At 47.6% G+C, this 115,658-nt stretch overlaps 1 protein-coding gene across 4 annotated transcripts; it reads right to left on the bottom strand.

Annotated features, from left to right (window-relative positions):
* Positions 1-31,485: 31,485 nt before the first annotated feature.
* Positions 31,486-80,573, bottom strand: LZTS1 (leucine zipper tumor suppressor 1). Of its 4 annotated transcripts, none has more exons than XM_030552130.1 (4): positions 80,447-80,573; positions 43,145-43,635; positions 39,290-40,111; positions 31,486-37,605 (listed from the first exon to the last, which is right to left on the bottom strand). In XM_030552130.1, exons 2-4 carry the CDS (start codon positions 43,496-43,498, stop codon positions 36,928-36,930), a joined length of 1,854 nt encoding a protein of 617 aa, XP_030407990.1. In that variant the 5' UTR covers positions 43,499-43,635; positions 80,447-80,573; the 3' UTR covers positions 31,486-36,927. The 4 variants fall into 4 exon arrangements, with proteins under 4 accessions (XP_030407990.1, XP_030407991.1, XP_030407992.1 ...); XM_030552131.1 differs by lacking the exon at positions 80,447-80,573 and adding an exon at positions 73,021-73,084; XM_030552132.1 differs by lacking the exon at positions 80,447-80,573 and adding an exon at positions 64,169-64,189.
* Between the last annotated feature and the right edge of the window lie 35,085 nt (positions 80,574-115,658).

The raw sequence follows: 115,658 nt of genomic DNA, 5'->3' as shown, positions 1-115,658 counted from the left end.
CCATTTCTTCAAAGGGGAATAGTATTATACGGTCAATGAATCAGCTTCAGTTACCAGCATTCATAGTGGCTTTTGGACTGACAATTGTTTTATGAAAATGGAAAATATTAGATGTCAGGACCCCAGCACCATAATATATGCTCAGCAGGAGTTCTGTACAACATCTAACTGGGGAGGAGAGGAGGGGATGGCAAGGAGTAGGGGGTAGCAACCACCTAACTTTCTTCCAATGGCAGGATCACAACCAAACCTGCTCTGAAGATTGCCTGGATTGTCTTTGGTCTGTGCACAGAGCCAAGCACTGGTCAATGATTATCCTTTCTTCATAGCTCTCCACTAATGCAAATAATTTGTCTCACGACAGTTGCTTCTCAGAATAAAGGTAGGACTGATACCAAAGTTCAGGAAAAGCCTTTCCTTCAGATTTCATTCGGTGAGCATTTTCTGAAGTGTCTACTCAAATTTGTATGGCAGGTGCCTTCTGTTACATGTCTACAGGGCTCTGTTGCTGTATTAACAAAAGGTGGAGGGTTGTGCTAGCAAATAACCTAGTCTCTAGCCTCCCCTCAACACTTCCACTGCTGGAAGCACTGTTCTAGGTCGGAGTGGGTCTAGATGGCGGAGTGGGTGAAACAGCAGGAGCTGCATGCACTGTCTGCCATAGTATCCCCATTGTTGCTGCTACTGGTGGGGAAAATATAGAGAAGGCCATAGAGTGGAATTGAGCTAGTGTTATGTGCCCCATAATTGATACAAATCTGCATCTGGAAGAGGAAAAAACCCCACACTTTGGCACTTCACCAAAACCGTCTTGGCACTACAATGAGAGAAGGTGGGTGAGGCAGTCTCCAGCTCCATTTAGCTTGAAAGCTTGTCTCTGATTAACAAAAGTTGGTCCAATAAAATACTTTACCCACCTTGTCTCTCTAATAGTATGACTAACATGACTAGACCACCACATACCCAATTCACTGACTTTACCCCATTACAGGAGTACAGTATCCCAAAGTCAAATGAACATAGTACAAGTCTTTACCATACTCATCTGTGGAGTGAGTTCACAATGTGTCAGGGTCACTAGTGTTGATGCTTTCTGCTTAAAGTCAGGTAGGTGATTGCAGAAAGAGTAACTCATCCTGCTTCCTGGCTAGGGTGATGTAGTCTGCAAAATATTAGCATTTGAATAGCCATAAACTCAGGGGCTTAATGCTTCAGTTAGGCAAAATGGATGGGAAGAGTGAGTTGCTGTCTGTGCTGAAGCCACTCTTCAGGAAGGGTGAGATAGCATGGTACCAGCAATTCTGTTCATCACAATTGTTAGTTTGCACCAGAAAAGGCTGGAAAAGCATATATTAGACATACGCTAAAGGAAAGGGGCACAAACTGAGGGTAAAGCTTCAAAATAAGGGATTTTCCATGGGCCCTACTCCAGATCCCCAAGCTACTGCAACCAAACCTGCAGTGACACAAGTTTTGTGTCATAACCATTGGGGGGTGGGGTTTAATACATGGTTATCCTGGTACAACCACTAAGGTGGATCCAGTTATACAGGTTTAGCTTTTCCCTCCCTAGTTGGGAATATGTTATACTGTCATAAGTTTGTAATGTTATAGCCATGTTGTCCCAGGAGAGGAGAGACAAGATGGGTGAGGTAATAAATTGCTTCCACACAAGTGTGTGTGTGTGTAGAGGGTTATATCACTTTATAGTTAAAATGGTACCTCTGTAAATATGGATAAACATCCTCCCCTTAAACAGAAAAAAGTAGGGGAATGTAGTAGGAAAAGAGCCTGAAAAATACGCCTTTGTTCCCATTTTAAGGGCTGTGCCCCCTTGCGCTTCAGTTCACTTTTTAAGGGCCAGGCCTGGAGTTTCCACAACTTCTGGAGTGCTGCTGTGACAGTCATCTCCTGTAAACAACGTTTCCTTTTGCTTGTGTGATAAATCCCAGGACTCTGAGGTCTCCTCCTCCACATCAAACAGCCATTCCATTTTGAAATTCACTGAGGTGCAGGAGTTCAACAAGGCCTTGCAGCAGATGAAGGCGTTAGTTGATATTTTTAAAGTCACTTAAATGTTCAAACTAATTCTTGGAAAATGTGTGTTTTCCCTGGGCGAAACACTTCACAAGCCATTATCTCTAGGAAAATGGCATTTATAATTGCATTGCCAGTCTTGGATATATATCTTGACTTTTCCAGGCACACCTTTAAGAGAGTAAATTCATTCATTCCCTGCTGTTCTCGAAAAAGGGTGGAGAAGGAGTAGAAAAATGGAAGACAATATGCATAGCAGAGAAGGGAGCCAAGAGCCAGCAGAAAGGCATTTCTGACTCAGTGGGTGACTTTGGTTAATGTCATGCCTATATGCCTCAGTTTCCCCATCCGTAAAATAAAAATGATACTCTCTTTTGTAAAGCATCTTGTGGGCCTTTGATGGGGGAGAGGATGGTCTTGTAGTTGAGGCACTGGGTTGCATCTAAGAAAGTCTGGAGTCAATCCCAGCTCTGCCACATATTTCCTGTACCCTCATATTGAGCCCCATAGAGCTAGGCACCGTATATACACCTAGTAAGAGACAATCACTGTGTGTGCACCAAAGAGTCTAAATAGACAGGGCAGACAAAGAGTGGGCAGGGAGGAAGCATTATTTTACAGAGAGGGAGTTGAAGCACAGAGAGATTAGGGCCTAGACCCTCAATGGTATTTACGCTCCTAACTTCCATGGAGTTCAGCGAAAGGAGTCTAAATACCTTTGGAATCAGGGCCTTGCCCAAGGGCACACAGGCAGAAGCATAAGGCCGGGTCCAAAAAATCATGAGATGGAGATTGTTCCAAAGCAGAACTGAGGATGTTTACAAGAAATTACAGCAGAACCAGGAGCCTCCCAAGTTCTAGTGCATTCCCACTTAGGGCTTGTCTACATCAGAAAGTTGCAGCGCTGGTGAGGGAGTTACAGCGCTGCAACTTTGAAGGTGTACACATCTGCAGGGCATCACCAGCGCTGCAACTCCCTGTTTGCAGCGCTGGCCGTACTCCCGTTTTGTCTCGGGTGTAGAGGATCCAGCGCTGGTGATCCAGCGCTGGTAATCCAATGTAGACACTTACCAGTGCTTTTCTTGACCTCCGTGGAAGGAGGAAGCCTCTGGTAATCAAGCTGGTCTCCTTTCCCGGTTTGCTCTCTCGTTCCCGGAACCCCGAGCAAGCAGGTCTCCTTCCCTGCGGTTTGCAGGGTGGCTCCGGGAACGCGAGAGCAAACTGCGGCGAAGCTGGTCTCCTTTCCCGGTTTGCTCTCTCGTTCCCCGAACCGCCGAGCAAGCGGTTCTCCTTCCCTGCGGTTTGCAGGGTGGCTCCGGGAACGAGAGAGCAAACCGCGGCGAAGCTGGTCTCCTTTCCCGGTTTGCTCTCTCGTTCCCCGAACCGCCGAGCAAGCGGTTCTCCTTCCCTGCGGTTTGCAGGGTGGCTCCGGGAACGAGAGAGAAAACCGCGGCAAAGCTGGTCTCCTTTCCCGGTTTGCTCTCTCGTTCCCGGAGCCACCCTGCAAACCGCAGGGAAGGAGAACCGCTTGCTCGGCGGTTCGGGGAAAGAGAGAGCAAACCGGGAAAGGAGACCAGCTTCGCCGCGGTTTGCTCTCGCGTTCCCGGAGCCACCCTGCAAACCGCAGGGAAGGAGACCTGCTTGCTCGGGGTTCCGGGAACGAGAGAGCAAGCCGGGGAAGGAGACCAGCTTCGCCGCGGTTTGCTCTCTCGTTCCCGGAACCCCGAGCAAGCAGGTCTCCTTCCCTGCGGTTTGCAGGGTGGCTCCGGGAACGCGAGAGCAAACCGCGGCGAAGCTGGTCTCCTTCCCCGGTTTGCTCTCGCGTTCCTGGAACCCCCCTTGAAGCCGCCCAACAGCGCTGCAGTGTGGCCACATCTAACACCACTTGCAGCGCTGGTTGCTGTAAGTGTGGCCACTCTGCAGCGCTGGCCCTATACAGCTGTACTAATACAGCTGTAACAACCAGCGCTGCAAAATTTTAGATGTAGACATGGCCTTAAAGGAATGTCTTCTGATTAAGGCACTTTAATAACTGCTTTAAATTATGGCAGCAGAGCTAACCCTCTGTCCAGCTGAGGGAGACTGGACCTGCCTGCGCCCTCGGGCTTGTTCTTGGTTTGGAAACATCCATTACAGGAGAGGGTCCAAAGTTCAGAAGTAACCTCAGGCAAAAGGGATTTAAAACACCACTCAGGCTGGGAGAAGGGATTCCTAAAGCCCTGCAGCAGCTGGGACAAAGGCCATGCAAACATCCAGGGAGTAGGAGTGTCTAGGAGCCAGGCACTTGCCCTTAAATCTCTGCAGAACTGTGAGCTTCATTAAAAAAACAAATAGAAGAATCCCTGTGAACATGATTGAGCTGGAATTAAGCATGACTGAGAAGCCAGTGTATTAGCTATAACTCAGATCCCTGTCAATCAGTCACTCTCACTTGCCTGGCATGGCTGCAAAAGATCTATTTGTCAATGTGCTGCAATAGTTTCTCGTTTGACAAGCCTGCTGCCTCTTGATGAAAGGAGTTTCCTTTCATCTCTACCTTCCTTATAGGGGGTGAGGAAGGAGCAGCAGTATCAATGCCTTTAAAGCTAATTGCTGGCTGTTGATAGTCTTGGAGGTGTTAACCTATTGGTGTGGCTTCACCAATGAGAGAGCCCTGCTGATCTGGCCAAGAGGCACAGACTTAATATAAGTGATCCAGAAGTGTGTTTAGTTTAGCAATGGCTCCTGGCAGGCACTTGAGGACCAGTGTAAAGTATGTACTTTGCTGCCAGGCTACAAAAGGTTAGTTTTTTTGATTGATAAGATGAACGTTTAGGGTAGAGTCTCTTGATCTGCTCAGTCATAGTTCTCTAGGACTTAAACATGATAATGGGCTCCAAGTCTAGTAACCCTAGAAGTGGATGAAAACTTCCTAAAACTTGAATTCTTTTCTTTTTTTTTAAATTGCTGTCAGAACTCTGAATTTGGCAAAAACACCCAACTTGAAGCTTTTTTTCCCCCCTCTTCTTTCCTCCAGCCTCTCTTGCATTATTATAACTTTCTTCTTCTTGCTAGATAAAGCTATAGGCTAATTGTTTTTGGAAGTAGGTAGTGACTCTAGTTATCTGACTGCGGACACCTGTAAAGTGTGTGGTGTTGTGTGTGGATCTATTTTTTGGTGCATGATCAGTAATTTCTCGAATCAAGTGTTTTAAGATATTTGACTGGGTACCTAAAGTAGCTAGTAACTTCTGAAAAACTGGACTGTAACTTAAATGAGATTAATGATTATGATTCTTTAACTTGCTACCTTCAGGTATAAGGCATAAAGATAACTTATTGTATCCTCCTGCTACAGTGGTCTTGCCTTTCCTGCATGTTGTCTTCCATTAGGCATGTGAAATCTGATTCCCATTAACTCTAGTACTGGGCTCTTCTTAAAAAGAGATCTGGCTGTATTCATACTTGTGGAAGTGTGTAGGGAAACTGTTACTATCTCTCCTCTTTAGATAGTGCATTAGAGCCTAAGAAGGGCCGTTTGTGTCCAGAGGATGGGGTGGTAAGACTCAAAATAACCCATTCTAGCCATGTGTAATGACCATTCTTGGAGCAGTGGTGAACTATTCTAGTCTGAATGTGCATTTGCTTAGAATAGTCACATTACACTGAAGCAGCCTGTGTAATGACTGGAAGGACTCTTGTGAAGTCCTATAATTTAACACATACATCTGAGGTGCTCAAGCCTGCCTTAGACACATGGATTCCCCAGTGCCTATTAGCTACTGTACTAGGTACTCAAATTCCTAAGATAGCTTTGAAAACCTGTTCTCTGTTGGATAGAATGCCTCCTCTTGAGTTAGTGAGTGCAGAAGAATCTAGAGTACTGCAGGGCCTCCCAAAACTAACTTTTTTGCAGCAGATACTAGATTTCACCTGATATGAAAACAAACTGGGTAGTGAATTATAGCAATTCACATTCAATTCCTAACTCTATTAAAGATTGCTCACTCTAAACAATGAGATTCATACTCATTGCACGTTTGGTCAAAGGCTATGCCTTGATTGTCATCTAGCCCTCAAAGTGGACAGTTTCCTTTTGTACTTGAGAAAGGAAGCCTCTTATCTCCAATTTGTTGCCAGATTGCTTTGTTCTGGCTGAAATGTTCTGGGGTGAGATGTGGGGGAGGGAGGAAAACAAGGCGAACTTAAGTACCCATGTTGGGAGACAATATTGATTGATCTCTGTGATTAAGACTGATTGCAACCTCTGAGACTTGGACCCTCTTTCTAGCTATGCCACAGATCCCCTGTTTGACCTTGGACAACTCACTTAATCTCTCTTCTGTAAAACAGAAGAGGGGGAAACTTTTTTTAAATTTCTGCATCAGATGAGTGTTCTGAAGATAGCATTAATTCAATGAGTCCACTGGCCTGACAAGCTGTTTTGCCAAAAGATAATAGAACTAACTAGGTAGTAAGCCAGCTACCTCAGAAGCATCACCAGATAAATTGATGCCCAAAGGAGGATGGGAGTCTTAAGATCTGTTGTTATACCAAAAGGTGGGAGGTGGTGAGCAACCTTCATATTAGAGATCTTATTTGACAATACTAAGTGCTGTAGCTATTAATAAAATGTGAAATAGCCATTAGGTCTAGAGCCTAGGCAATCCCCTTAGCATAATCAGCCAACACAATGCTCACCTGGAGAGGCTGGGGCAGGTCTGAATCACATGATCTACACAAATTGCAAAGCAAATCCTAAACACAGTGACAAACCAATACAACCACTAAGTGGCAGTGTTAGTCCGTGGTTTGGCCTGATTCACCCATGTACCTTGAATAGTTACTTAAGGCTTGTCTAACTGAGAAAGTTGTACTAGCTTAGCGTCAGTATGTGTGTTGGCTTTTAAGTAGACTTAAATGGGTGCAAAAGGCTGTGTGGATGTTATTTTGGGTTTAAACTATACTCTTTAGCTGAGGCCAATTAAAAATAGACTTAGGCTAAAACTAAAATGAGTTGCTCTTAAACTGAAATAAGTCTACCCAGAAGCCTACATTGCCTGAATTTAAACTGGTTTTTAAAACAGATTAAGATAAACCAATGCAACTTTCCTCTGTACACAAGGCCTTGATCCTAGTTTGATTTGGTAACAGGTATCTTGCACTCATGTCACAGCAACTAAGGTCTTTAGTTTCATCTTCTTTAAATCTTCTCTAACTGCTTCTCCCTTCACAGGCCGTCCTGTTTTCAGCAGTGGGACTAGGTAGAAGATTTGGTCTCCACTTCTATATTGATTTAACTATTTTTTTTTTTGAGGGGGGGGTGACTTTACTGAAATAGCTATATAAGTACAACCCCTAGTGTGGATGCAGCTACAGTGGCATAAATGTACTGTTACCAGTGTAGCATATTCCCTTTCCCTAACAGGAATAAGTGATACTAATATAAGCACCTTTATACCAAAACTGTCAACACTACAGGGTGGTATCACTGAAGTAGTAAAACAATACTAGGTTAACTCTGTGTCCTGGGAAACAAGTGCCTGGGGCTGGGGGATTAAAACTAATTCCAATGTTATTTCAGAGAACTTTCGGTTGCCCTATAGAAAATTGTCACGGTGGATAAGGACTCGTGGACAAAGCTGAAGGATCTTGCTTTTTTAAACTCTCAGTTGGAAAACTTACCGCAGTGAGTGGAAGGGGAGGTGCAGGCTGGAGTGGGCCAGGATGGTTCTTTGCTGGCATCTCCATTTCTCAAAGGGTTTCTGGCAGGCATTGTAGCCAAACTCTGATCTTCTGCAGTACTAGGACTTGTGTTTGGGACCTGCACTGGAATATATGCAGCTCAGGCCTATGCAGTTCCCATTGTTGAAAAGACAATTCAAGACTGTCAGCTTGCTGAGGAAAGGACCAGACTAGAGGAGAATCCTTTGGACAACAGTGCACTGCAGAAACAGCTCTTCTCATCTTTGACATGATCTTAAGGGGCTCCCAGGACTGTAGCTCCATATGTCATTCTGGCCCATTGTAAAACGTGTGTAATACCAGATCAGTGTGGAACATCAGCAGGTCTGATTACAAAATATTATTAATCAGAATACCCTGACGGTATCAACTGCTGCTTTCAGCTGTCCAGTGCTTGCAAGCTTCAAAATCTGAATGTTGACAACTGCCTTTCTCACAGTAATTTCTTACCCTGCATTTCCCCCCCGTAGACTGGAAGGGCGGCTGTGTCAGATCATCTCGTACTATTATTACACCCCTTCACGTACTGATTACTTTGCCCAGGAAATGCTTTGTCTGATTTCTAGGGAGACCTCCATTTCTTTCCCTGATGAAGAGCAAACATGTTCCTCTCCTTGCATTGAGCACATAATGAATAGTTCAGTGTCTTCCTAATTAGGCTGTCTTTAAATATATGGCATTTGTTGTCTCAATCCAAAAAAAAAAAAGGCAGGGTGGGGAAACAACTGCTAGCTTGAGGGAGGTCTTAACGTTAGAGCCTTACCAGAATCCTTTTAAAAGCAAAACTCATCAGGTTGATGTTGCTTAAAACACATGCTCTGCAGTCCCTGAGCTCCCCTCCAGCTTTTGTTCCAGGCTAGGGTCTTTGGTTAATCATCCTCCAGATCTATACTGCAGTGATGGGGTCTCTATTCTTGGATTTTCTAGAGCTACAAAATGACCTTGGCTGGGAAAAAGAGCAGGATGTCTTCTCTGTCCTCTGCATTCTTGAATTTTTTTTCCAGTTAGGCCCATTTTCATACTCTGATCTGATGGGTGCTGGCTGTATTTAGCCATGACTATGCAAGGAGTCTCTTTCCTAGACTGCTATTCACTGGTGTAGATGTTCTCTAATCGAGGCTATGCTACAAAGTATCCTGCCTTCTAGCAGTGGTACCTTCCCAATATGGTTAAGTCCACCTTGCAGGGTAGTTGGGACTGAATCTAGTGCATGGGAGACTGTAGTATAGCCTGGAGGACTGAGTGCTGGACTCAGTCAAGAGACTTGGTCCTGGCTCTGCCATTGACCAGTTTGTGACTTTGAGCAGGTCACTTCCCACCCCTCTGTTTCATCATCTGTAAAATGGGGATTATGATAAATGCCTCACTTTGAGATGTGGTGGTGGGCACTATATCAGATGGGTATTGCATTATTCCTGTTGCGCAAATACAACCAGCTTTCACTGCCAAGCCCTACTTTAGGCACCAGGGGAAAAGCCCAGGGAAGCTTTAAGTTGGATAATAACGTGCTGGTCTGGGGATCAGAAGACCTAGATTGTGCTCCCATCCCTGGCACTGGCCTGCTTTGTGACCTTAGGTAACTCTCTTCTCTAGAGTGACCAGACAGCAAGTATGAAAAATCAGGATGGGCTGGAGGGTAATAGGCACCTACATAAGACAGCCCCAAATATCAGGACTGGCTCTATGAAATCAAGACATTTGGTCACCCTGTTTCCCTCCCACCCTGTGTCTAGCTTGTTTACTTAGATTGTAGGTTCTTCAGGGCTGGGACTTCTCTTGTTATGTAGCTGATCTTGTCTAAACACTGCTACCTGGGTTTAACTCAGATTTTCATTAGACTGGTGCCTGATCTCACTTGTTTCAAACTCATTCTGTTGGTTTAGCTTGTATCAGCAAATATCCTGATCTAAGCATAGAACAAGACAAAGGCATCAATCTAACTAAATCTGTATACAATAACACTAGTTACAATGGAACAACTCTGTAGGTCAGGCCTCTCTAAAGCAGTTTGCACAATGGGACTTGAGTTGGGGTGCTTTCAGGAGCTAATACAAAGAAACTTTGCCAGGCTCCACTCCAGACCAGTGCGAGTCCCCAGCATGACTGTCCCCTTCCTCCTGCCCATGCAGAGCCTCAGACCAGAGAAACACCAAATCAAAATGCTGAACTACTTTATCTACAGTGCATTCATGGTAAACTCAGTTCTGTGGGGGGTGAAGCATGGGCATGGAGCATGTGCTGCAGGAAACCATTCCTGTGTGCAAGCATTCCAGTCTGCAGCAGTGACTTCAGTGCTAGTACTGGCGTGAATGCCCCATGGCTTCACAATGGGGCACTATACAAGGTAGCATCTTTCCATATGGTGAAGACAAGGCTCTGACTGCTTATCTAGTTGGGCCAGGACACTGGCCAACTCTTCCTAACCCCTCCCTCTCCTCCCCTCCCCCCCCCAGTGTGAGAGGTAGTAGTCTTCACTTCTTGACTAATACCGCTGCTGTGATCTAAACAGCTGCCATGCTCTGTTCTAGAGGTGGCTGCATTTCATTGTATCCTGGAATATACAATCAAAAGTAAGCACGTTAATGGGGAATGCTGGGGAAATGTGGATAGTGTCTTCAGTGACTTGGTATCTTTCAATTCAGAGCTCAAGGAGAAACTGAAATGTTCTCAGTCACGGACCAGACAACTGTCCTACCATGTGAATGAGCTGGAGTGCCTCATGTGCCTGGGGGTAGGCACAAACTCAGGCTCTTATGGGAGCATTGAGGAGGTCTGGATTCTGGTGACTGATCTTTCTCCCTGACACCCTAGCACTGTGCAGATGGAGTGGCATAACTCTGTCCAGCCTAGCCTGGGTGAGAAGCTGCAGCTGCACCTGGAGTCTTCGCTACTAGAGAAGCAGGAGCTGGAGTGCAGAGCTCTGGGGGCTGAGGAGAGCATCCAGGACCTCAGGCATGAGAGTAAGAACCTTATGTGTGATGCACTGGAAGTGTGGAGATGTGTGCAATTCTTTGCACCACATATATGGCTGATTCCAGGCTCAGAGCAATACTCCCTTGTGGGAAAGGAGGCTGGAGTGTGGCTAGGAACAAAAAATGCTCCAAACTTACTCTCCATCTGGGGGTGGAAGTAGGGAGACAGCACTGACCATACCAAACACCTATATATGGAAGCTCAAAGCATTTCAGAGATGGGTGAATACAAGTGACTTGTATCCAGGGTACTTAACTGTCATGCCCTTGGTGTAACCACTATCCAGAGCTGTCATTTGCTGATGCCAACATTGACGCTAAATGGAATAATATGTCTCTCCCTCTCCCACTCTGTAGTTGCTGTTCTGCAGAAGTGCCTGCAGGCTGAGGGTCTCTCTCCAACCACCATAGCTCTATTGGCTACTGCTCCTCAGTCTCTTCCACTGTCATCTTCCCCTCCCCTGCAACTTTCTTCCATTAGGTAAGACCTGTGGCAACTCTCCCATCACTATGAAGGGATGGATATAGATGGGCGAGACTGTAACAAACTCAAACCCTAGAGATAAACCAGGCTGTGGGGCTGGGATGACTAAACAGGTATCAGGAGTACTGGGGACGAACTCCAAATTGCACTTTCCACCCGGGCTTCAGACCTACAACTCTGCAAAGAACTGACTTTTTGGATTTGCCAGTGAACTGAAGAGTCAGCTTTGAGTCGAACCAGAACTCTGAGCTAATTTAAAACCCTGAACTTTTGTTCTGCAAAATTTGAGTTTTGATTTCTTCCATCTTTAAACTCCCCTGATAAGAGTTCAGAAACATCACTCAAAACTGAAAAACACTTAATTATCTTTTTTCAGAACTTTGGTGGTTTTGCTTAAATTTTTTTTCTAAATTCTCAGTGTTGCAAAATCTGAGTTTTTCCATTTGACAAACTTTATTCAGGTCCCTTGTGTAGCTGGTAATGTTGAGACTTGAAGTTCCCATCCTGGCTGGATCACTGCCTTGGGGATGCTGATGTAGTCACAACCCACAGTTCAGGGTTCCTAAGCCCTCTTGAGGAAGGATATTGTGCCATCTGGGTTTTATCAGCATTAGGAGATGTTCCCTAACTAAAGCTCATGACTTCAGAAGCAGAACAGGCTTTTTCATGATGTACCACTCTCAGACCTTGCTATGATGAGGGGAAAGTAACTTCCTTCAAGAACTCCTAGGTCTACTGAGGGAGTACAGCCTGGAGGAATTCTGGCTGACTATAATGGCCACACTGGCAATGCCACTCACTCATGGCCTTCAGACTTCTAGGGAAACATCTCATGGTTCTAGTGCTGCAGTAGGCTGAGCGATTCCATGAATTCTTGAACAGTTGTGGGGGAGAAAAATCTGTCCTGGGTGCCCAGGGGTGGGGGAATTTGTCCTGCAATGCCTTGCCACTGGTAGCACTTGAGAGGTGCTAGTCCATGACCCCACATGTGGTCCCAATCACTACTGGTAAGTGCTGCTCACCCAACTGGACCGGCCAACTCCAGTTAGAAACACCATCGCTCTTGTCTAGAGTGTCTGTCAAGTTAGGAGTAACACTCAAGTTACCTTTGCAGTGAAGATTAACCCTTAGATCTCCCTTTCTGGATTTAGGACTGTCATAAACAGATAGTTAAGGGTTAATGTCTCTTTTACCTGTAAAGGGTTAACAAACAGGGAACCAAAAAAACACCTGACCAGAGGACCAATCAGGAAACAGATACTTTCAAATCTCGGTGGAGGGAAGCCTTTGTTTGTAGTTTTGGGTTTTGCTTTGTTCTCTTTAGGCTCCGAGAGTGAAGACACATACCTACAGGCTCTCTAATCTTCTGTCCCAATTTTCTAAGTACAAAAGTAGAAAGACAGTTTAGTCTTTTTAATTGTTTTTCTGTATTTGCAACTGTGTATCTGGCTGGTAGAGTTTTAATGTGTATTTGGGTGAAAGTATTTTAAATTCTATTTCTGCTGGAGAAAGCTTTCTTTCTATTGTGTATAAGCTGAAAGACTCTGTAATATTTACCATCTAAATTACAAAGATGACTTGTACTTTTTTCTTTTAATAAAAAGTTTTTCTTTTTAAGACCTGTTTGGTTGTTTTTTTTTTTTCCCAGATGAGGCTTGAGGGAATTGAGTCTGTACTCACCAGGGAATTGGTGGGGAGAAGGGAAGGATAAATTTTCCTCTGTTACATTCACAGAACTTGAATCTGTATTGCCCCTGGGGGGGAGGGGAAGGAGGAAGGGTGAAGGGAGAATCCCTTTTGTTTAGATTCACAGAGCTTGAATCTGTCTTTCTCCTACTGTACCCAGGGTGGGAAGAGCTGGGAGGAAGAAAGAAGGGGGAAGGGAAATGGTTTATTCCCCTTTGTTGTGAGACTCAGGGAATCTGGGTCTTGGGGTCTCCAGGGAAGGTTTTGGGGGAGACCAGAGTCTATCAGGCGCTCTACCTAAGTCCTGATTGGTGGCAGCATATCAGATCTAAGCTGGTAATTAAGCTTAGGGAAATTCATGCTAGTACCCATATTTTGGATGCTAAGGTTCAGATCTGGGAATTTATACTATGACAAGGACACTTGGCTGTAGGAAACACCTGGACATTCCTGTGAGCACTTGACTCTGATCATAGAATATCAGGGTTGGAAGGGACCTCAGGAGGTCATCTAGTCCAACCTCCTGCTCAAAGCAGGACCAATCCCCAACTAAATTATCCCAGCCAAGGCTTCATCAAGCCTGACCTTAAACCTCTAAGGAAGGAGATTCCACCACCTCCCTAGGTAACCCATTCCAGTGCTTCACCACCCTCCTAGTGAAATAGTTTTTCCTAATATCCAACCTAGACCTCCCCCACTGCAACTTGAGACCATTACTCCTTGTTCTGTCATCTGCTACCACAGAGAACAGTCTAGATCCATCCTCTTTGGAGGCAGTGGCACTAGCTAGATGTGTAGCAGTAGTGCCCTGATGGTTGTGGTACCAGAGTTGTTTGTGGGGTGGATGGCTTTAAAAGCAACAGGACTGTGAAGCTGAGAAATCAGATACTGCTGTATAATGCATACCTGCTGCATAGGTTCCATCTCCCCTCCTTCTGGGTCTGGCCTTTACCTTTCATTCACCAAAGATCTGAGTTAATCTTTTTTTTCCTGGTAGCAGCAGCACCTGGCCAAAGGTGGTGCTAAGGACTCTGCATCACTAGAATACCCTGGCAGAGACCTGAGCTCTGATCCAGCACACAGAGGGATCTAGAAATAGCTTTTCCCCTTGCCACCACTGCCTCCACCATCTGCGATGACTGGGCTGTAGCACTGCTCCCATGCTGCATTGCTGCTGGACCCATATGAGATGACAGTGGGAGGGGAACTGTGCAAAGGATGAGGGGTTAAGACACAACAGATGCTTTTTTCCTTCTTTTTTTTTCCTCTTCTTCCTTCCCCCACCCCCCCGACTCCTTCTTTCTAAAATGCCCAAGAAGTCAGCAGTGAAGCCAGCAGCGCAGACTCCACCAAAGCAGCGAAGTGCTCCCTGTGGTATGTGTAGCACCAGCGTGGGCTAGCTCTCACCAGCTAGGGCATTTGGGGCTGGGGTGAGGAGACACTGTCAGTGCTACATGTAACTATCCTGAATCTGAATTGGGCACTTGAGACCTGGCCCAGCAGAATGAGCCCATCCTGTCTCCCTCCTGGGAGGATGGGATGAAAGGGCTTCACCGAAACAGAGTTGGAAGTGCTGTGGGAAGCAGCTCTGTCCCCTGTAGTGGTCCTTGCCTCCCTGAACTGGAGGCTACTTTCCCTGAGCCATCTTCTGAGAGCTCTCCAAGGCTCATGTCTAACCACCCCTTTTCATCCTGCAGATGAATGTGTCTTGGCCAAGCAGAGCAGCATGGATGGAGTAAGTGCTGAGTACAATCTGCTGTGAGTTCTCCCTGAGACCAGTGTGCATGTTCAGAGAAGGAAGGGCTGGCGCTACCTTAGTTGTAGCACCCTATGGTGCTAAACTGCTGTGTTCTAGACAGAACATACCAGGGAAATGGCTGACTTGATTGGCTAAATGAGGACAAAGCAGTAAGAATGGAGGATGTTAAGGGAAGGAGATCAAGTACAGTCTTCCTCCTTGGCTTGTCACTGGATGAAGGGCAGTAAGGAAATCTCCCTGCTAGCTACAGTAACTGGCAGTGATTGTTTGTCTGGCACTGAAGTCTCCCCGATCTGTTTTCCTCCTCTTCCAAAGGACAGGATGTCCTGAGTGGAAGAGGTTGCATCTTTGGAATACGAGCAGGAGCCTGTGACCAAGCAAGGGAGCAAAAGCTGCTCTGAAACAGATATGAATAATAGGATGTGAATGGCCAAAGCAAGTCTGAGGCACCGATCCCAGTGGAGAACACATGAACAATGGCTAAGCCTTCGCACTGTCCATGTCTGAAGAAGGTATTAAGAACTTTTCTGTTTCTGCTTGCAGATGGCCCTCTGGAATCCTCAGGCAACATGCCCACTTCAGGCTAGACTCTTCAGCCCCTTGGGAGCCTCATCATAGTCCCTAGCAGTGGGACTTCTAGTGATGTCTGCTTCCCAGGCTTACGGAGAGGAGGATAGCTGCTCACAAAGGTAAACCAACAGCTTGCTGGCCTTGAAGTGCTCATTTATCTAGCTGCTAATGTGGATGGAATTTAACTTGCTGGAGGCTTTCCTTGCAACCATATCCAGCTTCTAGAATTCTGAGCTAGGTGTATCTGGCAGGAGGTGAGTTGCTTGCAGGAAGATGAAGGTGGCCTCCTGTAATGCACAGATCTAGAACAGCAAGCATACATGTAAAAGCAGCAAAGAATACTGTGGCATCTTATAGACTGTTAGGATTCTTTGCTGCTTTTACAGATCCAGACTAACACAGCTACCCCTCTGATACATGTGAGTCCTGCACCCACTGTCCTTTTCCAGTTCCTCCAAAGGGTGAGCTTGGACCCTCTCCTGGCTAGCTCTAGTGGCTGAATATCTCTAGCAACTTGGCTATCTGTAGGTTAGCGCTCTTCTAAAAGACTAGAACTAGCTTACAATTCTGCAGTGTAGCATGTTCCTGCTGTAGGTTTCTCCTCCCACAAAATTAAAAGCAACCATGGTATCACCAAGCAAAGGGCCACAGGATGAATGAGGGCTAGAAGACTGGAGCTGACTAAAAAGCAGACAACCTTATTTTGCAGGAAATCTTTCCATAATGTTTAAGCTGTAGCACTTTCTTCCAGTCTTGACCCATTCCAGAATTCTCTTGGCCAGCTCTGAGAACCTTCTCTGGGGTACAGAATGTCTTTTGAAGGTGTTAGGAGTGGAAGGGCTCATGGCCTCTAAATATATTTAGAGCTCCTGACCTCAGACCAGGGCCCTAGGTTACTGGGCGCCGTACAGACATACAGGAAGAGATGGTCCCTGCCTCAAAAAGCTGGCAACGTAAATAGTGCTTCCCTTCTCTCACCTTTCTTTCAATGGATCTCCATTGCATGAATGGAGGTTGGGAGGCTACAAGGAGTTTGTGGCAGAATTGGGAATCAGTCCAAATCTCTAGTCTGGGTGCCTTAACTATAGCCTACCCTTCTGCTCCAAAAATGAATTCAGCTGGTTTGCTTGTCTCCAACTGCTTAGAGGGAGACTTTCCAAGGCCCATGTGGGAGCTGGGCACCTGAACTGCCCTATGTGTCTCTAAATCTCTCTCCCTAGTGACCCATTTCTGTCTTGCATGCTTAGTGAAGTTCCCTATCAATCCCCAAAGCTGTCTGGGAGCAGCAGACTAAAAGGCCACACCTAGCAGAGCCCAGCAGGGGCTGGAATGCCTATAGCACTGTCAGCTAAAATCTCAACCTTGGCAGCTCTCATCGGAGTCAGTGCTCCCACTTGACACAATAGAACCACGTCCTCCCGTTTCAAACTGGCATATTGCAGAACTGATATGAGCCCTATGTGGAACTCAAGGGAACAGGAAGATCCCGGCAGAAGCTCTGAAGATGATACAAGGAGCACTACTAGTCTCCTTCCAGCAATCGCCCTACTAGAGGAAGGGGACAACCTTGAGGAGATCCCTTGTGGCTCTCTAACTAGCCTGGAGTTGAGTGCTACTGCTCAAATCTCACAGGACTCTGAAGTAACTGACTGCAGCGGGTCTCCAAGTAGCAAGAACCCGCTGGCTGTAGGGAAGGAGAACACTGAGGATGAAGGGGAGGCAGAAACTGTAGCAGCAGGTGAGATGTGTGAGGGGGAGCTGAGTGCAGGCCCAGCAAGTGAGGTGGCCCAGCCTCTTGGCCTTGGTGACCAGGATTCTGGGGGAGACAAATCACTACTCAGTGTGGTGCTCTTAAGACTGACCTTGCCAGCTGCAAACATCTGTCTCCATCACCCCTTGATGCCTCTTGCCCATCAGAAACCAGCCCTTCTGTGGAAGATCTGCTTGTCAGGGGCACAGGTCAGAACATAAACGCCCTAGCTGCCTTCTGCATGGATGATGCCATCGTTTTGAAATCAAACGCTAGCCAAGCCCTGTCTGTTGAGCTAACTACTAAAGACCTGGGTTTTCCAAGAGCCACAGAGAAGCAGCCACCTCTGTGCCCTGTTGGCATGGAGGTAGAAACACAGCTGGTTCTAGAGCGTGGAGACCTTGGTGAGGGAGAGAAGATACCTCCAGCTAGTTCCATTAAGCCTTTGAGAAGCTTGCCTGAGGGGGCAGAGATGAAGCTGGAGGGAGGAGCTGGGGCCAATTTGGCCAGGGACCAAAGCAGCCCCCTAAAGGATAGCCCAACTATTGCTCCTGGCAGTGGGAGGGCAGCTGGAGCAATAGAGGCTCAAGTGCCTGCTGGGTTTGAGGAGGTGCATTCAACAGCTCTGCCAGATCTGTTCATGGAGGCTGGCCCCGCAGTCTCCTGACTCCAAGGAGACCAACCCTGTGCTCTTGGACCCTCTTTGTATGACTGCCGTAAAAGTGCACCAACAAGCAGCAGCTCACTTTGGTTCTGAGACCTCCAAGGTTGTGTAGGGGCAGGGTGTTTAACTGTCTAGTACAAACACCAAGAAAAGTGGTACACAACTTGATAAGGACATGACTGACTTTGTCTTGTTCTCTGTAGTATTTACTTGGCTTTTCCTACTAAATATTTAGACTTAGATTTAGATTTTAACAAACTTCAAAAAAAAAAAAAAACCCAAAACCTAACAAGGACATGATCAGAAATGCATGCAATAGCGGAGGAGCCCTTTGCCTGCTTGCTGGACACTTATGGGTGGATATAAATGAATAGGCCCAGTGTGTACTGTGTTTGGGAGAAGAGGTTCACTAGTGCTGGTCTAAACCCCTAGTGCCTCAGTTGATGCCATACAGGCTAAGTGGCCAAAGGCTGCTTACTGCAGCTTTTGAAGGTTCCTCAGGCCTTGCCTCGGGTGAATGAAGTTGGGGGGGCCAGTGGACTCAGTCTTTCTTACCAAATTTTAAAAAAACTTTCTAGTTTTTTATGAAATAACAAATGTCTGTGCCCTAAGCACACTCTGTTCAGTGCACTGGGCAAACCTTTCTCGTACTCCAAAATAAAATCTGTTTTACTTAAACTTTGTATGTCTCTGTCCCGTGCTGCGGGCAGTTACTGGGTTGGTTATGGTGCTATCCCAGTAATGACCACAGGATGGTGCTCTCATCTCTGAAATTCTGGATAGCTCTAAATCTCTGGTGCTTTGTAATAGCCTTGGGAATTTCTAGGTAAGGCTGAGCTTGGGGGTTGCAAGTGAATCTGCTCCAAAAAGCTGCAGCAAGCAGAATGCAAATATTAACTTGAATTAATTAAAGGCTACTGGTGCTCAAGGAAAGAGGGTGTTCCCCTAACAGACTCAAATCTTCCCTACAACACTGCTTTTGAGCTGGAAGTAGCCCAGATAGACCTGGAAGTAGCTTATTCTCTCTGGGCCATTCAGTTCTTGGCATCTGAGGACTGGCTTAGCAGTCAAGTGCTGATGGAGGCTGGGGTGGACAGATAAAATGCAGTCACCTGTATACACAGAAAAACTTAATGTGTAGTAGCTGGAGGCCATACATTTCTGGAGGGAGCCTAGTTGTGCAAGGTGTTGTATAGACAGCTTGTAAAGGCCATAAGAGGAGGGGAAGCAGAAGCTCACATGAGGGAAGTGACCTTCTATATGGCCTCAAGCTGTTCAGGGTTCTTGGATCAGCTCAGACGCTAATCTGCTCCATTGACCCATACAGCCTTGCCCAAAACCTGGGGAAGAGGTAGATTGATCAGATAGCGAGCATGAGAAATCAGGATGGAGTGATGGCGGATAATAGGGGCCTATATAAGAGAGAACCCCAACTATCAGGATTGTCCCTATAAAATCAGGACAACTGGTCATTTAGGGAAGAGGATTCCCGCTTCCCTAAATGACCAGTTGTCCTGATTTTATAGGGACAATCCTGACAGTTGGGGTTCTCTCTTATATAGGCCCCTATTATCCCCCATCACTCCATCCTGATTGATCAGATAGCGAGCATGAGAAATCTACCTCTTCCCCATCAGGCTATTACTTCAGTATAACCAAGCTGGGAGTTAACTTGAGTAAATCAAGCTCTACTCTTGCAGGTTGACAGCTGATCATCCTGCCTGCTGTAGAGACTAGTTAGGAGTGCTGAAGTGAGACTAATCCTTGTCTACTATGGACAGGAAGGCTAGTCCTGTGTCTTCAAATCAGCCCTGTGCACCTCTCTACTCCCTTATTTCCCAGACTTGATGCACTAACCCTAGCAGATTCCTGTTTACATAAGAATAGACACATTAGGTCAGACCAAAGGTCCATCTAGCCTAGTATCCTGTCTTCTGACTGTGGCCAATGCCAGGTGCCCCAGAGGGAGTGAACAGAAAAGGTAATCAAGTGATCCATCCCCTGTTGCCCATTCCCAGCTTCTCCGCTCTTCACTCCCTCCCCCCATACTTTCATTACATCCCTCACGGGCTTCCAGCCTGACAGATATTTCTTTGGTGAGGGGATTCCTGCAGAGTTTGCTGAACAAGGGCCCATGCTCAACAGCAAATGCTGGATCAATGGACTGACTCTACGCTTAGATAGGCAAGGTCAGAGAGGTATCTTATTGAACCAACTTTTGAGCTTACTGGACACAGCCATGTGAGCAGCTACTGCTCAAGAAGGTTAGAAACATGAGCAGGAAATAAGGCTTAACAGGGCACCCAAAAAGCAAAGTGTGGGTATAAAAACATTTGTGAGAGAGTGATGCTTTGAATGAAGCAGCCCTTGAACTGCTAATGGATGATAAGTAGCCCAGCCACTTTGCCTGGATTGGGTTGCTGCTCAAAGTACACCAGCACAGCCAACATTGAATGAGAATAGTGTGACCTTTTTTTTTTAAACAAAAGTAAAATGTACTGCTGCAAGCTGCCCCTTGTCTGGCATCCTTGGCCAGAGGGGTGGGCTGTTAACACCCCCAACAGATATAGCTATGCCAACTTAACTTCTACTTGAAAACCAAGTTATTGCCTCATTAGAATCCTACTGTCCTGTGTTCAGTTGTAGCCAGGGGAACAGAGATGATTCCATTCAATTTGTCTATCTGGGCACACCCTAGTGTGCACAAGGTGCTGGGTACCAATCAAATACCAAGGTTCAGTGGGTTAAAATGAAACTCAGTCTTCTCTTGCAACAGGGCATTAGCAATGTTACAAACTGCACAGAAACAGTGGAAGGAATATAAACATGGAGGAGTAATGGACTGAAATGCAACAAAGGAGGCAGAGATCCTGGAACACCGGGCCAGAGTGCAGTCTGTGCTAATTGGAGCCTGAATGTTTGATATTTAAAACTGGCACCGCAACAAATGCTGTCCTGAATGCTCCTGCCTTGCCACTGAGATAAGAGGTCTCTTCTCAGAGTCTAGTACACTGTCCTTGTTGTATAGTGGGGAGTAGCCCTACGATAGCATTAGGCGTAGCTGCACAGTTGCTGGCAAGGGCAAACTGGGGATAACACTAACCAAGCTGATTAAAATTTTACCCCAGTGCAAACCCTGAGTGGCCTTTACAAGGCTGTACTGATCCCTCGGTGCAGGCAGTGATTGCTGAGGGGAGAGCGATTCTAGAATGTGGATGAGGCCTAACATGTAGTGCCAATGGGACAGGGGAGGCAAAGAACAACTCTGAGGTGGTTTGAGGTGGAGCTGGCCCAGCTAGTCAGGGCTTGTCTACACTAGAAAATGTAATCATGTTAGAAACCACATTAACCAACCTGATAGAGTGCTAAACTGTGTTTATGTAGAGAGGGATGGTTGGGTTTAGCTTTGCCAGCTGCCCATGGCTGACCTGACCTGAGGGTTATCCCCAGACAACTAACCCTTGGTTAAAAACATTTATACAGAGCATTAGTTAATGTAACTTTCCAGTGCAAATGAGCCCAAAGGCAGTAGAATTCTCCTTCCCCTGTAGTTCTTGCTGAGTTGATTAATGCTAGCTCTGCCAGCTCTGTCATTTAGGGTCATGTGGACTAATTGGATCTCTGACTGCTTACACTTCAACTGTGTTATCAGTGGATAGGATGAGAAAACTCTGCCCCTGGTGATTCCTGTATGAGATGGTAGGAGCTGGGCCGTATATGGAAAATCCACATTGGCTGCTAGACAAATGCTGCACTTTGCCTTTGGTAGAAAGAAGGGGAAGTGGAAGTCAGATCAATATATAGGTGTCTTAGAAATCCCCTCGAGAGAACATTCAATGTGAGGCTGTTTCTCCAGGTGAGACAGCTCCATGCTATGCTGTGAAAAAACAATATTTCAGCCTGTGCGTGCTGGAGCTGGGGGAATCCTGTTCCTCCTCTTTGCCCAGCTCAGCACAGAAGCCTGAACCTCTTTAATAGTATTTCTATTGCCTCAGAGAACAAGTGCATTACAGGGAGGGTACTTAGCAGGATGCTAAACAAACAGCCCCATATTTCATTGCGAGGAGACAGCAGGTACTGTGCTAAACAGGAAGTGCTGATCCCACAGCTGCTGCCCGAGTACATTTACACACTTAAAAAAAAAAATTAAATAATGATTAATGAAGGCTGCCTGTGGGTCTTATCCCCTCAACCACCTGATTTCAGCCAGTCTGTCCCTTGGAACAGCTGTCGCCTCATTTAGGGAAGGGGCAAGAACAAACATTCTCCCTAGGGCTCTTGGTTTGTGCTGGCAGATGTATGGCAGGGAGTTGATATACTTAGGAAAGTGACTGCAGGTGATTTGCAAATCAAAAGAGGCTTTGCCTCCTACCTCTCTTGCCCTGTGTGATCAAGGTGGCTCTGCTTAATTAGTCATACTTTCAAAAATGATTCTGACCTTCTCTGTGTTTGGATTAGCCATGATTCAGCCCTCAGGGGGCAGCAATAGGTGTAGCTGCACCAGTGCAAAAACCTCTCTAGTTAGATAACAAGAAAAAGCACCAGCTTGCTCTAGTTAAATTTACCCCAGCTTGAAACCTGGGTTAGCAAGTGGTGCAAATTGTGGCTTTCCTTCTGAACCTTCAGGGTTAGAACTACTGCTTGCTGCCATGCTGGCTGATTCAGGGCTAATCCCAAGCATGGATAAGGGAAGAAACATGCCTTTCCTGGTGCCTAAGGTCTGTGGCTGCTGCTGCTCCTGTGATATGTAGTTCCATCATTCTGTGCTTGCGGTGCTGGACCATATTGGCTGTATACCACTGAGTGTGGCAGTGGTCAAGAAACCATGGGCCCAGCTCGTGAATTAGCACACCTGTACCATCTCTTCCTGCTAAGTGTGTTGCCTGGGGAGAGTCTAGCATCAAATCATCAAGGCCATGGAAAGCCACCCTCCCAATACCAGCTCTCCAGCTGGTGCTGAATCCAAATGGAGGACCAGCCCCAGGGGTGGCTCACTCATACAAGGTAGCTGGCAGTGAGACTCACTAGCAATGAAGCCACATAGTGCGGTTAAAGCAGAGGACCTCTGTTAGCCTTTGCCCTCTCCCCCCGTCCTCACAAAGGGTGGGCAGATATAATAGCCCACAGTTTGAAGCAGCACTGGGAACTCTGGGATGCCTGCCCAGAATGCATTGCGGTTAACATGACTGAGGGCAAGGCTTATGTGGATGTGGAGTGTAACAGCCAGGGCTGGCACTTCCATTTAGGAGACCTAGGCAGTCACCTAGGGTGCCAGGATTTGGGAGGGCGACATTTTGTCAACCTCAGTGGCAATTCGGCAGTGGGGGGTCCTTCTGTCCTCTGGGTGGTCGTCGTCAATTCTGTGGTGGGTCCTTCACTCGCTCTGGGACCCGCCACCGAACTGCTCTGAAGACTGGGAGCATGGAAGGACTCCCGCCTAGGGCACCAAAAACCCTGGCGTCGCTCCTGGTAACAGCACATCAAATTCAAATAACGTGAGAAACAGGCAATCGTTTTTGTTATCACTGAGCCACAGTCCAGCTCTTTCTGTCACAAGACATGGCCTCAGGTTTCCTCACTCTGGCTACAGCAGAACTGACATTATTTGTATAACTGTAGCCTCTAGGAGCCCATGGTACTAGGCATGGTACAAACATAGACTAAAAATACAGCCACTGCCCGAAGAGTTCACAGTCTAAGTAATCTCAGTTCTCTGCAGGTTCAGTAGCTGTTTTACCTGTAACCGGCAATGATCCTGCCAGCTGCCTCTATAATAGAGTGTTTCAATTCCTCTCACTGCCCAGGACAGAATGATGCAAACTCCAGGTGTGTGGAAAGAGGCATCTAACTTTGTTTTTCAAATCCCCTTTTTGAAAGGGGGGAGGGGGAACCAGGCTAACTCACTTTTATTATCATGAATCTGTCCCACATCCAGTCTCCTCCCTGCCTCTTTTTCTAGCCCACCCTTCCAACATGGCCCTGCCTCTTGCTGCTTATGCTGTTGTTACACACCTTCACTAATGACCTAGTTAGCTCATTAGAGTGAAATTCCCAAGGGCTCTTGAATTCTCCTTGGTGGGCTCCTCTCCAGCCTAGCTCTGTTGTCTTGTCCTTCTGGGCGCCTATGTGTGGCTAATCTGCTGGGAAAATGGAACATTTGCCCTGGTGAAAAGAGAACAGGCTGTGAAAAAGCTATTTTTTTTAAGTGGCCTGTATTTTTGGTGCTGTCATAACATTTTCCCCAGATCTGGACCTTAGCGTCCAAAATATGGGTGTTAGCATGAAAACCTCCAAGCTTAGTTACCAGCTTAGACCTGGTAAAGCTGCCACCAGCCAGGAATTATACAGTGCCTAGCTCACTGTGGTCTCCCCAAAACCTTCCCTGGGGGACCCCAAGACTCAGATTCCTTGAGTCTCACAACAAAGGGGAATAAACCATCTCCTTTCCCCCTCCTCCCCTCCAGGTGTTCCCTCCCTGGGTTCCTGGAGAGATATACAGAAGCAAGCTCTGTGAATCTAAACAGAGGGACTCCACCCTCCCTATTTCCAGTCCTGGAAAACACAAGTACCGAGAGAGAGCTAATCTCTCCTCTTCCTTCCTCACCCAGAGGGTATGCAAAGTCAGGCTAGTAAATCTAACACAAAGAGATTTTCCCCCTGACTTCTGCCTCCCACCAATTCCCTGGTGAGCTGCAGACTCAGTTCCCTGGAGTCCCCACTAAAGAAAAACTCCAACAGGTCTTAAAAAGAAAGCTTTATATAAAAAAGAAAGAAAAGGACATAAAATGGTCTCTCTGTATTAAGGTGACAAATACAGGGTCATTTGCTTAAAAGAAAAAAATGAATAAACAGCCTTATCCAAAAAGAATACAATTTAACACATTCCAGCAACTACACACATGTAAATACAAAAGAAAACAATATAAACCTTATTGTCTTACTATCTGTATTTACAACTTGGAAACAGAAGATTAGAAAGCTGGAGATAGAAAAATCACTCTCATACCCGAGAGGGTACAGACACAAGACAAGGAACTCACACCCAAAACTTCCCTCCACCCAGATTTGAAAAAGTCTTGTTTCCTGATTGGTCTTCTGGTCAGGTGTTTCAGGTTATAGAATCATAGAATCATAGATTATTAGGGTTGGAAGGGACCTCAAGAGATCATCTAGTCCAACCCCCTGCTTAAAGCAGGACCAATCCCCAAATCCATAAGTGGCCCCCTCAAGGATTGGTTACTCCTTCCCAGGTGAAAGAGACATTAACCCTTAGCTATCTGTTTATGACAGGTGCAAAGGTGGCTGCAAGGAGTTTTACATATGTATGTGTGAGAGAAACAGCCCAGAGTTCTAAGGATCCTGTATACCTCCCACGATGGAACCAGTTCTGACAGCCAAATTCTGCCCTGGGATGTGATGCTCCCCACTTGCCCCCACTTCACTGGATCTGTGAGCTGGGAAAGGGCCACAGTCACTAGAGAACAGAAGAGTTTAATAGGTTAAAGTTCCTTAAGCAGCTAGAAATGAGTTGGCCCTAAGCAACCCTGAAATTTCAGGGGAGCAATTTACAGTATAGCCTGGAGCTCTCTGGAGAGGCAGTGGCTTGCAGACTGGGTGTTAGACCAGGACTTGGGACAAGGAGCTGGGTTCTATTCCCAGCTGTGACCTTGGGTAAGTTACTTTGCTTCTGTTTCCCTAACCACCCTCTATCTAATTAGACTGTAGCCTCTTTGGGGGCAGGGATTGCCTCTTACTATATGTCTGTACCACACCCAGCAGGATCCGGTCTTGGTCTCTGTGAGCTGCCATAATACAAATACAGTGAGATCTGTAATGGCCCTTCTGACCCAAATACCTCTGACTTAGGAAAAGCTTGGATCCAGATCAGGATAAAGCTCACCTTCTTAGCACCTACCCAACAGGGCCTGATTCCTTTCAGGGTTGGCAGCTGCAGGGAGAGGTCATTTGAAGACACAGTAACAGCAGAGAAAGAATGGGGGGTGGGGAGGGCATCTCCTCCCACCCTGGCTATTTTCAAAGATTCTAAAAAACTCCCCAGACCCTGTGAGCAAAGCCAAGGTTTCCCTAGAAGGCATCAACAACAGCAGGCAAGTGTCCAACATAAATACCTGCCTCCTTTTCCTTCTGCCACCTTCCCCCTGGAGGATGCCTGTAAATGATGCCTCTTGGGACAGAGACTGGCACCACCACACTGAATTAATCTAGTGCACAGCTCTCAGTGGGAAGCAGTGATGAGACCCCTTCAGATCCTGCATGCCCCTCCCAGGAAAGGCGTCAGTGGAGTGAGTGACCAAGTTGCTCATGATATGCAATTTACCTCATTTGCATATTCCCTTCATCCTCTTCCCCAGTTGCCATCTCCTGCCTTTAATAGGGCATGGCTCAGGAGCCATCACTCCAAGTGCTGCGTGATAACTGGGGGATGGAGCATGGCAAGAAAATTGTCCTGTTATTTTTAGTGCTGGGACTATGACTTGCCTCACCTGTCACACATTATGAAAGCTGCTTAAGGTGCAATTACCCATAATTGAGGAGGTGAGGGGGGTAGGATGTGGGGCTGGGGCCGGGCTATACTACGTAGGGCTGTTGCGGTTGCACAGTTAGGATGCTTTGTGGATCCTGTCAGCCATTGTATCCCCACTGGGGAGCTGTTTTTTTCATTATTAGTGTCACTGAGATGCAGCTGACACACAAACTGTTAAGATGTCCGATCCACACAGAAAAGAGAGAAAACCGGTTTAAGGGAGAATAGCCTATTAGAACAGTTGAAATACATCCTCAGCTTTGTGTGTGTGTTTGTGTTTGTTTTGTTTTCTTTCATTCTATTGTAGAGGAAAATCTGCCTGTCCTGGAGAGCTCTAGCATTGGAATAGGAAGGCAAGCTGCAGTTCAAGACCTAGGCTTAGTCTACACTAAAAAGTTAGGTCAAACCAGCTACATTGCACAGGGGTGTGAAAAATCCATGCTCCTAAGCACCATAGTTAAGCTGACCTAGCCCCTGGTGTTGACGGCACTTAGTCGATGGAAGAATTCTTCTGTCGCCCTAACTACTGCCCCTTGGGGAGGTGGATTGCCTACACTGATGTCAGGAGAGGCCCTCCTATCAGCGTTGGTAGCGTCTACCCTGAAGCGCTGCAGCGTTGTGGTTGGTTGTGCCGCTGTAGCTTTTCAGGTGTAGACAAGCCCTGAGCTGCATCAGAAGAACTGGGTGAAGAATCCTAGGACTGGAGCAGCAGGGTGTGAGTGCTGCGGGGGGGGGGGGGAGTTTATGCAGCTCCCATCTAGACTATGCCTGGCTCTAACCAGAGCTATCAGCCTCTCACATACGTGCAAGCAAGTGCTTCGCTATTTATACTAAAGGAGCATCCCTTGTGGCTATAAGGTGCACGAGAGGTTGGGTAGACTAGTGGAGCAAGCACTGCATTAGGACTCAGGAGAGCTGGGTTCTCTTCTGGGCTGACTCTGATCTAGGGCAAGTTGCCTCCCTTCTTTGTGCCTTGCTTTCCCAATCTGTAAAACAGGGATGATGATACTTCCCTCCCTTGTAAAGAGCTTTGAGGGCTCTGGATGAAAACGCCGGGGGACATATATTGTTCTGAGCGACCCTGTAGCAAACCAGGGTTTCCCAAAGCAGTGTTCCCAGAAGATGGCAGTCTGCCTGTCTATATATAGGGCCATGCGCTGACCCTGAGAATGCCACTGAAGAGACTCCTAGCAATTAACTTTGTGTCGCTCCTCTAGACAAGATCTTAAAAGACTGAGGCCCTCCTTGAAGCGTTCCACTCCCAGTTGTATGCCTGTTGTCTGGCTGGGTGGTGCCTTCTGCCCCCGAGTTGGCCGCCTTTCAGTTGTGGTTGAAGTGACAGCCGTGATGCCTAGATTCTGCAAACACTGACTTATCGCAGGCGTAACTTGATGTGTGATTAGTACCCTGGAACTCAGTGCAATGACGAATGTGTGCATTTGCAAGATCGGGGGCATATGCTGAAATGCACTTGGGGTCTTCCAGTGTGAGCTGTTGTGGCTGCAAGGAGAATAGAATAGACTGGGCCTGATTCTCCACTGCCCTGCACTGCGTGTGGTCATATACCTCAATCAGCTCTATCCTGATCGCAAAGCATTCACACTCACTGTGCGCTGTGGTAAATAACTGCATGAGGGCAATAGGAAGCCAGCCCCCCTGTGTTTATCTCACTCGGATTTGTAGGTAGCAGATGGGGAAGTGGATGTGCCTAATAACTGAATCACGGCCCTTGCTGGTAGCTTCCGCAAAGGCAGAAGGGATGTGAATAAGGAGGGATGTGCGTGTGTGTTAGGAGCAGCATCTGCCAATAACACTGATTCCAGTTTGTTTTCCGATGCCAAGAATCTAAAAGAAAATCAATAGATTGGCTCTCCCTTGGGCTTGGCATTTCCCGTCTCATTATAAGCTAGAATCACAGCCTCGTCGTTTCATGAGTCAAAGCCGGGGGAGGCCCTGTAGTGTCAACTTGCACGCTGCCCTCTTAGGGAGGTCATGCTGGTCTGTTAGCGCCTCTCCTCTGGAGCTGCTGCTGGCTCCTGCTAGCAAAACAGGAAAGGGAAAAATGAAGGCAGCAGGTTGAACAGCATATTGCTTCATTAACCCTAGCAGCCTGCCACGCAAATGAGAGGGGAGTGTGTATACCCTGACACAGAGGGAAGATGGGGGTATGTGTGTGAGTTTATCTGGCTTAATGTGATCCTGGAATGAGGGAACATCCCAAATGTCTGGGATGAAATGTAATGGTGCAAAGTTCAAGGTCGTGCCTTTAGGGACTAATGACAAGAATGTCTGCTATCAGTTGGAAGCGGCAGAGGAGGAGGAAGACCTGAGCGCATTGCAGAGGTGAAAGTAAGCTGGTATGGTCCAGTATGGCATACTGGCAAGAGCCGGAACGCCATGCCAAACCAGACTCGCTTCCCCAGGCTGGCAATTTAAAGGGCCCGGGGCTCCCTGCAGTGGCCGGAGCCCTGGGCCCTTTAAATCACCACCCAAGCCCTGCTGCCGGAGCCCTGGGGTAGTGGTGGCAGGGCTCCATTGGCGATTTAAAGGGCCCGGAGCTCTGCTGCAATAGTGGCGGCTGGAGCCCCGGGCCCTTTAAATTGCCCCTGAGCCCTGGGGCTCCCAGCCACATCTGCAGCTGGTAGCTCTGGGGGTGATTTAAAGGCCCTGGGGCTCCCAGGCATAGCCAGAGTCCCGCTTCTTCTGGTTCAGGCCACGCCTCTTCCAGTTGAGGCCACGCCCCTGCTCAGGACTCTGGCGTACTGGTAAGTCCTTTAAGTTACTTTCACCCCTGGTGCATTGGTCAATTACAGGGTGATGGCGATGTGATGAGGCTGTGAAAAAAGTCTAATGCAATCTTAGGATGCATTGGGCAGGGCCATCTGGGGGAGGACAATTTGCCCCAGGCCCCACAGTGGCCCCTGGAGCAGGGTCCTTCACTCGCTTCGGGCCCCCTAGAAAACTCTCGCTGGGCCCGGGCTCCCGGAGCTTCTTCCGCTCCAGGTCTTCGGCGGCAATTTGGTGGCGGGGGGTCCTTCCGCTCTGGGACCTGCTGCCAAAGTGCTCCGAAGACCCGCAGCGGGGGGTCCTTCTGCCCTGGGACCTGCCGCCGAAGGGCTGGGTCTTCGGCGGCAATTTGGTGGAGGGACCCCCGGCCGCCGAAGACCCCAGGCCCCCTGAATCCTCTGGGCGGCCCTGGCATCAGGTGAGGTATTTCCAATAGAGAGATGGCAGTGTTATTACCATTATACAAACCACTGGTGAGACCTCATATAGAATTCTGTGCAATTCTGGTCTTCCATGTTTAATAAGAATGAATTCAAACAGGAAAAGGTGCAAAGAATGGTTACTAGAATGATCAGAGGAAGGGAAAACCTACCTTAGGAGAGGAAATTTAAGGAGCTTGGCTTGTTTAGCCTAACAAAAATGAAGGCTTTGGGGAGATATGATTGCTCTCTATAAATACATCAAAGGGATAAATACCAGAATGAGAGAGGAATTATTTAAGTTAAGGGCCAATGCTGGCACACGAACAAATGGGCGTAAACTGGCCATCAATAAGTTTAGGCTTCAGATTAGACAAAGGTTTCCAACCATCAGAGTGAAGTTCTGGAAAAGCATCCCAAGGGGAGTAGTGGGGCCAAAACCCTAATTTGTGAGCTATGGAGAGCATGGTATAATGAGGTGTCCTACAGTGGTACATGGCCCATCCATGACAACGTCTAATAGCAAATGTCTCCAACAGCTGGAAATGGGACACTGGATAGGGAGGGCTCCGAGTTACTACAGAGAATTCTTTGCCAGGTGTTTGGCTGGTGGGTCTTGCCCTCAAGCTCAGGGTCTAACTGACTGCCAGATTAGGGGGTCGGGAAGGAATTTCCCCCTACAATAGATTGGCAGAGACCCTGGGCTTTTTTCACCTTCCTTTGCAGTGTGGGGCAGGGGTCACTTGCTGGTTTGAACGAGAGTAAATAGTGGATTCTCTGTAACTTGAAGTCTTTAAATCAAAATTTGAGGACTTCGGTAATGCAGCCAGAGGTTATGGGTCTACTGCAGGGGTGGGTGAGGTTCTGTGGCCTGTGATGTGCAGGAGGCCAGACTAGATTATCATGATGGTTCCTTCTGTCCTTAAAATTTATGAATCTGTGAGTGGGGTATTGGATTGTTGTGGGACAACATCTGAGCTGTCAACTCTCTCCCCTCCCACATCTGTCTGCAAAGTCAATGAAATTTGTGTTTGTTTTTGTGGGGGAAATGGTAGAAGGGGTGCGAATCTCTGCTCTTTCCTCCTCATCCCCCCAAACCAATCCATGATAGCGGCAGCCCCCAGACTCATCAGAATTTGCATGCAGCTCCAGCACTAGGGAGCAACCTTACAACACAGCAGAGGGAAAAATAAAAAGTGGCCTAAAAACTAAATGGAGACTGAACTCTCCTGTTGCCTAGAGGTGGTGTTTCTCCAGGCACTTTGTCCCAGATCCTGAAAGTTAGGAGCCTAAATACTTTTGAGGATCTAGGCTCTTATCCATCACAACCAGAGCCTGGATTCCAGCGGGACCTTGTGGCATTTCAAAACAAGCCACTGTGTGCTAGAGAGGATGCAATGCTGGCTACAGGCAAGAGACTCTGGGGATTAGGTTTAATATTTAGGAGGATGTTTGCTTTATGGATTGATTCTGCCAATGTGCATGCCACTTAAAATGTCACTGAACATATTGTTTTAAATCCCTCTCTGCATCCATGCGTCACTGCATGATCTTTTCCTAGCTTTTTCCTCTAGCAACCTCAGCTGCTGTGATGTAAGTCAGACTGGACAATTTGAGGCTGCTGAAGTAGCACTCATTTAAAGTTGAGGAAGAACTGTTACGGTACTGGCTCAGGCGATCTGGTTTCAATTCTCATCTCTGCCACAGAATCCCTGTCTGATCTTGGGCAAGTCACTTATGGCCATACTTGCAAAGGTATTTAGGTGCCTAAAGAGGCAAATAGGCACCTAGCTGGATTTTCAAAAGCACTTCGGTGCCTTGGGATATTCCAAAGCACCTATCTGCATCCTTAGGCACTTAAATACCTTTGCAAATCTGTCCCGTAATCTCTCTGGGCCTCGTGTCCCCATCTGTAAAATGGGGATAATAATGTTTCCTTTGTCTGTCTTGTCTATTTAGATTATAATTTCATGACTGGTTATTCAACCACAGGCTGCTGGGCTAGATGCAGGAGATCAAACTAGATGATCATAGTGGTCCCTTCTGGGTGTAACATCTATTAAAAATACCACTTAGAGAGAATGAGGATAGGATTTACAAAATTTATTTATAATATAAATAAAAACATAAAATTACCATAGTTTACATCAGTCACCAGAAATAACATCTAAAAACCTGCAGAAAAAAGGTAATATCTAATCTATACAGACTAAAACCTGGCCTCTCCCCTTGGGTGGGTGGGAGAGCGTAAGAGTGACACATTGGCAATGCGTACGGTCAAAGTCAAACACGGCATTGTGCAAAGGCAGCGTCTCCAGTCAATCACATTGTACAGCGCTTGTGGAAGATACAGGGCTGGTGATACAAGAAATTCCCATGGGGTGCCATTGAAGTCAATGGGACTGTGCCTGTTGACTTAAATGGGGAAGGAGCAGGGCCTTAATGAGACATGAGCTGGTGCCTTGTGGAAAACTAGTCAAGGGATCTTGGGTCAGGAACAATTCTGCTCTTCTTGCATGATGTATCGTTTGCATTTTTTGGTCCATTTGCATCTGGCGCTTACCCACTGGCCTCCAGTAGGTGTGCTTAGCTCTGCCACAAGAGGCAGGAATTGCTGGGTGGGAAATTCTTTGGCCTGTGTTCTGCAGGAGGTCAGACTGAAATCTGGATTATTCTAGATTGTAGTACCAGAAGGGACCAGGATAAATCACAAGACTTGGCCTTTAGGTTCAGAGTAGTCTTGCTTCATTATAGTTTTTCTTTTGTTCAAATTATATCCTAACCTGTCTTTTCAGAAGATATGGGTAACATCTAGAGCCTAGGGTTTGAAATCTGAAACTGGATCCAAATTTTATAAATGTTATGTTTCTAATGGGTCTATCAAAAACCACCCTGAACTTCTAGGTGTGCAGAATCCAGATGCAGATGTTGTAGTTTGAGGCTCTCTCTGAAGAGATGTATCATTTACTTCCCAATCCTGTATCTGCACCTGTGTGGTACCCTGGAGACTTCAACGGGGCTCTGTGTGGGTTACTGGATACAAAGCATATGTGTGCAGTTGCAGGCTCAGAGCCTTAATATGCCTGAACTTATCTGTGCACCAATGGGAGGTAAGCGCTGTGTAATATTATGCCTTATCTGTGGATTGCACTACCTACCTACCTATCATCATGAAGATCTCTCACATCACAATCATGGCCCAATCTTTCAGAGGTGCTGAGCACCTGCTGCTTCCATTAACTTGGGTGCAATTCATGGATGCTCAACACCTCTGAAATTCCAGCCCAGGGTTTGGTATTGAAGAGCAAGCTGAACACAGACACTTGGTGCCACTTTCTTACTGCTTGTTTCCTTTGATAAAAAAAAGAAGGAATCAGCACATTAAAATGTGGAATTCTTCCTAATCAGTGCTGCCCCTTACTCGGGCTGGCTTGCAGAATACAAATCCAGCCCAGTGGCTTTGCATTGGTGGAAATGATGACACAACATGCAGGGGTCACGGAGAATCAATGCATGGTGGATGGGCTGGGCCGGGCCTTTTCCTACCTTTGAGTGTTGGTTTCTGATTTTGGGGACTGCACAGTAGATGGGATGGTGGTGGTGGCCAAAGCCTTTTCTCTAACCCATCAGAGGAAAAGACTAGCTTGTGCTGCCCACCTGTTGCATTTGATCCAAATGTAAATAGTTTCCAGAATGACACCTGGTTTTGCTTTGTTTGGGGAAAAACACAAGGCACAGATTGGTTTCAGAGTTTAGAAGCTGGTAGGCTGAGGTACTGGAAATAGAATGTAAAGTCCATTCACCTCCAGACCGCTGGCTGAACTCCAGCTTTGGCTTAGGAATTGGATGGCTCAGGGGTGACTGCCTCTACCTCATCAGTTTGAATTCATGCCCAAAGGGTCGTGGCTGAATGCTGGAGGCTGTGCACCAGCCCACGTGAAGGAAGTTTGATGGATCTTGGTCCAGTTCCATTGGGGACTAATGTTCCCACTGTACTACAAACCCCACTGCAATTGGCACAGACAGGTCTCCTGATTGGCAGGCTTGGCTAGGAGAGAAACCAGCGAACCATGGAGACTGAACTTTCCTCTCATTCCTAGAGGAGCAGGGGGCACGGTGGGAAGGCAGCGTGTCAGGGACTCCTGCACTGCTGCTGTCAGTCCCGTACCTGTTCCATGGATAGAGGCTTCTAGCTTCTGCTGAGCCAGCTTTCCTGGGCACTAAAAATCCCCATGCACTGAAAAGGCGTTCAGAGGCTTGTGGCTGAGAATTCCGTTTCATGCCTTCTGACCACTGCAGGACCTGCCCTCACAATGGGATCAAACTGGCACCATTGTGAAGATAATGAAGCCCAGTTTGCTTGCAGCAGCTTTCGGCAGGTGCTGACTTCGACAGAGCTGGTTTACATGCTGGAGTTCTGTAATCCTCCCATGAAAGGCTGGAGGAAGATTTAAGCCCTGGGCTACAAAATAAATTAAAATCCTTTTCTCCTCCAAGCTCCTGTCACCAGCTGTGCCTAGAACCCACTGACCTAATGGCATGGAGGAGAATAATAAGGCAGTCAGCATTCAATAGGAGGGAAGATGTGGGGGAATCAGAGAGAGCAGGGAAGCTGCCTCTTCGCTTGACATACGATACCTGCTGAGCCAGGTTTCTCCCTGGGGTAGCAACACTGGCTTCAGAGGGAATTCTCCAGAGATGAGCGTGGTTCGGAAATGGTAATTTATGCATGTTTTTACTCTGGAGGGTAGATCCTTAAACCCAGCTTCCTGGCTGGCATGTGGAGAAGATGGGACAATGCTAATGCAGTAGCCTTTTCCCCTTGGAGACCTGGGGCCTGATCCCCCATTGCCTTGCATCTTTTGCAGTTATTTATGCTGGTGCAAAGTGGGTGTAGAGAACTACCATTCTGGTATGGCAGCATTTCACACCCATTTGTCCTGGTGAATGTGACAGTACAGGACAATGGAGAATCAACTCCCTGAGCTCCAAATCTTCATCAGGTCATGTGAGAGGAGTTTCCCAGGGCTCAATTTAATCATTCACTAGCATTGGTTCACATAGCCACCCTCCTCCCTATGTGAGACTTAATGCAATTCATCCTCTGCTGAGGCCCAGGATTGGAATAATGGAATGATGCAGGTCAGGATGGAGGTGCACCTGCAGGACAAAGAGGGAACCACAGTACCAAAGGCTCTTCTGGGTCAGGGATATGACCCAATGGCAGTGAAGAGTGGGACTGTTCAGCACTGCAATATCAGGGGTTATTCTGGGTCAAGACCTGCAGTCCCACCTTGGTGTGGGTTTCCTTATGGCTAGAACAGCATGGAGAGATGGAGGTCAGGATCGAGGTGTATTGGCTCAGCCATATGTGGGGATTTTCTCTCTTTTTCACATGAGCACTAAAATCCAAGAAACCAAAGAAAGCTGTAAAGATTTGGTAGTGATTTAGAAGGTGTTTTTTAGGAACAAATGACCCTTGGGCCAGTGAATCTAAAACAGGTGATGGCCAAACTCCAGCAGCTGCCACTTGGTGGATCTTACAGTAGCCAAGTTGGCTTGACTCCACCTGTGCTTGGCTGGCATATAAAATATGGGGATCTGAACTGTAATGAGAGTATATTTAGCAGCTGTTGAGGGCCAAGCTTCTTTCTTTCTTTCTAGTCTGAACTCTGATCATGGAATGGGAGGAGGGAACAAAATAAACAAAAAATGACCAAAATGATGAAAAAAATGAGATGGACCAATATTTTGGTAGCTCCCAGCTCTGAGATGAGAGAGACGATGGGAAGAACACAGGGCAGGCTTTTCAAGGAGTGCTTCTGGCTACATGGCTTTGAATTTTATGCACCCAGTAAAAAGTGGGAAGTCTGTAATTCCCAAAAGCACAGACTACCCCCATCCTCCTCAGGCAACCAGACACAAAAAGCAGCAAGGAGCTGAGCTGGACTGGTTAAAATCTGGTTAAACAAAAAATATTTTAGTTGGAAAGTGGCTATTTTTCCTAAAATGGAAATCTTTGCAAAAAAAAAAAATCCTTTTGTAAAAAAAAAAACCTGTAGTTTTTTTTTTTAAAAATGAAACCTGTAAACCAAACATTTCTGGATTTGGTGTTTTCAGTTTTTGTTTTTTTCCTTTTTCTCCCCTTCTTTTAATGACAAAAGAAGGGAGGGGGCAGGGGCTGGGTTCTAAAACTGAAACGCTGACAATTTTCTAAACTCATAATTTTCAAAACTGAACATTTGCAATAAAAACATTTTGCAAAAGCTTTAGAATAGGTGAAAAAAGGTTCCTTTTGGAAACCTGCTGGATGAAAATGATGATGAAATATTCAACCTTTTTTTGTGAAGACTCTTTTTCAGCATTTTCTGACCAGCTCTGGAGGCGAGACAGTCAGGCTTGTTGAAGTCATGGGCCTCATTGGCATGAAGCAGTTTGGGGCGGCACAGAGCTGAACTGATAAGCACTGTCAGCTAGGGCTCCCTGGAGGTTGGTTCTACTGGTAGTTCTAAGAACTTGTTTCTTTTTTGCCTGAGGGCATGGGATCCATCCTCATCCTCGTCCCTGTCAGAGACAGGGAGGCATCTTCTAGTTTCCAGACCTTCCTCCAACAAACCCACCATCATCCTGCTAGCCAAGGAGAAATGGATGGGGCTTCCTTTGGTCCCTGGTCCTGAACTAGCTAGTTGGGGTGGTCATTCTTGAGGTCATGTTAACCTAAGGAGCGAAGAAGTAGATCTGAGATGCTAATCCAAGTCTCTGGCATGGCGAAAATACCACCTTGGCCTGTAGGGATTGGAGTCTGGATGGGTTCCACTGGACTCAAGCTGCAGAGGGATTAAAAACCTGCAAATCCTAGACACCAGAATCCCCTGGAGGAAGATAAATAGATTTTTTGATTGGCTCAGTGTGTTGCTTAGCCCTTGGGCCCGGGCTCAGTGGTTGAAATGAGGCATTATTTCCGGTGGCGCTCAGGAGGAGGAGTGTATCCCTGGCCACTTTATTCCAGGGGCTGGACCAATGTGTTTGTTACACACTGGAGGGGGCCGGTTTCCTCAGTCACTGTGACCCAGTGGCCCCTTCTGCACCCCTGGGAGATTTTGGCCAGTGTGTCACTTTATTCCCTGATTGCAGAATCATTTGCTAAACTCCTGTTCCAATCCCCAACTCTCCCCCCCATCCCACTCCACCTCACCTCCTGTTTCTCAGTCCTACAAGTGGGTGACCAGCATCCTGATGAGGAAGCATCAGACACGAAGGGCAGATGCCAGCACGTCACCATTAGCAGGAGTTGCTTTTTTTCACCTCCACAACATGACAGGCAGCTTGGGGCACCATCATGGTGCCACACCAGGGGCTCTTGAGCTGGCTGGGCAACCAGCTTGGCTAACACATACACGGCTCATCCGAACTGTATATGGGCTGTCCGGCATGAACAGACCCATGCGGCTGTGCTGCTCAGTCCTTGCCTGAAAGAGACACTCCTCCCCGCTGCTGTGAGCTGGGGCGGGGGAGAGACAGCAAGTCTCGTTAGATCTCCGTGGCTATGATGTCCTCGTAGGGGACGTCAGTGCCATGGATATCCAGGTCGATGGGCTCTCTGCCGTCTCCCCCCGCAGCCAGTTGCTGGAGCATCTTCTCCATGTTCTGGTTCCTTTTGTACATGTGCAGGTAGCTCTGCTGCAGCTGCTTCTGGTAGTGGATCACCTTCTCCTTCTCTTCCTTCCAGACCTGTCGCTCATGCTGGAAGCCGGAAGTCATCTGCTCATTCTTGTCTCTCTCCTCCTTCAGCTCCGTCTTCAGCTTATCCACTTCCCCCTGCAGGGCTTGGACATCCTCCATCATCCCCACAGCTGGGCTGGCAGAGGCCATCCCATCCCTCCCATCGCTCCGCTGCTCCTTGAGGATGGTCAGCTCCGTCCGGAGCTCCATAATCTCCTGCTCCAGCAGGTTCACCTTCTCCCTCAGCAGCTCTGACTCATTTCTCTTGCGCTGGAGCTCGTTCTCGCATACCTCCAGCTCCATGGCCTTGGTGCGAAGGGAGTCTTCCAGGTCCTGGGTTTTCATCTCCAGTCCCTCCATCTTCCCCCTCACGTCCTTCAGCTGGGCTTTCAGGCTGAGGATCTCGCTTGTCTTGGCATTGAGCTCCATCTGGGAGTCCTTCAGCTGCTGCTTCAGGAGGGAGATTTCGCCAGACTTCTGACACACCTGCGGGTGGACACCAACCAGCCAGCATTAGGGCCACTGCTTAAAAACCACACACCAAAGTGGTACAAAAACCACCATGTCGCTCACCCATGCTCCATCCAATTCCAGTCCATGGCAGAGCTGGGAATAAAACCTGGAGTCCTGGCTGGGAAACTTTCTTTTAGCACAGTTCTACACTATTCGTTGGACTTTTAGACCCAGGCACCATCCCTGAATATTGCAAATAGATCAGTGACACCCAAAAATAGCTTCACTGAGGTGAAATTCAGTCCCCAGAATGGGGCTTATGTAGTGTCTAAACTTTGTGCTGGGTCTCTGCAGTGTATGTCAGGATCAAGGCTGGGATTGTCAAAGGAGCCTATGGGGGCTAGGCACTCAAATACTACTGAAATTCAGTAGGCACTGAGCTCCTGTCTCCCTCAGCCAGATTTCCAAGGGCTCAGCATCCACCGTTCACCCAAAAGCACAGGGCTAATTTGAAAACCTGGCCCTTAACAGTATGTCTACACAAGCTTGTGTTGCTGGGACTTGCGCCAGCATGCTCCAAACAGCTATGTGGATGTTACAACACAGGTAAAGGCTCCGGGGAACGGTGTGAGCTTGGATCCAGAGCCTTGCTCCCAGCTCGGTGTAGGCATGCCCCGAGATTTTCATTTTGGGGGTTTTCAGTTTAGGAGCAAATCAGTAGAAATATGAAAACAAATCAGCACATGGGGCTGGGAAGGGCTAAAATCAATTTTGATTAGCTGCCATCCTCTAATGTACAGATTAGTCCACCAATAGCAATGGCTCTGTACATCCATTTGTAATGGACACGTTAACATATTTCATTCATGCTGCAGGGAGGGGAATGCTGCTTGAGTTTTCAGCAGTTTACCTGTTTTTTTTTTTTTTTTAAACGCTATCAGATCAATAAGGAGATTATATAAAACACAGGCATGCAGTGGGAAGGTTTTAATACTCTGATAAATTGACCAAGTCAAGCCAGGTAGTTACTTAGCATGTAAGTAAAGCAGCTTTATAGTTCCTTGGGGGATGAGGGGGAAACAGTCTATAGCTGGAAGAACTGTGTGATTGGCTGTTTCATTAACTGAATTACTTTAATAAGGGGTTTTTTAAAATGTCATTGTTGTGTCTTTAAACGATGCGAGATGCCAAGATGTCACAAGGGGCACAGGATCAATCAAAATCAATACTTTACAAAGCCTCCACATGGCCGGCAAGCAAGAAAAACGTCTTAAAGGACATAGTCTCTGTATTCTGTGCCCACAAATAACGCATCCACGCACACAGCAGATAACTACATTCACAAATTGCTCCAACATGAGAACGTTCAGTGCAGTATATGTGAGCACAGAAAAACAGGCTGGCAGCCAGAGAGCCCCCTTAATCCAAAGGCAACTGACATTTTATTTCAGTAAGCGCTAGTTTGGGCCTTAGGTGCCTAAATACTAGAATGCTGGAGGATTCATGAATGCGACAGTGGGTGAAAGAGCTCAGCCACAAAGCATTTGTAGATACCAAAAAGGGTAACTGTGCAATCACCTGTTTGCACAGTTACTGTCTCTCCATGCCTATCTGTGAGTGCAATCTCATACCCATTTTTTTTAATGTTTGCAGTCACAGCCATTTGGACCCCCCACTTGTGTGGGTTTGGTGTGCTCAAAACAGAGCACTGCCTCACCTCCCACTGAGTTTCTTCCAGCGCTGGGGCAAAGCTGGTCTTCTCTTTCTCATAGGACCTCAACTTGGTTTGCAGCAGGTCTTGCTCCTTCATGAGCTTCTCCAGCTCCTCACGAAGCTGCTTCTTCTCCTTTTGCAACTGGAACACTTGGAGGTGCAGCACCTGCTGGGTCCGCTGCATCTTCTGAGAGGTTTGCTTGAACTTGTTGTTGCACTTCTGCTTCAGCCCCTCCAGCTCTTCCTTGCAGCGCCTCTGCTTTTCTTCATAGGCCTGGCAGGAGGTGGCCTCCTTCTCCTCAAAGCTGCACTGCAGTTCCTGCAGCTCCCCTTCCCTCTCCAGCAGTTTCTGCTCCAGCTCCTGGATGGTGGACTCATCTGTGGAGATGGGAGACCGGATGCAGGAGGCTTTCTCTTGGTGGTGGTGGTGGGCAGCTTTTCCAGGATTGAGGATCTTGTTGCCGCTGTCGGAGAAGGACAGCGCCTTGAGGCTCATCATGTTGCTGTCTTGTATGATAGTGCACTGGGTGATGTTGTGGGCTGAGCCCCCGAAGCGGCTGATGGGCCCCAGAGGGGTGACCAGGGGATCCAGCTGGTAGCTGCTGGTGGTGCTGTGGGTTGGGAGGCTGGACATAGAGTTCCTGCCGGAGTCCGACAAACCTCCAGAGCACAACATGGGCTTGATTTCTTGATCCTTAGCTTTGTCTGGAGGGTGCAGCTGCTGGGAGATGTGGCTGCCATTTTCCGGAGAGGAGTGGAGGATCGCACCTGAGCGGGGGATCACTGGCTTGAAGGCGGTTGGCCTTATAACGCCCTTCTCTGGGCCCTAGAGAAAAGAGAGATTCTGATTAGTGCGTACCCAAGGCCTCAGATCTTACTCCTTTCTGCTTAATCCCTTGTAGGTTTTCTAATGCCACCCTCACGAGGGCAGGGTCCCTGGCAGCTGAGGCTGCAAGGGGGTCCCAGAGCATAGCAGAACCCTGCTGGCTGACTCACTGCGGGGCTGCCCCACTTAGGAGGAGGGCAGAGGGACTGAGGAGGCGGGCAGGGAGATCCCCACCTGTGGAATTGTGCTGGCCTGCGTTCCAGTGCATCCCAGGAACTGAAATTAGAGGGAGGTGTTCGAAAAGGACTAAATTAGCAACACTGCAGGTAAGTAGCTGACCACTGGGGGGGCAGATGGAGGATGTTCAGCGTTCCAGAATCAGCTTAGCCTCTAGCCACTCTCCTCCCTTGGAAGCTTCCTTTGCTTCTCCTCTCTCAAGGACATAGCTGCTGTTTGTTCGTAGATGCACTGAAATACCCTGCATCTGCTGGGTCTAAACAGTGCAGCCGGCAGGGGAAGGGATGTTTGCGGTACCTCAGGCTTCTCCTCCCGTGGATTCCTTGGATGGTGCCCTGGGACAGACATGGCTCCTGGCAGCTTAGCCAAGGGATAGCACTCTCTCTTGGCTCACCCCTGGAGCTGCTGCCTACCCCAATGAGGGTTGGAGCTGTGGGATGGGAACATGCAGCGGGCACGCACAAACCCAGTCACTGAAAAGGAGAATGTGGCTGGCTGGTTAATAAATAATTGTCATATTTTCAGGGATCTCAAGTATCTTCCAAAAGAGGGAAGGGACGTTCCCCCCATTTTAAACAATATGGGGAACTAAGGTCCAGAGGTTCAGGAACTTACTCAGGACCACACAGTGACTCAAAGGCAGAGCTGGGAACAGAACCCAGGCTCCCGCTTTCCCCAACAGAGAACACTCCTCTCCCAAAGCAGGGAATGGAGCCCTGGTGCCCAGTTCCCCAGTACCCTGTGCCTGGTGCAGTCATTTGCACCAGGGCAAAGTGGGGAGAAAACTCCATCCCTCTGATTTCCTGGCATGTTACACTCAGTTGGCACTGGTGCAAATGGCAAGCCAAGGGGCAGGGTTCAGAGCCCAGGGGCCCTGATGTAATCACTAGATCCTGGGTTCATAACTGGGGTGTTGTGACTACTCTTCCTATCTTTAGGGCTAGGTGGGAGGGGAGTCCCAAAACTATTTGCCTTGTAACGTGGGATCGTGGTCCAGAGATTGTTTGGCAATCGTGGACAAGCCATGTTCTTGGGCTGACTACCGGTGGGCAAATAGCCTGTGTCCTGTAGCACTGGGCCAGTCTTTTAATTATTTTGACCATCTGGGGATCACGAGCTCTGATTCCTGAGGCAAATGTGTACTACTTGTTTACATAGGGCCTTGCTCCCTTGCTGGCCTGGGTCCCTAGGAGGGATTGTTTGTCTCATTCCGGTCACTGGAAGAGCTCTGCCGTGAGGGCCCTTAAAGCCACACTTGGTCATGGAAATGTTTCAGTGCAGGAGCAGAGGGAAGCTGTTTGTAAACTGCAGCTTCTCCAGCGGCACAGACAGGGACCTGCTATCAATCTAATTCCTGACTCTGGCCATCAGAGTTTGACTGGAGCACTCAGCTCCTTTGTAACCAAGTTCTTGTTTAAAGAGTAGCAGCTGCCTTATGAAAATCTTCCTCAAGCCTCCTCTTTATAGACTCTTGTGTTTCGCCTTTGTTGTACATACATACCCTGTTACCATAGTATATGAGCATCTCACAATCTTTTAATGCATTTATCCTCACAATGCACGGTGAGGTAGGACGCTGCTATTATCTACACTGTACAGATGGGGAACTGAGGCAGAGAAAGACTAAGGGATGTGCCAAAGGCCACACAGAAATTCTGTGGCAGAGCAAAGAACTGAACCCAGATCTCAAAAGTGCTAGGCTAGCACCGTGACCTCACAACCATCCTTCCTCTCTTGTGTCTTAGATCTACACAGTGTTTTTATTTCTCTTTTCCCTCACTTTCATTGTTACCAGGGCTGGCTTGCTATGTCATGTCACAGGCCTCAGTCACATGAACACTGAGCAGCCATGGAGCTATTAGGGCTGGGGGAATCCTGGCAGTTTCAGCTCACAGTGAGGTCTGGTAAATCTTTTATTTGGTTTTAAGTCCACACAGGTTTCCCTGCCTGCCTCCTGAGCTTCAATCTGAATCTGAATGAAGCCAGCAACTCAGTGCAAAACTCAGCCCAACCAGCTGAATGCCACCAGGGTTTCCACCTGAAACCCCGAGGCTGCACAGTGGCTATCTGGGAGCTAAAAACCAGTCTCAGACTAACCTGAGCGAAGCTTCTCGGGAAAGTGGTCTGGGTTTGGAGTTTGTAATGAAATCTCAATGTCAAACCCCAAGAATGGTTTAGTTTAACAATTCTGCACCTCTCTAGTGGTCTTCAATCGGCTGGTGGAATTCGGAATTTTGTTTCAGCGAAGTGACTCTCCCAAAGTCAACCACTGGCAGAGTTGGAAATAGAATCCAGGAGTCCTAACAGCATGACCAGATGTCCCAATTTTATAGGGACAGTCCTGATTTTTGGTTTTTTTTCTTATATAGGCTCCTATTATCCCCCACTCCCCTCCCAATTTTTCACACTTGCTGTCTGGTTGCCCTAAGTCCTGACTCTGTTCTAACTACTGGGTCACGCTGAGGGTCCTAACCCCTTGTGCTGCCGTAATCAACGGCCCTCCCTTAGTTAATCTGCAACTGGTCATATCCCACCCATCCCTAGGTCTTCTCTGCTGTAGAGATTTGCCCTGATTTCAGCTATCAGTGTAGCTGCACCTAATGTAGACAAGGCAAATGGTTATATGCTGCTACTGTATTTGCACAGCTGCAGCTCCACTGGCACAAATAGAAGGACAGCCTGTCTGCCCTAAAGATTTCATTAATGCCACTAGCTACTCCATAGGCTGAAATTGGGACGAGCCCCCAGTGAAGACAAGGCCTTAGACACAGCGTGACTGGTCTCGGCTTTACTAACCAGTTCCAGCTGATTGGAAAATGGCATCAGTTTCTGGGGAGTGGGTGTGCCAAAGTCCATGCCAGTCGCCCCTGCCTGGCTGCCCAGGTCCCCGCTGGAAAGTGATGTGTAATCCGTCCGGTGGGAGCCATGGGCTTTCTGGCTGACCTTGATGTAAAAGAAGTCCTCATTCTTGTTGCCTTTGGAGCTGGACTTGTTGTGGCTGGAGTCTTGAGAGAAGCCAAACCTCAGCAGCCCATCTGAATACCTGTTCAGCTTTTTCAGGTGGGACGACTTGCGGAGCTTGTACTGGGAGGCCCGGCAGTGCTTGCTGTGGAAGCTGTGGCCAGAGATGAGGCTACTGACACTCCCCATGATGCTCCTGGGCTGATGGCATGTAGAGCAGAGAGGAGACCCCAGGAGTGTCTTCTACGGTGGTGTCCTGGCTAAGGGTGGAGACAGGTTGTGCTGCAGTCATAGCAAAAATCTCCCTGTACCCAGGAGTTGCAAACCTGTGGGAGACAAGAAGTGAATGGAAGAGGATAGAGCAGGGCAATTCAAGTGCACGGATCCATTTCGGATCTCTCTGCTGGGGGCTGCAGGGATCGCAGAGGGGGAGTTCTCTGGTCTATGCTGTGCAGGAGGTCAGGCTAGATGATCATAACAGTTCCTTCTGGCCTTAAAGTCGCTGAATCTAAGCAGTTGGATCCAATGCCAGCTCAGGCTGGACAAGTGTCCACACCATAAAAACTGCCCCCACCCCCACCCCATTCCCAGGCTCAGCAGAGGGGCCAAGTATTGTTTGGGCCAGAGACTGCAGGTCCCTCTCTCCACGTCCCTAGAAGCACAGAGGGGATGTGCTCCCAGTGTCCCATGGAGCAAACAGACATCACAACAGGCACCCAATACAGTGAACAGGGGGGTCGGTGGATGGGTGTGTATACAAACAAACTGGGGAAAGAAGAAGTAGCCAAGCTCCCTTCTGGAGTGTTCAGAATGCTGTCTAAGGCCTAATGCTGTCCTGATTCAGCAGCTGGTGCAGCTGTATCAGTGCTGATGGCTAGGGCCAACCCAATTAACTTAGCAGGGGAAAACCTTGGCTTGCTCCAGGGGTCGCCAGTGGCAAGAACTTCTGCAGCTGCACTGATTGCCCACCACCGGTGGCTGATTCGGGGCTATTCCCACATGTGGACAAGGCTTTTCCTTAATGACTTGCAGCCTTTGTGTGCCAGAATGGACAAGGGAAGGAGTCTCTAATCCAGCACTGGGGCATTCTGAAAACAAGATGTCACCTACAATAGGTGCTAGCCAGCTCTGTGGCTCTTAGCTCCTGATTCGCATTGTTATTGTACTGCGGTAGCACCTAAGAGCCCCAGTCATAGAACAAGACCCTGTTGTGCCAGGTGCTGTACATAGTCAAAATCATGTTCCTAAAGTCCAGCCCTCTGCAAAAACAAACTGCTTTAATGCAGAAAACACATCCATCGTATGTTGGAGGTAACAGAAAGTAGTATGTGATTTCCTGTGGTGGGGCATTGGGCAGCTTTCTGACAACCTCCTGGCGCGTTCATTGGTCTGTGCTGGAGGGCTGTTATTACCAGATTCCAAGAAGACTGCTGAGGCTTTGTCTCTAAGTATGGTAGGACATAAATGAAATGGTTTGGCTGCACCTGGGGCTCCCGCACATCTGTTTGGAGACCAGTATGAGTGAGCAGAGCTGAGCAAAATGTTTAGGACAAACATTTTGCATGTGACAAACATAGTTTTGAGTCAGCTCAAATCATTTTGTAAATTCACATCCAATTTGCCAAATTGTTTTGGTCAAGGGAAAAAAAACCCTACACAAAATAATTCAGAGAGAGGCTAAAGGTTCTGTTCTGACATTGTTTCAAATGAAAATGTTTTTGTTTAGCCAAACTTCTTGTTTCAACATTTCTTTACATTTTATTTTTTAAAATCAACAATAATAAAACCTTTATAAAGCTCAAAATTGAAAACATCTTTTGTTTGCCCTGGGACCACTTAAAAAAATACAAATCCCCCCGCCCCCCAAGAACTTCAACATTGCCAGCAAACTGAACAATCAGATTTTTGCACAGCTCTGCGTGTGAGCCCCAGTGAAGCTACGCCCTCTCCTGGGTGTGTGACTCTGGGTAACTGGCCGAAGGGATGCTGCAGCAAGAATCAGTGTAAATTAAAATACAGGCTGCTGGCTCAAATGCGGGTTTTCTCCTCTTGGAACCCGCAACGAACAACCTTCCAATCATCAGGTTCTTCTCTGATTCAAGGAAGTTCCCTTCCTGTAGTTAGCACCACATCTGCCTCTGTCTCTTACATATTCATTATGCCATTACATACACTCATCCCCTGCCTCAAAAGGGTTAGTGAAAATAACACACTGCACTCATCTAGCATCTTTTAGTCAAGGCTCTCAAATCACTGTGCTCGCTTGTCCTTTTCTTCCACACACGCACATGCACACCTCTTCCTCCAGGGAGGATCTCAAACACTGAATTGATAAGAACAAATAGCACACTTCTAGAGTCGGCAGAATCACCCACTGTTTAGCAGCCCATAGTCCTGCTGGGCCACTCTATTAACTTTACAGCCCAGCAGACCTGCCCTTTCATCTTGTTCACTTGAGGGCACTTACTGCAGCCAGACTGAAGTCATGTTGCCTTATAGTCCTTTGCCGGTTTTCCATTATGATCTGAGATAATTTGAGTGCGGGCATCTGTGTATGCAGATTCGTCCGTGTGAAGGGAAGTATATGAATGAGTGTGTAACTGTGTGTGAGAATGCATGGGGTGCGTGGGCATGACCAGTGTGTTCAGGAGTGTGCATGTGAGAGATTGAGTGCAAGGGTGTGTGTGTCAATGCCTGCCTGTGCAGGAAAGCAAGTTTACATAAGTTTGCAGGGTGAAGAAGCTACCTAGTAGCCAGGGCATTGTTAGCTTGTAGCCTGCTGGCATTCCTGCCATCCCCGTCACAAAGAACAGGCTGTGACTGAAAGGACAGTAGCTGAGGAAGAGACGTACAGGGTATGTGCACACCGCAATAAAACACTCGTGGCTGACCTGCGTCAGCTGGCTTGGGCTTGGGCCTGGGCCTGGGCCTGGGCCGTGGGGCAATACAATTGCAGTGTAGGTGTTTGGGCTCCGGTGAGGGTTGAGAGCCCGGGCTCCAGCCTGAGCCTGAACATCTAGACTGCAATTCAATAGCCCTGCAACCTGAGCTGCCAGAGGCCAGCCGTGGCTGTTTTACTGCAGTGTAGACATACCATAGAAGGGCTCTTCCCTGGTGGTGAGGAAAGCTCTGCTAACCTCCTACAAGCTGTCTGAATTCCACGGAGCTGGAACGATGGAATCCCAAGCTCCCTCACTTTGTGGCATGGTTCCCAGAGAGCTGGATGCTATAAGCCTCAGGCTGGAATATCTCCAGAAAAGGTATATTCCATCCTCTCCTTGGGCATCCTTTTCCCTTGCCAAACTGTGCTCACAGCTTGCATGCTCACCTGACCATTTAGCCTTCGCTTCCCCTGATGCAGCTTAAGCTCACTGACTTCTCCTGTTCCTACTGCCTGAGGGCTTGGCTACTCTGCAAAGTTAAGTTGAGTTATAACGTGCGTAGTAGCCCCGAGTGTGAGTCTTGTCCATATCTAAAGAGCCTTCATTCAAATCTGGTGTTAAGAAGAGGTCAGAGCTATAGGCACAGCAAGTCAGCTCTTAATACAACCACTGTGTTGCATGGATGCAGGCTGGTGCCAGGAGCCCTCCAGCGTCACCCCATAATTCCACCCATGTGTCCAGAGAGGACAGAAAGATTCTCCCACAATTCCCGGGGAAAGCATTCACAGAGCAGCCCAGCTTAGCATAGCGATAAGAACGGTGGGCTGCATCCCCAGAAGTCTTAGCAGCACCACACAGAAGCGAGTGCAGCACCCATGCAGACACGGCAGCTCGGTGTTATGTGGCAGTCTGCTTGCGCTCGCTCGAGTTAGCCAAGCTCCGGAGGAATGACGCGAGTGTAGAGAACATGAGTTCACTCTGCATGGAAGATAGACTCTATGGAGACCAACTGGCCCCTTTGGGTATTTGCAGAGAGTTCTCAGCTCTCCCGTTAGACACCCAGATCAAACTGTTTTCATGTGAGGCCGATTCCTCTACAACAACTTCTTGAATGCAATGCACTATGGGATACCCCTCTGCAGCGACAAGGCCAGTGAAATGCCATTTCTCATAGACTTTAAGATCAGAAGGGACCACTGCAATCACCTAGTCTGACCTCCTGCACATTGCAGGCCACAGAACCTCACCCACCCACTCCTGTAATAGACCCCTGTCCTCAACTCATGATTTAAAGACACTGACTTACAGAGAATCCACCATTTACACTAGTTTAAACCTGCAAGTGACCCATGCCCCATTCTGCAGAGGAAGGCAACCTCCTCCCCCGGGTCTCTTCCAATCCAACTCAGGGGGGAAATTCCTTCCCAACCCCAAATCTGGCAATCAGTTAGACCATGAGCATGTAGGCATGACCCACCAGCCAGACATCTGGGAAATAATTCTCTGTAGCAATTCAGAGCCCTCCTGTTATAACCTTATTCCCAGATTTGGACCTTAGCGTCCAAAATATGGGGGTTAGCATGAAAGCCTCCAAGCTTAGTTACCAGCTTGGACCTGGTACTTGCTGCCACCACCCAAAAAATTAGAGTGTTTTGGGGCACTCTGGTCCCCCTGAAAAACCTTCCCTGGGGACCCCAAGACCCAAATCCCTTGAGTCTCACAACAAAGGGAAATAATCCTGATTCCCTTCCCCCCTCCAGGTGCTCCTGGAGAGATACACAGACACAAGCTCTGTGAAACTACACAGAGTGATTCCCCCTCTCCGTTCCCCAGTCCTGGGAACAAAAAGGACTTTCCTATTCCCCAGAGGGAATGCAAAATCAGGCTAGCCAATTCAACACACACAGACCTCCCCTGATTTCTTCCTCCCACCAATTCCCTGGTGAGTACAGACTCAATTTCCCTGAAGTAAAGAAAAACTCCAACAGGTCTTAAAAGAAAGCTTTATATAAAAAAGAAAGAAAAAATACAAATGTTCTCTCTGTATTAAGATGATACAACACAGGGTCAATTGCTTAAAAGAATATTGAATAAACAGCCTTATTCAAAAAGAATACAAATCAAAGCACTCCAGCACTTATATTCATGCAAATACCAAAGAAAAGAAACCATAGAACTTACTATCTGATCTCTTTGTCCTTACACTTAGAAACAGAAGATTAGAAAATAGAACTACTTCTCCAAAGCTCAGAGGAAGCAGGCAGGCAGACAAAAGACACAGACACACAATTCCCTCCACCCAAAGTTGAAAAAATCCGGTTTCCTGATTGGTTCTCTGGTCAGGTGTTTCAGGTGAAAGAGACATTAACCCTTAGCTATCTGTTTATGACACGCCCCCCAAATTGCAGACAGTGGGGAAGCTCACTGGCGGCAATTTCCTTCTAGAACTTGAAAATAAACAGATCAATACAACACATGCACCTTTACATATACTACTAAGTATATAACTAACAGACTTTTACATGTTAAGAACACTTTTTAACTACTGGATTCTGGGAACTCTCACGGGAGAGTGCATCAGCAACTTTGTTAGAAGCTCCTGTGATGTGTTGAATTTCAAAATCAAAATCTTGGAGAGCTAAACTCCAACGAAGAAGTTTCTTGTTGTTCCCCTTGGCAGTATGAAGCCACTTTAGTGCAGCATGGTCAGTTTGTAGTTGGAACCGTCGTCCCCAAACATATGGGCGTAGCTTTTCCAGGGCGTACACAATGGCATAGCATTCCTTTTCACTGACTGACCAGTGACTTTCCCTCTCAGACAGTTTCTTGCTGAGAAACACGACAGGATGGAAGTTGTGATCTGTTGCTTCCTGCATGAACACTGCTCCTATACCACGCTCAGATGCATCTGTGGTTACTAGGAATGGTTTGTCAAAATCCGGGGCCCTGAGTACAGGGTCAGACATGAGCGTTGCCTTAAGCTGGGTAAAGGCTTTTTGACACTCATCAGTCCACTTAACGGCATTTGGCTGGGTCTTTTTGGTTAGGTCGGTCAATGGGGCAGCGATTTGGCTGTAGTGTGGTACAAATCGCCTGTAGTATCCGGCCAAGCCTAAGAAGGATTGGACCTGTTTCTTTGACCTTGGGACAGGCCACTTTTGGATAGCATCCACTTTGGCCTGTAGGGGGTTTATGGTTCCTCGACCCACCTGGTGCCCCAGGTAAGTCACTCTGTTTTGGCCTATTTGACACTTTTTGGCCTTAACAGTTAGTCCTGCCTGCCTGATGCGCTCAAAGACCTTTTCCAGGTGGAGTAGGTGTTCGGGCCAGGAGTCTGAAAAAATGGCCACATCATCGAGGTAGGCAACTGCAAATTCTCCCAGTCCAGCTAGTAGACCGTCTACCAGCCTCTGGAAGGTGGCGGGTGCATTTCGAAGGCCGAAAGGAAGGACATTGAATTCATACACCCCCGCATGGGTGACGAATGCTGACCTCTCCTTGGCAGGTTCATCTAGCGGTACTTGCCAGTACCCCTTGGTTAAGTCTATTGTAGAGATGAACTGGGCACGTCCCAACTTCTCCAATAGCTCATCGGTACGTGGCATTGGATAGTTGTCCGGACGAGTTACAGCATTTAGCTTACGGTAGTCCACGCAAAAGCGTATTTCCCCATCTGGTTTGGGTACCAGAACCACTGGAGATGCCCATGCACTGGTAGATGGGCGGATTATACCCATCTGTAGCATGTTCTGGATCTCCCGTTCTATAGCAGCTTGGGCATGAGGAGACACCCGGTAGGGTGGGGTTCTGATTGGGTGAGCATTACCTGTATCAATGGAGTGGTATGCCCGTTCAGTCCGTCCTGGGGTAGCTGAGAACAATGGGGCGAAGCTAGTGCACAGCTCCTTGATTTGTTGCCGCTGCAGACGTTCCAGGGTGGTTGAGAGGTTCACCTCTTCCACGCCACCGTCTTTTTTTCCGTCGTAGTAGACACCGTCAGGCCACTCAGCATCATCTCCCTGGACTGTAAACTGACAAACCTGTAAGTCTCTGGAATAGAAAGGCTTGAGAGAATTAACATGGTACACTTTAGGCTTTAGTGAGGAATTGGGAAATGCTATGAGGTAGTTTACAGCTCCCAGGCGCTCTTGGACCGTGAATGGCCCTTCCCATGATGCTTCCATCTTATGGGCCTGTTGCGCCTTCAAGACCATAACCTGGTCTCCTACCCTGAAAGAACGTTCTCTGGCATGTTTGTCATACCAGGCCTTTTGCTCTTCCTGAGCATCCTTTAGGTTCTCTCTAGCAAGGGCTAAAGAGCGTTGGAGGGTGCTTTGTAGGTTGCTTACAAAGTCCAGAATGTTAGTTCCTGGAGAAGGCGTAAACCCCTCCCATTGCTGCTTCACCAACTGTAATGGCCCCTTAACCTCGTGACCATACACAAGTTCAAATGGTGAAAACCCCAAACTGGGATGTGGTACAGCCCTGTAGGCAAACAGCAACTGCTGCAACACTAGATCCCAAGTATTGGAGAATTCGTTGATGAATTTTCGTATCATGGCCCCCAAAGTTCCATTGAACCTTTCCACCAGGCCATTGGTTTGATGGTGGTACGGGGTGGCAACCAAGTGATTCACCCCATGAGTTTCCCACAGTTTTTCCATGGTCCCTGCCAGGAAATTAGACCCTGAATCTGTAAGGATGTCGGAGGGCCAACCTACCCTGGCAAAGATGTCGGTTAGGGCCAGGCACACAGTGTTAGCCCTGGTGTTGCCTAGAGCTACTGCTTCTGGCCATCGGGTAGCAAAGTCCACTAAAGTCAGTACGTACTGCTTTCCTCTGGGCGTCTTTTTTGGAAAAGGGCCCAGAATATCCACAGCTACTCGCTGAAATGGGACCTCAATTATGGGGAGTGGCTGGAGAGGGGCCTTGACCTGATCTTGAGGCTTACCCACTCTTTGGCATACCTCACAAGATCGGACATACTTGGCAACATCCTTGCCCATCCCCTCCCAGTGGAAGGACTTCCCCAACCGGTCCTTGGTTCGGTTCACCCCAGCATGGCCACTGGGATGATCATGGGCTAAGCTTAAGAGCTTCCCCCGGTACTTAGTTGGAACCACCAACTGTTTTTGCGGCTGCCATTCTTCCCGGTGTCCACCAGAAAGAATTTCCTTGTATAAAAGTCCTTGGTCTATAACAAACCGGGATCGATTAGAAGAGCTGAGAGGCGGTGGGGTGCTCCGTGCCGCCGCCCACGCTTTCTGAAGGCTGTCATCTGCTTCCTGCTCAGCCTGGAACTGTTCCCTTGAGGCTGGGGTCACCAGTTCTTCCTCAGACTGTGGACTTGGGCTTGGTCCCTCTGGAAGCGATGTAGGTGATGGGGTTGTTTCCGTTGCTGGTGAACCGCTCTCCGCTGGTGCACCTGAGGGTATTTCAGGCTCTGGCTGAGCCTTTTGGGTATGGCTGTCTGTTGCTTCTGCCAGTTCTGGCTCGCTGGCGCCCTCTGGCGTTGAGTTTGAAGATGTGGTTGCACTTGCTGGTTGCTGTTCCAGTTCCGGGCCTGGGACTGGAGATGCTGTGGCTGTTTCAGTGGTTGGCATGGAATCTGGATCCACTACCTCTGTCTGGGTCTCTGGTAACACAGACGGGGCCTCTGTGGACGGCTCAGGAACAGGAATGGGTCTGGAAGCTTGCCTGGTTTGGCTACGGGTAACCATTCCCACTCTCTTGGCCCGCCTCACATGGTTGGCCAAGTCTTCCCCCAGTAGCATGGGGATAGGATAATTGTCATAGACTGCAAAAGTCCACATTCCTGACCAGCCTTTGTACTGGACAGGCAGTTGAGCTGTAGGCAAGTCTACAGCTTGTGACATGAAGGGGTAAATTGTAACTTTGGCCTTTGAGTTGATGAATTTGGGGTCAACGAAGGATTGGTGGATAGCTGACACTTGTGCCCCCGTGTCTCTCCACGCAGTAACCTTCTTTCCGCCCACTCTCAAATTTTCCCTTCGCTCCACGGGTATTTGAGAGGCATCCGGGCCTGGGGATCTTTGGTGTGATGGTGGTGTAATGAATTGCACTCGCATGGTGTTCTTTGGACAGTTGGCCTTGATATGTCCCAGTTCATTACACTTAAAGCATCTTCCATCTGATGGGTCACTGGGCCGAGGTGAGTTACTGGAGACTGGTGAGGTTGAAGGGTAGGGTATCTGTGGCTTTACTTGGGTGGTATGTGGGGTCTTTGGCTGTCCTCGGTTGTAGGGTTTATGGTCTGTGTGCCCCCTGGGGTAATCGTTCCCCTTGACAGTAGCTTTCTTGCTTTCTGCCAGTTCCATCCATTTGGCTCCAATCTCCCCCGCCTCAGCGATATCTTTGGGATTTCTATCTTGTATGTACCGTGTGATGTCTTCAGGAACACCATCCAAGAACTGCTCCATTTGTATGAGGAGGTTCAGTTCTTCCAAGGTTTGAATGTTGTTTCCTGTTAGCCAGGCCTCATAGTTTTTTGCAATGTAGTAGGCATGTTTGGGAAATGACACCTCTGGTTTCCATTTTTGGGTTCTGAAGCGCCGACGGGCATGATCTGGGGTTATCCCCATCCTGTATCTGGCCTTGGTTTGAAAAAGTTTATAGTTATTCATTTGCAGCTTAGGCATTTCAGCTGCCACCTCTGCTAAAGGTCCACTGAGCTGTGACCTCAATTCTACCATGTACTGGTCTTCGGGGATGTTGTACCCAAGACAGGCTCTTTCAAAATTTTCCAAGAAGGCCTCGGTGTCATCACCTGCCTTGTAGGTGGGAAATTTCCTGTGCTGTGGAGCAATAATTGGCGCCGGGTTGTTAGGGTTGGCTGGCACATGCAGCCCAGCTTTTGCCAAGTCCAGTTCATGTTTTCTCTGTTTTTCCTTCTCTTCATTCTCTTTTTGTTGTTTTTCCATTTCTTTTTGTTGTTTTTCCATTTCTTTTTGGTGTTTTTCCATGTCTCGGCGGTGGGCCGCCTCTTCTTCTTCTTGCTTCCTTCTGTGGGCCAACTCATCTTCTGCTTGTTTCCTTCGGTAGGCTACCTCTTCTTCTTCTAGTTTTCTTTTGTGTGCTGCCTCTTGGGCTGCCTGTTCTCTTTGGAAGGCTGCCAGTTTGATGCTTTCTTCCTTTTCTTTTATCTCCATCTCTTTTTGTTTTATTTCCAGTTGTCGCCTGTGTTCAGCTTCTTTTAATTGGTCTTCGGCCTCCATTTTTGTCCTGGTAGACATGGTTCCTGTTTTCTTGTGTTGGGGTGCCCTCCGGTGTTTCTTTTTTGAACTGCAGGCTCTGTTGCCTCCTGAAGTCTGCCTAGCAACAGTGCTTTTTTCCCTTTCTCTCTCTAGCTAATGTTCAATGAAGGGAAACCAGAAAAACCACTTTATTTGCATGCATATAAGTGCTGGTACTTGCCTCCTAATGGGAGGGCTATTGCATGACAAAAGACCCTCAACAGTCTTCTCGCTTAACATGCAAACCACAAACTGCTAGAGAGAGCAGAAAAAAAAAATTCTCTCTGGTTCCCTTTTAAAACCAAACTGTTTCTCTCTGCTAAAAAGCCCTTAGCAGAGAAAAGAAAAATATAATATTCCTACTGGCTTCTGGATTCTGTCTATATCCCGCCGCTGCCACCATGTTATAACTTTATTCCCAGATTTGGACCTTAGCGTCCAAAATATGGGGGTTAGCATGAAAGCCTCCAAGCTTAGTTACCAGCTTGGACCTGGTACTTGCTGCCACCACCCAAAAAATTAGAGTGTTTTGGGGCACTCTGGTCCCCCTGAAAAACCTTCCCTGGGGACCCCAAGACCCAAATCCCTTGAGTCTCACAACAAAGGGAAATAATCCTGATTCCCTTCCCCCCTCCAGGTGCTCCTGGAGAGATACACAGACACAAGCTCTGTGAAACTACACAGAGTGATTCCCCCTCTCCGTTCCCCAGTCCTGGGAACAAAAAGGACTTTCCTATTCCCCAGAGGGAATGCAAAATCAGGCTAGCCAATTCAACACACACAGACCTCCCCTGATTTCTTCCTCCCACCAATTCCCTGGTGAGTACAGACTCAATTTCCCTGAAGTAAAGAAAACTCCAACAGGTCTTAAAAGAAAGCTTTATATAAAAAAGAAAGAAAAAATACAAATGTTCTCTCTGTATTAAGATGATACAACACAGGGTCAATTGCTTAAAAGAATATTGAATAAACAGCCTTATTCAAAAAGAATACAAATCAAAGCACTCCAGCACTTATATTCATGCAAATACCAAAGAAAAGAAACCATAGAACTTACTATCTGATCTCTTTGTCCTTACACTTAGAAATAGAAGATTAGAAAATAGAACTACTTCTCCAAAGCTCAGAGGAAGCAGGCAGGCAGACAAAAGACACAGACACACAATTCCCTCCACCCAAAGTTGAAAAAATCCGGTTTCCTGATTGGTTCTCTGGTCAGGTGTTTCAGGTGAAAGAGACATTAACCCTTAGCTATCTGTTTATGACACCTCCCCATGTAGTGTCCCCTCACCAGCCACTGGAGATATTTACTGCTAGCCACTGCACATCAGCTACATGCCATTGTAGGCAGTCTCCTCATACCATCTCCTCCAAAAACTTATCAAGCTCACATCTTCAACCCTCACTGTAATAAATGCGTTTAAAAACAAAGGCTGCTCCCCCAGCCCTCAATCTCTGCCCCATAGCCCCATAGCAAGTGCCCCATCGGAGCCCCCTGCACTTAACCCTCCCTGCCTTTATGTAGGAGGGAAGGGGAAAGAGGGAGGATGTGGCGGGAACGCAGAGTGTGTCCACCTCTTTATGAAAAGAAAGGGCCTGGAGCAAAAATAGCCCAGCAATAACCCTGTGATTGATACCCTGAAGCCAGCAGCTCGGCAGAAGTTTGTCTTCTCAAGAGCCAGCTGAGCTGTAGTGGAATTAAGAACCATTGAATCCCTATGGTGATTTGCTCCCCCAGAGTCAATGGCTTCCCCACCATGCTCCAGGCAGGAAAAAGCTCCTACTGGAGGGGCAGATTAAGGCAGAACTCTAGAAGGGATCTGTGCTTGATTGAGTAAAAGGAGCCAGAGGGATTCTCCATGTGCCCAGCATCTCTAAGTCTATTGGGGCCCAGAGAAAGGACACAGGAGGGGGCAGATCACAGGACACCTGGGGGCAGGGAACTGGGCCTCAAGGACTGTTTACAGGAGGTTGGGATGTGAAGATCAAGTAATCAAGAGAGGGGACTGGGAGGAAGATTGTTTGCAGGAATCCCATCATGCACCTAAATAATAATTCTGCCCTCCTGGGGCCTTTGAATACTTGTAGCTGCTTAGAGTTGGAAGAAGCTGCAAATCAATCACTATACACATTTGTCCCTTTCTTCTGTTCATGGAAAGGTCCATGTTGTTGTTTGCCAGGGAATTCGGGTGAATGATTTTCAACTCATTACCTTCTCATGTTATTACCCAGCACATGACACAGGACGCTCATGAACTGTTCCTTTCGTCCATCCTTTGGCCTTTTTCACAAACAGCAACTAAGCCTTTCTCTAAGCAGGAAAAAATTGTATAACCTATGGTGTGACTTTGAGCCCATCTAATTATGCCAAGCTAGTCCCCTGTGTGGACATGTTTTCCAGACAAGGGTGGCTTTTAATGGTTTATGGCCAGGTCTACACTTAAAAGTTTTGCTGGCATAGTTATGATGGTTAGGGGTGTGATTTTATTATGACACAGCTGTGCAAGTCAAGCCCTACTATAGATGCAGGGGCAGGGACTGTTTCTTTGCTCTGGGTTTGTCCAGTGCCTAGCACAATGAGCTGTGGGTCCATGACTTGGACTCGTAGGAGCCCCGGTAATACAAACAACAATAAGAGCTCTTTTGCCACTCATTGTTTTGCTCACTGAACTGGAATAAGCACTGCTGCCAATGGCATAGCTGCACCTACAGTAGGAGGAAGCAGACAAAGCGCTGCCCTTTGAGAAGGGATTTAAGCTGAACTAAAAAAAAAACCACCACCCAGCCACATGTCTTTGGAATAAGAGTGTTCATTGGGGACTGTGACACAGTCCTGAGAACCAGCAGCTGAACCAGCACTCGGGTTACTGATAAGAGGAAAGGAGTGCTAATGACCAGCTCAGCCCAGGCTGAGGAGAGCTAACGAGCTAATTAAGCCATTAACTGGGAGGGCAGGAAAAAAAAACAGGAAGGCAGTGCTAGGGGAAGAGGGAGAGTGTGGGAGTGAGCAGACAGGGTGGGCTAGAGTAAGGGAGATCTGCAGGTGGAGAGCTCCCTTTCCTCCTTTGGATGAAGGTGTTGTGAAGCTGCATGATGCTATTGATGGACTAGGACTGTACAGGGGGTGGGGTGGAGCAGAGCACTGTAAATAAACTTCAGGCAGGTACCTACAAAAGGGAGGTATTAGTAATTAGTGAGAGAAACCAGGAGTAGGGGAGCATACAGAGATCATAGCAATATAAATGGTGAAGCTTCCCCATGATGACAAAGCTTAAGAAGAGGGAAGAACATGGTCAAACTGTGCTCCTTTGGAACTGGCGTATCCATAAACCCTGAAAGTACAGTATCTGATCAGCCTTAATGGTTATTGTGCCTTCTTTACAGTCATGCTTAGCCAAGCTAGACACATTCAGCTCTTTAAATCTCTCCTCCTAAGTCAGCCCCTTGCTCCCTGAGCTCTCTCCAGCCAACAAAGGGCTGTTGTGAGGCTTAATTACATTTAACGTCTGTGCACCACTTAGGAAGATGAGAGGAATTATATATGTGCTAAGTATTATTATTATTATGGTTTGGAGGTATGCAGAGCTGTATACTAATTCCCTTTGCTTGAAAAACAGCTCTTCAAAGCCACTGTAGCACTTGGTTCCTCACAGCAGGGGTATAATGAAGATGTATCCTCTAGATAATTCAAGGGTTGGGTGGAGGGAAAGGGGGCGGGGTACAGGTTGCTGGTGGACAGAAATTAGTCCATAATCAAAATGAACTAAATTCAGATTCCATGGGAAGAAATGACTGAAAGGGAAATTGTTTGGTGGCTGAGTCATTGTAGCAGGGTGAACAATCGGGAGCCATTCTGCTTCCTACTGCTTGCTAAAAGCTTTTATGCTCCATGCCCTGATGTTAAGGTCACCTGTCTTTACTCCTCTGGCTGTGCGTAAGCGCCAGAGTCCCATCACTGAACGTCTTCCAGGGCGTTGCAGGATGGACTCGTCTTTACACAGGAATGAAAGTATATGCTGCTCCCCACAAAGAAAAAATAAGAGTTTGTGTGCAAAGCAGATGCACGCATATCCCTCATGGAAATGCAAGGATAGGGTGGAGGATAGCATGGCAAGTGTGACAGCACAGTGAGGGACTGCCTGGGACATCCTTGTCCTGAAAAGGATGAAAGACACCATGGCCTCTCTGCCTGGGATAACATAGAGCACATGGCTTTCCTGACACACAGTGAGGAGAGCAATGAAGAGCACGGTGGTACCTAGGGTCCATTTCATAAGTGCAGCTCTAGCAGAGGCAACCTCAGCCCAGTTGCTACCCACTGAGCTGGGGAAGGTGCTCTTCTGGATCATCCCGCAGGCTGCTGTGTATGGAGCACAATAGCCCTCGTTAGATTCTTTGATGTAGGAAGGGGGCTCCCTTTTTAGATAGCCACATAGGGCTGTTAACCGTAGGCTGCTGTGAGTCTTGGCTGTTCACCTAATCTATCAGCCTCTTCTCAAGAGCTTTGTCCAGTCTGCTTTTAAATGTTCTGAGGTCCATCACGGCCTTGGGGAGATTGTTCCACAGTCTGTTTGTTTCTCCTAAATTTTCCTGTACTCAGTTCCATCCTTTCGCTCCTAGGTAGACCTCTGTGCACCACCCTAAACAACTCCTCTCCAGCCTAGATGTTCACTGCAGGCCATTTTCATGCCCCTGTTTACCCAAGCGAGACATATAGCTCTTTTAAATCTTTCCTGGTCTGTCATTTTCCCCAAGTCCTTAATCACTCCTATTGTTCTTCTCTGAGCGATTTCCAGACTGTCTAGCACATCTCAAGTGCTGAGAATTAGACACTGTTTTCCAGGTATAGTTAACTTGTACCATAGCTATGGAGAGGGATTATTAAATAAAGGTTGAGAAAAATCCAATTAACTATTAAATATCACACACACACACGGATTGTCATGAGCCAGGAGAAGTGGATTCTACATCCAGCCCTGGGTTTTTCTAAGTTTCAAACTCCAGTTTCAAACTCTTGGTCCTTATAAACCCAAGAGAGGAAGAAAACCCCCAAGAACTCAGAATATCCACTCGAATGCCTATATCTATTTGGGGAGATTAACGGAAATAAGTAAGAGCCAAGGCCTAAACACTGTGGGTTTTTTCCCCTGGCTGTGATACATTCAGGCAATCAATTTTATGGACCCATTCAGAGTTTACTGATTAAGAGAGGTAATATGTGTGGAGGAGGATAATTTGCCAAAGGGCACAGGAGAATTGGTGCAGAAATTCAGTGTGTGTGTGTATGCGCGCACATATCTGGCCTATGCGTGTGTGTGTGTGTGTGTACATGGCAAGTAGCAATCACAAAGTGAAAACCTCCCAACACAGCTATCACCTTGGCAGGGCAAGACTTCAGGCAACACAAGCAAAGGAATGAAGAAAAGCAGCCATCATACTTACAGACATAGGCTGAGATTTTTCAAAGATGCCTAACAGATTTTGATGCCTTAAAATCTCCTAGGAACCTATCCAACCCATGGAGTACAGGCTTTGAAAGAGAGAAAGCTTTGGCTGAAACACACAGACATCCCTTTAACACACACCCACCCCTCTAAAAGGACTGGCTACTCGCTAAAATTTCTGTGGTACCCTTGAGCCAAGTTTCTCAATGAGCTTTATGCAGATCAGTAAAAGAAGGCACGCCATATTCCTATTTTACAGATAAGCAGACTGAGGCAGATGTTTAGGCCAACATTTTCCAAAAAATGGCCTCTGATTTTGAATGCTCAGCTGGAAGCACCATAGGCCTGATTTTTAAATCCCCTGTAGTGCCAGGTGAGCTCTGGCCACTTGAAAAACAGACCAAAGACCTTTCAAGCAGAGAAACTGTAAATGGAAACACCCACAATACGAGGCCACTTTCGCCTTAAGGGGCTTGTGCCAACCGACAGAAGTCAGTGGCAGAGCTAATAAAAGAACCAGCAGGTTCCAATTCCAGGGCTGTGCATTTAAGCTGAAGAATACATTTCCTTGCTCAATTTCTGGTGCATCTCTGGGAGATGGTTAGGAGCGTGTGGGAGCTGCTGGGACTTTCCGACAGCTCGGCAAAAAGCATTTAAATAATTCGCATCCCTCCTACGCACCTCTGAACGTATTTTTTTTCCCTTTTCATTTAAAAACTAACATTTGAAATATGCAGAGGAGTATGCACTCCCTGTGCTTCATTAACATAAAATGAAGGGCCTGCAAACTGACAGGCTGCAGAGAATTCAGAGCAGGAAAAGAAAGCCAGTCTCCTAAACTAATCCTATTGTGGCTAGGGCTTGGAAAAAAAGAGAGAGAGTGTGAGTGAGTGTGTGTGTGTGTGTGTGTGAAAGAGATGCTGAAAGTGTGGTGTCTGTATGTGTGTTGGCAATTGTGTGTGCGTGCATGTGTGTGTACATGTCTATGTGTGAGTGTGTGATGAATCTGTGTGTCTATATATGTGTATGTGATGGAAACCATGTGCGTATGTGCGGTGAGTGTTTTTGAGTGTGTGTAGCACTGTCACTGTGAGTTTCTGTTGTGTCTTGGTGTGTGTTCTGTGAGGGTGAGTGATGATTCTGTGATGCTGAGAGTGTGGTGTGTGTTGTCTAGAACATGTAGCGTGGAAGGGGGGATGTCTCTAGTTGTCAATGTGAGCATGTCTATGTGCTGCCTGGGTGTCTATTGTATCTTTGTGTGTGTTCTCTATTAGCAGGTGAGGAGAAGTGTGTGATATGAGTGCATGGTGTCTCATTTGGCATATGTTTTTCTTTTTGAGTGTGTGTGTATTTGTGTGTTGCTTCTAGGCAAGAGTGAGGGGTGTGTGTGCGTGTGTCTGCAGCAGTTACTGATGAGTGTGTGGCATCTGTGTGTGTTTGCGTCAGTTTGCGGTGTCTGTGCATGTGTGATGTATCTGCTCATGTCTGTCTGTCAAGAGCCAAGGAGACATGGGAAGGGCGGAGAGGCCAGGATGGGAGCTAACATCACAGCCCCACTGTTGTGTTAAACTCCCTTTGCGTCATTAACTTTATGAGTGCTGCAGATTTCAATCATCTCCATTCTAAGCCCCTGACCTCGCCTGCTTAAAGGGGTTAAACACCATGACATTAAAATGCAATTCACCCTGTCACTTGCCAATTGACAGGGACAAAAAGAAAAGAAAAGACGGGAGTCTTCCCCCTGGCCCTGCCACCTCCTGGTAAATTAGCCCCACAGTTCCTGCTTGCTCTTTTGTATTTGCTGGTTCGGTTGTGAGTGCCCTGTGGGGAGGGGGTAAGTACACAGCGCACGGGCCCAGCGTTGGTCAGACTTCATTACCAACGCATTACATGTCAAAGCAGCTCTGGGGGACAGAATCCAGGGACCCATCAGGAGAGCCAGAACATTGTGATGCAAACAGGGGCCGGGCTGGCACAGTGTGCAAGGGGGCCTAGACGACAGGGCTGGGCTGAACAAAGAAATTATATCTTTGCCATAGGGTATGGAGATCAGGGTGGGGGCAGATTCTGTGCAGGCATAAGTGGGGTGCAACCCCACTGACTTCATTAGAGACAGCCCTGCTTATGCCAGGGATGCATCTGGCCCCAGGGTTTTGTGTGCACATGTGTCTGAACAGCAGGGTAAACTGGTGATTCAATGGCAGAGCTTAGAGGCAGGTCGCTCTGGTTGTGTCTGGCTAGATGACCCTTCATGGGATTTCAAAGGTCTGTTTAACTAAATTGAGGCAGATTAATAATACCACATCTCTCTTTAGGGTTAGAGTTAGTGTTACAGTTCAGTAACACAGGGACATGAGCAGGGAGCAGGTCAGGGACCTTATAACAAACCCCCACATATGGCCCATTATCAATCTATGAAAGTAGCATGTATAGAAGGTAGCAGGTGCTATTATTAATGTATGAAGGTAGGGTGACCAGATATCCCAATTTTATAGGGACAGTCCCGATTTTGGGGACTTTTTCTTATATAGGCACCTATTAACCCCCAACCACCACCTTTCCGATTTTTCACACTTGCCCTCTGGTCACCCTATATGAAGGTAGCATGTATAGACCTCACTTGAGGTCAGGGTCCCATTGCTTTAAATGGTGTACTGACACACAGGGTATGTCCACATTTACCTCATGTTTCAGCCCACTGATCATCCCCACCATCCACATACAAAGCCCTTAAGCACCTGGTTACATGTGCTTTGAGCCCACGCTCGCTGGGTTACGAGTTACAGCCTGTGCTTTCCTTTAAGGCAGGCGCCGACCCGCCCGTTTTGCTGTGAGGATGCAGCTAAAGCATGCGTAGCTGAGCTCATGTTAAAATAGTCCTCCAACGTCATCCCACAGTTCCACAGAACTCACTTCCCACTCACCTCCAATGCACTAGAAGCTACCCGTTGTTTACATACACTTGGCTAGTGTGGAACCCTTCATTCCAGGTGGCCTGCTCTGTTTTCTGCACAGTTCAGCCTTACCAGATACTGTTAGCTGTCCAGGGGAGCACACCAGGGTTCAGAGACTCTACCTGTCCTGAAGCAATTACAATATGGACAAGCCAAACTAAAGGTGGGAGGAAGGAAGGATTTTTATCTCCATTTTACAGATAGGAAATTGAGGTACAAAGAGACTAAGGCCCAGATTTTTAAAGGTATTTAGGCACCAAACTCCCGTTGATTTCAAAATCAACTTAAAATCTGGGTCAAAAACTTGCCCCAGATCACACAGAGTCTAGGGCAGGGGTTCTCAAACTGGGGGCTGGGACCCCTCACCTCAGGGGGTCACAAGGTTATTACATGGGGGCGTCACAGGCTGTCACTCCCCACCCCAAATCCCACTTTGCCTCCAGCATTTATAATGGTGTTAAATGTATTAAAAAGTGTTTTTAGTGTATAAGGGGGGGTCACACTCAGAGGCTTGCTATGTGAAAGGGGTCACCAGTACAAAAGTCTGAGAACCCTTGGTCTAGGGAGTTTGTGGCAGAGCCAGGAAGTGAATCCAGATCGCCTGAGTCTCAGGCCACCCTTCCTTCCTACTGGCAGCATTAATGACACTGCTATTTTGATGGGGAGGATATTTCCAGGATCAGCCCCATTTATTCGCAGCTTGTGGAATGCTAACTGATTTCTAGTGAGAGGAATCCACAGGGCCATCAGACCGTGACTCCCCATTTATCATGCTCGACAAAGTTTCAGAGTGGGTGGTGACAATAGCCAGGGCTTGTAGGAAAGAAAATGCCATCCATTGCAGTCAGACTAGATGACTGTCCAGAGACTGAGAGAGAATCTCTAATTCCCTCTGGGAGTTGGAAAGGAGGAATGGAGTAAGGTAAAGTGGTCAGAGCACAGGTCTGGGAGTCAGGACTAGGCCCTCGAGAACCTCTTGGGACACTCAAAACCAGGGAAAAAACACCTTCTGGTTTTGGGTATCACCACAAGCTTAAAACTCAGGCCAAGTCTGCTGAGATTTGAGCGAATCTGGAGGTGACTGATGGTCTCATTCCAAAGCGAGAGGAACTCCATTGCTTGGCCATAAGCTCTGCAAAATTCAAAGCAAAGCACCAAGAAGTGCAACCTCTGCATGGATCTAAATCACAAGAGGACTGCAGCACGATCACCTGGGACAAACACTGCTGCATTTCACACCGGGCTGCTGGGTCCTATCGCCAGTTTTGACACTGACTAACTGTGTGGTCTTGGGGCCATCTTTCTGCACTTCTATTTTCCCTGGATAAAATGGGGATAATGAGAATGAGGAAGGTCCTTGTGAGACTTCAGTTAATGTTTGCAAAGTGCTTTGACATCCTAAGTGCTAGGGAAGCACAAATATATTTTTATACTAAGTAACATGAATGGAACAGGTTTCTTCATAGGCAGGGAGAGTGCTGTAGTCTCCCTGTTAATGAAAGAGTGCGATAGGACCTGAAGGAAGGAGGGGCATGAACAGACCAACTCCTGCCTTTGCAGGAAAAGAAAGAAAAATAAATCACATCCCACATTCCTTTTCCAAAACCGAGTCATATCAAACCTGCCTCCCTCCCAGGGCTTTCCCTGGGAGAGAGAAATCTCTCCCCTCCAGGCATCTTTCTGGGTGGATTGAAGGAATTCAGTCTTATCTCATCACTGGCCCTTGAAGTGTACTTGCTTTGAAGCCATTTGCCCATACAGCTCGTCACCTCTTCCTTGCTAATTTTCACACACTCCTTCTCCCTCTGTTTACAAGCTGATCCAAGTCAAGAGCCTCTTTCCAGCCTTCCCTCTCTGTGTTTATACCACTCATCACCTCGGTGTGTCTCTCCTGCTCCCCTCTACTTTCTCTTCTTCATTATTAGCCATCATTCCTATTGCAGAAGCAGGTAAGGGTCAGGGCTGTGCGCACACAAGACAGAGAGTCCCTGGCCCCAGCAGCTCACAGGCTAGGATCTCGCACGCTCTCTCTCACCAGGTGATGCTCCCCATGTTCCAGCTGGCAATCACAAACGGCACAAAGGTGGAGCTTTGAGTGCTGCTTGAAGAATCTAACCCCCCCCCCCCTCCGCCAGCCAAATGTTGCCAATTGTCAGAGTGAAAAGGACAAATATTCTATCTGGGGCATCTGACTTACATTTCCATTAAGAAATGGACTGAACTGAAACCCTGAAACCAACCAACCCCACACGTTTCTTCTAGGAGTGGGATCGAGATTTCATACTTGGCACAGGTCAAACCGCAAACCTCTACACCGTGAACTGACCCCCACAGAGCTAGGCCGATTGATACCAGCTGAGGACCTAGCCTTGGCCTCCTGTGTGCAAGGGGGTTTTCTATTAATCTCCTGTAATTTCTCCGCTGGTTTCCAGAGAAGGTTCAGGGAGAGCACAGGTCGTCTTCCTCTTCCCCAGATGGAGGCAGGTTCTTAGAAGCCTGCTAATTTCAGCCCTCCACAGAAGTGGCAGCGATAGCACTTTGAGTGCCCCATCAGCAGCGCCGACCCTGGTCCGCCCCCTGTAATCTTCACCCTAATTGTGCAAATGGGAATGAATTCAAACACTGCCCTTGCAGGCACCATCCTTTTGGCGTTCAATAGTCATTCCGTGCTGGTGAAGGGTCCCATTACAAGGCATTCATTCACTCTAATTCATTCATTGACATTCATTGGGATAATTCTGATCACAGGCCGTAAGTGAATGGAGTCGGGGAGTCACAAAGCAGGCACATGTGTTCCGTCCTGATTTGCCATTAGTGAAGGGGGACACTTCAGACGAAGAATAACCAGCCTGAATTACATGTTACCTCCACTCTAATAGCCTGGGAGTCCATCACACTTAATGTTGTTTCAATGAACACTGGGAGAATTCACACCCACTGGCTGCTGCTTATTATCGAAGCTGGCAGTAGGCTTGGCACTGAGTTCAGTGGGCTTGATGCCAGTACAACACGAGTCTGTTGTACCATGTCTCGGCAGCAACCGCTGGCAGCTGAGGCCAAACACTTGCTCAGGAGATCCTTCCGCCTGCCCAGTAGCTAAAGATGTATTTGCCCAAATAGGAAAAATGGGACAGAAGAGAAAGATGACAAGGAATCTTTATAAAATCTGACCTTGGGCACTGTCTCGTTGTGCCAGTCAGAGATCAGGCCATGCTAGCATGAAGAAGCTTATGCCCAAGCTAGAGTCCTCTGATTGAAAGGGATAGCAGGCAGTACTGAATTCCGAAACAGATTCCTTATGGGAGCCGGACACTTAAGTCATTATGCCAAGGTGCTCAGGATGCAGATCCTGGCTTGGGTTCTGATCCTGCAATTGGATCCAGGCAGATGGGCCCTTGAATCTATGCTCCATTTGGGCATAAGGGTTCACTTGTGCCGAGCCAATTCTGGGCTTGGGGCCTTGCTTGGTTAGTATTGGAATAAACCCTCGCTCTCATATTCAATTTCTTCTGGTTCTGGCAGAGGCGTCATTAATTAACTCACTAGTCCTTTACCTTGGAGATGTGAGAGCGAGTGCTGTCTAACCTCAGAAATAAAGGGATGGGGATATTTTGGGTGATGGTGCGGATTTCTGCATTGGACATGGATAGGAAATATCCACCCAGAAGGGGCACATAACTGGAACTGGTGATTTCAGTAGGACAGCGGTGTGGGGATCCCAGAATGGGAATAGCTAGGACACTGCTAATGAGGGATTGCAGCACTGCACATGGGGAGTCCAGGACTGAGGAAAACAGAGAATGCTGCGGGTCAGGGACTGAGGTGCACTGGTAGAGCTCTGTCTGGGGAGCCCTGGACTAGAATACAGGGATGGCTGCAAGTCAGCAATGAGGCACACTAGCAGAGCCACTTGGAGAGGAAACCGACTCAGCACCTGCCTCTGCTGTGCCTGGTTTTACGCTGTTTCTTCCGCCCCCCCCCACCCCTTTTAAAAAAAAGCATGAAAATTCCCATGATGGGAGAACCCTACAGAATGTAATAGCGGATTCTGTCCTTGCTATGGAACAGCTAACAAATCTACAGCAAGGCTCTCATTCACTGTAAAACCTCTGTGGGTCAGATCCTCAGCTGCTATAAATCAGTGTGGTCTGGCTGATGTCAGTAGAGTAACGCCAGCCTATGCCAGTGGAGGATCAGCCCGATGGGTGCTCAGAGTAATTTCTCAAGAACCCCACTGCATTTCTATAGACCCCTCATGCTTTAATCCCTGTGACATTGTACAGGACTTTCCTATCAGGGTCACCAATCAGTAACGTGAGCAAATATGTTTTTGAAATGCAATTTATTATTCTTTTCCCTCCCCAGTCAGGAGGGACCTAGAAGGGAAATAAACAAGGAACAGTTAGAACTGGTGGCTAAAATGCCCCAGCTGCAGCTAAAGGGCACTGTCCCCAGAAAGAGCTGAGCTTAGCACAGGCAGGCTCCGGGCCGGTAAAGCCCCCAGGAAAGTCACGAGATGGACAAAATGACCTAGTTGGATAGGGAAGGACAAGGAGGGATCCTCTTGGGGAATCTGTGGCTGAGCTGCTCCTGATAAGATCAATGAGCTCGGCTGCAGCCCCCCTGGGTTAAACAGATTGTCCCTTTGCCGGCTGCTGTAGCTGACGCTTTGCATTCTCCCTGGCTTCGTGGGGGAGATGAAAGGGTTTGTTCTCTCACTCAGAGACTCTAGGGGGCGGGGGGGAGGGTGAGGCGCTCTACTGAAATCCAGCCTGCTCTCCAATGTCCATCAACTCAGCCCCACCTCTAGTTACCTGGTATCCTGCACCTTTGATCTCAGTCATACAGGTGTCAATCCATGGGTGCTGGTGCTGCCGCACCCCCTGGCTTGAAGTAGTTTTCATTATATACAGGGTTTACAGCTTGGTTCAATGGCTCTCAGACCCTCCACTATAAAAATTGTTCCAGCCCCCTGTGTAAATCCATTGACTTTAACGGAATCACTCTCGAATTACATCAGCGTACATGAGATGAGAAGCAGGCTCTGTGTGTACAGGGACACTTCCTCAGGTTCATCTTCATTTCCATCAAGCCTCACTGTTTTACCAGTCCCAATTGCTGCCGTTCCTCAAAGACTGCCCATCAGAACCCTTATCTTTGCCCTGCAGCAGCTGGGCTTGCACCAACCAAGCCTTAGGATTAGCACAGCCCCAGATAAACTGCCAGAAATGGGGACTAGACTATGTGTTTCCTTCCCTCTGCTTAAAAGTGGACAAAGTGAACCTTTCCTGCCACCTTTCCCATCTGCTGGGGAATCGCATACTGCCATGAACTGTTGAATAAATGTGAGATAGTGGATAAACCTTGCCCCAAGAGCTGTTTGAGTTCCTCACAGCTAAGACCATCTCTGAGCCTTATAATTGCTACAAATCCACATGCAACAAGCAGGATTCCAGAGGCTTGCTTTTAGCTGAACACAGAAACTCTAGGAAGGATTTGACTGCCCTGCAGGAGGTGCTGAACAATGCAGGGAATAGGTGGCAAAACAGCAGTTGCCTAATTTGCTCAGCTCTAGGTCCAATCGCTCCACAGCCAGTGGTTAGAAATGGGGTAAGTAAAGTCAGGCCGTTTCCTGCATGAGGGTGCATCAGAAAAGCAAATATTTCCAGCGTGCTATGCCTGCTCTGAACTGCACCCAGGGTCCCTTTGACTTTCTCTCAATTGACCAGAAAACACACTGTTTTCATAGCCAAGCCATCCTTCATTCGCAAACATAAAATAAAATAAATAAAATGATTTCCATCGCAGGCACAGGCTCCTGACTCTCTCTCTCCCCCAACACAGCTGCAGTATTGTTAAATAGCTTCACACAAAGGATCAAGATGTTATTGTTACTGGGAGCTGTGCTTGAAAAGTTCCAGTCTTCCCTCCTACTAGAAATATACCTTGCCTTCAGTGTCAAATAATATGGGTGACTGCAGGGTCATGTTGCATTCCACAGGGAAATAAACTTATAGTCAGTGTTCTGAAGAATGGGCTGACTACTCGTGGATGCAGGTTTAATGGACAGCCATTGTGCACACTTCCCCTTCGTCGCTCTGCATTTCAGTCCTCAGCCTTAGCATCATCTGCTATTCTAGTCCTCGGAGCCAGCCCCAGTGCATCTCAGTTCTGACCCCTAGCACGCTTGTGCTGCCTATATAGCTCTGCCAATGTCCCGCCATCCTATCTCACAGCATCTCCAATCCTGGGACCCCATACAACTCTATCAGTGCCCCTCGGTCCCGACTCACAGCCTTGTCACAACCCAGTTCTGGGATCCTCACCAGACAAAATGACATCACCTAGACTGAGGCAGCCCATGATGCTGCACTAAATGCATCAAGGTGCTTTTCAAAGCCTCCTTTTGTCACATGCATTTCCGAACCTCATCAGTGATTTAACGCCAGAGCACAGTGCACGCATGTGTCGTATCAGTCATGCTCCCGGCACAAAGCAAACGTGTATGAGCCATAGCTAAATATTCCCATAGTGGTGATGGTGGGGAGATCATTTTAGTTTATTTAATTCCTAAGAGCATCTGGCTTTTCCCACTAATGAGTGACTAATACTGCAATTAAAGTGTCGCTAATTGGAAACTTAGCTTTGAATCTCCTCTTTTCTCTTACAAGTTTGTTGAATCTTTAGAGATTCAGGGTTCAAACCTGCAAGACACTGAGTGCCCCCAATCTCTATTGAAGTCAGAAGATGTTCACAGGCTCTCTGTCTGTAAGAAATTCATGTTCTGCTGATATCAGACACAATTTCTTAGATAAGCTACAGACAAACACAGGGAGCTGGGACTAGGACCCTGATCCTTCAAGCACCAAATTCACAGGACTCTAATCTTTGAATAACTATCTCCCCTGGTTGTGAGCTGTACCAGGTCCCCTCTCTTCCCATTACAAGTTCCTGGGACAGATTTCTGCATAGTCCCCAATAGGTTTTCTAGCCACATGGTGACAAAGAATTCCTAGCAATGAATAGCTCTTAGGGGTGTTGGTGGTAGGCAACAGTTCAGGGTTAATGAGAGAGAACATGGCTTGTTGACTGACAGTCAAACCCACAACCTTTCCTGGAGCCTGGTCTACACTTACAACTTAGATTTACCTAGCCACAATGTTCAGAGGTGTTAAAAATACACCCGCTCCTGAGCACTGTAGCTATGCCCACCTAACCCCTGGTGCAGAAGCAGCTAGGTTGATGGAAGAATTCTCAATCTAGCTATCACCACCCAGTTTGGTGGATTACCTACATGGATGGAAAAAAACCTTTCCGGTGATGCAGGAAGCATTTGCACAACAGCACTCTAACAGCATAATTCTGGCACTGCAGCTCTGCTGCCGCAGCACCCAGAATGTTGTAGACATAGCTTGGGTGTGCACCCTCCTAGCTGAGAGATGCAAAGCGATTGTTCTCACTCCTGGAGGAGGGTGAACAGGACCCCGCATACCCAGCGCTGGTTATTTTTGGGTCCTGGAACAGTGCGAAGCTGACAGCTGATGCCGAGGTGGGTGACAGCTGAATGCCGAGCGCGGCTTTCGCTTCAGATCCGAAAGGCCCTTTTCACTCATCTATTTCTGAATCAATAAAACATGATCTGTCAAGACAGAAAAAAACTACCCCCAAAAAGATGGTTGTAAGGGTCTGCCTTGGCTCAGGCGCTAATCAGCCCCCAGAACGTCACTGCAGGGTGTTCTGCTGTGCTACCTCTGCGCTGAGCCACGCTTAGGAAGCAGGAAAAGGATTATCTCTTTGTCTTGTGCTTAATAACAATCAGAGAAAAAAGTGAAGGGCTAAGAGCTGGAGTTCAGCTGCATGGCCAGGGGCCTGGTTTCTTAGCTGAACTATCCAGACCTCTCTAAAGCTGGAAGTCACATGGAAAAGGGTTCCCAGATGGGACTCTAGGCACTTTCCACTTCCTGATCCCACCACAAATGCCACAAAATCTCCCTTCCTTGTGGCTCTTCCAAGACCGGTCTTTGAGAGTGGCCAAGCCCTAATACATTCAAAAAAGGGGTGACCCCATCCCTGTACACCACCTGGACAACTGCTGCCTACGGAGGAGAGGTTGTGAATACCTTCATGACCTCTGAAGTGCTCTCACCTAATGCCAGAAGCATGGATTTGATTTTCCCACACTGTCTCCATTTCCTGCATAAGCTCTAGCAGCTTGTAAGACAACAATCAAAACTGTCTAAATGTATTGGGCAATGTAAAGATGGCTTCATGTCAGCGGGTGATGGTGTCACATCACTGTTGTGATGATGTAATACTGCAGGTGTTAAAATGCCCGAGCCTTCTCTATACTAGGGCTCCTGCTATTGCTGCTATCAGTGGGAAATTTTAGGAGACAACCACAGTGTGGGCAAGGTAGGGAAGGGAGGGGATTTGCTTACAGTCAGCCAGCAGCAGAGCTAGAAACAAAACTCAGGTGTCTTGGCTCCCAAATTTCCAACCTAACCACTACACAGTTTAGTCTAGGAAAACAAAGCAGTCCTCCCTAGCCCTGCTATTTATGATTAAAGCTGCAACGATGGATAGGAAACCCACTTCCTGACAGTTAATAATCAGCTGGCATAGGGAAAGGCTTCAACCTCAGGCCCCTCAAGCCAGTCACTCCCCAAGTGCCAGGAACTGCTTGCCTCGGTTGTTATTGCTGTGAACAAACTCTGGAAATATACAGAGGGGAACTGATCTTTCCATGAATAGTGAAAAGTTAAAAGTTGAGCTGCAGGTTGCCATGGAGATGGGGTTCTGTTTGCAACCTTATCTTCTCTTTTCTTCCTCTTCCGACCTAATAAAGGGCAGTCGGTAACCAATGGAGAAGCAGGGCTCCATCAGTCTTGTTTGGATTGGAGCCTCTGACACATACACAGCCATGGACACTTGACCGCCTTTCAGGGCACAGGATACCTGCAACAGCCTGCCACTTCCCACTCCACCTACCTTGTACACACCAGAGCAGCACAGGCATCAATGGCCTGCAGGAGCGCTTTTTCACCTCGAGTTAACTGATTGCCATTTGACTCAAGGCAGCAAATATTATGCATGAGCTAGTATGGGCACTCCCCACATGTGTTCTGGAACACGTCTCCCCAGGGAAGAATTTGCCTCAGTAAGTTTAAGGCAATTCTGAGATTTGATATCATCATGACTGGTGACAAAAAGAGAAAGGAGGAAGAAAGGAGAGAGTATCCCAAATCTTAGCTTGGAAATTGACGGCCTGACTAAGAAACTAGCTCCCAGGAGAGAAAGGATATGGGGTTAGTGGAAGTTTCTGACCCTGACAGTCCAGCTGAAATCCCCGTGTTTCCTCTCTGAGAAAGTGTAACAAGTGTACATTAGCATTCCATGAGGCACTCGCATTCTGCTTCTCTTCACCCCCATCCACCCCTGACAGGTTTTTCTCCCTGCCTGCCCCCCTATTTTTGCTATCACAAAATTCTTCCCGCAAGTGACCTTTCCTGGCAGAATAAGCAGGCAAGCCCTCCTGGTTGACTCCTTAAGCCCCTCATCTCAGGGTCAACTTGGGCCAAGCAATGTGTCTTCCTGGCTCTGCTGAGCTGTTTGCATCAGGATCACCACCAATTTCCATTGCACAAGCGCCCCTGTGCAAGAAGAGCTGGGACTCACAAATATCTTCCTCTGGTGCATTTCCTTCCTGCCCTCATAGTCATATAGCTACAGCATGACCAGGCCCCTCACCCCAGATAGAACCTCAAACCTTCATCTGTTCCTTTCAACAACGTTTTACGCCCCGACTGAAGGGAATCAGGTTTTACTCCCATTCGTGGTAACCTACTGGAGCTGCAAGAGTCTCACTGGCTAAACACATGTAATTGCAAGTCACTGATGGGTGCTATAGGCCTGCCTCTGTGCCAATTCAAAAGGAAATGAATTATTTCTGCCTCCAGGTATGTAGCTACAGCTCTTTAGTCAAGCAGCTCATGCTTTTAGTTCTAGAGGTCAGCAGTTCAATCCCCAATTTATCAGCCATCACATAACTCCCCCAGTGCAGGTCATCATCTGGGATTGAATCAAAGACCTACAGTACTGCATCACAAGACCACCACCACCTGAGCTAAAGAAATAACTCCATTAGCTGACAACAATAGTAGGCTGTTAACTCTAATGATATAGGCACTAAAGGATCCGTTTTCTAAGTGGGGTGCAGCCAAGCTGGCAGTTCCAATTCCTAAGGGTTTGAACTCCCCTCTACTTAGAGTTTAGATTCATTCAAAACCAGTAGGCAAAGCTTGCTTATCCAAGCAGTACCCCATACTTCATTATCTGAAACATAGACATGTCCCCTGAGTGTATTCATTTTAATCTATGCACTGTGCAATTTAATATCTGCAACTACAGACCTCACTGTGTAAGCCTTTATGTGCTAAAATCAGACTTCTCTGCCTAAAGACTTGCGCCCTGTAGTCTCACAGTACCAATAGCTCACTAGCAGTCTTGTATTTAGTGCATACAAAGGGTTTCTCTGTCTGCCTATGGAAATTCCAGCATGCCCTCAGCATCTAAGCACCATAAGCAGAATTAAGAAAAGCAACTTTTCTATTTGAAATGACCATACTTTCTATTCCTCTCTTGCTTGGGCTGTCAATTATACCTGCTCTTCAGCCAAATCCATGGTGGTTTTCAAGTTCCACGTTATTGGACAAACATGACTCTACAGTAGCTGAAATAACAGCAAAGACAATGGCTGCATTTTGAGTGAAGTAAGGGAGCAGTCTGCAGAGCAGAGCTGGATTCAGGCTAACACATAAAGGCTTCCACCATTTTGAAGATCTCCTCTTTCTCTCCCCCTTCTCCTAGTGTTCGCAAGTGTGTATTGCATTCCCTCACTCCTGCTCTATTCGGCTAGCCTTAGATGCAGCAGCAGTTGCAGGAAATGTCTGGAAAATCCAATTCCTTTCTTGTATTTTCCTCCTTCTCTTTTTTGAAGCTTAGCCCATTGTGAAGTCCGCCCCTTTAATTCCTGGCTGCCAAAGGAAGCAGTTATATCAAAAGAGAAATGAACATCAAACTTGCAAAGACTATTCAATTAACTTTTAAACAAGATTGTCGGTAACCCGTTTGCAGAGATATCATTTAATTGTTATTTTTAAAAAATATACAGGCACTTACATTTTACAGAGGCATGTCTGCTGGTAGAGTAGCTGTCTATGCTGCTGCTGCCACTGATGTCTTGTTAAATGTCAATTAAAGATGTAAATGTTCCTTGCAATTTGCATGCTGAATTAGAACCTATGACATAGTTTTCTTTGCTTATGCAATATGGCAGCTCGCCAAATTCATCCCTCTTGTATCTGTGAAACCTCAATAAACTCCACTTAGAAAATTCCACTGATGGCAAAAGGTCTTGCATTATTACATGGCAAAGTAAAATGAGCTTGTCAGATGCCTTTTCTCTTAAAGCAGGATGTAGGCAAGAGTCCAGCTGTGGGTTCTCTCACACACCTGTCGAGAGCCAGTGTCCTAAGCTAGAAAAATGCTCATCTCCCCAAAGCAATAGGCTCAGGAAATGAATCTTTGTAATAAATAATTGGGAATAAAATTATTGTAAGGAACTAGCTTGTGTGGACGTGCACTGCTGCCCTCTGCTGCTTGGAATCAGGCTGTTTGTCACAGGCTTTATGTTGCAAACAAAGCTAAGGGAGATTCTCTTTTAGCTCAAGTGGTAGATGGGTGTGCTTTTAAAGCAGGAGGATCCTAGTTCTATCCCTGTTGTTTCCAGCCCATGTGGCTGTGGTGAGCAGCATGGTGACAACACAGTAGTCCTCTCTTGCAGTCCTGGACCATGACAGGGTCCCTAGGTGCCATAGTGATACAAATAATGTAATAATAGCAAAGGTTCAGAACTGGTTAGGAAAAACATCTAGACAGACTCTGCAAAACTTCTGAGGTCCCAGCCATTTATTAACCAGTCCCCAGCGTCACCCCTAATTTTAGATCATGTTCACTTTTTCTCTGTAATCAGTATCTCTTGAAAAGAGAGCCTCAAAGGTCAGCACAGCAATGGTGCTACTGGCTCTATGCTTTGAATGGCCTCACTGGGCGTGGCTTGTGCCGCAGCTTAACCCGCACTTTTAGAGAGGGTTTTTTCTTTCTGTTTGTGCACCTACAAAAAGTCTCTCAGGGAAAACCACAAACACAAATTCAAGAACAGCAAGGTAAACACGCAACATCAAATACATTAAGCAGCTGGTGCTTTTAAGGCCTCCTGGCCAACCAGCTGGGGGAAGCACATGACAGAGGAGAAAGGAATACTGAGACATGCAGGAAAGTAAACAATCAGGCAGTAAGAAGAAATGCTCAAGTTTCCCACCAGTGCTAGATCCTCAGCTACCCTGAAGTCCGCAGGGCCTCTGTTTAGCCCCAGCTAGAGTTGATTGGAAACGTGTTTTGTGCCAATGTGCCAATTTGTCTCTGGTTTGATGAATTTTTGGTGAATCAAAGCCTGCCAGGTAGGTTTCCATGGAAAACCTGCATGTTTTCCTGCCAGCTAGGCTGCTGGGGATCTGGTCTTCCATAAGTAGGTCTATTTGAGTGGCATCCACACCAGCACTCAACTTGGCTTATCCTCCGTTGCATTGACAGCTACACATGTACACGGGGTGCATAGAGTTCTCATGGGGTTAGTGCCTGGGGAACAGTACCTCTCTGCATGTCCTGAATGCCTGCTTTGAGAGCAAAACCCAGTGTCAAACCATATCACTCACTTCCAGGACAAGAAAAGGCTCCCGAAGGGAAGGAGGGAAGCTAACAATCTGGGATTAATTAGCTCAATCTGCTTGAGTCCAGTGTCCAATGGAGGTCTGGGACAATAGAGCAGCAAGCATCCCGGCTGCTAGTGTTACACCCGCAGGCTGAGGGCTGCCTGAGACTCAGCCACCCCTTTGCACAATCTCTAGTCTGCCTGCAGGGTTACTGACACAGCATAGAGCTCCCGGTGGTGTCTTGCATGGGGCAGAGGAATGCTCCCAGCAGGATTTAATCATTTTACAGCCACAGGCTAATTATCACTTAGGTGGCATCCCAAAGCTTTCCCACTCTTTCAGAGGGCCAGTCCATTGCCTCCCCCAGTTCTCTCTGTCCTGGGGCCCTTCTCTATCCATCCACCCACCCACCCACCCACATGCCCTTCCCTATCAATCTCTCCCACACGGGTCACCAGAGTATCTGAATGCATGGACACCCTGCAACCTTCATCCTGCAACCCTGTGGTAGGTTAATGAGCAGGAGGGTATCCCGCTGTCCAACGGTTCTGCTGTTTTGCATCCCCGCCATAGCCAGTGGCCCTCCTACTCCACAGTCTGAGTAACCCTGCTGCTCTGCCCATGCTGTGGCTTCAGGCTCTTCTGCATGGCAGCCAGTGCCCCTAGCCATGCCGCTGTCGCTCCTCAAGGTTTGTTATCTAGCAGGCTCTTGAGAAGTTCCATCACTTTGATGTCTGTTTTATAGTTGGCCCCCTCAGTCCCTATAGCTCGAACCACAGGCTATGTCTCAGAGTGCGGCTGCTCTGGAGTGGGAAGGGGCAATTTCCAGCCTGAGGAAACTTACCCGTGCTCCTGCTCATTCAGCGAGTGTGCTGAGACTTGCAGTGCAGCGAAAGAGTTGTGGGAGGGGCTAACTGCCTGAGCACATACGTGGAGTGGGCTGCTAGTCCTCGTCTGCTGTGGCTACTTTGCTATGATCAGTGTGCTAACTCAATCAGAGCTAGCAGGGTTGTGTCTACCCATGTCATTACACCTCCAGCTCCATTGTAGACATCAGTCACCACTCCTCTTGACTACAAACTCTTGATCTGTGACCCTCAGGCGTCTCATCACCTCTCCCATCCCTCCAGTCCATCTAAAGCCCTTTTGTTGGGACCATCCCTCTTTCCTGCTGCCCTGGTCACCTCACCATCACCCGCCTCCATCCTGCACCTCTCTTTCCCATCGACTCACTCCAAGCTCTTTCTCCTCTTTTCTCCTCACCTTGTCCTGGCTCCACCTCTGCTCTCATTCCCTCAGGCTACCCCGTTTCCTTGGCACATTCATCCACTTCCCAATGTCTCTTCATCGCTCTATCTTTGAGCGGATCATTTCGGTTTTTGCAGGGCCTGGACCTTGCTGAGCGCCATGTGTGTTGCTAGGGGCAAGCCTGGTCTTTGGAGGCGGACCCTGGTCTGGACTGCAACCACACTGAAGTGTGGGCTTGTCAGAGGGCTGTGGTTCAGACCCATGTCTCTAACTAATACAATAATGATTCAGCGAGGGCTCAGGAGTAGTAACCAAGACACGCTGACAGGCCCTCGAGGGATAGCTCACACTAGGTCACTTCTGTTCTCAGCACCTCTGACTCCAGCCTTGTTAACCAAATATGAAACCTCTCTCCTTGCCTGGGTCACCCTGTATCAGACTCCCTGCTCCCTCCCCTCTCACTGCCTCTAAAGAGACCAAACATGTCTCATCCCTGACGTCAGATGGCCTCTGTTCAAGGTCAGTCTGTTCTGTCCAGTTCCACCCCGTGAATGCCAACCCTCCAGCAGCTGCCCCCTCACACTCTCCAGACAAGTGCCTGAGGTGTTCCCTGTGCTCCTTCTCCACAGCCCCATTGGTAGGAACTATCAGCCAGCCACTTTTGGGGAGGGCTCAGTGGAAGGCCCCCTTCCCTCACATCCAGCTTGCTTATCCAGCCAATCCCAGCTTGCAAGGGCAAGTGCACAGAGAAAAGGCTCAGCCCTCAGAGGGGGACTTTGGGTCTTTTATTAGTATAGTCATTAGCGAGGGTACCGACTGAGGCATATGCCCATTCTCCCCAGCACGAGAGCAGAGTGCCAGCCTGGAGTACCTTTGCTTTTCTCCCCTCCGGTGAGTCAGGCATTGGGACACCTCTTTGTCCCCATTCTCCTGGAGACCTGGCTCGAGGAACCCTTGTTTCCTCCACTCCCAGAAAAGAAAGCCCAGCCTCATGCACCCCAAACCCACTCAGTTGGGTTTTTAAGGGAAGTAGCTTTTGAGTTCTCTCTTTCCTGCGAGAATCTAATGTTCGTTTGCCTCCCACCACTCTTCCAGCCTTGCCTGCCAGCGAAGAATGACTAAGGTGGTGGGTGGAAATAGAGTGAATTAAGAGCAATTTAGTAGCCCGCAGTGCTGAGCGAGGGTGTCATGTCGGGAACTGGGTCTGTTACAGACACAGCTGGGTATCTCCAACACTAGTGAACTGACAGGGGTGAAGGGTACAATACAGTGTGTGTGTGTGTAGCTGAGATGTGAGAGACTGCGACTGTGGTTGTGATTGTGACAGAGAACGTACGTGTGCAACTGTATGTTTGAGACAAAAGGCTAGATTTTGTGTGGCAGCCCCATGTTTTGCGAGTGCACTTTTGCATGTGCAATTAACGGCACCAACATTTTTGGCAGCCACAGTGCACTGCACCAGTGATTTTTTTGCACTCAGAATTCATTGCACCGGTGATTTTGCATCCACAGATAGACATCCAAATGGCAGGGTTTGCATGCTGTCAAAATAGCTCCTTTTAACATTAGGTCCTGAATGTGGGTATGAGACTCTGAAGCTTTGTGCAACACCAAGTGCATCCAAGTGTGCCTGTGTGGATTTAGGTGTGCTACTGAGAGTGCATGTGATTACAAGGGGGTGCATGAGGCTATGGATGTGTTAAAATGAACCTGGCAGGCTTTCCTCTGGTGAGGTATTTAATCAGAGTCTGGAGTGACAGAATCAGGAATTCAGATAGTGCAGCCTCATTAGGACTTTTGTTCCAGGTGGTGCACTCCACTGAGATCACATCTGCTCACACTCCTACTCACCACATCACTCAGCAAGAAAAACAACCTCGCTGGCTGTATTTGAACAATGAGCATTAAGTATAGGAATAAACACATGCTTGCTCAGAGAGATGGGATTAGGCACTGCTTTTTCACCTCAAACGAGCTAGACTCCAATAGGCCTTAGGTCACAAAGGCAATGAGTTTGCTGGTCTCAGTTTAGTACTTATTTATTTATTTTTCCAAACAGAAAAGAAAAATATAATTAGTCTCAGTTGGCACTCTCTGGTTGAAAGGGATCCAGGACTAGCCAGGAGGAGGGAACCACAGGGCAGAATTAAGGGGCACTGGCAGAGCTGTGAGGAGGTTCAGGACTAAAATAATAGTGTTGTATCAAGTTGGGAAACAAGGATCTCAAGGCAAACACCCTCATCACATGACAGGGGTTAGTCTCCACTAATTTAATGATATAGACCCTGTAGGTCAGGAGGAAGTTGCATTGACAAAGCTATGCACACAGGAAGCTTGTACAGAACTTGCCTGCACTGTACCTGCCTCTCAAACATTACAAACTTTAAGCAATTGCCAAATTTACCGACACATTTAGAAAAGAGACACACACTCCATAGATCCCAAACTCCAAATTCTAAATGAGCACAGAAAATCCACCGGGGCTGCAAACTAGTGAGCCATCTTAAAAAGGGAGCAAACCCCAACACATGAAACCTGCCAGCATCCGCAGGCATCATCCAAACTTCTAATCTGCTAGGGGGCAGTGAAAGGCTGGGCTGCTGTGTTCCATGATGCCCAGATGTCTGGACGCCACTAGAAGGCGAGAGTGCCTGTGGAGGGTGACAGCACAGAGCGTTCGTCTGCTATGGCATCGCTGAACCCTCAAGTGCTGCTTTTGGCTGCAGAAATGGAGCCCTGATCTTCCCATCGCTGGCATATGAAACCCCAATAGACTCAAAGATAACATCCTCACAGACCAATCAGAGTTTCTCACATGTACCCTCACACAAGTATCCATATTCTAAACACACCGCCATGGATACCCCAACACGCATACGCGCACACACACACACGTGCACATGCACACACATACAGATAAAGACACTCATATATACAGAGACATACACCTACACAAACAACAAGCCCTTTCACCCTCACACTGTTTGCTTCTCCCTCTCCAATAACATGACCCATCCACTCACTGCTTTCCCACAGCAACTTATTTCTTATGCAAGAGATCAGCCCTTTTCTTGAGTGTTGTACGAGCTGGGAACAGTTATTGCCATTCTAGCTCTTATCTTCCCAGACAGTACGTGGATTCCAATTGTAGCAGAGCCGGATGTATAACTCCCCTGCACTCTAACTGAACCAAACTAGACCTTGAGGCTCTCATACAAGCAAAATGTTCTCCACTTTCTTCCATAAGGAACTTTTCAAGACCTAAGAGCAAGTGCAAGGAAGGAGCTGAGCCCAAGGTAACCGGCTGTGCTGCTCCGACAGAACTCACTGAGTAACTGGTCTTAAGCAATGCACATTTCTTGAAGTTCCTGTGCTGGGCAGCACAGAGTTACTGGTTTCATATTGGGCAAGGGCGATCGATACCTGGCTTTTTTGTGATCTCTGTCTCTCTGTCTGAGCCCTGTGTGTTGTAATCTGTAGGCGCTGTGAGCAAGGCTGTGTGCGCACTATGATTCGACACAGGGCTGTACAGAAAACACACACAAAGCAATACATGGGTTAAGTGGTGTGTCCTGTGTGCTGGGTGTACAGCCAGTACGCATTGTATATTGTGCATACATTGTGCATGGTCCGTCCACTGTGTTGCATGATGTGTGTGCCCTGGGCATGTTATGTGTGTAATTTGCATTGTATGTTGCGTATGACCTGTGGGCACTTAGCACCGAGCACTGCATGTTTTGCCTGCACTATGCATGTTGTGTACTGCCTATGCACACAGCATACTGCATGTGCACCATGTGTTGCCTATAGGATTGAGTGAGATAACCCCAGTCGATGAGCTGACTAACCTAAAGCGCCTGGATCTTATCCCTACCCTCTTTGGTTCTCCGTCCTCCCGTCTGTTCTCCTTCCCTCCCAGAAGGTCTTCCCTGCCCTCTAGTCATAGGTGCTGGAACAAGGGAAGCTGCTGCACCCTCTGGCTCAAAGTGGTTCCCATCATAGACAGGGTTTCCAGTTAGGTTCAGTGGCACCCCCCACTATAAACTGTCCCAGTGCCCCTGCCTCTACTGATGCAAGTCCAGTTACAGTCTCTCCTGAGACAAGTCCTTACCTCTTAACAACCCTCTCATCTGATGAAGTGGGTTCTAGCCCACCAAAGCTTATGCCCAAATCAATGTGTTAGTCTCTAAGGTGCCACAAGGACTCCTCGTTCTTTTTGCTGATACAGACTAACACCTCTCTGAAATCCTCTCATTGTGCTGCAGTGACTGGATCAAAACTCCGGCAGATGGTACCCCTGAAATGTCCCCAGCCAGCAGCTGAGTTCTGCTTTCTGTCCCCCTGGTTCTCTCTCCTCTGGGGCTGGGAGCGCCCTGTCCAAAAGGGCTTATCCCCCCCCCCCCGTGCATCTCCACCAGCCTGCTGCGCCTCTCCAGCGCCTGCCCCGCGGCACCCAGAGATAAAGTGCGGCCAGGTACCTGCCTGAACATGCAGCTCGGCCCCTTCCCCCTGCACCCAGCGCTGGCCTGGGGCCCCCCGCTGTGCCCGACCCCCGCTAAGGAAGGAGGGGGAGAAACTTGCGCTACCTGGTGTCGCGCGGGTCTCCTGCGCCCTCGCCCGCTCCATGGAAGCGCTCAGCGCCGCCGAGCTCCTGCAAGCAAATTGGCCCCTCGCCCCGCCGCTGCTCCCCGCTCCATCCCCGGCAGAGGCAGCCGGGTCTGGGCGCGGGGGGAGGTGGAGCTGCGCTAGGCACGCCCCGCGCTCATTGGCGGGCCGGCTGCAAGCCGGGAGCCCAGCCGCCAGGCTTTGTGTCCTGGATGACAGCTGGGCATTTGTCAGGGACTGCCCCCCGCCCGCCAGCTAAAACATGCACCGACACCCCCCTGGCCAAACCGCCCCCACCGCTGCTTCCCATTTCAAGCAGAGCCGGCCCCTGCCTGATTTCCCTGGTTTGCTGCCCCCTTTATGATGGGGGGGGGGGCAGCTGAAATGCTGAGTGTAAAGCCAGGGGAGCGGGAATAATGTGTACAATGCGGGTGCTGAGAACCATTGAACCAAATTGTTCACCTGGTGTATGATGGGAACCTCTTCAAGCCACCAGGTGCAGCAGCCCCCCTAGTTTGGTCCTGCTTTGAGCAGGGGGTTGGACTAGATGACCTGAGGTCCCTTCCAACCCTGAGATTCCATGATTCTGTGATTCCAGCATTTATGGGGAAAGCCGGTGGGATTTAGAGATGAGAGAGAGCCTGCTGGGGCTGCAGGGCCATCTACCCCTGGGCAGAACGGCTGCACCATGTGCCCGCTCAGAAGACCCCACTCCCACGGGTGATCACGAGCCCAGGTGTAAATGACAACACAAGGGGCAAAGCAGGGGGAGAATCAGGTCCCATCCTGTTGAGTCCTACACAATGTTTCATAAGGATTTAAAAAATGTCAAGATAGTCACTCTCTCTATATCTCTCTCATATGTGAAGGTGGCATCTAAGCACCGATACCAATCGCCCATTACTATCTTCCATCTCCTAATCCATTGTGGAAAACTCAACAGCACTTAAGAAAGATGAAGGCAGTAACGGCTTGGTAGTAGCTATCTGAGCCAGCCGACAGAGATCCTGCCTACAGAATCATTGGAGCATCCTAAAGAACTCTACAGCATCCTAAAGAACGCTTTATTCAATTCTAAAGGACACATCAAAAAACCTTTAGAAAGGCAATAATGGCCTGTGAAATTCTGTAGGCCTTTTCCATAAGGGAGAACTGGGCAAACGGTTTGCAGTAATCTAGGTGACAAATTTCATCCCCCCCACCCCAATCTTTAGGAATGATCTTATTCTCTATTAAATTATATAGGATTTTAGAACAGAAGTTCTTGTCCCAACTTAGAGACTAACAGATTTATTTCAACATGAGCTTTCGTGAGCTACAGCTCACTTCTTCGGATGCTCATGCTGAAATAAATTTGTTAGTCTCTAAGGTGCCACAAGTACTCCTGTTCTTTTTGCGGATACAGACTAACACAGCTGCTACTCTGAAACCTGTCATAGGATTTTAGAGTCAGTCTATTTGTTACCACTTGTTAAAATTATTGCTACAGTACTGTCCAGTCATCGTCAGGATGTCACTATGCTAAGAAATGTACAAACAGATGATAAAAGGCAGCCCCTGCCCTGAGGAGCTTGTAATCTACTTGGGCAGTTCTACAGAACCCTATTGATTTCATCCCTATTTGCTTCTATAGGACTTTTCCTTAAGGAAATATTAATATACTTCTGTGCACCTTCTGGGACTGAGCAAGGATGATGGAAGTGGCATAAGACTAGGATTTCGCATGGCATTTTGGTGCTTATGCTCTTAACTAGCATCCATCAGGTGGAACTATGAAAACAGAAACAAAATTAATTTGAAAAGAATGATCTCGATTTTTGCAAACCTCAAGAAAGATCTGGTTCCAACTGAGGCTGAAATCCTTATTCTAGCTGATCCTGTTCAAACTGGGTAGTGATAATGTGTGTTTTCTCAGACAGGTGCAATGCCCATCTGTCTATAGCGAGGCATAATAACATATTTATCAGTATGCGTGCATCTGCTGGGATGTACATGTGCATGTCCAGCCAAAGTTGGCATGGACATGTGAGTGATGTTGGAGTGTGTGTAGGTATGGGAGACAGAGTGGTCCAGTGGCTCAACAGGCTCTGAGACAACCTTACATTGAGTAAGTCACCCAACTTATGTGCCTCAGTTTCTGAAAAATACTTACCCACCTTATAGGGATGTTGTGAGGATTATCAGTTATTTATTTCTATTACAAGAACACCTAGAGGTCTCAACAAAGATCAAGTCCCATTGTGCTAAGTACTGTACAATCAAATAGCAAATCACTGCCCTGTAGGGCTTACAGTCAAGTCAGAAAACAGGAATAGATGCAGCCAAAGTACTATATCAAGCATCACTAATTGTGGGTGTCTGTAACGTGTATTTATCCATGCACATTGCATATGGACATGTATCTGTGTGACTGTGTCAACACTGCAGAAAAAAGGTGTGCTCTTAACTGGGTTAGCTAACCTGGGTTCAAACAGCAGTGAAGGTGTGGCAACTTGGCTTTTAACTTGGGTTACCAGCTTGAGTTCAACCACAGGGTGCCCTTTAGGATTTTGCATGAGTTGCTAACCCGAGTTAAAAGCTGAGTTGCTGTGTCTTCACTGCTATTTCAACCTGAATTAAGGACACACCTTTATTACAGTGTGGACATAGCCTGTGTACGTACATATGAGCACCTCTGGAATCTGCTTTCCAGAGCTGTGAGTGCACCAAAAAGTAATGAGGGGGATGAAATCCTGCTGTGTAATGGGTGGGTGTGTTCAACAGATCACCTGTGGGCTTAGCTAGTACAGCTCACCTTTCCGTTTGTCTAAGGAAGCTCATCCTCCTGACCCCTCCTGCCCTCTCCCTCTTTACTGAATGGCACATTATTGCAGAGGGGTAGATGTGCTGGGAAGCAACACCCTAGCCAGCTTTGCTATATCACCTCCTTAGAGTGACTTAGAGACCTTGCAAATAGCTGCTTTCTGGGGGGTGATGGGAAGTGTTCTCTACAACCCACTCCCTCTGCTCATTCTATCGCATGGACTTCTCCCTGCCTGGAAGCTTACACCCTTTGTAATGTAACATGGAGGAAACTAATAAGACTGTCTAGAAACTAAACAGGGTCCTGCAGAACTGACACTAGAAACCTATAGTTTTTAACAGAGAATGAGAGCTTCCCTATATGTTTTTGAACCATCCTATAGACCAGGGGTCGGCAACCTTTCAGAAGTGGTGTGCCGAGTTTTTATTTATTCACTCTGCTTTAAGGTTGCGCGTGCCAATCATACATTTTAACCTTTTTAGAAGGTCTCTTTCTATAAGTCTATAACATATAACTAAACTATTATTGTATATAAAGTAAATAAGATTTAAAAAATGTTTAAGAAGCTTCATTTAAAATTAAATTAAAATGCAGAGCCCCCCGGACCGGTTGCCAGGACATGGGCAGTGTGAGTTTCACTGAAAATCAGTTTGCATGCTGCCTTTGGCACACGTGCCATAGGTTGCTTACCTCTGCTATAGAAGGAAAATAATTGCCTGTTACATTCTGCAGAATGGGTGGACATTTTGAATTGGTCTGCATGGGGGCTTTTCCAGCAGGGAAGGCATTTCTGCCTCCCTCTTTCTCACCCATTTTCTAATTCCTTCTGACAGTAAGATGAAGTCTCCCTCCCTCCCATGTTGAGCAGACCTGTTTGCAATTGATAAGCTGACTTAGCCCTTTGGAATGCACTGGCTGGCTGGGTAGCCCGCAGCACATCTGGGCTTGCACTACGTTCTGCAAGACAGTCTGCCTCTCAGCCAGGTGGGAGTGGGAACATTCTCTCTCTCTGTGTCTTGAGCCTACACTTGCACCTGAGCAGGGAGAATGGCCCAAAGTCACTCCCCCCTCCACCCCCCCACCAACTTCAGTGCATTTTGGTGCCAGTCCAAAATCTGGGCATCTGCAGATGTTTTAAAAGCTGTCTTGTGTCAACCTGAGATTTGCCCATGCCACTGTCAAGCGGAGCACATGCCTCACATCTCACAGCACCTAGGCCACAGAAGGGAAACCAGAGGAGTGGCAGCAGCAGAAGGAACCAGCATCATGGGCCTAATACTGTCCAAAGCCTTTGCATGGCAGTGGGAATCTTACTCTGAGAGGGGGTTGGCCCTTGCGATCTCCACAAAGTGAGGCCCTTTCTCAGACAATGCAAATGCACACACATGGCATCGGAGCGTGGGAATGCAGAGGTGGGGCTGCATCACACTACCTGTTCTGGAAAGGCAGGAAAGGCAGTTCATCAGTGCCAGAAATTAACCAGAGTCACACAGGGCTATGCATGGGAAACCAGAGACAGAAAATGTTCTATCCACTCCATGGTCTGTCCTCGTTTCTGGTCCCCATAGAGCCAACTGTGTAATGCCCTATGTCTCAGCCACTCTACCTTCCTAACCAGGACCTTGGAACAACCAAGGAATAGACTGACAAGGTGGGGTAGGTATAGGGTGACCAGGCAGCAGCTGTGAAAAATCGAGACAGGGGGTGGAGGGTAATAGAAGCCTATGTAAGAAAAAGACCCCAAAATCGGGGCTGTCCCTATAAAATCGGGACATCTGGTCACCCTAGGTAGGTAATATCTTTTATTGGACCAATTTCTGTTGGAGAGAAAGATAATTTTTCAGTCTTACACCAAACTCTGAAGACGAAGAAGAAAGAGCTCTATGTAAGCTTGAAAGTTTGTTTCTTTCACCAGCAGAAGTTGGTCCAATAAAAGGTATTACCTCACCCACCTTGTCTCTCTAATATCCTGGGACCAACATGACTACAACACCACATACAAGGAATAGACTGGCAGGCTCCATAGAATCCATCCCAGGTTTCACACTGAGCTCACTGCACCCTGGAAGCTGACTTTGAGAGTATGGCTTGCTGTGTCAATATACAGACTGTGCAAACTTAAGCAGTAAAGCTAGATTCTCCCCATTCTTATATTAATGCAAAGTGGGTGAAAATGCCACCAAATCAGACCCCTCCACTCACATCAGTGGCTGCATTTCACATCAGCTTTACACTGATACAAACAGCAGTACACACTGAGGCAGGAAAGAATCAAACATAGTTCATGTCCCTCACTGTCGAGCCTCAGTGCCTTGATTTAAGGAGCTTCTACAAACCAGACAAGACACACACCCCTTTCTTTCTTTTCCTTTTTTGTATTGCTTGCTGGCAGCTCAGCTAGCTTCTCTGCTGATTTGTGCAATGCTCCCACAACACCATGTGCTGCCTGGTTGCCTTGAAAGCAGTCAGCTGGAATTTGCTATTTTAGGACCTAAAACTGAAGAAAAAAATTATTAATGTGAACACAAAGGGGCAATTTAACAGGATTTTACATGGAGGACAAATGCTAGGATTAGTTTTCAGTTGACTGAAACTTAATATTTCCATAGTTAGGAAAAGGAAACTAGAACCCAAAGCCAATAAATTGTGTGTGTCAGATGGGCTAGTGGTCAAGTCACTAGCCCATCGGCTATTGTCCTGAGTTTGGCAGGCTTGCACTGATCTAATTCCATCCATCCTTGTGGTCGCAGCTGGAGCTGCTCAGAAGATAGTGATGGGCAAAGTTCTGAAGGGAATAGTCATGGTTGGCCCCACTTCTCTGTTGTGCCATTCCTGTGCTTGCTGCAGACATGGAGGGAGGGGGCAAAATTGGCTTTGAGTCATCTTTGTCCCTCCCCTATTTGGGGCCTAGCTCTTGGCATAAGTTAGCGCAGTGTCAGAACTAATCTAATTTATCCTCTGGCTGCAACAGCCCCCTATGGGCCATCAACCAGATAAGAACAACAGAAGCGCATGGGCTCTTTGGCCGCACCTGTCCTTCATCCCTGAACACCCCCGTTCTGTCCCTTGTGCAAGGGGCTAGACTGGGGAGCGGATCCATAGCCATTCTGACAGTTCTACCCCAGCTGTACAAAGGGGTTATTTCCTGGAGACAATTTCAATTCCCTTTACTCCACTGCAGAAAGGTAAAGGGGCCACGGAGCAAGAACAACTGGTCTCCTGCTTTGTATTGTTATATGACCCGAACACTTCCATTGCTGCCTCTCCTTCTGCCTCTTGTCACACCCCTTTCCTTGAAATGAATCCCATTCCAAGATAAAACTCAAAGCCACCTATTTATGCATCACGCACAAGTCAGAGCTCGCCCAGTCTGCCGTCCTCGCCCCCTCAAGCCAGTCTGACTATCTCATATTACCTCATCTCTTAAAATCACCTGGCAGGTTTCCCAGGCCAAGGTAGCCGTGGAGAATTCTGGCAATGGGGAACACAAAGGAATTTGCTTAAAGAGTTCAGTGTAAACACCCATTTATTGCCCTCATTTTGGCAAATGAATTGACCTGTAGGAGAGAGGCTACATCCCTGAGGAGACTCCTCTGGCCAAGCAGAGTCAGGCAGCGTCATCGAGTATTTGCTTTTGCTCCCAAAGCATTTGTGCACAAACAGATCACTAAATCACTGAGTGAGTGTGGACTGAGTGAGGGTGGAATTCCCATCAGCAAAAGCACCTTCTTATAAGGGGAAATAAAGGAATTTAACTCCCACTCCCAAGTCAAAGAAATCACTTAGCTGTAATATCAGAGGATCACCTAACTCCCTGCACCAGTGCTAGGGCCAGAGGAGAGGCTGTTTATGCTTCTCCTATTCTGCTGCTACGAGGAGGCCAAGGTGTATACCAGGGAGCTGCCTTAACTTGTGCATCCCACTGCCATAGTCCCTCTGTGGCCAGAGGCAGAAGGAAATAGCCAGAGCAGAGATCTTCCCCAGTCATGGCTCCTCCCTCCTGTGTCTCACACCCACACTGGAATGTCCCCTCCTGGGCCAGGGCTTCTGCAAAGGTAACAAAGAAGTCAGGTTCTAAAAGAGACAAGCACCCTATGTCAACATAGACTTTCACTGCAGGTTTGCAATTCCTGGCTCTAAACCAGAGCTCCTTGCTTTACCGTGACCATACGTCCTGTTTTGGCTGAGACAGCCCCCTTTTTCAAGCTCTGTCCTGGCCCTCTCGACCTTTTTGGCAAATCTGGGCATTTGTCCCATTTGCTTTTGTCAATTGATCATCAATGGGCAACAACGCCAGCCCTGTGCAGGAAGGAGGGCTCAGGAGAGCAGCTCAGGCTGACCAGCCTCCAATGGGCTGGAGGCAGCAGGGTCTTGGGCCCTACATGCAGGGGGTAGCAGGGGTCCTCTGGCTGGCCTCAGGCATGGAAGAGACAGGGAGCCAGCGCTGTGAGCGGGGATGTTGGGTGGTGGGGGATCACAGATGGGATGGGGGAGGCCTCGGACTGGCCCTGTGCAGTGTCCCGTTTTCTCTTTGGGAAAATATGGCCACCCTATGCCTTGCTGTAAGGTGGGCACAACTGAGAAGAGGATCCCAGTTTGAGTCAACAGTGGCTGGCTGCAGCAAGGTCTCACACACATATAGACACAGCACAGGAAAAAAAATGCTATTAGTCAGCTAAAGCCATTCAATCTCTGACTCCTGCTTGGCTCCATTAGTGTAGACCAGTAGCTAGGACTAATTCCTAGTAGTGGTTCAATTCACTACTCTGACACAGTCTTCCTGTGTGCCCTGGGGCAACTCATTTAGCTTTACTGTGCCTCAGTTTCTCACTGGTGAAAAGAAGATAGTAGCACTTCCCTATGTCCTAGGGAGTTTGAGAAAATGAATATATTACAAGATTGTGAGGCATTCAGATACTACAGCAGGGAGCACATAAATACCTTAGATAGAGCCCAGAGGATAAAGCAAATTAAAATGAGACCTTACCATCACCAGGGGAAGAACACTGAACTGAGAGGCAGTGTGTGCAAATTCAATCTTGCAAATGCAAACTCATTTAAAAAGAACAGCAAAGCTGAAGGGGAGAGGAAGGAAGGGCAATTTGTTACAGGCTCCCTCCAAAATATGAGGTTTTAAAATTCCTGTTATTTGTATTACATTAGTACCTGGAAAACCCAACTGAAATCAAGGTGCCACGGTACTAGGTGCTGTGCAAACATATAGTGACAGATAGCACCTACCCCAGTAAGATTACAGCCTAAATAGACTAGACAGATGATGACGTATTTTACAGATGGGGAATGGTGACACAGAGACTAAGGCCCAGATCACAAAAGACATCCTTGCTTTCAGTGGAAAGCTAGGAGCCCAAACATTTTTGTGGAGCTGGGTCTAAGTGACTTGGCCAAGATCACAGGAGGCGTCTGTGACAAAATCATGAATTAATCCCAATCAATCCTTTGAGTTGCAGTCCACAAGCCCATCCTTTTAAACTTCCTTCTAAAATAATATTTTATGGCACTGCTTCCACTACCAGCTACCAAAAAACAATGAATTGATAAACTTATCTCATGATTAATATGGAATCAGAATAAACCAAGAGTAAAATATAAGGTGCTGATCCCGCAATTGGATTTGTATGGATGGCCTAAATGTCCTTGTATTCTTTTGAGGAATGTAAACAGAAATAGATAGATGTCTGTTCAGATTCCTAGGGTAAAATCCTGGCCTCACTGAAGTCAAAGGGAACTTTGCATTGACTTCAAGGGAGCCAGGATTTCACCCTGTCCCTTGATAATTCACTAACAAGTCTATTCAATCCCTTTGACCGAAAACCAAATGCCATGTACAGAAATAAAGTGGACAAGGAATAAGTGAATGACTTGCAGTCCATTAGGTTAATGACTGAGCAAGGATAAAGCAGATAGGAAACGCCATTGTGTCCAATGTCTGCCCATTCTTTGTGGGGCTGTCTGCTGAGATGGCCAACAAGAAGGCCAAACAGAAATGGTGCCAGTGGCAGGAGCACTTTTTGTGGTGTTGATACTTCTCCAGCAGGCAGCAAGGTGACACCAAACTCAGACTCTGCTGAGCAAGATTCAACTACCGATTATGACCAAGGCTTTCAAGAGCCACTAGTGATTTTGGGTGCCCCCAACAGAGACATCATCAAGATTTTTAGGTAGTGCTGAGAACCCAGCTTCTGGAAATCAGGCCCCTTTTATGTGTCTCAAGTTGGGCTCCCAAAATTTCTAGTCACTGTGAAAATCTTGGCTTAGGGGATGTCTACCTTGGAGCTGGGGGTGTGATTCCCAGCTTATGGTGACATACCCACAGTAGTTCTCATTGAGCTGGCACATGAAAAAACAGAATATAGCCATGGCAGCATGAGCTGTGGGACGGGCTAGCTGCCCCGAGTTCATGCCTATGGTCTCTGATGGGCATGTACTTGGGGCGACTAGTCTCTTCTGCTGCTCGCACGCCACAGCGACAGCCTATTTTTAGCCTGCTAGCTCAATGAAAGCTAGTGTGAGTACATCTCCTCAAGCTGGGAATCACACCTCAAGCTCCAAATGTAGACACATCCTTAGGTATGTATATGGATAATGAGAATACCCACAGTTCCATCGAACAGGAAAAGCAGAAAGGATATAAACCCCCAGTTTTCAGGGCATAAGCTGACCTGTAATTGATGGGCTCAGGAAGAAAGTTTCACTGTGGGCAGGTTATTCCATAAATGCCCTCTAGGGATTCTTGCACTTTTCTCTGAAGCAGCCGGTGCTGCCCACTGTCTGAGACAGGAACAGGGCTGCTAGACGGACCCCTGCTCTGATGCAGCCTGGCAGTTCCTATGTCCCTGTTTCACAAAGGACACCACAATGGCCATCGGATGGATATGGATTTGGGTACCAACTGACCCAGACCAGAATCCAACGTGTCTTAGAGGCAAGAGACTCCATCTCCTAATTTTATTTAATTGCATTTTTTCCCCTGCAAACCCTGGAATTATTTTGTCTGCTTTGTGAAGCTCTTTGGTGAAAGGGGCTCATCAAAGCTCCTAATTACTGCCGCCCACACACATCCCTGCCTGCCTGCAAGAGGCATCTAAATAGGGAACTGGCACTCTGAGTGCTGTCATTGCCGCCTGCAGTGCTCGGTGCTTCTAATGAAGAGCTCTAGCTCCTGCCTGGGCCCAGACAGCCCAGAGGAGCCCTGGCCCTCACGCTCTGTGCTGGCAGGAGAAGGAGGGATGCTGTCAAAGACGGACTGATTTCTTCCCTCCGATAATGGCGTGGGTGGGCGTTTGTCAGCTGTGGCAGGCGGGGGATCCTTTGCTCACACACACTCTGCTTGCATAACTTAGCCTGTTAATTCTATTCCAGCTAAAGAAGAGGCAACAGATAAAGAAGACCACAGCTCAGCATCCAAGTGGCTGTACTATGCCAGCCCATGTGAATGCCCTGCTTTGAGTCTCTTGTCTCTGGGAGGGCCGTCTGCAAAAAGAAACCCAGGACAGTGGGGGAGAGAGGTCACCATTGTGACCTCTCCTGGCCAACTGAGGAGCAGAGTTGATAGATGTTTCCTCCAGCTCATGCTGGTTGTGACAGTGGGGCAGGGCATTAAATCTTCTATAGAGCATGGAGGAGTGCATGGTAGCTTCTCAGATAGCCTGACAAAGCAGTTAAGGGGGAAAAAGATGATTCATCCCAGTCTTCTCCATGTTGATGACTGGCCCTCCAGTCACCCCTACAGTGCAAGTCTTTTCCCCTCACTTAGGGGAGATTTTGCAGTGGGAGCTGCTGGGTGCTGAGCACTGCTTAAAATCTGGCTATGTGTAAATAGGGGCTGAGCTGCACTGAAAACGGGTTCCTGACAGAAGATGCTGAGCCCTTGGAAATCCAGCTCTGGCATCTCTACGAAATCTGTGGACTCTACTGTAGTCTCCATACACTGAAATAAATACATACCCTTCACTATATGGGCAGCAGAGTGCAAGGCAGTGTCTGGGGATTTGCAGGAGAAACACAGTGGGGGAAATAATGGGCTAATATCTGATTCTTCCGGTTGGACAGGTAGATTACACATGGCAATTAGCCTGCAAACCTGCTCAGCATGATTACCTGGCACTCTGCTGGAACGTGTGCGCACTCCCATGCACTTACTGTCAAAAAGCCTGCTTAGCTACCGCCTTGGCAAACCAGAGTACACCACGGCATGACCTGCAAGATAGGGTTGACATAACAAAGCAAAACAAAACAAAACGATGCGGCACTCGCATGACTTTTGCCACCCTCGCATCGTTCACTCAGCTTGTGTGTTCTACCCCTTTTCCCCACTCTTTGTCTGGCCTAGACTGTAAGCTCTTTGGGGCAGGGACTCTGTCTCAGCGTCTGTCTACACAGCAAAATCTGTGCACAGGCTAAACAATTACTCGACCTAGCTTGTACCCAGTTAGCGTGGGTAATAGTAGCAAAAAAGACAGCACAGTGCAGGCTAGCCAGCCAAGTATGGATCCAAGATCAGCGCTAGGCTTGTCCTACCTGCACTGAAGCCCATGCTGCTCTATCTTCACTGCTATTGTTGCCCATGCTAACTGGATTCAAGCTGGATCAGGTAGCTCTGGTTGTGTAGACACATGCTTATTTTATGTTTGTACAGCACCTAGCACAAAGGGGCCCCATTCTTGGTTGACCCAGAGGCACCACAGTGATAAAAAGTGTCCTTCTCTCATGTAGATACCACTGTGCAATTTATTTAACGGTTGTAGTGTAGTCCCAGTATTTACAATGTCATTCAGTTTTACTATCACTTTTCCAAGTGGGGAAAGAAAAGATGTCTCTTCCTAGAGATCTCCCTTTTCTCAGGCCCTACTAGCTTTTCTCTGTCTTATGCTAACCCTATCCCCTTCCTGACTGTGCTCTTTTAGCCAGTTTCCTTGTTAATGGTCTGATTAGTTCATTAGCTACCCAGCCCCAATCTGATCTGGTAAACAGGAACTCCTCTCCTTAATCAGCCTCTGCCTCCCCAGGAATCTAATTGGTTAAACAGTGACCAGAGTGCTGGTTCAGTTGCTGATTCCCAGCACTCTGTCACAAGGGATTTCCTTCTTTCTTCACCCCTGAGACACAAGGCTTGTATAGTAAGGGGTAAAAAGGATGGGAAAAGGTGGAGGAGATGACCACTCCTAGAGGACAGAGAGAGAGGGAGATAGTGAAAGGAAGAGAGTGGATGCTGAAGGAAGGAGAGGCTGGGGAAAGATGCGAGGAGAGAGAGAGAATGGGAAGGAAAGAACAGGAGACTGGAAGAAGGGAAGAAGGTATTTCAGTGCAGCCTCTGTTACCCTGTCCAAGCTTTAGGGAACAAAATAACTTGTGTTAGATAAAAGCTGTCAGGTTTAATTCCAAGGATCCTGCAGAAAAATTGAGTGTGAGCTGTTAACCTCGGCCCAGCGGCCGAGCACTCCCAAAATGAGCAGTCAGCCAGAAGGGCCTCAATCACGTGCATGGCTTACCCTGATATGTGAGGGATGTACACAGGATCTGGGACTTGGCTAGATTCAGAGCCCTGACCCACTTAGAGATGTCATGCATGGGGTCTTTGCAGGCAGGTTCCTGGAGGAGCAGCTACCCTAGGAAAAGAAAGGAAGTGACAGGGGTTTGGGACGTTCCTGACTCTGGTTTGTTTGGCTGCATAGGCACTGGGTTATATTCAACCATGGGGATCAGGCCTCACCACTGTTCTGGAAAGCTTCACTAATGTTTGAGCCAGGGGCACACACAGAATTTCTTTAAGGAGGGAGCCCAGATTACCTAGCCAGCTGCAGCAAATATGAGTGGCATTGTGACCTGGGGCATGGGGTCACAACTCCAGAGGGAGGGGAGGCCAGGCCAAATCTGAATAATGTTGCAAATTGGCATGCAGGATTGAAGTGCCTCTCAAATTTGGCCTGGCTGCCCCAGCATCATGCCATACCTACCTAGAAGGCTTCACACCCCCTTCCAGAGTCCTATGTATAGGGGGCTTTGCCTCTTAAGCCCCACTGGGGGCTTCACTCCAACCCCTGCACCCCACCAAAAACATTACAAACCCAACAGCTATGTTTGACTGTTGCAGCAGCGCTTGGAGTCATAGCTGGGGAGATGAGTCACTACTGAATAAAGCCAAATTTCTCCCCCTATCCTCGTACTGAAGTAGCCTCCTCTCTCCTAGCCCCTTCTAAAGGAACTTCAGCCGGAGTGCTGCTCTGAGATAGGAGGCTGTTACTGCTCCTAAACCAGCTCAGCTTGACCCCTCTGCGAGGCATCGATCTTGCCATATGCCCAAGGAGATCTGGACAAGGCCCAGAGCTGAGATTGTCCCATCCCACTGTCAGAGGTAGAACTGGATGGAAAAGGCTGCTTCATCTCAAGTGAAATGTTTCATAGAGACATGTGGGTTTCGAGAAAATTTCGTTCAGGAAAAAATAAAACACCCCAAACTAAAAGAAAATGAAACCCTGAAAAAAGTGTCTTGTTAAAAAAAATAAATGTTTCTATTTGCTGTTTCAAACTAACTTTTCAGTTCATTTTTTTAAGGTTTCTTGTTAAATGATATAACATTTTACAAAGTTAATTTTTTTTAAAAAGTGTACATCAGAAGGAAGTGTTTTGATTTCATCAAAGCAGAATGTTCTGATTGATCCAAAACAATTTGTGTTTTTGTTTTGTTTTGTGGGAAGTTTCAAATGTTACTGGTTTTATGCTGTTTCAGAATAGAAAAAAATTGAAAATTGAAGATTTTACTGCAGAATAAAAAGCCCATTCCAGCTCTGCAGTTGCCAGAGGTGTTGATTCAGGATGGTCTCAAGGATGAATCTGAATGGGGTTTGGGGTTGGGAAAGGAGGGAATGCTACAGAAATTTCTCTGCCTATTGGACTCTGTTTGCCTAGGTGTGTCCCTGATGACACAGGGATACCAACCAAAGCACAGCTGTTTAAGTATCATGGATGGGCAAAACATTTCAGTCCAAACAGAACCAGCCCAAAGCATCACTCAATACTTGAACCAAGCCCCATGTGACTTTGGAGTTAGAGGAAATTTAAGCACCTTACCCCCCGCTCGGTCTTGGCTGCCACTACCTCATTCGTTCCAATTTTCACATCAGCCTCAGCACTTCAGGGTTCCTGCTGAGAGAGGAGGTGGAAATACCACTTCAAAAGCCTGAACAGGACCAGGAAGAGCCCAAGACTCCAGTGTGGTTCTGCAGACCCAGGAGAAGAAGCAGTCAGACTTTTGAATGCTTTTGACTCTTCTAAGGTTTGCCTCTCAAAGGCAAGGATGGAGGAATGTGTTGCTTCACTCTAGTGGTTGTTTCAAGTTATTCGTTTAGCTTCAGACCTGAACACCCACAGAGCTGAAGAGATTTTGGATCCAGGATATCAGTCCAGGCCTGTTTTATAGCATAAAAGACTTGGGGTATGGAAACAGAATATATCCTCTTAGAAAGATGTGTTTCTGAATACAGGCTGAATTTTTCTATCTCACTGATGGGATGTGGCTGCCCATCCAAATCCCCCACCCTCGAGATCGCTTTGAAAATCTCAGCCACCTATGACTCTTTATGTTGCCAGTCAGTTGGTGGCTCTTCAAACTCCTTGTGATGGGGCGTGTATCCCACACAGGCCCTGATGGGGTTAATGTGGACCTGCAAGTTAACCTACCTGGCAGCACCTGCCAGAGAGAGCAGGAGACCCAGGCTTGACAGATGATGAAGCCCGGCTGGGGAAGTGATTATAAAGCCAGGAAGGTCTATTCCTCTGTGTGGGATAGAAGAGGTAGCAAGTGGTTTGGGGAGGAAGCAGACCGGGGATGGAACCTCAAGTAAACGGAGGGCCTGGGTTCCTTTACCAGTCACTGAGAAAGCTGGGGTGAAACCCCCAGTGGTAAGGGGTGTAAGGACTATGGAGCCCAGAGAAAAGATGGTAGACTTGATGTAAGGTCGTTTGGCTACAGCTGCGTTGGACTCTCGATTACCCTGGAAAGGATGCACTAAAGTGTGACCTGACTGGAGGGCCAAGCTTCAGGAGAAGAGACCGCTGCAGTGACTGTCTGCGGGGGGCATGGTACAGGGAGACCCATGCCATGCCTGGCAATGAGGAGGTGCTTCTGTGGTGAGTGAACTCCTCCTTCACACTCCTCTTTTGTCTAATGTTAAAGCACCAAAAGGCCCTAACAACACCCCAGAACCAAGCAGCCTCAAATGGGGGCAATGTCTATATCTGGTGTGTGGCTTTCTGTAGTCCCAGCAGAGTTGCTAAGCAGTGGTGGGTTCCTCTGTGGTTCTCTGTACTGGTCTGTGATGCTAATTTGGGTGGTAATTAATGAGGCAGGCAACTGCATAGTGAAGTTAGTGTTGCCAAGTCATATGATTTCATTGCAAATCTCACAATATTTGGAACTTTTCTTAAAGGCCCAGCTCCTGGAGTCATGATATTACAGGAGGATCTCAGCTTACTTTTTGTTGTTTTTTTAAATGAAAGTTTCTAGGGCTCACAGTTGCAAAGCAAAGCTTGAAAAGGAGAAACCAAAAGGCTCTTAAACCAGGAGGCCAATACAAAGCCCCCAAACTCATTATCTGTTAAAATCTCCTGGTCTTTAAGCCAATCTCATGATGTTTGGATGGTTGAAGTTAGTGATAGTGGGTGAAGAGCTCCAAGCTCTAGGCAGGAACTAGAACCTAGGACTCAAAATCTGGTTTGTTATAGAACCAGGGGCCAGCTGTACAATTTAAAACCCCAAATTGGTTCAGATCTAGGGTCTTGGGTGAGGTTTCTCTATGTAGTCAGTACCAGAGGGTCTTCTTCTTTCAGTAGAGCCCTGAGCAAATACAAAATTTGTATCCACATCTGATCTGCAAAAATGGTCTATGGATAGTCGCATCTGCGGATGCAGATTTAAAACAGATATCTGTGGATTTGCAGGGCTCTAGCTTTCACCCTTCTCCCCACAATTCTTCTGCATTATTCACTGAGTTATGTAATAACTGATCTGGGAATATCTCTCTCTCTCTCTCTCACGCACACACACGCGCATGTGAATAACCAGCTGGGCAGCAAAAATGTGATGCTAAAGACGGGTGTGAGGGCAGTTTGTATCACTCTGCCGGCCTGCCTTCATCCCACAGCTCACAATGACTATTGTACAGGCTGCTTTTCCACCACTTAGGGGAAAAATTGCCTCGGCTTTCTCCAGGGACTATTCAACTTACAGCTTGGCTGTGTTTCCTTCTGCTTCATTGGTCAACAAACCAGAACCCCTCTGAATAATTCAGTGGAGGCTCTGCACTATTTGTCTAAATAATTCATCCTTGCTCTTTGGAGAAGGTGTGGAGGGAGAAGCAGTTGCATCACCTCTCAGAGCCAGGCTTTTCCCGAGTTGACAGACTCCTAAACTCCAGTTCAGGGTGGAGTTTCCTTCTGATCAGGGGAGGGAGATGCCCCTGAGGAACAAAGGAGGCTGTGCTGGGCTAGAAAGAAACAATGCAAACAGCAACATCTCTCTGCTCATGTCATGATTCCAAATGGGACCTGCCCTGCTTTATGGTCATGGCTGCTTGTATGGTACCAGGCCTTGTCTACACACAGACTTGCACTGGTTTAACTAAATCCCTGTTTACACAAAGTTACATAGGTTTAAATCGATTTTATGTTAATTCAGTTAAAGTCCTTACTGAATTAGCCTAAATCAATATAAGCCACCTTAAAACCAATTTAAGTATGTTCCCAGAGTGGTTTGCAACTAATTGGTTTAAAAACACTGTTAATTATAAACTGATGCAAATTTGTGTGTAGAGAAGACCTCAGATGGAGCCCTTTGCTGGTCACGACCTGTGTGTGGGGGAGCAGGGGGGTTCAGCTGCCTTACCCTACACAGAAACCTCATAAGTAAATGACTTGCAAAGCCTTGCTCAACAGGAACACCACAGATGATTGTACACTGGGCACTCTGGGGCTAGGCATTCTCAAATTCTCATCTCTGGCCCTTTCCCAAATGCTCTGCTAAAATATCCCCCTAATCCTCCTATGAACAAGATCCTGAAAGACACCATACACTCCTCCAAACACCCCAGATTAATCTGATGACTCCTTCCTCTTCCAACCAGTCCTTTCATTGCCATGGCAAAGTCCTTCCAGCTAAAGCCATGAAACTGTCCCATCTGGAAAGAGCAGCTGACTCTGCTCTCAAATCCAGCATGTGCCAGGGGAAACCCAGCTGCTCATTAAGGGAACACAGTCTTCCAGGAGACTCTCAGAACAGCCTCAGCAACAGTGAACCTGGGAATTGGGCAAGTGGAATCTCTAGTGTCATCTGTCTGCTCAATCTTGGATGATGCATGGATGAAGTCTGCTGTGATCCTCTTCCTTCAGCAATGCCATTGGAACATACCAGAAGGAAAGGCACGTTGCTGGCACCTGGGGTGAGTCAACAAGTGTTTTTCGCTCACCTCAAAAGCACTCCCACAGTATTTTATTAGTGGTTGTGCAATGAGGTGACTGAAGGTCAGAGACTTTGAGTTGTACTCCCAGCACTGCAATTCTGGGCAAGTTCCTTCCCTGGATTACTGTTCCAGTCCACACCCCCTGCTTCATAGCTCTGCTGATGCACCTCATTCCTGTCTCCCTCACACCTCCCCGGGGCTCCCCTCACCAAGCTTGACCAGTACACCCAACTCAAATATGCAGCATCCTCTGCTTCCAGCCTAGCTCTGCCAATGCACCTTAGTTCTGGCTTGGAGCCACCCCTCCCATTACAATCCTGGGACCCCTCTCCAAACGGGCCACATTTCATTTCCTTTTTCATGGATGACATGGACAGAGCTGATTACTTGACACAAGGTATCCACCAGTCTCTCCCTTTGCTGGGAGTGGAAGCAGCCTCAGACATGACCTCCTATCTGTGGTATCAGAGTGCCTCACCTCCTGATTTACCTCTTCCTGGAAGGTGTTGGGTGAAGTGCAGGGTGGTCTGGTCGGAAGTCTCAAGACACTGCAACTGGGCATCCATTCAGAGTAGGCCTAGTCTGTCACTGGAGAGAAGTCTGTTAAGAACCACTCCATCACGCAGCGCTAACCAGAACTCTCTTCCCTAATCCCCTCTAGGATGACCAGACAGCAAATGTGAAAAATAGGGACAGGGGGTGGGATAATAGGAGCCTATATAAGAAAAAGATCAAAAAATCAGGACTGTCCCTATAAAATAGGGACATCTAGTCATCCTAATCTCCTCTGAGATACTGGGAGGGCAGCAGGCAGAGAGCTGGCTGGCTTGATTGGGGAAACTGAGGCCTGAGGATGATGAAGCAGCAGAGGATCAACTCTTTTAATGAATAAAAAATAAGAAGACCAGAAAAAACAGCAAGGTAGTCGGTAATCTTTGTACGCCAGGGACTCAGCAAGGCTTGACCTCAGTTGGTAGGTCCCCAATGACAGCCAGCTGAAATGGGCAGTGCAAGGAATCTTCCTTTGATCAGCCTGCATGAAGGAAGTTGCAGTACCCCTGCTGGGAACAGCGAAACCACAGACTTGGAGCAGCTGGGCTGGTTAGTGACTTAGTATCAGTCCCTTAGCTACAGAGGAAAGGCATCATACAGCCCCAACCAGCTGCAAACACTATGATCAGCGCAAAAAGCTGATCTCTGGGGCCGTAGATTATTAGTAAATAATACCCATTCTACTTTGGGATTATGATAATTTGGGGGGAATTTAAAGAGAGGCACAAAACTGAACGGGGAAGCAAAGGAAAGGGCTTCTTCTGCCTGCTTCTCTTTTCCCCCCTTCATTCTTTAAATATATGATCTTGCTGTTCCTGAATGTGAATCACTGCAGCAGCTTGATCCTAGGGATTGTTCTAGCAGGGGACTTGTAAGCTTCCCACACACAACTGTAATAAGCACAACTCAGTCTTGACATGCGGTTCCCACTGCTATTCTAGACCTGACCCCCCCCCCCCCCAGCTCTGCCAATGCCCCTCATTCCTGACCTCCAGTACCCCTACTGTTGCAGGCCAGAGCTCCCACCACACTACTTTGCTAATGCACCTTAATTGTGATCTCCACTCAGCTCTCCTGCCCTTCCTGCTACTCTAGTCCTGGGTCTCCTCACCCAGGTCTGCTTGTGCACCTCAATCCTGAGCTGCTACAGCAGCCCCTGCTGAATCAGCCCCACACACCAACTCCGCCAATGCATCACAGTCATGACTCCAGCCCCATCTGCTAGCTGAGTCCTTAGACCACACGCTGTTCTGCCTGCACATCCCAGTCCTGTCCTTCCCCTACTTTGCTAGAGCACCTTGCTACTCTGGTCCTGAATCACTTCTGAGCAGATACTCTGGCTGAAATTCTTACAAGATGCCCAGGGGGTTTCAGATTCACAGTCCCCACTGAAATTAATGGAAGCTGTGCAGTGAGGGCCTGATCCACTGAAGTCAATGGCAAACTTCCTATTGACTCATCAGGAGCTGGACCAGGTCCCGAGATCCCCTTAGAAAGTTGAAGCCTTGGGTATCCCATACCTTATAGTGTCTGTATAAATTCTGTCACATGGTCAAGCTTTTTCGAAAAAAAAATCTTATTTTTTTTTAAATTCATCCCTTCCCCAAATTTCCAGTTTTTTAAAGAAATGAGTATATGAAAAAATCAAGCGCCCCCCCCACCTTTTTTGCCGGGGGCAATTGTTTCTTTCAGGTTTATAGGCTTTATTTTATCCTCTATCTGCCTCTTTCCGGTGACAAAAAGGAAAATAATAATGATATCATAATAAAAAGATGGTGGGAAGAACCTTCCTTGCAAAAAGAGGGACCATTTTAAAAAAAAATCAATAGAAATGTTTGAAAATTTTTGAGCAAAACTAAAGCTCATTACTTTTGGGAACCCAGGGCACAAAAACAGCTTCAATTTTTTTTTCTGGTCTCGCTCTGATGGCCACAAAGAACATTCTCTCCAGGGGGTATAAACCTCCACTAAGGCATTGCTGAGAGTCACTTGTGATCTAAATTTTTGCTGCACAGAGGTGACAAGCCAGCGAATTAATGTGCTGCAACACTGCTTGCCAAAGAGATCTGTTAAAGAAGGGAAAAAAATATGGCCCATCTTCACATCTGCACCCAGAACAGCTTTGAAACTAGGAACGGGTTCACTCCTTTGTCCTAATTTCAAGCCCACTCAAACGCTGCAGGTTCAGAAGTTCTATCTGGATGGAGGCCAGTACTGTTGACATATTTTGTTAACCAGAGTGAAAGTGAGGAGCAGGAAATAAAAATCCAATGAAAACAAAATGGTGAGATGTGGAGCAGCGAGCATGGACTGAATAGGAAACAGAGTGAGGAAAAGGAAGAGAGGAAAATCAGATAAAATATTGACAGAGGGCCTATTCTCTGCTCATATAAACTGAGAAATCGGCACATTTGGGGCCAATGGAGCTGTGCTAATTGACACCAAGAGAGAATTCAGCCCAGTATGTAGTGCATCCACTTGTTCCAACCAGATGAGCTCTTGGGTGGAACTTCTGTCTTTAACAGGTGGAGGAAATGCAAAGCTCCCAAACTCCACTGGGCTTTCCTATCCTCCTACTGCGCAGTCAGAGAAGTGCATGCTCTCTACCTTGCCAAATAGTCAGGGAGACATTTGCAGCCCACCTGAAATTGCTAGCTGGTGTCCCTTCCCCCCGAGGATAAGCCAACCCTCCTAGCAGAGGCTCAGAGCTCTGAAATGAAACCTCGGAGGCTTAAATGAGTTTGACATTTGATTCTGAGAGCCTGTGATTGCAGCTGCGAAATGCAGCGTCACTAAATGGGATAGGTAATGGGAATAGGTAATTTAGGAGGAAAGGAAAAGACGTGGCTGACGCACCAGAGAAGGCCGTTCCTCCGTACGGAAGGGAGCAATGAGGAGAAGTGGCTGTTCAGCAGCCACCAAGGATTTGTCTCAACCCTAGATTTTGCCAGATGCAAACCTTTCATGGTAATGTGCATGTAACACAGGCTGGAGCCAGAGGGAGAAGAGGCTACACAATGGACACACTCCTTCCTGAAGTAGCTGGGCAGGGAGGGCAAAGTGCAAGTTCCGTTCCTCCAAGTTCTCTCCAGCAGGGGTGCTGTTAGCACTAACGGGTGGTGTAGTTAGGGGGACTTGAGGATGGCCTTTGACTACAACCCCACAACTGGGACTTCCCTTTTGATGGGCTGCTCATGAGCTGAACCATCCTGTAGTTGCCTCTGGCTATTATTATTTGGAATGTGAGAGCATCTAGGAGCAGGATCTCATTATGCTTGGTGCTGTATAAATCCAAAGCAACATAGTAGGACCCATTGTCTACTAGGAATGGGAGGGGATGGATCAGAGTAGGGACAGGGTGACCCTATGGCACATGGGGCTACAGGGACTCTGGGTTGTTGTGGAGCAGCCCCATGGGCACTCCAAGTAAGGCTGCAATAAATCCTGAGACTGCTCTCGTTTACTCTAGGCTCTGCATTGACACCACCACCAGCACCTGACCTAGAATTTGGGCTTAAGACTAAATTTCCCCTTGTGCTTGGGCTGCACTTTTGGGGTTGCTCCTTACACGAGCGGCGGCATAGAATCTCTTCCAGTATTTTAGCGACAAAGAGTCCTGTGGCACCTTATAAACTAACAGATGTTTCTTCCAGTATTTTGTTTCACTTACTATCTTAAAGTTACAGCACACAGTTGCTGTGTGCCTGATAAAGGCTGTCACATTCCACCCCAGAGGTGGCTGCGTTTCAGCAATGGCTAAAGAAAAAGCACTACAGGAGTCTTCAGCAATCAGCCCATAAGTGCTTTTCATTACGCAGTAGGGTAGGTAACAAGGTGGTGAACAAATACCACAGCTCCTGGCGTTTTCCTTTCAAGAGCAAAAGAAGAAGAAATCATTTATCAATGGAATCATCAGCGAGCCCCAGTCCCAAATAGCCATGTGTCCCCTTCCAGCTGTTAACAGCTGCAGAGCTGCTGCCTGGCTCTTTGTGCCATTTTATTCTGAACAAAGGCTGCACTATCCGCTCCTGTAAAAGCAGCTGTTAGCAGGATCTTGAGCTGAGAACAATCACTCCCCGCTTTAACCAACAGGGTTATTATTTCTGCTTGGCTCAAGTGTTAAAAACAACGCACACAACACAGGGTATTAAAAGTGTGTGGGAGTAGGGGGAGACAAGAATTCGCCGAGGGAACACAGATGGCTGGGGATCTGTCAGTAGAGGGAATTGTTAGAAACCTCCTCGATATTCACATCCTTCATGTATGTGATGCTAATAAATCCTGGATTCGGAGAACAGTGAGAGAGCTCCAGAGGTAAAGCCCCTTATAGATCATATGGTGTTTCCGACATATGCTAGGCAGGCCCAGGACTCCAGGGGGATGATGGGGAAAGCCAGATCGGAGCAGTGGGCTGTGCAGAGAGCTCCTCGGCTCATTCAAGCTGCGGCTGTTCCTTTACCAAAGGCGTAATTAGATGCTGTTGTTCAATACAGAATCCTACAGGGGTCTGCTGGAGAAAATCCTTTCTGATTCTGTTTAGGAGGGGGAGGAAAGAAAGGGAAATGTTATTCCCCTCTCCCTCCAAGTGGAAAACAGAACACAGCAGTGGTGAGATTGTAGCTGTGAAGCGGAGGAAGCCGCCTGCTTCTGCTGCATGTGAGAAACCCATTTCTAAATCCCTCTTGCCGGAGATGACTCTCCCACGGGGAATCGCTCAGTGGCTTGTGCCAGCAGCCGGCTGCTTTCAAGATTAAAAGACATATGTGCCTTCCTTTCCAAGGGGCTGTTTAATTAAAAAATTATACTGTGTTGCTGGACTGAAAAACAGGTTTCTGGCAGGACTGGATAAAGGCTAGCAATACTGTGGAGAGGGGCTGTTAGGGAGGTTTCTGGAGACAGCTCTGCAGATGTCTCTTTTTCTGTTCATTAGCCACCCCTGCTATTCCAGCCGTAGGCTCCTCGCAAACAGTTCTGTCAATTCACCTCAATCTTGACCTGCAGCCTCACCCATTCTTCCAGTGGGGACCCCCATACCACTCTGGTAGTTAGGGTGACCAGATATCCTGATTTTATAGGGACAGTCCCGATATTTGGGGCTTTGTCTTGTATAGGTGCCTATTACACCCCCACCCGCTGTCCTGATTTTTCATACTTGCTGTCTGGCCATCCTACTGGTAGTCCACTTCACTTCTTACCTGCAGCCCCCTGCCCAGGGCTGACAATAGAAGGGGGGGGGCGGGAAGTTGATACAAATTACTGAGGACTGGCAGTCTGGAAGGGGGCCCAAGGCCCGGCTTCCCCGGCTTAGTCGGCCTGTTTAGCCGGTCTGCCCTTGCTGGGGGGCCCGAAATTTTTTTTTCAATGGTGCCTGAATCTGCTCTCAGCAGCCCTGCCCCCGCCCCCAAGCTACTCCAGTCCTGGACCCCACTGCAGCTCTGCTGGTGCACCTCATTCCTAATGTGCAGTACACTCTGTTATACCAGTCTGGGACCCTCTACCCTCACCTTTGCCCATGCACCGCTAAGACTGACTAGCAGCTTCCCATGCCCACTATTTCAGACCCTAGCTCACTCTTATCCCCAGCTCTGTCAATGGACAGTGGCGCTAATCTGTAGCACCCCCTGAAACTCGCACCTAACAGCTCTGCCAACGGTCCCTGATCCTGACCTGTAGCACCTCCTGCTAAGCCAGGCCTGAGTTGAGGCCCTGCACTAGAGGGGACTCTTCTCCCCTTGAGCTAAATCTGATTTGAGCTTCCAGAGGTGAAATAATGGATCATTAACTTGTTCTAGTGACAGACTAACTGCAGAATAGGTAGGGTGACCGGACAGCAAGTGTAAAAAATTGGGACTGGGGGTGGGGGGTAATAGGTGCCTATATAAGAAAAAGCCCCCAAATCAGGATTGTCCCTATAAAATCGGGACATATGGTCACCCTAAGAACAGGGCCCATATATATGGTCTCTCTCTCTCTTTATACACATATTTCAGTTCTCTATAACTAATAAAACAGAGTATCTTGCATTTATATAGTGCCTTCCATCCTGAAAGACCCCAATGTACATCACAAGGTATTTATAAAGTATATCAGAAATCCTTCACCCCATCACTGAAATGCAGTCAGCTCTGGGGAGGAATGTGGCAGGTGTTTAACTGCAAAATGATATCATAAAATAAATTGGTGCCAAAAGGCAAGGCGAATCCTCTATCCACCTAGAACTGCAGGGCTGGGGCAGGTGGGGGCGGGAAGTATAGTGGGGCAGGACATAGGCTAACCCTCCCCATCCTTGTGAAAAGTTCCAAGGGGATCACTAATTTCCACAATTGGGCTGAACTAATTTTGCATGTCATATTCCCTTTAAAAAAGGTGATCTGAGGGCTGTGTCTCAGTTCCACCATCCAGGCAGAACATCTCCGAGGGCAGCAAAATGCTTAGCAACTGCTCAATGTGTGAGTGCTGGCAGGGCTGTTTAAAAACGAAAAGAGAGAGAGAAATCATCACTTTAAAGACAGCGCAGGCTCATTTTTGCTTCCCAGACCAGGGGAATACCCAGTCCTTCTCTGACCTGGTCTACACTACAGCCTTCAGTCAGCATACTGTGTGTGTCAGAGTGTGAAGAGGTGTGCTCCCCGACCAACAGAGCTGTGTCAGTGGAAAGCCCTGGTGTAGATGCAGCTATGCTTTGCTTTACTGGTGTAGCTAGTTTCTGTCTGAGGGTTGGTTTTATGATACTAGTACAAAGCACAGCTTTGATGGTATATCTGTGTCCATGCCAGGAGTGTCTTGCCAGTATATCAGTATTTCTATGCCCGTAAAGTGCTTCTAGTGTAGACATGGCATTAGCAGAGGGGCAGACACAGATTTCCTGTTAGCTCAGGACAGCAAAAACTATAGAGCTGGTGCCGCCTATAAAGTGAATCCACTGCCATCCTAACCAAACCGTTCCACTCCCGCATACCTCTCCTCCCCTGTTTGGGATGACATTATTAGACAATACTGGGTAACATGAAGGAAGGATGGTTTTGTGGTTAAGGATCTGGAGAAAGAGCCAGGAGAACTGTGTTCATTTCCCAGTTCTGCTACAGACTCCCTGTGTGACTGTCTATCCCGGTGCTTCTTATGCCCCTTTGCACTGTAATGTCAGAGCATCTCTCCTTACTTCACAGATGATCTTGGGTGAGTCTCTGGAACTGTCTGGGCCTCAGGGTTCTTATCTCTAATACGGGAATAGTAATCTTTCCTTTCTCCCACTCCCTCTCTTGTCTGTTCAGACAATGAGCTCTTTGGGACAGGGACTGTCCCTCACTATGTGTGTGTACAGCACCTAGCACAATGGGGAGCACGAAGGTGCTACTGCAATATAAATAATTACACGGATGATACCCACCAACAAAGGACTTTCCCCCCCAACAAAGGACAAGGTTCCCACTTGTTTTGCCTCGTGTGTGCAGAACCTCCCCTAGACGCCACCCCCTTTCCCTCTCTTCTTGCTGCACTAACAGTCACAGTGACTCAGACTGGTAATGCAATAACCGGTAGGTTGATCTACTTATTGCTTGACATGGCCAGGATGCTCATAGCCAAGGCCTTGGCAGGGTATCTACTGAACTGCGATGCCATGTAATGAACTTCCAGGGTTACTGGTGTTAGCTACAGAGTAGCATAGCACTTTGCAGGCAAATGTAAAGACGAGAGACTGAAGGGAGCCAGTGACTTCAAGGGGAGCCAGGCAGTATGATCTTGTTGATGTCAGTCAGTCAAAGTGAATTTGTCATGTTACTGCAATGTCTGGCATCCAGTGCTAATAAATCCTGTGTGATGTGTTCATTATACCAGTCCATTAAGATGGCAGGGGGACCCAGCTGCAGTTAATGTTCATTAAGTTCATTCTTGTAATTTCACCTCATGGAATTCGTCTGCCATGGGATCTGCAACCTTGTCTCCTTTCTCCTTTATGGGAGGCAGATGAAGAATACTAAAAACCAGAAAAGTTGTATGTGGGGCTAGGGAGTGGAACAGCAGGGTGGGCTTGAGAATGGAAATGAAGGGCAGTGGTAGAGCTGTTAGGGTGACCAGATGTCCTGATTTTATAGGGACAGTGCTGATATTTGGAGTTTTTTCTTATATAGGTGCCAGTTACCCCCCACCCCCATCCCTATTTTTCACACTTGCTGCCTGGTCACCCTAAGAGCTGGCCATGCCTGGAGTCTGGGACTGGGACTGCAGTGGGGCTCCAGAGTAGGATTGAGGAGCGTTGGTAGGTCACAGTGTGGCGAACAGGATGGAATAGCCAGGAGGCTGCAGTCCTGGCTGCATCAGCAGAGCAGGAAGAACGAAAGGGCCTGAGGACTGGTCAGGGCTGAGGTGCGCTAGTACAGCTGTTTTCATGGGAAGATTGCACATTCTCCTTGAACCAATTCACATCAGTCAACTCTTTGCTTTCAAGACCTATCTGCCAGACCTCCCTGGTAGGAAACACTGCTTGATATCCAGCCGGGAGCTCTGCCCCTAGCTGATGCAGGCTGAAGTAACTGACCTCTCCGGGAGAGCAGTTTGAAAAAACAGCACCAGGCAGAGGCAAGGAAAACACTAAGACCCAGGTCCCTTTACTCATTCCCCTTCGTTCTCCTCATCTCCAGTCCCCCATGCAGCCATCCTCAACTGAGAGGAGACAAATTCCTGATTGGTCTCCTTTTGTTCTTCATTTCCTCCTGAGCTGTGTCTCTGCGATAACAAGCCCCCACATTTGTTCTCCCACTGCAGCCTTGGGCTGGAGCCTTATCTTGCCACAGACTAATTTGATTTTTATGGTGATAGAGGCATCGGTAATTACTGTAATAAAAAAGGAGATTTGCAGCCGCTCCCGTTGCCCAAACTGAGAGTGGGGGGCTGCTGGACTGACACCACAGTCGACTTATTTTATAACTCATGCATTACATCAATGATAAGTGGTGCCCCTCTTGGGAAAGTGGGGAGGGGGCTGCAGTGGAGCGGGGAAAAGAAAGTGTTTCCAATTAAAAAGGAAGACACTTCAATTGCACCTCCCCCTCGCTTCTCCTTTGTTCTCAAAATTAGAAAGCAAAGAAAAGAACAAAACAAATTGAGGAATAAGGGGAAGGATGGAAGACTCTAGCTACCAGGGCCAACTGAAAGAAATGAACATGGGGCTGGAAGGAAATCAGCGTCCAGGGATGCTAGCATAGGAGGGGTGAAAAGAACCCCCTGAGTCCAGGGTGCAGAGAGACAGGCATCCAAACATCATCAACACCTCAGTCGCAATTGCCATTTTTTTACCATATTTTTGCATGAATGCATTGTTTTACATATCTCTGCTCTCAGTAATATGAATCAATTAATTAACACATTTAATTGCAGAAAGATGTATCTCCCTAGAGCTAGCTAAACATTGTATAGTTAGGTAACCCCTAATCTATTGTGCACATAATAAATGTGTGCATTAGATACATAGACTGACCATTTGCAATGCTATCTAGGTATCTACTTCGCCCACAGAGATACACTTTGGCTGCTCTAGTTGTATTTCTATTGCATGGTAGTTAACCCTCATTAAATATGTAGCTGGTCTATATTAGGCATAGAATAATGATCATATTAGATTTAGCTGCAATGCTTGGGGTCTGATTTGGCCTCCCTTACATTGACCAGTGCCTTGTTCCACAGGTAGCTCCATTGGTTTCAATGGGGGTGCTCACAGACTAAGGTACTGTTCCCCACGAGCAAGAGGGGGCAGAAACTCGCTCTGAGTTTGGTGCATTTACTGAAACTGGAGCTTTTCAGGAGGCGAGTGTCTCCATGACTGTTTGAGACTGGCTTACCCATTACAGAGCTGAGCCCTTTGTAACTCCAGACTCCAAGGATTCATATCTTGCTTAGTAGCTCATCCTTATACCCTTATCACATTACTTCTGGCTCATTCTGCAGAATCCGTTTCTTCCCAGCCCACAATTCCTTTTTGGCCCATTTTTGGGCTCACACACCTGATTTGCTTTTCTCCCACACTTAGGGTGAAATATCTAGACAGAGGATGGGGGGTAATAGGCACCTATATAAGACAAATCCCCCAAATCTGGACTATGAAATAGGGACATCTGGTCACCCTACCCACATCCCTACTCCTGGGGAATGTTGCTAGTGTACAGCTAGTGCAATGGGAAAGGTAAATGATCCATTCCAACTAGGCAGCCTGCTCTGCAAACCCTTTCCCAAACGTGCTGCCATTCTCGTTTATGGACATCCATGAAAACTGAATGTGCTGTGCAGTTTAGCTTAATGTATTATAAACTAGAAGCCAAAGCCCATAAAGGATGAGTTTTTTGCATAATTGAATGCATACATCTCTTTATGCACTTTTACAGCATTCCAGGTCTGTAGTTACAGGAACGTTCCACCTCACTGATATGCAATTAGAACCACAGGAGCATTCTGCTGAGGCCTGATCACCTTCAGCTGAATGGAATGGCCAGCCAGTGAGATGTCAGTACGTGCTGCATCTCCAGCCCAAAAGTAAGTGCAGTTGAGCCCACTCTGGGCAGCCATGGGACCGGTCAGCAGTAAAAGGGAGCTGTGTAGTTTTGAAAACCTGGCCCCAAATGTGTGTGCTGAGGTCCTGTGAAAATCTGTCCATTGGGCACCAAAATCAGTGACCAGATTTTCAAAAATGCTCAACATGTCAGGTACTCAGCACTTTTGAAATTGTGGCCCCCATTCTGGGAGCTGAGCACTGGAAAAACCTGACAGCTGACTCAAGAAACCTTTGTGGCTCAGCCATTTGAATGAGACATGGAGCACACACTGAACAGTGGGTCACACCAGGAAAATTTCAATCCATCTCAAGCCTATTTTCTATTCTTAAAATAAAATTGACAACTGGGCATGCAGTAGAGGAATGAGATTCAGGACAGCTCCATCCCTGCCTCTCTTTCTCACTTTTTTCCTCCTTATTTATTCACACAGCAATTGAAAGCATGCTAGTCACTGAGAGCAAATTAAAAACACAAGGCCCCTGTGCAAAGTACCCAACCAGAATATCTCACATTACATATTTCGATATGTCTACTTCGAGCGCTGATGATAAGGTCTTTCTCTCTATAGAGAAATGTTCCACAAACCATTGGCAGGGAAAAGCTTGGGACATCAATGCCATACTGTGCTTTGTTTTGTTAATCAGTATATAAGTTTTAAAAATAAACGGCTGCCTGGGATTTCAAGAGTCTAAGAGAGTTAAGTCCAAATCTGGGCCTTACACATCCAAATGTCATCAAAATTCCATAGAAGTTGGGCACCTAACTCCTTTCCATCCCGTGGAAATTCCCGTTTTTGTTTCTAATCCTGAGCAGATGTATGTCTGTCAAACCTACTCATGGAGCCTCTCCCCCTTACAGCAAAAGGACACCCCTGTGTTGAGTGCTGAGGGAAGGTCTGGGGCATGTGGTTATTTCATCTCATTTGCCCATGCTGTGAAGCAAACTAGTGGGTCTTTGGTTGGGAGAGAGAAAGGAGGGTTCTCCAGGAAGCATTTTAAAGGCAGAATTGACAGTGAAAGCCTTGTCTACACACAGGAATTCAGCATTCAATGCAGCTGCCTCGCTGGACCTTTAGTACGAACACGGGTAAAGTGGGATCTGCACTAACTGTGGTAATAAAGGAGGTAAATGCACAATCTGGCTTACCCTCGTTTGCGCTCAGGAGTCATCAACAACACAGCTACACCAGATTCAGCAATTGGGGCTCCTCCCCAGGAGGACAAGGCTTAGTAACACTGAGGGCTTGTCTACACTACTCACTGGATTGGCAGGTAGCTGAAGTTGCGTATCTTGTATCGACCCTGTGCAGTAGTGTAGACAAGCCCTAAGGCCTGGTCTATACTTAAAAGTTAGATCCATCTAGCTACATCCTTCAGGGCTGTGAAAAAATGTGTGCCCTGAGCACTGGAGTTAGGCTGACGTAACACTGGTATGGATGTGGTTAGGTTTTCCATCCACCTCTCTACTGCATCACGGAGAGGTGGATTAATTACATCGATAGAAAAATCTCTTCCTGGATGTAAGAAATGTCTACCCCGCAGTGCAGCAGTGGTACTGCTCCCTCCCCATAGCTCTGCTGCTGCAGCTGCTGTAACATAGACATGGTCTAATATTTTGCACTTCTCCAGAACTGCTCCTGTGAGGATTTCCAAGCACTTTGCAGACATCAATTAAAAAACCTCCCAAAATCCCTGGTGCAAAATGGAACATTCATTGTTCATTCAGCTAAACCACCACATGTGCATGCACCAAAAAAAAAAAAAAAAGGCAACCCAAGTAAAATGCAAACTCACTCACTTCTGAGCTGCACCTTTCAGAACCACTCAGGATCAGCTTATATAACAAGCTTTTATCCCAACACAAATACATGGTGTTTAAACTGGGTTAAAAGGCCCTGCTGGAATGGCTCCGGGGACTAAGTACAGCTTAGCTCAGTTAATGAAACAAAGAAAGGAATCCTCCCTGTTTCACTTAGGGCATATCTACATGGGGAAACTGACCAGAATAGAAAGTCTGGAATAGCTCCCCTGTGTGGACACACTTATTCTGGAGTAAGGGTCATTTTTTCTGATTTCTCTTAATCCACTTTGGAAGTGAATAGGGTTTATGCATCACCTAATTTTGATTTAAACCCTAACAGCTTGATCCAAAGCCCTTTGAAGTCAGTCTAATGACTCTCATTGACTCTAATAGCCCTAAAAGAACTTCAGCCTCAGAAATGGAGCCTAAGTGGTGCATAGAACTTGTGCTGCCATCCTACAGGTGATTAAACCAGGGATCTGGAGAATTAAATGCACATGCTGATGCAGCTTGAGCTAAAGAGCCAAACTTCCTCATGTGGGGTTGTAACAGATGCATATTATTTGTGGGTCGGGCACAGAGAGGGACCTGTAACACACACCCTGACCAGTGGGTTACATGGGCTCTGCACTAGGGTGCATGTCGCTCTACTGCCTAGAACCATTTTTGTGGTAATTTTTCTAAAGGGAAAAGCTCAATCAATGGCTAGGTTCCCTCACATCAGAGCCACTCGATGGAGTCATGGCAGCTACATAGTGTCGTCTTTAACCCAGCAAGCCTCTGGCTTTTTGTTTTGTAGTGGGAGCCTAGTCTATGAGTTAGAGTGCAGTTTGGAGGCAGGAGGACTGAGAAACATGGGAAATGATCCAAACGCCAGCTGACTCACGGGCTAGCACCATTTGCAGCCCAGACAGAGCGTTCATGGTTCAGTTATACAGATGCCATGTCTGCTGGATTCTTTAATGTTCTACCTTGCACAGGTAATACCTTGTTTGCTCCATATCATAAACCCCTCTGCGCATTTATGCTAGGATAGGTTGCTTTTGTGGCAAATAGCCAAGTGATTAATCAGTTGGCTCTTTTCTGAATCCCCGGAAGTGCTGACCCAGCCTGTCCTATATTTAAAGGGGGAAGAATCCAGGCGGAAGAATCATGGCTGGGGCTGAGGCAGGAGTTGGCTCAGGTAGGGAGCTGGAGGGGCTTTGTTTTCAGAGTAAGGATGGTTTTGCTTGCATCAAGAGCTCCCTTTGTTTTTGCAACAGCCCAAAGTAAGGTCGAACCCACTAGGTTTCTAGGAAAATGGAATTTTGTTTTGCTTCAGCTGGTTTCCTGGGCAGAGAGAGAGATTTCATTGTGGTGATTTGGTTAAGAGACACCTCCTCTCACTCCATTTCTCCTTCTCCCTGTCTCCAGTATCTTTTCCTTCTTCCTGTCTTAAAACACCCACACTCCTGGGCCTGGGCCAAAGTCACCTGAGAGGCTTTCATTCCTCTCTCTCCTCTTCCTCCCTCCGTTTTCTTTCTGTCTTTCTCACACTCCCTTATGTTTAGCCCTCTCCCTCCTCCCAGTAACAACTTCTCACCGCAACAGGGACAGGTTTTTGCATTAGCCCATTGAGCCTCCCATGTCTCTCCAGCATTCTGTTTCCTTCAGTTGAGCCTACTTCCCCTTTTGGCCAGGAGAGTAGGAAGAGATGAGCTGGCACAAGAAGCTGGAAATGTCCTTGACAGAGAGTAAACAGTGCCCAGCTGGCATCAGGGGAATCCTAAGTCAGCATCCTGGATGTGCACACCCTGGAGAGGAAAGAGCACATGTGACCTCGGTGCCAAACTCAGGTGCTATTTAAAATGAAAAGGCAGATCTGTTGCTTGATCTTGGCATGTACCTGGAATCCCATGGGGATGGCGTGTGCATATTCAGAACACACCCAACCTCCCAGCTTCCAGCTCCAAGTTGGCATCTCCCTGCGTGTCATTAGCGTGCTGCCTAACCGCATGGTGTGCAATTACTCGGTGAGGATAAATAAACCCATCAAACACTCAGAAAAAAAGATTCTTTAACTGCCTTGCAGTTAATAGGTTTGGAGCCTGGGGATATATGTCCACTGTAGTCTCTATGTCTGTAGTAAGTTTCAGCAGTCCTGGAATGTTGAAATGTAAATCCAGGGGTGCTAGGGACACCATAACCCCTGAGCCACCGGGATCCCCCAAGATGCAATTTCTTTGTGTCCAGTTGATTGTGGTTTATTTTATATTTTAGGACAGGCAACTGGAAGGTTTGTATCTGAAACATAATCACAAGAGAGTATGACTTTTGTGCAGTGTGCTGTGTGAGTGGCTATCACCCTCCTTTCACCTCAGGGGCAGCTGCATTTCATCAGCCTTGCAAGTAAACAGCTGGCAGAGTGCCTTGGGATCCATTGGGATGAAAGATGCCATGGGTATATAAAAGGTAGTAGTACATGCAGTGACCTGTGTTATAGGTGTGGTAACCTGTTTGCCTATCCATGAATATTTTTGTGGGTGCAATGCAGGCACGTTGTGTAGCTCAGGCAGAAATTATGACGCACATAGAGAGGTGCAATAAACAAGGTGCCAGCGAGCAAGGGGGTGACACAGACCCGAAGTTGTTCTGCAATTTGGGAATACACAACCCAGATAAAAAATTAGATGTATGCAAACACTTTCCCTGGCTTTTTTTGAAAGCATCTGACAAACACAATGGGCAGGGGATGTATGGCCCACTCCTGGCCACATCACAGGTGGCTCATACAGCAGACGAACTTTGACTGGCTAATATCTCTCTGCTGTGTTCCCCCAGCCTCCCTCAGGTGAGGAGCAGAAGCAGGGAACTGGTCAGTTGCCACTTTAGAGCTGTGAAAGGGCAGAGCAATCCTATCTCAGAGCAGATACTAAACTGACAGCTGGTGCTTGCCCAGGGCACCAGGCCTCTCCCTGAAATGGGAGGGCTGTCACGGTGGGGAAGGGTTCAGTGACAGACCAGTCACTGGGGGGCTGTCAATCAGCGTCACTCGACCACAGTGCAAGGAATCAAGTAAAAATCCTGGAAATTTCAGCCAGCAGTGCACTCAGGGAGTTCAGCTGCTAATAGTGACCAAACGGGGTGAACAGAAAACAAGGAACACGGACATCACATCTGCAGAACAAGGCAGCTGGGGAGACGGATGCCACAAGAGTAATTTTTTCCCCTCTGAGTGGAGATTCCATCCCTAAGAGTTTGAAAGTAAGGAGGATGTTCAGATGCACTTCTTCTGCTGGGGCCAGATCCTCAGGTGTTGTCTGAAATGGGAACATCTTGCACCCAAGGTCACTGGCCAACTAATGCCTGGGGGAAAAGTGAATAGAAAGGTCCCTGAGGTTAATGGAGTTAAGAGGGAAATGCTAGAAGGGAGCAGATGAAATCAGGAAAGAGAGAACGCGTAAGGAATCGCTAATTCCTGAGAGACATTGGCTATAGCTCTCGGGGCTGAGGCCATGTGGGGAGGGTGGTATGGATGCAGGGAGCTCTCCCATTCAGCTGGAACTGCAAAGATCAGACTATTACCACCCGTGCTCTGGGCCGGGGCCGTGGGACTTGCCGTGCTCTGACCGGGGGAGCGGGGCCCTCTTAGGTGGCGGGCCCGATTCGGGGGAATCGACCTAAAGCCGGCCCTGATTACAGGACTATCCAAGGCATGGCATCTGGTTTACTACAATGGGTTCAGCCATCTGGCTGAAGGGCCTTTGTCCTTAGCTTGTGCTGCTCTCTGCTGGCCACATCCTTGCTAAACAGGCACACTGGAAAAAAGCCAGGGCACTTTGCATGGCAGAAGCATGTGTGCAGCTTGGTGTCGACCTCTCCCAGAGAAGGGGACATATAACAACAGAATGCCTTCCCTTTGGGGGACAGATGTGGAGAATTGTTCTGAAGAGTGAGAAAGTCAAGTGGGTCTAGCGGATTGGGGTACTGGGCTGGGAAGAGGCAGGAGATTTGGGTTCTGTTCCTACTTCTGCTATGTGATCTCAGGCAAATCACTTCCCCACTCTGTGTCTATGCTCTACCTCTCTATCTTGTCTACTCAGAGAGTAAACTCTTGAGCCAGGGACTGTCTCTCACTATGTGGCCATACAGCATCTAATACAATGGGGCCCTGATCTCAGCAGGGGCTTCTAGTTGCTTCTGGAATAGAAAATAATTTTGCATGGAGGAACATGCAGCATAACTACATGAGGTTTAAATTGTCCTTGACTTGTGGTGTAAGGTAGTAATCACTACAGCTGGGGCAATTGTTTGACTCAAATGTTTTTGGGGAGGAGAAAAATGCAGATTTGGGTTGATTGAAACATTTTGCGAATGTGTTTCATTTTTTTCAAATTGTTTTGGTCAAACACCCCTCCCCCTCAAAGCCCAAATTCTTAAATACCCTAAATATTTTGTTTTGACATTTTTGAAATGAAATGTTGCAATGTTTTTATTTGAAATGACTTTTTGTTTAATTTTTTTTTCAACTTTTCAGTTTGCTGAACATTTTGGATAATTTTCCTCCTGGGTCAGCTTGAAGCAATTTTCCCCCCTAACTTTTTTGGAACTACCAGCAAACCAACAAATCCACTTATTCTCACAGCACTGGTCATGACTGCAACCTAGTGGCAGAACTCCAGAAAACATGGAGAGAAAAGAGGGTGTCAGATGAGAGAGGGAGTTACTCCAGCAGAGTATGGCTTAAAGCTACATTCACTCCTCTGAGATAGCCTAGTCCAGTGGTTCTCAACAAGGGGTTCTGGGCCCCAAGGGTGGCTGCATGCAGGTTTCAAGGAGTCTGCCAAGTATGGCCGGTGTTAGACTCTTAGGGCCCAGGGCACAAAGTCAGAGCCCTGCTGCTCAGGACTGCAGCCTGAAACCTCACCGCAGTGGTCCTCACTCCTATGGGTCAGGCCCTAAGGGTATGGCTACACTCCAAACTTCAAAGTGCTGTTGTGGGAGCGCTGCCGCGGCAGCGCTTTGAAGTGTGAGTGTA

This window comes from Gopherus evgoodei, chromosome 2 (assembly GCF_007399415.2).
Source record: "Gopherus evgoodei ecotype Sinaloan lineage chromosome 2, rGopEvg1_v1.p, whole genome shotgun sequence".
Classification (NCBI taxonomy): Eukaryota; Metazoa; Chordata; order Testudines; family Testudinidae; genus Gopherus; species Gopherus evgoodei.
The sequence above is the reverse complement of the archived record's forward strand: the minus strand, read 5'-3'. Positions and strand labels throughout refer to the sequence as shown.

What these genes read in the sequence shown, in the direction of transcription:
- LZTS1 (XM_030552130.1), bottom strand. Translation starts at nt 43,498, where the DNA reads ATGGGGAGTGTCAGTAGCCTCATCTCTGGCCACAGCTTCCACAGCAAG. An exon ending in TTTCCAATCAGCTGGAACTG is followed by an intron (nt 40,112 to 43,144) that starts GTTAGTAAAGCC and finishes TCTTTTCTCTAG; the next exon opens with GGCCCAGAGAAGGGCGTTAT. An exon ending in TGGAAGAAACTCAGTGGGAG is followed by an intron (nt 37,606 to 39,289) that starts GTGAGGCAGTGC and finishes GTCCACCCGCAG; the next exon opens with GTGTGTCAGAAGTCTGGCGA.